This window comes from Lontra canadensis, unplaced genomic scaffold (genome assembly GCF_010015895.1).
Source record: "Lontra canadensis isolate GAN:19392208 unplaced genomic scaffold, GSC_riverotter_1.0 scaffold3, whole genome shotgun sequence".
Taxonomy (NCBI): domain Eukaryota; kingdom Metazoa; phylum Chordata; class Mammalia; order Carnivora; family Mustelidae; genus Lontra; species Lontra canadensis.
Genome location: NW_022630997.1, coordinates 17,414,194 through 17,555,968, shown reverse-complemented (window position 1 = coordinate 17,555,968; position 141,775 = coordinate 17,414,194). Strand labels below are relative to the sequence as shown.

Sequence of the window (141,775 nt, the reverse complement as noted above, 5' to 3'; positions counted from 1 at the left end):
GCTACATCAGCCTGAGCCACTAAAACGGAGCGATTATGAATGGGTTAGTCACAGGTGGAGTTAAAGGCCTTCAGAGGGATATTAGCCAAAATTGAGTGGCTTTTAATTTCTTTCTAACGAGAGACTGTGGCTGGGGAGCCAGGCACCACCTCCGCTCAGCTCCACTGCTAAACACGGCGTGGGGGCGGCCCAGGCCACTCGCCACCTGACCTGTGTGACACAGGCAGCCAAGTGGAAATGGCCATGACTGAAACATGCCTGAACATGCTTGCGACATGCCTGCAACACACCTGTGATAAGGGACACAATGGTGGGGAGCTCAACGGAGAACCAGTAGATGGGGGTGGAGGGGGAAAGAATGGGTCACAATCCAAGCAGTGGTCAGGTCAGGGAGCCTGGGGCAGGGTCTAAGCAGGGTAGGATGTCCGGGAGGGGAGGGGCAAGGAGACATGGCCGTCCAGAAGTCCTGCCATTGCCGGGGGGTTCTCCAGGCATCTTGGACCCCACTTGGAGGAAGGAATCGTGGTCCAGGACTGCTTTTCTCCATTATAGACAAACTAAGGCCCTGAGGTTAAAGAGCTGTTGCCAATTTATACACAAGGAACAGTGACCCCCTGAACACTGCAAGCAGCGTTGGGGGAAGTGGAAAGAGCAATGACACGTGAGCCCAGAGACCTGGATGTGAGTCTCTACTCCCTTCCCAACTGGTGGCAGAACACTGGGCATCACCCCTCTGGCTGGGCCTCAGTTTCCCCATCCATAAAAATGAGAGAGTAAAGGGGCGCCTGGGTAGCTCCATCGTTAAGCATCTGCCTTTGCTCAGGTCATGATCCCAGGGTCTTGGGATGGAGCCCCACATAGGGCTCCCTGCTCGGCGGGAAGCCTGCTTCTTGCTTTTCTTTTCTTTTTTTTGAGATTTTAAGAGATCACAAGTAGGCAGACAGGCAGGCAGAGAGAGGAAGGGAAGCAGGCTCCCCGCTGAGCAGAGCCCCTGATGTGGGGCTTGATCCCAGAGCCTAAGGCAGAGGCTTTAACCCATTGAGCTTCTCCCTTTTCCACTCCCCCTGCTTGTGTTTCCTCTCTCACTGTCAAATATATAAATAAAAAATATTAAAAAAAAATTGGAGAGTTGAAGTCTCAGGTCCCTTCCAGCTCCACGATGCCCTGATCTATATAGTTGGACTTCCTGTCCAAGGCCTTATCCTGAGGTCCCAGCTGCTATGCTCAGGACATATGGGATAGGATGTGTGACCCCCGTGAGCATTTATGACCACTAGAATAAGGTACATGAACTGAATGTTGGGCTCCCGGGATGTGCCTGTCAGAGGAAGTACAATGAGTTGCAAGCAGTGGGTGAGCAGGTGGTAACAGACTGGCCAGCCTGGATGGTGAGGCTAAAGGAGGCCAGACAGGAGGGAAGATCAGTGTGGCCTGGGAGGGGGCGGGGCAGCAAGGGCGTGGCTTGAGGTGGGTCGGAACAGTAGACAGAGCTGGGAGAGCAGAGGATTTTCCCTGTGAGGACAGCAAGTACCAAGGTGGGGAGGTGCCACCCTGGCTGCAGCGGACCCTCCCGGGCATATGGTGGGCAAAGGGGAGGGAGGACAGAGGAGAAATGGTAGTGCCCGGTCATGGAGAGCTATGAGCTTACAGGAGAAGGTGGAACTCCGTCCAATAGGCACAGGGTCGAGGACACACAGTGGGTTTCTGAGCAAGGGCAGGAGTAGGTTTGTGGATTTGGGGTATTAGAGGCAGGTCACTACTGGACATGAAAACAAAAGACCAGGTGAACCCAAGTGAGAGCAGGGAGGGGACAGTTCCAAGGAAAGAGGGGGCAGGCTTGGTGACTGGCTGGATGTGGGTCTGAGGCCAGGGCAGGGCTTTGGGGAATACGGATGCCAATAACAAAGTAGACAATGCTGGGTGGGGGCTGAGACCGACACAAAGATGTCCGCTCCCATCCAACACAGCAGAAAGGGGCTGAGGTGAGGCAGCATGGTTCCCTGGGAAGTACAATTGTCAAACATCTATGATATTCAGAGTTTTGTTCTGCCTCCACCACTAATTAGCTATGAGACCTTGGACAAGACCCTCCCAATGTCTCGGCCTCAGTTTGTCCGTCTCTACAATGTGTGAGTTGTCCTGAGTCCCTTTGAAGTTTCCGCCTCAGTGGATGGTTCTGAGACTCAGAGACAAAGTAAGGGAGGAGACCTGCATGGGAACAGAGACAGGGACTGGACGTAATTCTCAGTGCCCTCTGGTCCCCTGAGTCAACAGCTGCGCCCCCCGCCCCATCGCAACTCCATTAACACTCAATTAGAAGGCCTGATGGACGCCAGCCGGAGAGCCCCCTCCTGGCCTCGTGTGCACACACAGTCCCCATTCGGGGGTTCCTCTGATGGGCCCACGGGGAGAAGGCTTCACTCAAATTTATAACTGCCCCGCCGGCCTCTCCTGCCTCCTCTCTCCTCTTTCTCCCGGGGTGGAGCCCACAGGGTTAGGTGAGGACAGGTGTGCGCGTGGGGTGGGGGTGCTGCGCAGAGCCCTCGCTGGAGCCCGAGATGAAAGGGAGCAGGCCCTGGGGCAGAGGAAGTGGGAGGGGAGAGGAGAGGAAGAGCGCGTGAGAGTGTGTGAGAGAGAAAAATGACAGGCCCTGAATATTGGGCGCCCTCACTTTAAATCAAGATAAAAGACTGAAGTGGAAAATGAGAGTCCAGAGAAACCCCGGACGGCTCGGGGCGCTAATGGAAACACATGGCTGCCGGCTGCGGGCTTGTCAGCTTCCCCCGGCGCTGCCATTCCCGTCTGATAATCCGGCCTGCCATAAAATTAGACTAGCAAATACCTCCTGACAAAGATGCATGTTTCTCTCTATTGTGCCATCATAAAAAAAACTCCGCTGGTGACTCGGGGAGCCGCAAACTTCAATTTAAATTTACAGTGCTGCGGAAGGAAAGTGATATGCACTCAAAAATTTTAATAACCTATTAAGTTACGACTTCAATTTCATTTTATGAATATTTTCCTTGGGGAGCACGGCTATCACAGAGAAAGATAGAAATTTAAAAAAGATAAATAGTGCCATTAATCTCCAACATTTCTCTTCCATTATCCTTGAAAATTAGGAGTTATTTTTGTTCAGATCTTCATGTAATTAGCTCCCTCCACTTGATTCACTAGCCAGAAAATGACCATGTTCAGAAAATTAAAAATTTGTCATTAAGTGGAATTTAACATAATATCATTTATCTTTATCTATTCCCCAGCTGACAGCAGGAAGCCTTGGCTGCCATACCGGCTGGTGTGTCAGAGTGGGGAGGGACTGCTCTGGGAGAGACACTGGGAGAGACAGAGACAGAGACGGAGGGAGGGAGAGAAGGCCAGCAGGGAGGTGATCAGAGTGACTGTGAGGAGGGAAGGGGAGGCCAGGGAGCTGAGGTGTCAGCCATCGTGGGTAGGCGGAGGAGGCAAGTGTGGATGGACAGGGGGTGGAGGCTGCTGGTGTCAGCAGGGACCTGGGCATGGCCCTGAAAGCAGGGCAGATAGAGGAGTCCAGGATACAAGAGGAAAAGCCAGAGGGGGGCCTCAGTAGCAGAGGCAGAAAGAAGACAGTGGCTAGAGAGTGGGCTGTGGTAAAGAAGTGACTGGAGAGACCAGAAACCCAGCAGGTTTCAAGCAATTTCCAGAAAGAGGGGGTGGGATGGAGAAGTTGGGGGTCATGGCCTTCCTGACCCCAGGAGAACTAGATGCCATCCCCCTCACCACAGTCAGACTTCCAGGGAAGACACAGAGACCACAGGAGACAGTCAGAGAGCCTGAGAGGCAAGACGAAGTGAGAAAGTGGTGAGACCCAAGAGGCAGAGGTGGAGCGAGGCAGCCAGAGACACAGAGATGGCAAGCAAGGGAAGTGGACAGACAGACTGACAGCAGGGGTTCCTTAATGAACTCGGCCCAGGGAGGTTCCATGTTAAAAGCCCCCAGACAAGCCTTTGGACTCCTCTCAAGGGCTGCATGGCTCCCTTTCCTCCCCTCTCCTTTAAACAGCCCCCACCCTGGTCCCCCCAAGTCAGAAATCATCCAATAAGCCCTTCAGAGCCAGTCCTGGGTGGAGAGAGCTGTGGCCGAGCCTGAGAGACGGAGAGCGGATAAAGGGATTAAAGAGCGGCACATTAGTGAAAGATTTAGAGTGTAATAAACCCATTTCATAATAATATGTGCGTTGGGGCCAGCGATCCATCATCGCAGGAGACTGTCCACGGCGGGGGGAGCACTGACCTACAGGGAGGGGACCAGGACAGATGGCTAAGGGTTTTTCTCAGGGTCTTAGGATCTGGGCAAGGGGTGCAGACTAGCCCCTGGGGCCAGGAGGGAAGCAACGGGATTCTGAGTGCCCCTTTGGCTCCAGAAGCTTCAAGCCATCAGTGAGGGGGAGGGGGTACAGTAAGGGAGTCAAGGAAGAGGTCTGGGAGCCTGAGAGATTCCCCTGTCTTCTAGGCCTAGGACCTTGGCAGTAAGGGTAGAAGGATTCTCCAGGAGGATATCTCCAAGCTGCAGGGCTCTTGGCTCCCAGACAGGAGGGAGCCAGCTAAAGACCCTGAAAGAAGCCCTTGGTCCCCCGCCCCCATCACTTATTGGCAATCTGATCTTGGCCAGCGACTCCACCTCTCTGAGACTCAGTTTCCCATGTGTCAAATGTAGGTAATTAGGCCTATGTCATAGGATTGTCATGAGGGTCACCTGAGGTAATGAGCTTGTAATTGTTCTATAAAGCAGAAAATCCTAGGAAAACATCACCATCGCTGTGATTTGTCTGTTTGCTGTTATTGTCAAGGAGAGTTTCATCTCCCTGGTGGGACTCTGAGCTTGTTCTAGGGCCAGTAGAGAAATGACATGTTGGTTATATGATTGACTATTTGATCTGCCCTATTAATAGGGCAAAGGACTACATTCTCCTACTGTTTATCCTGAGGAAACCAGCCTCAGGAATTGAAAAGCAAACTATTCCCTGGAAAAGGGACTGAGAAGTAGGACTGGACCAGTTAGATCTCAGTTATCAGTCTTAAAAAATGTAGGGGGTGGGGCTGGGTCGTGGAAAGACCTGCAGATGCTGAGGTCAAGACAGAGGTTCCTTCCTGGTAGGAAAGAGAACTGGGGACCTTGGACTGCAGAAGGTGATGGTCTGGGGGGCCTGGGACAATGTGGCAAGATAGAGAGGAGGAGAGGGGAAATCAGATACCCCTTTCCTAAGATCCAGACATTGGCCATTTTCCTCTTTGTCCATTGTCCCTAGGTACATCACCTCTACACCCTGTCCCAGAGAGGACAAGTGGACACAGCCTTCAACTCTAGTTAAGAAGCAAAAGGTACTCCTATAGGAAGGTGAATAGTATCATCTCCAGCCCCAGTCCCAACCAGTCTCCAATCTTGCCATACTGTGATTTATAAGAAATATATACTTCGTTTTCCGAGTGACCAAATATGTATTTTTTATGTGTATCTTGTCTTTGTCCAAGGTTTCTGGCTCACAACTCCCCAAGCCCTTAGAGTTTCCTATAAGTTTTAAGAGAGATAAAGTGTCTTTTGTTAGGTTAATGAACGTGAGTCTTGAATGCCACCCAAGAATGGGCCTGGGCAGTGGGGGCCGGTTGCCAGGAGAGCCAACCGGGTGATCGTAGGGTTGGAACTTTCTATACCACACCACCCAAACTTCTGGGAGGGGAGAGGGGCTGGAGGTTGAATCATCCAATGGCCAACGATTTGATCAATCGTGGCTATGTAAAAAAGTCTCCATAAAACCCCCAAAAGACCAGGGTTCAGAGAGCTTCCAGGCTGGTAAACACACAGAGATCTGGGCTAAATGGCATTCATGGACAGGGCAGGGAAGCCCTGTGCCCTCTCCCCATACCTTGTCTTGTGTATCTCTTCATCTGGCTCTTGATTCATATCGTTTATCCTATTCTTTAATAAACTGGTAAATGTAAATAAGTGTTTCCCTGAGTTCTGTAGCAGATCAAAAGAACTAAGGAGGAGGTCATTGGAACTTCTGATCTGTAGTCGGTGGTTCAGAAGCAAAGGTAATTGCCTGGGTCTTGTGACTAGTATCTGAAGTAGGATCTGGAGGGCAGTCTTGTAGGACTAAACACTAACCTGTGGGATTTGACACTATCTCCCAATAGATAGTGTCAGAATTGAATTGAATTCTCTGGACACCCTGCTGGTCTCATATGTGTGTGTGTTTGTGGAAGGCAGAGTAGAACACCAGGAATTGGGTCCAGGAACCCTAATAGAGTTGGTGTCTGTGAAAATCTGCTCTCAACTTGACTTAATTCAGTATCAAACGTTCTCTCTCAATTTTCAGGGACATAGACTCCTCGATGGTGTCCCATCCCAATTAATCAAGTCTTCCTGAACCCTCAACCCAACCAAAGTCATCACTGATCCCTCCTGACTAAAGTCTCACTGATACCAATTCCCCTCTTCTGCAAAGAACTGATCAAGGTCACCTTTGGTAGGCGTGACCCCACCAAAAGTCAACTAAACGTCATGGCTAATTCTCCCAGCTTCTGCAATTCTCAATGCCATGAAAGAACAAGGGACATAAAACTGGTTCTATGCTTTCTCGCAAAGCTCAAGCTCACACATCCTTTGGTTCTTTCTGTAAATATTTATTACATGCCTACTAAAGCCAGACACGACTATCTGTACTATAAAAGCAGTGAGTGAACTTACTAGCTCCCTATGAGTCATACAGATACCCTGGGTTCCCCTACAGATACAGTAGGGGCAGGGGCAGCTGGCAGGGGCAGGGGAAGGAACAGGAACTGGAACTGGAGCTGGGCAGGCACTGGACAGAGCTGCGACAGGCAGAGCCTCGGGGAACGGCTTGGCCAGGGGAGAGAGATGGGTGAACAGAGAAGCAGAGAGGGAGGAAAGCAGTACTTAGGGAGCACCTAGTCTGTGCCAAGCACACACCGAAGCTTAGATCCAAGTATCTCATTAACTCCTCCCATTATTTTTAGAGAGAGGTGTCATTATCTCTAGATATATAGGTGAGAAACTCAAGTTCAGAGAGGTTAAAGAACTTCCTCAAGTCATGATCCCAGGGTCCTGGGATCAAGCCCTCTGTTAGGCTCTCTGTTTAGCAGTTGAAGGTTAACCTGCTTCTCTCTCTCCCTTTGCCTCCTGCTCCCCCCTCTTGTGCTCACTCGTGTGCATGCTCTCTCTCTCTGTCAAATAAGTAAATAAATACTCTTTTAAATAAATAAATAAAATCTTTAAAAAAAATAGATATGCTCTTCAAAAATCTTAATGAAAGGTCACATGTTCACAGGACCCTGAGGTTTGGGGTGGTTATTTGCTAAAGGTCACAGACCAGAAGCTGTGGAGTTTGGATTTGAACCTAGGCAGGCGAACACTAGATCCTGCACTTTTTTTAACCTTTTGAGCACTTACTATGTACCGGGCCCTGTACTAAGTCCTTCCACAAATGTTTTCATTTGTGGAATCCTTACGACTAACTGTGCCAAACTGTGCCTCCCACAAGACCTGTGCAATATGCTTTTGCAAAGTGGGGCAGCCTACTTCCCCTCCCTCTGAGTCCGGGTTGGCCATGTGATGGTTTGACCAACAGAACTTGACAGAAATGACATTTGGTGATTTCTGGGCTGAGGCCGTAGCAGCTCTGCAGCTTTTCACAATCATCTCTTCGGAAGCCAGCTACTATGGGAAGAAGTCTGAACTATCCTGCCCTCAAGGCCAGCGGAGAGAGGGAGGCCCTGCAGAATGGAAGGCCACTGGAAGAGAACTGAGTAAGGCCTTCCTGCCAGTGGCTGGCATCAGCCATCAGCCATGTGAGGCCAGCTTGGATACTCTGCCCCCAGCGGAGTTTCTCTATGAAAGCAGCTACAAGAATAAATAAGGCAGCCAGCACCATCCATGGAAAAAATCATGAAAGAAAAAAAACCAAAATCCTTTTATTTATTTTTTAAAAGATTTTATTTATTTATTTATTTGACAGAGAGAGAGAGAGAGAGAGAGAGATCACTAATAGGCAGAGAGGCAGGCAGAGAGAGAGGTGGAAGCAGGCTCCCTGCTGAGCAGACAGCCGGATGCGGGGCTCTATCCCAGGACCCTGAGATCATGACCTGAGCTGAAGGCAGAGGCTTAACCCACTGAGCCACCCAGGCACCCCCCAAAACTCTTAAAGTCATTGTTGTTCTTAGCCACTGAGATCTGGGGTGGCTTAACACATAGCAATAGGTAACTGAAACAAATAGGGTGTGCGTTGCTGTGTCCTTATTTTACCAGTGAGAAAATGGAGGCAGAAAGGAGTTAAATAAATCACCTAGGATTAAAGCACTAATGAGGGACAAAGCCAAGGCTTAAACTGAGGCATTCTGGCTCCAGAGACCTCATGAATTAACCACTAGGGTGTGGTAAACTGGAAAAGGGCCCCTCAAAGAAATCCTCCCCCTAATCCCCGGAATTTGTGAATTTGTTACCTACCCAGTAAAAGGGACTTTTGCAGCTGTGATTACGTTAATGATCTTGAGATCTAGAGATTATCCTGGTTTATCTGAGTAGGCCCAATGTAATCACAATGGCCCTCATAAGAGGGAGGAAACAGGGTCCAAGTCAGAGAAAACTGTGATGTGGTGCAGAACCAGGAACCAAGGGATGGGGACAGCTTCTAGAAGCTGGAAAAGGCAAGGAAACAGATTCTTCCCCAGACCCTCCAGAAGGAACCAGCTCTGCCAATACCTTGACGTTAGCACAGTCCGACTGATTCTGGACTTCCGACCTCCAAAACCGTAAGATCATAAATGTTGATGCGTTAAGCCACTCAGTTGCAATGGTTTGTCCCAGCAGCAATACGAAACAGCTACAGAGGGCCTCTCCTGCTTAAAGGGTGCTGAATCCTTCCCATGGGCTCAAGCCAGGCCAGTCCCCCTGTGGTCTCCTGCCATGTTTCATGCTTCTCTGGTTCTTGAAAATCTCTTTTCTCTCCACCTATTTAATTCATTTCCACCTACCTCTTACAGGAAGTCTGCTCCACTCACCCTCGGTCACACTGCCTTGTGCTCTCTCTACAGCAGTCCAGGTTTTGCACCTTCTTACTCAGCACTCACTAATATCAGTGCTAATGCACTGGCAGACAGCCCAGTGACATTTTTTATGAATGTGTCTCATCGAATCTGAGGACAGCAGGCTGGAGAGGCCCTTAGAGAATCTATCCCTTCATTTTATGGATGATGAAACTGAGTCCCAGGGAAAGAAAGTCAGCTACCCAAGGTCACATAGCCCAGGCTTAAAGACAGGCCTGACTTCCAACTCATAAGCTCACTCAATCCGCAGATGCTTACCAAGCCCTCCTTATAGGCCCAGCACTGAAGTAGGTGCTGGGGAATCACTAATAATCATAAACAGACAAGGTCTCTGCTCTCATAGGGGTTTCTGGTTGGTGAGAGAGAGAAACACTTAGAGAATAATCACACAAAATTACTCATCATGATAAGCGTTAGCAAAGAATGTTCCACAGAGCAAGCTGTGGGAGTGTAAAGCATAGATGGGAACTATTTTAAGCAGGAAAATCAGGGCTTCTCTGAAGACTCAACCATGGACCCAAGACATAATGATAAGTACAGTTAACTAGGTCTTTCTAAGAATAGGGGGAAGGGGTAAAGTGTTTTAGGCTGAAGGGATGACATATGCAAAGGTCCTTATTTCCCGAATAAGGGAAAAAAGAAGGTCCGGATGCCTGAAGAGCCAGAGTGCTGGGGAGTAAGAGATGAGTTTACAGAAGTCCACAGTGTTCAGACCACAGGCACCGGGGAGGTTGTGGCAAGGTTTTGATCTTTTTCCCAATGACAATGGGAAGCCATAGGAAGGTTTTAAGCAGGGCAGTGACATGATCATATTTGAGTTTTATGGTGTTTTTCCCCACCAGGGCCTTCTCTTATCTCTATAGACATGTTAGAGATCATTATTACAGGGAGTTTTACGCCTGTCTGTATTTCACTCCATGCCTAGCCTTGTACGAAGCAGGTGCTCCATAAATATGTGTTAATTAACCTCTCAGCAGCATGTGACGCTGTTGATCATTCCCTCTTCTTGGAGCTCTCCTTCTCTGGCTTCTGTGCTGCTGTTTTCTCTCCACCGTCTCACCACTCCACCCACACACCACCCCATTCTGAGCTCTTCTCTTCCCTTCGGCTTCATCCTTTCTTATTCGTCCACACTCCCCCACCTTCGTCATTCTGCTGCCTCCAACAGTATCGATCTCTTCCTTTTGGGCAGCATGTAAGGTCCACAAGGGCTGGGACTTTTTCTGTCTTGTCAATATTGTGTCCCCAGAGCCTGGTACAGGGCCTGGCATACAGCAGGTACCCAATAAATGATTTGATGGGAGTATATTCTGTATAATTTTGTTTATATGAAGCACAAGAATAGGAAAAATGCATTGATGGGAATCAATGCAAGAATAGAGGTTACCTTGGGGCCACAGTGACTGGGAAGGAGCACAAGGGGACTCGGGGAGAGGGGCAACTGGGAATCTGAGCTGAATGGCTCAGCTGAACGGCAGCAGCCAGGTGTCTGCTGATGTTGAAGTCCATTGAGCTATAAGCCTAGGATTAATGTTCTTCATGTGTTGCCTATCTCAATTAAAAATTAAAAATTTGCAACACCACTGCTCTCCTGAGAGGGAATTGCTGATTTCTAACTGCTCTGTGTGCCCACCTCGATCTCCACCTCATAATCTTTCCCAGCCTCTCAAATTAGGTCTCCTGCTAAGTTCCCATTCCTCTGTTGTCACCATTCTGTTCCCAGTAACTTAGTTCACAGACCTCCGAGCCTTCTTGTCCCCATCCCACCTCTTTCTCTACCCTGCCTCGCCTAGCATTCCAAGACACAGGAATCCAGGTGGTCCTGTGGTTATGCAGAAATGGAAGATGGCCCCATGACTTTTATCCCCCACCCCGGGGGTACTCCTGAGCTTATGTAACTTGGCAAAAGGGAGATTATCAAGGCGGGGTCAACTAATTACAGAGCTTGTTAAAAACAGTTTTCTCTGGCTGCTGGCAGAACAGGAACTTAGGACCTACAACTGCAAGGGACTGAATTCTGCCACCAAGAATGAGCATGGAAACAGATTCTTCCCTGGAGCCTCCAGATGAGACCCCAGACCAGGTGATACCTTGATTTCAGCCTCATGAGACTGTAAGAAAGAAATGCATCCAGCCCGCTCAGACTTCTGACCTATAGAACTATGAGATAAGAAAGAAAGAAAGAAAGAAAGAAAGAAAGAAAGAAAGAAAGAAAGAAAGAAAGAAAGAAAGGGTGTTAGGATGTCCGGTTGGCTCAGTTGGTTCAACAGTCTGACGCTGGCTCAGGTCATGATCTCAGGGTCCTGTGATCTGGCCCTGTGGGTCAGGCTCCCCACTCAGTAGGGGTCTGCTTGTCCCTCTCCCTCTGCCCCTTCTCTGAGCCGCCCCCCCTCCCCGCTTGTGTGCCCATGCTTTCTCTCTCAAATAAATAAATAAAATCTTTAAAAGAAATACAAATTTAAAAATAATTTTAAAATGGTTGTTGTTGTAAGCCACTAAATTTGCGGTAAATTGTTACAGCAGCAATGGAGAATTAATACTTACCTTCAATCCTGTCTGTTCACAGGAAGGTTGGTTTCCATCCCTTTCTTTCCATGACTTTGATCCTACCATGGCCCAGACCCTCTGATCTCACTTCTACCCACCTGAAATATTGGTCTCTGGGCCTTTCTCCTCAAACCCATCCATCTGGCTCAATACTACCAGATTAATTTTCCAAAGTCACACACCCCGATCCTATCTTTCTCCCACTCAGAAAGCTTCCACAACAGTGTACCTTGCTGGTTATACCCTGGAACCAGAATGCAGGGTCTAAAGCCCAGCTCTGCCTCTTAAGTAGCGGGTGACCCAGATCAAGTTGCTTAACCTCATCCATAAATTCGAAGGGAGAGAACCAACCTCACAGGCTGGTTGCAAGGGTTAGATGAGACACGCATGCAAAAAATTGGCATGCATGACCCAGCACCGCTAGGCACTCCAGGCTATGGATGCTGGTTGTTGGCATATCACTATCAATGATTCTAGGCTGCCGACTGATCGAACTCTTCCGCCTGGACTTCCATTCACACCCCACGGCTGTACATGCATGCGGACAGACAGACAGATAGGCACACACACACACACACACACACACACACACACACACACTTCTCTAGCCTTTTCATCACTCCTGTTAGTCCCAACCTTTTCCCTCCATCTTTATCACTGCCCCCTCCTTCACACTATCCCCTTCTATTCCCGTGGTCTCACTGATTCACATACCTCCATTCTCTGCACCCATCAGGGACTGCTGAGAACACAAGCCTGGCCGTGTCGCTTGTGGGTTTAATTCCTTCCATGGCTCCCACTGCTGTCAACATAAAGTTCAAAATTCTTCCCCCAACAGATGGCAGCCTGTCCTGCCAATACCTCCAGCCCCCTTCCCTTGCTTTCTGCACTTCTCCCTCATATTCACCAGCCCCTCTGCCATTGGGCCAACCACCCTACTGTTCCCTCTTCCCCAAACATTCTTTTTTTTTTTTTAAGATTTTATTTATTGACATGTCAGAGAGAGAGAAAGCAAAGGGGGAGCACCAGGCAGAGGAAGAAGCAGGCTCCCTGCCACGCCAGACGTGGAACTCTGGGATCACAATTGGAGCTGAAGGCAGACACTTAACTGACTGAGCCACGCAGGCCCCCTTCCCCAAACATTCTTCTATTCCCTCTTTGCCTGGTTAATGCCATTTGTCCTTGTAATCCTCAGTTTAGTGGGGAATTCCTCTGGGAAACCTTGCCTGACTTCCTGACTAGGACAAGACCTCTCTGGGGTGCCTGCGCGCCTTAGTCATTGGGTGTCTGCCTTTGGCTGAGGTCATGACCCCAGGGTCCTGTGATCGAGTCCTATATCGAGCTCCCAGCTCGGTGGGAAGCCTGCTTCTCCCTCTCCCACTCCCCTGCCTATGTTCCCTCTCTTGCTGTGTCTCTCTCTGCCAAATAAATAAACAAAATCTTAAAAAACAAAAACAAAAAACCCTCTCTCTCAGAGGCTCTCTGTTCCAGGGCTCCCTCGCAGACCTCACAGGAGAACTTACCTCCTCCTATACTTATTCAACTGGCCTAAGGTACACAAGGCCTGGGGCCGTTTCTGTTTCTGATCACCATCGTGTCCCAGGTTAGAGCACAGTGCCTGGCCCAGAACCTCTCCTCAGCAAATGCAGGTTAAAGGAATGAATGAGTGAACGGAGTCCAAGGACTCTGCTTCGGCTAAGCTGGATTGCTTTTCCCACTGATGCTTTCTTGTCTGCACACCCTGCTCACTCATGTTCCTCCACCTAATACGCTCCCTTGCCAACTCTGTTCTATAAATCCAGCCCACCCCTGGCAGTCTCTGCCAAGTAATCTTGCTCAATATTTGAGCCTACAGTGGCTTCTACCTCCATCCCTCCCTCCACCCTACCAAAAGCGTCTAGAGTTGGTATTCTTTCTTTCTTTTTTTAAGAAAATATTTTATTTCTTTATTTGACAGAGAGAGAGATAACAAGTAGGTAGAGAGGCAGGTGGAGAGAGAGAGGGAAGCAGGCTCCCTGCTGAGCAGACAGCCTGATGCGATGATGCGGGGGCTCGATCTCAGGACCTTGAGATCATGACCCGAGCTGAAGGCAGAGGCTTAACTCACTGACCACCCAGGTACCCCTGTATTATTTCTTTCTGATCATGAAACCAATATACGTACATTGTAGGAATTTTAGATAACACAGCTAGTGCCAAGAAATATAAAAGAAGAAAGAAAAACAATTCAAAGACCATGACCCAGTGATAACTGCTGCTCTTGTTGGAGAGTCTGTCCACTCCTTGTCCCTTTCCCAGTCATGGAAAAATGTGTAAATTTGTAACTCACAACAAATCAATGAGGTTCATGTTGATCTCATTTTATAAAAAAAGAAAAGAAAAAGGAAAGAAAAAAAAAAGGAAGGTAGAGGTTGGGATAAGTTTACTAACTTGCTCAAGATCACACAGAACTAGTGAAGAACAGGGACGAGCTTGGGATACTCGCTGACCCTGAGCCCCTTGTTCCTACCCTCTGACCTACCCCGTCTCCCCATGCATCTCCTCTTCCTCCTCTTGGACTCCTGCTTTCTCCCTTCAGACCCAGAGCCAAACTCTCTCTCTGGCACATACACTTTAAACCAGTAATTCTACTTCAGGGCTAGTCACATTGGCATTCTTTGCAATAGTAGAGAAGTGGTAACAAGTGAAATGTACATCCATGTTGGTTTGATTAGTCCCAGTACATCCTCGCCATGGAGTACTGCACTGCTGTTCCGAAGAATAAGGAAGATCTTCACGTATCACTCTAGAATAAGCTCTAAAATAATTTGTGCCCTGGTCCCCCCCTCTGGATGGGGATCGCCCAAATAAGGCTCACATTTTCCGAGACTGAAGACCTGGTCTCTTCCACCAGACTAGTAGGAATCTGCAGTCACTCCAAAGCTGGGGACTTTTTTTTGTTCCAGCCCTGGCTCTGGCATTTGCAGGACATATAACCCTGGACAAGTCATCTGACTGCTCTGAGGGTAAAGTCATTCCATCTTCTCCATCAGGCAGAACCAAGAATTCTCCACCAACCTCTTAACTTCCAGATCTTCAGTCTGTCCCCTCCTCCTAGAATATAGTTCTCTTCCCCCTCCCCTATCTTAGTAGCTCCTACCCATCCTTCAAGACTCAGCATTTATGTCACCCCTGAAGGAAGCCATCTCTGATCTCTTAGTCAAGGTCCTGTTCTTTTGCTGTGGACGTCCCTATCACAAGCCCCATCACACTTAGCAGGACATGTCCAGGGTCACCTTCCCGGTTAGACTACAAGCCCCATGAGGACAGGAGCCGTACCATGTTTCTCAAACCTAGAACAGTGCGTGGCACACATGCGGGCTTGGTAAATATTTGCTCTGAGAGTAAATGGCCACGTTACCTTTGTCCAGAGCCTCTCCTCAGATACTGTATCCTGACAGACTTTAGCAGCTTCCCCTGGGCCTCTCATGAAAGAGCGCTGTCTTTGGGGATGTGTCCCCTCCATTCCTATTCTTTCTCCAAGGTCTCTCAGTCCCCAGGGGCATCAGAGCCTGAAATCTTCCCCACAATCACATCCTCAGTCTCCAAAGCAAGCTTCTAGAGGTGTCAGCCCAGTGTAAGTCTCTCCCTCAGGGAAAGGCCCACCCAGGCCAAGGCCGGGCCTCAGACCCGTTCCCCACCTCCAACCCAGCCTGAGAACACAGTGACCCAGCCCAGCCTAGCGGGCCTGGCCCATCAATCGTGCTCCCAAGGGTACAAACCAATTTCTCTTGCTTTCCCGAGCCCGTCTTCCTGGCGGAGCCTGGAGGAGCCTTCAATCGCATTAATCCCAGCCTGGCGGCGGTGACGAAGACGGATTTCTCCACCAAACGATCCATTTGTATCTCTCGCGCACTCACTTGGTTTTTTTTCTGTGCAGATGTTCAAAATATCATGAAAAAGGCGTTCGCTGGGTAGCTGCGGCGCAGCGAAATAATAGAGTGATCCGGCAATGCGCTCCTGACCTTGCAGGACAGCTAATCCATCCGCACATCTATCTTAATTATTCCCGGTTACAAAAGAGAAACTCCACCATCCATTCATTCCAGGCTGGCAATTCCATTTTCCACCCCCACTCACGCCCCATCCTTTCTCCACCATTCCCCTAGCCAAGGAGGCCCATTCACCAGGGTGAAAACAGACTCTCCCCATGGCAGCCCAGTCTAGCCAGGCCTGGGCCCATTCCCAGGCCTCCTGAGCCCTAGCTTGCTGCTCCTTGAGATCACAGGAGAGGCCCCTCTGACTCCCTTCCCCAGATGGCTGACTGATGTCCACAGGAGGAAGACTAGCTACCAACAGGATTGAGTAAGGTACAGCAGGGACACACACACATACACACGCACACCCTGAGACCCTCACAAAGGCAGCCCTATGTAGACTCAATGTCATCCAGACTCTGACATTCAGACCACCTCTCACGCAGACACTAGCAGACAGGCCCACCCCCTCTCCACCCCAAACCAGATCATTTTAAGTCTCTTGCAGTCTTGGCACAGACACTGGGACAGATGCTAGGAGGGACATTTTGACTAAAGGAGGGGCTCCATGGGGAATGTCTTAGTCTCTCTGTCTCCCTCTCCCAAAGCCAGAGACCCCACCCACGTATCCTTTCAGGCCAGCTCAGGGGACACAGCCTGGGCACCCGGAGGAGCAAGGTGAAGCAGCGCAGATGGAAAATGCAAAAGAGGAGGAGAAAGAGGAAGGAGTCTGAGCAGTGGTCAGGCAAATGGGAGGAAAAGGAAGAAGGGAAGGGAGGGTGGGCATGTCGATTTGTGGAAGTGTCTGTTTGTGTAACACAATTTGAGCTAATTGTACCAGATTCACTTTGGGGATGCCTGTGTCAGTCTCTAAGGCCCTTTCTAATTCTACCCCTTCACGTACAATTTTCAGATCCCTCATTCTAATGATTTTAATGCAATCAGCAAAACTAAGCATGTAATTGTCTTGGCTCTGTGCTTGTCCATGGTGGCTCCAGGGAACCCCAGCTCCCAGTTCCCATGCCCTCCTCCACCAATTCTTCCCTGCCTCCTCTTTCACTCCTCTTTTCTGCCTTCAGTCAACAAGGGCACACTGAGGCTTCTCAGGCTCTAGGGGCTGTGAGAGAAGTAGAAGGAGGAGTTTTAGTCCCCTCCCCTCCTGAAGCCCAGATCTGACTAAGGAAAGGAGAAAGGACACTGGGTGTCTAGGCCTGAACTGGGCAGTGGGGACTGTCTGCTGGCCCAGCCTGGCTAGATTATTGGGCTTGGAGAGGCAGCAGGGCTTCCCGGAAGAGCTCCGTGGGCTCTCCCTCCCCTTCCCAGAAGCAGCAGGCAGCCTGGGCTGGGCCTGTGGGGCTGTGTGCAGGGGAAGGGCCATTTGTCCCGAGACAATGGCAGAGAAGGGGTCTCGAAGCGGCTGTTGAGAGCCAATTTGTAGTGGTGACGGGCCGAGGTTGCTCCAAAGGCTGGGAACAGCTGGAGCTCCGGGTGACTGATGGGTGGGCCCAGGAGAGGGGCCATTGGTCTGGCAGACACAAAGGCCCCGATGGTGCGCGGATGGAGCCCGTCAAAATCATTAAGGGCCGAAGATGGGAGCCGTGGATTTCAGATGGGACCAGTGGTTGGGGGGAAGAGGTCAGGAGCCAGCCCCTCCCTCCCTGAAGCCCCTCCTCCACCCCCATCCCCCCAACCCCGCCCCGGCTTCGGCATCTCGGCCACCCACAACTCCGTGACCATCTTCTTTGCATGGACACCCCACGCCCAGGCTCACGCCAAGTCCCTGGCCTCACTCCATTGAGAGTCCAGGTCCCAGTCCGATTTCGGCAGCTCTGGCTCTGGGGCCAGCCCCGCGCCTCTTCGGGGGCCTCATCCACCCTCGGGCACTGCCTTTTCTAGCCAGCGGCCTCATGCACTTCTCAGGAAACAGGACATCCTTCGTTCGGGACCAGGAAAGGGCCTTCACCCCACACACCTCCATTCCAAAGGGAAGAAACCGAGGCCCAGGGTGGTGCTCGCTTTCGGTACCTCGGTGAGAGATGCTGCTCCCGCCTGACCTTGCCCCAAGGCAGAGCGGGGCGGGGAGCCCGGGGGACCCCCGCCCCTCCCCCGGCCGGCGGCGCCCGCGGCGGGAGAGAAGCAGTGACCCGGCCAGGTGGCGATGACGCGGCCGGCCGCGCTGGTCACTCTTGGCCGCTCCCCGCGCGCAGCCCGACCCCCCTCGCACGGGTCACGGCGCCGGCAAAACTCCCTGACACAGAAACGCCGCGGGGCCTGCGCGTGTCGGGAACAATCCTCCGCCTGATGGGAAGCGACAGCTCCGCTCCGCCTCCCTCCGCTCCTTTCCCTCCCGAGGCTCCTCCCCTGAGCCTCGCTAGCCGCCCGCCGCTGCCGGGCCGGTGCTGGGGCGCCCCAGCAGGTGCCCACCGCCTACCCCTCACCCCGGCCCCTCGCTCCAGCCCAACAAGTCGCCGCCGCCGCCACCACCACACCACCACGACCACCACCACCACCAGCAGCACGCCCTCCCCGGGGGGTCCTAGGGTGGGGATGGGGTGGAAGAGGAGCCTCCCTAGGCCATGAGCCCTCGGGGCTGGGGTGAGGGGGAGTGGGGACTAGAGGGGCGATCCAGAGCCCTCCACGATGGCAGGGGGAAAACAGGCAGCAGGACCCCTTGTATGGGGCCACCCCACTTCTGTTGTGACCATGTTCGCCTAGAAAAAAGACTGGAAAGAAATATCTCAACTTTAGAGGGGGGTGTGGATTGACAGGTGGGGTTTCCTTCCTTCTTTTTGCTTCTCTGTATCTCCTGGGCTCTGCGTGTGCCGGTGTGTGTGTGTCTGTGTTCGTAATAAACACATACGGAAGCCATGCCAGGGCAGAGGGGCTGTTGGAGGGAAGCTCCAGCCCCGACTCCAAGCCCTCTTGAGGCCCGGCACTAATTCAGCCACAGGGAGGGAGGCTAGTGGACTCTGGAAGGGCTCTGCAGATCAGACCAGGCCGGGGAATGACCTCTCACTCGGGACCCTGCACTTCCTCCCACTGCACCTGTGAGGCTGAAGGCCTGTGAGGAAGGGCCACTATCTATGGGAGAAAGGCCCAGAGGGACACAAGTCATCTCTCAGCATTTCCTCACAAATGGACACTCAGAAGCACACTGACATACTGGCAACACCCACGCACCTATAACACACCCTTGTAGTCACACCCAAGAACACACCCAGAGCCACAAAGCTCTGGTACTCACACACTCAGCCTGCCCTTCACAACCCCAAATACTACATCCTTCTCCAGCTGTTTTTCTGCTCACCCAGCCTTCTCCACGCTGTTGGTGGCCCTCTCCCTCTCCCTTAAGGTCCTACTCCACTTGGTTTTGAGATAAGAGGGAAAATTTGCCTGCTCTCCCACCTGCCCTCAGCCCCAGGTTTGGTATGGAAGGAGCAGTGCCTGAGGAAGAAAGTGAGGGATTCTCCTTCCCCATCCTCCTCACACACCAATTCCCCCCACCCCCACAGATGAGGCCCTCCTACCTTCTATCTGTGAACCTAACTCTACCACAGAGCCTTCCTCTTCCTCCCGTCCTCCTACCCATCCTTTATGGCCCAGCCTGGAGCCCAGGCTCTCTAGAAAGCCACCCCTCTGGAGCTACCAGCCCAAGGCCTGCCACTTGGGACTTGGGACTCCTGGCCCCTGACTTTCCCCTCAGTCAGGTGACATTCCTTTTGCGCCTTCACCTTTGATCCTCTCTTCATGGTTATGGGTCCTGGGAGCTCCTACAACACAGGGGTCTCATCATGCCTCCCCCCAACTCCACCCATCTGCCTGGCGATCTCTCACCTGACTCCAGGATAAATGAATGAATGAGCTGAAGGCTGTTCGTGAACACGGCTTGTCCGTGCCGTTGAGTGTGACTGTGTGTGAATGAAGAGGAAGTAGGAACAGAGGCAGCTGCATGGGGTAAGTGCCAGCACCTGTTCCCTCTGTGAAAGTACCAACAACAGTGTACGCCTCCCAACTACTGGACGTGGGAGGCCTCCGTTGGAAAAGGAAACAGACTCAGAGGGGTTACAGGATTTCCCCAAGGCCATAGCACTGGGCATGGCAGAGCTAGCCAGATTGTCAGACTCAAAGGCAGAGGATGCTAACTGCTTCTGCCTCCCTCCTCAAGGCCCAGGATGGAGTGATGGTGGGAAGGAGCTGCTTTCAGATAACCATCCTGCCCCACCCAAACTCTCCAGTGAGGGGCCTCTGGTCTCCTCTCCATCCCTTCTTTTTCCCCTTGAAACTTTTCTTCCCCACTTTCCACCCTCTCTATTACATCATCTCTGTTCAAGACCACCATCTCCTCAGTGTTCCTTTGGCCTTGACCACATCTCCAGGAGCAAGAAAACAGGGACTACAGTCTCTGCTCCATCACTGATTAGCTGGTGACCTTGAGCACATCACGAATCACATGTCTTCTCTGGCCTGGGTTGCCCCAAGTGTGTGCAGTGGGATGGGGCTTGAGTAGGAGCTGCCTGAGGTCCCCTTCAGTGTCAATCTGTGTTCCAATCTCTGGTGAGAGCAGGGCACAAACAAGCCAGCACCTCACCCAGCCCAGTCCACCCCCAGGCCTCCCAGAGGGGCTTGGGCTCAAAGAGGGCTGGGAAATGCTGTGAATTAATTACCATCAGACCTCCGGCCGCTGTTCATCTCTGTAAACAAACATTTTAATATGCAGTAATTAATTACATCTGCCACACCAACCCTCCTCTCGTTCATCCTCCTTCAGCTTTTCTTCTGCTCACCCTGAACCAACCCCCTCCTCCCAGTTGGGGCCCTGAGAACCCAGGCAGGCCCCCCCCTACCATCCCCCCAGCTTCCCCCCCCCCACCAGATGCGGGCGGGGGGAGGGGGCTCACATCTGCCACGCTACTCTGCAGCTTTTTGTTCCTCTTTCTGTTACTCTAATACCTGTCTGTCTTTCTGACAGTCCTTTGTCTCTAGTTCTCTCTGCCTGGATTTCCCTCCCCAGCAAAGTTTGTTGCCAGGGACACATTCTGGGAGAGGAGGAAAATGAGGAAGCCGGTGGATCTGCCTCGGGGGCCAGAGCACATGAGCGCAGGCTGGGACTCCTTCATGTTCCAGGACCAGGCTCATTTACAGGGATTATCGAAAAGCCAGAACAAACCCTGTTCCGGGGTACCCCTCCGGGCCCTAAGAGCTCCTAAGAGTCCTCTTAGCCTCCCTCCCTTCTCCTATCCCACTCCCTGCCTCCACAGCAGGTCAGTGTGAAAAACAGAGAGGTGGCGCTTCCGCCCCAGCCCACATCACAGTTACTTTTTACCACCTCCAAGGACCAGGGGTACCACCACTGGATTCCCCTTCCGCGTCGCAGCCCGCCTCAGCCCTCCCAGTCCTCTGTACCGGCCAGGGAATATGGAAGATGCCCCCAGAGTGTGGAAGGGAGTGGACCCCTTTTCTGGAGAGGGTCATCGTGTCCTGCCTGCAGTCTGGATGGGAGCGGGAGTGACCGACACTGGATCAGAGGCGAGGACCCCAGATGAGAACGAGACGAGAGGGACCAGGCACCTATGGCTCGGAGCAACAGAAAGGGTGGCCGGGGAGGTCCAGCCCAGCTCGGCCGCGCAAGGGGAGCCGGGAGCGGGGTGGGCGGGGTAGGGCGGGCGCCACCAGGAGTGGCGCAGGGAACCGAGCAGAATGAAATGCAGATGCAAAACGTGCTCGTAAGAGTTTCCTCTCTCTCCCCATCTGCCAAAGCCGAGATTTTAATCTTTAATCCATGAGCAATCAGCGAGCAGCGGCGAATGGCACATTACAGATGTTTTACTGTCGCGGGCGCTCGCAGCTTCCGCGCTTCGCACAGGCGCGCCCGGCGCCCCCGCCCCGCCTGCCCCCACCCTCCCCCTGTGGTCCCTCTTCCTCTCCCTTTCCCTGGTCCTCTTTTAACAATATCCCCCTCACCTGCACGCTCCCGGCCTGCTGCGGAGGTGGGAGTGGGGCACAGGACCATTAACCCTTCCTAGCGGACCTGGAGCTCCGCTAGTTCGGGCACAGACAGGGGCACTGGTAGGGCAGGGGAGGCACTCTGGATTGTGTCGAGGCGGATTCCTGGCCGGTCCAGATCCGGGAACCGGAGAACAGGGGCGTCGACTGCCCCGCTAGCTGAGCTGTCCCACCCTCACCCCTTTCCCCGACCCCACCCACAGGGCCGCTCGCGGCTCCTGCGATTAGCGCTCCAGATGTTCAGCTGCGCTGGGGCTCCAACTTCCAGATGTTGGGCACCTCTGTTCTCACGCATGGGACCACGATCCCCTCAGCATGAAAAGGGAGGAGAATACTTTCGTGGTCAGATCTGGAAGACCCTAGGGAAATCTGACAGGATGAAGTCTTGAAAACCAGCTGATAAAATCCCACTTTGGTTGCGGCAGAAGTCCCTCCTACCTCTTGGGAGCTTGAGCAGGAGGCAGAAGAAGAAGACCTTATCGGGCTGAGTCCAGTTTGCTCCCCATTACCCCACTGGGATTCCTGAAAGCCACAGGAATATACTATTCCCCCAGCGCAGAAATCCTTAACAGTGATCCCAGTTTTCTAAGGAATTATTTGTGTGATGATTTGATTACTATCTGTCACTTCCACTAGTCCATCAGTTCCATGAGGTCAAAGATTGTGTTTTCACTCATTATTGTGTTCCCTGGGTCTTAATACTGGGCCCGGCACACAGTAGATGCTCAATAAATACGTGTTGACAGAATGGAGAATTCATAAGGTCTGCTGTAGTCTTGGGATCATATTTTCTTGTGCCCTTATCAGTGAAGACAGGGCCTTCACCCCCATGTACCTAGCGCATGCTCCCTCACACCCCTCCAAAGACTTCCCAATCTGTAGCTTTCATCTCTCTAACTAATAGCCCATTTCCCTCCCCCCACCTTACATCCATGATGGGTCTTTAAAATTAAATAGAAGGGGGCTGCCAGAGTGTGTCTGACACTAAGTCAGGGCTTCTTTGGCAAGCTGCCTTCTCTCCCCAGACCCCGGGAGCCTGGGGTCCCTCCGATTCAGTCTTCTCCCACTACTCTTAGACATCCTTTCCCTTTCCCCCACCTGACTCCCTCTGTTTGCATGCACAGACACCATAACCTCTCTTGACATTTCCCTTCCCTAGCAGCCCCAAATGTACCCCCAGTCAAGCCCAGTCCTAACCTAGTCCAAAACCCTATTTCACTAAGCAGGGTCCACCCCATCCTCGGGACCCCACTCTCCTACCAAACAGCTTCTGGTCTTCTGAGAAGAAAAGAGAAGGGAAGAAGATGGAGACTGGAAATGCAGTGGTTAAAGAGGTGGAAAAGAAAAGCCTGAGAGGAAACCTAGACAGGTAGAAGAAGAGATCTGCAGCATAGGCCAGGGCAGAAAGGGGCCTACTGAGAGGACAGAAGCACGCCTGAGAGAGGGAGAACAGGAGAGGCAGAAACAGTGATTGGCAGAGGTCTTGGGAGAGGCCCAGGCCTGCGTTGGTGGAAAGAGGGATGGTAAGGAGGGAGGGTGCTGGAGTCTGGGTGGGGGAGGGGAGGCTGAAGAATGGAGCAAGAGGAAGGACTCGGCTTCTGGAAGGAGAGCGCCAGGGCGGGAGAGTGGAGGGACCAGGGTCTGAGATGGGTCTGATCAGCCCCGCGTCTGGGCCTGCCCAAGCCGGGGTGCCGGCCGCCCGTAGCCTAGGCCGCAGGGCCCACAGGCGGCCCTGAGAGGCGGCAGCGGCGGTGAGGGAAGCCGGAGTGAGAGGCAGCGGAGCCGCGTGTGTGTTTTTATTATTATTATTTCTGATTAAAGAGGAATTCATCTCGTATCTGCCTCCTGCCAGGGGCCGAGGCGCCGCCATTGGGGTTAACGGTGCGGAAGAATACAAAAAAATTTCATTGAGGAGGATTATAAAAGTTACTAGCTGGAACATTAACAGAAGAGTAACTTGTAAAAAATGCAATATTACAATATTCACAAGGACGGCAGAGCGTGGTAAAGCTATAAAATTCAACATTAAAATCTTCCACAGCCTAGATAACCTAGTTAACAAACATGGTATTGGAACTACTTTTCTGTTGGGGCTGATGAATACGAGCCGGGGGCTGATCACACCTCGGCGGCTGCGGGAGGGGCGGGGCGGCCTGTGCTGGCCCCGCCCCCCCCAGCCTCAGCCTCCTCCCCAAGGAAATGGGGATACCCCCTCGGTCCAGGGTTGGAAACGAAACACTTCACAACCTCGGGTAGGGCTGTACACTTATGAGGTTATTTTTTGTGTGAAGTGCTAATTAAAGCCGACTATTCACCATGGACTTAGTCCTGATGAATAGGATATAGGTTCTGTAACTACAGAATGTGCATATAAAATGTATCAAGAAAGAATTGTATGTGTGTATGAATATACATATTTTACGTGAGATATGCCTGTGTTGGTGCAGGATGTGTGTCTTCAGAGTCTGTATGCATGCGCATCATTCTGGAGAACGTATGCGTAGCATGGAAATGTGTGCGTAGGTGGGGTATGCAGGGCACAGAGCTTTGGGGGTACAGGGTGCGATGTTTAAAATGTATGTATGTCAAGTGAGTATGTAGGGTATATGTGTAGGTAAAATATGTGCCTAGACACCATAGGTATTTGCTAAGTATATGTATGTAAGTGGTGTATTTATGTATAGGTCTTTTTTTTATGTATAGTGTCATTGCAGGCATATTCTATATCTTTGCAAGATGTATATTTATGAAAAAGATATATGTTTGCTTGGTTCTGTGTGCATGCATGTGCCAGGCATATACACGACAGGGCATTATGAGGTTGTGAACACAGAATGTGTGTGCAGATAGCAGAGAACGTATAACACGTTTGCTGTATGTGCAGAGTATGTCCTTATGCATAAGCTCTGTAGGGACAGTATACATAAATGTGTTTGGGGCATGTGTGTACGAGTGCAGTATGAGTGTGTGTGAACAGAGGGGATGTTTGTGAATGTGTGTCCAGGTATTTTGTGTATATTCAATTATTTGCAGCTCATATGTATGTGAGCAGAATACATATATGTGGAAGGCATGCCTATGTATAAGTTATATGTTTGTGAACAATATATAGACATCATGTGAGGTGTCTGAGTATGTGGAATGTCTATAGATGTCACAGGCCCCCAAATACTTAATAGACTTTGGAGACAGATTGGGACTGAATTATAGCTTCATCATGCACCAAGTGTATGATCTTGGGCAAATTTAACCTTTGGTGGTGGGGTGCCTGGATGGCTCAGTGGGTTAAAGCCTCTGCCTTCAGCTCAGGTCATGATCCCAGGGTCCTGGGTTGGAGCCCCACATTGGGCTCTCTGCTCAGCAGGGAGCCTGCTTCCCTCTCTCTCTCTGCCTGCCTCTCTGCCTACTTGTGATCTCTCTCTGTCAAATAAATAAATAAAATCTTTAAAAAAAAATTTAACCTTTGGTGGCCCTCGCTTCCCCAATGGCAAAAACAGGGATAGTAATACCATCCACTTCATAGAGTTGTTATTGGAATCAGATGAATTAATACTTGCTGTAGCAGGCAGACTAATGGCTGGTTGCACCAAAATGTTCATCTCCTAATCCCCAGAATCTAGGATTATGTTACCTTCCATGGCAAAGGGATCTTGAAGATGTGATTTTGTTAAGGATTTTGAGATGAGAAGATTGTCTTGGATTATCTGAGCAGGCCCAATGTCAACACAAGTGTCTTTACGCTAGGGAAGCAGGAATATCAGAGTCAAAGAAGATGGGAGGGCAGAAGCAGAGATCAGTGATGTGGCCATGAGCCAAGGAATGTGGTAGCTTCTAGAAACTGAAAAAGGCAAGGCAACTCATTCTCTTCTAGAGTCTCCAGAAGGAAAACAGCCAACCTATTTTAGACCTCTAACTCAATAACTGTGAGATAATCATGGTGTTGTTTTAAGCCACTGAATGTATGGTACTTGGTTACAGCAGCAATAGGAAAGTAGCACACTTGTAAAGTGCTTACAACGGTGCCAAGTACACAGCAAGAACCTTGTAAGTATTTGTTAAATACATTCCTTGGACATGGTGCTTGAGGCTGTAGGGGAAGCCGAGTGTGTTAGTCAGTTGACAGGTTTGCTATCCCCATCTAAGTCTGCCTTTGGCTACCCTGGGCCCTCCAAGATTCTGGATCCTGCCAGAGCCTTTGTTTTGCCAACATAGGCATGGAAACATTCATGGGGGTGGGGGGGGTGTTCCCTCAGTATCTGCCTATTTCTTCTCCCTTAGTCATGCACTGGAATTCAGGCTAGTACTGGGGATCCAGCCATGTGGCTGAGGGGGCAGGGGGAGGTAGGCTGAGAATCTCTGGTCTTCTCAGTGTACTTGCTCTTTGGCTCAGGCTTAGCAGGAGGACAAAGTTGTCATGGGGGAAGAGAAACTTGTGTGGGAAGCTGGGCCTTGAGTTCTATGGAGTAGGCACATGTCCTTGGGCACAGAGAACTACACCAGGCCACTGGTCACACTCAGCCACCATTTTAGCCAAAGAACTCGAGCCACCAATGAGGGAAGTTCTTGCTCATAGGCCCTGGCTGTCCCCTTACCTCTCTGCTTCTTTTGCTGTCTTCCTCCATCTCCAGCTTGGGACCCCTGGGTAATGCTCCCCCCATGGTTTCCAGATGGGGAGAGGGATTGTGGAGACACTGCCACGAGATAATGGAGTAACTGGATTAACTTGCACCACAATATAGTTTTAACTCATACAAGTAGATGTGATGTATGAGTCTCAGTTTCCTCATCCACAAAAAGGGAATAGTAATAGTAATCCTTTCCTGCCTTCCTCACTTGTTGTTAAGAGACTTGAGAGAGAGAATGCTCTACAATCATTCCATCCTGCTAGTGCCTGGGGCCCTGGAGCCAGACTCACTCACATTTACTTGGAGAAAAGAGGCAACTCTAGGGGTGCCTGGGTGGCTCAGTTGGTTGAGGGACTGCCTTCAGCTCAGGTCATGATCCTGGAGTCCGGGGATGGAGTCCGCAGTGGAGCCTGGCTCCCTGATCAGCAGGGAGTCTGCTTCTCCCTCTGACCCTCCCCCATCTTGTGCTCTCTCTCTCTCAAATAAATAAATAAAATCTCAAAAAAAAAAAAAAGAACAGAAAAAGAAAACAGGCAACTCTAGTTGCTCTTGGGCATGGGGCAGCGTATAAGGATAGAAATAGGAAGGCTGAGTCACAAGGGATCTGAAGGACCATCGTTGGTAGTTAGGTATCCATTTCTTCTCCCACAGAAAAGGACAGAGGAAGTCTGTGCTGATGCGTCTGGACTCTAGGAGCCACTGGACACTTGTGACAGACCCAAGGGAGGTATAATAGAGCATTCTTGGGATGAGCCCACTGTGGGTACAAGAAGAGGTTGCAGAGTTCTCTATGTGTGTTGAGATGGTTAATCACTGAACTCTGGAATTAGAATAACCAGGTGAGGATCTTGGCTCTACCATTTCCTAGCCAATGTAACCCTGGGCACCTTAATTAACCTCTCCATCTCAGCTTCCACATCTGTAAAACGGTGTCTGATTCATAAAGTCGCAAGGATTAAGTGTGACACGAAATATTTATCACAGTGCCTAGTATGTAACAAATTCCCAATAAACATCGTTGTTGACAAAGATAATGTTAAGCATCCTTCTCTTCCCCTCTTCTGGAAGAGGCAGGATGGTGCTGTGGCCTATATGGCCTATGAACCAGAGGGACCTGGTTAGAATCGAAGCCCACCGCTAATTAGTTGTACAAACCTGAACTGCTCTACAACCGTCATCCAAAGGAGCCTCAACCTCCTCATCTGTATAATGGAGTCAGTAATAACTACCTCCAAGGGACACACCATGAAGATCAGAGTTAATGAATATGTGACCCAAAAGCCGAAGCTGGCCTTTAGCTGGGTTTGCCCTGCATCTACTGTGAATAGGTAATTCATGTAGTTACTGCCAAGGCCAAAATATACTGAGCAGTACCCAGGGGAAAAGCCTTCCTTCCACCCCTGCCCCTTTCCTATTTCCAGTCTCTTGTATACCTTCCAGAGCTCGTCTGTTCCGGCACAAATGTGTGCATGCATGTATATGTCTCTTTTTCTCTCAGTAGATAGTACCTTACACATTGTTCTATGCTTGACTTTTTCACTTAATTCACTTTGAAGATCTTTCTATTATCTTTTTTCTTAAGATTTCTATTTATTTGACAGAGAGAGACACAGCAGGAGATGGAACACAAGCAGGAGTGGGACAGGGAGAGGCAGGTTCCCGCTAAGCAGGGCGCCTGATGAGGGCTCGATCCCATGAGCCTGGGATCATGACCGGAGCCAAAGACCGAGGCTTAAAAACTGACACACCCAGGCGCCCCTTTCCATATCTTTATATATAAAGATTCACGTCATTCTTAGTGAAGGCTGCCTAATATTCCATTGAGTAGGTGTGTCATAAGTCATTTAAGTAGGCTTCTAATAATGGACATTTAGATTACTTCTAATCTGCAAACAAACCTGTAATGACTATCTTTACACATTTGTTGTTTGCTTTATACACCATGTACCTGCTTAGGTTTTGTGTGTGTGTGTGTGTGTGTGTGTGCGCGTGTTTTCTTAATTTGTGATTGCTTCCAATGAATTTCAAATAAAAACCAAGATTCCTGGGTGCTCTATAAAAATCAGACAACTTCGGGGCACCTGGGTGGCTTAAAAGTCTGGTTGTTAAACGTCTGCCTTCGGCTCAGGTCATGATCCCAGGGTCCTGGGATTGAGCCCCGCATTGGGCTCCCTGCTCAGCAGGAAGCCTGCTTCTCCCTTTCCCACTCCCCCTGCTTGTGTTCCCTTTCTCTCTGTCTCTCTCTCTGTCAATATATAAATAAAAAATCTTTTAAAAAAAACAGACAACTTGGTATCCTTGGCCCCCACTTCTGCGTGGCAGACACAAACATTAGAGGCCTCACCCTCTCCATTTGCCCCAGAACCCCCACCCTGTTGTCTTCCCAACTATTTCTGCTCACACAGGCATTTGTGCTTATGAACCCCAAGTAAGGCTTAGGATCCATCATATGTAAATAGTGTCTAGCAGCCAAGAAGTGTTCATGTTACCGATTCCTGGGGAAAAACTCATCTACAGTCTTGTTCTAGGGACACAGGTTTTTGTAGTGTGCAGTGGTCCTAATTGTCGCAACAGGAGAAGGAGCCACACTCAGAGGCCCTGGGGTCATACTCACAGGACTTCCATGGCTCTGGGAGGAGGGAGGGCATTCCTTCCCACACATCCTGCCCCATTTAATGAAATAAAGACCAACCTGCCAAGAGACCTGTCCTGATCAATACAGTAGCCATCAACCACAATTAAATTAAATAAATCAATTGAAATAATATATATTTACATATAAAATAAAAAATCAATTCCTCGATTTCATGTGGCCCTCTTGGAGTGCTCAGTTGCCACATGTGGCTAGCAGTCCCCGTATTGAAGAAGGTAGGTATAAAATATCTACCCTATCACAGAACTATAGTTCTATTGGACAGCATTGCTCTAGACTATAATCTCCATGGAGGGAGCACTGGGTCTCTCTTGTCCACCATTGTAATTCCCATGCCAGGCCCAGAGCTGACAGAGGAGGCCCTCAGCAAGGGCTGTTGAATTAATGACTGAGGAATGGATGAATCCACAAACAGCTCACAGGACAGAGAGCCACAGGCTTCTCCACAGCGACCTACTGAGGCAGGCTTTTGACGGGAAAGTGAAGATGGGCTAGGTCAGAAGGAACCTCAATATGGCTGCCTCCAAGAATGCCAGCAAGGTCCCCTCAGGACAGAAGCCCCAAAAGGAAGTAGTCACCTACCCATGGTTGTTTGAGTCAGAAACCTGTGTTCTGAATGTTCGTTCCCTCTGTCACTTTTTGTGAGGTCTCCCTCCTTAGAATCTAAATATTCCAGTGTCTGAGCCAAGGAGACCTCACTAACCCTGTGGGTGAATGCAGAGCCAGTGCGCGTACAGGCTAAGACAGACAGAGAGGAGAGATAGAGGGAGCCTAAGACTCTGGGTGAGAGGACAAACCCCTGTGTCTTTGGAATGTGTCCTCCTGCACCTCTGGGCCTCTGTATGTGCTGAGGGCTGTGTGTATGTATGAGGGGTCTGTGTGTGGTATGAGGGGAAGCTATGTGTGGCTTCACCCCAGAGAGAGTGGCCCCATGAGTATGGTTAGGCTCCAATGTGGGGGAGTGTATTGGGGGTTGTGTGTGTTCGGGGCTGTGTGTGGTGGATGTGGTGTGGGCCTCTGAGTGCGCTGGGGTGTGTGTGTGGTAAGTGTGGTGTGTGTAGCCGTGTGTATGTCTTGTTGGGGGGGTTGTTTGTAGTGTGTAGTAGACTGTAGTGTGTGATGGTCAGGAACAGTTTCTCTCACAGGGCCTTGCTTCATCTGCTCAGACACTGCATGGGCCAAGGGCGGCCCCTGAACTGACCTGGAGAAGACCTCCTCAGTCCTGGAGGAGGGTTCAAGCTGTTCTGTTACAAATTGCCCTTCTTGCTTCTTGGTTCTGGCAGGGAGATGGGGATGCCGCCTGGGGAGAAAGTGAAGAACGAAAGAGACAGGGAGACAGAGAGAGAGAAAGAAAGATATAGGAAAAAAGAAGACCTGACCAGGCTCTAGAGACCAGGTGAGGGTCTGGGGGTGGGGAGGAGGAGTGAGAGAGAGACGGAGGAAGCTAGTGGGGAGGGAAAAAGCAGAGACACAGTGGATCCGAGGCCAGAGGGAGAGCCGAGAGAGGAAAGAGAGAGAGAGAAAGAGAGATTGATGGGGAGTGGGGAGAAAGAGAGAGAGTGGTGGGGTCCAGCCAAGGCAGCAGATCTAAGGCCAGAGTCGGGGCCCACATCCTGGGTGGGGGGCAGGGAGAGGAAAGGGGGGCGAGGGGAGGGGGCTCGGCGGGGGAATTGCCGGGCGGGCGCTCGGGCGCTCCGAGCCGCGCGGCTCCCCGGGGAGACGGCAGACACTTTGCGGAGATGTTACTCCGGAGTTGGAGACGATGATAAATATGATAATTTGTATAAAATCTGAATGGGTCTTGTTTTCAGGGAGAATGCCTCGGATGATGAATGGGCCCGGCTCTCAGATAGATGGCTGATAAAAAGTGTATTGGATTGTTGAGAGCGATTTTAATTCTCATTCTGTACCTGCAGATGCCGCGGCCGCCGCGCCCGGCCTCCTCCTCCCTCCTGCCCACCGCGCGGGGCGGCCGGCGGCCGGGCCGGCCTCGGCGGCTCAGGAGGCTTCTGAAATGACTCTAATTACAGAGTTATTAATTTTAAGAGGAGGGTGAGCGGGGGTTTATGATTATTAATCGAGAGCCGGCGCGCGGCGGGCGGGGCGGGGCGGGCCTCGGGCGAGCGCGCTCGGAGCGGGGAGGACGCGCCAGGCCCCGGGGCAGCTCCTAGCCCGGTGGGCTTCTCGGCGGCAGCCGCCAGGCCGGCGTCCACGGCGAGCTGCGGGCGACCGAGTCCTCCCGCGCGCATTCCGCACTTCTCTCCACCCCTACCCCTAATCCGACCGGGCTGTCCAACCTCTCCACCTGGCCCGCTCGCCTCAGCAGCCGAGCGCCCGGCTCTGCGCACCCGGGACCCGTGGGTCCGCAGCCTCAGGCCCGGGAGGCGCGGCTTTGCCCGAGGAGGCGCACCTCCCAGCTCTCAGCTCCCAGCTCCCACAGGTGCTGACGAGTCCCGGTGAACCCCGAGCCTGGGACTGAGGCAGTGCGGGCTGCTTCGAAGGCCTCCAATGATAACAATGACACTTACGGGGGTCGCTGTGTGTGCCAGGAGCTGTGCCGGCGGTCTAATGCTTTAATTTCCCCGTGCAGAAGGGATGCACCTCCCACTTAAACTTGAAAAGTAACTTGTCTTTGGGAAAGGATCTATTTCCTTCAGGGATGAGGCAGGCAGCCGTCCCCCACACATCCCCTCTCCGCCCCCCCCCCCAGCCAAGTACACAACTTTACTGGCTGAAGACCTGGGGTGGGGGACAGGAAGGCAGCGGCAAGAGAGACAGCTGCTCTCTAATCCATCCCATCACCAGCGCTGGGGGGGGCTATTGCCTCACACCCTGTCCATCTTGGAGGAAGGTTTTCAAAAGACTAGGCTGCAAACTGGAAAGCAGTCACCTAATAGTCCATAAGTGGCTTTGCTCTGTGGGGCTGGCACTTTGGCAATAATATCTTCCTGGCTACAGTGACTATTTTTTAAAAACTCACAGGTAAGGGATTGGTTAAATTCCAGTAGGAAAAAAAAAATGTATATATAGGAGACCTCTCAATATAGGCTCAGACCTTTCCTCTCACAGGCACACATTCATCCCTGTCTCACTCTACCTGGATGGGTTAAAAGAGTGTAGATAGTTTTGACAGGCCTGGGGAATTCCAGAACTTCTTCAACTTCTGTCTTTTGGCAAAGATAACTCCTGCTCAGAGGGGGGAAGGAAAGACCTCTGTGGGCCTAGAGAAAGGAGGGACTGTAAGTAGTTCCCACACATAGCAGGAAGGGCAGCTCTCGGGCCACAGGGAAATCAATGCTGGGGACATCCACAGTGCCTGTTATGGGGACCCAGGGAAGCCAGTAGAGAGGATGGGCTCATGAGCAGGGTCCTCTGCGCTTCTGTGCAATTCCCAGGGCCCTGTAGGGGACAACCCAGGTCAGTCCTGGAGCATGGGGGTGGGATGCCCTGGAGAAATCCTCTCACACCCATTCAACCTCTGAGCCACAGCCTGCGTCCCTTCTCCCCCTGACTTCCTTGGGGACACTAAGAATATCTAGTACAGCCTGTGTGTAAGAATGTAGCTTATGGAAGCAATATTTGAAGTACAGATCCTACTTTTGCTATCTATTCACCCTGTGATTGTGGACAAGTTACTAAAACTCTCCGTGCCTCAGTGTCCTCATCTTTAAAATGGGGTTAATAGTAACAGATGTGAATTAACAGAATTAATATATGCAAAGCACTTAAAACAATGTCCGACACTCAGTAAGCCCTCAGGCATGGTTTGTTGTTATGATTAACTTTGCTCCAGTGAGGCACCTGGCCTTCCCTCTGGACTGACAATTTTTCTAGAGTATCTCCATGTCCCTCTTCCTGGTACCCACTATCACTGGTGCCTGTGCAAGAGAAAATGCCATATGAGTGCGTGCAGAGGCCTGGATCTGGGCTGGGCATGGAGAAGGAATTCACGTGGTCAGACATCTATGGCTGGGGTTAATATACCCTTTGTTTAATACCCTCCAACAATTCTGTGAGGCAAATATTCTTGTCCCCATTTTACAGATTGTGGACATGTAGGCACAATGAGTTCAAGGGATATGCCCAAGATCACAGAACTAGTATGTTTTAGAACAGAAAAAGATGGGGTCAATCTCAGGACGACCTGGCTCCATTTTTCACACTTCAATACTGCCTTCTTTGTCTTGGGGTTAGTGAGAAGCTACCCCCTTCTTGTTGTATGAGGCTGCCTGGTAAGGATGCATGAGGTGAGGAGGAAAGTGTTGCTTCCAGACCTGATATGTGGATTTCCACTTCTATAACCATTATGAGGGGGAGGATTTAAGAAAGGGGGGTGGTGAGTGTGGGGAAGGGTCACAGTTGAGACTGAAGGTATTCAGAGACTTAATTTATCATTTTTTTTCCAACACACACACACACACACACACACACACACACACACATCCACTCTGTGCCCAAGTACTCACCATCCTGCCTCCATCTCTGACATCTCTTCTCTGTCTCCCTCGAGACTCTTTTCAACCTTCCATCTTCTCTTGTCGGGAACATTGTTTTCTCAGTCTCTGCTGCTCTCTCTCTCTACCTCCAGCCCACTGTCCACACATGGAGATTGGTCTTTCCCCTCCAAATCAGATCTTCCTCCTTCCCTGCATAAAGTCCTTCAATGGCATCCCATGGCCAAAAGGAGAAATCAGAACTTAGCAAAAGTGTTCCTTGATATAGGCCCCATCTACCTCCCAGTCTTATTTCTTTTGCCTCACCTCTGACGCCCTATTGCCCTCCCAGAACCCTTAGCCATTCCCCAAGTAGGTGGGTTGTTGCCCCTTCCCCATGTCTCTGCCCCTGATCTCCTTGTGCCCGGGGAATATCCCACCCAGCGCCCCCCGCCCCCACCTCTAGTGGACATCTAATCATCTTGCAAGATCCCATCCCCTTTATGAAGCATTCTCTGACATCCTCTGTGTCCTACATCTTGACACTTTCTGGAGTTTCTTGGCAAAGCTTTCTTTTTGCCACCAGATAATGTCCTCCTTGAAAGCAGAGGCAGTGTCTGACTTACTTCTGGAACCCGAGTCCAGAAGTAAGTCCCGAAGTGATGGAGTCCATCACTGAGCAGATCAAGGTGGACTGACCAACTGACTGATGCCCTCTGAGTTGGTTTAGCTTGGTCACTGCCTCCCTACTTTCCCCAGATTGAAAGGGTTCTGGTTTAGGTATCAGTTTTGTCCCGTCTCCCTACAAAAGTAGAAATGGACTGAACTGTTAATCTTCTTCCTGAAGGTCTTTTCCCCCAAATCCTCTAGTCTGGCTCTGTGGCTGCTCCAGCCTGCCAGAGAAGACAGAGGTCAGGGCAAGAGGGAGGGGAGGAGTGGACTGGACTGGACCATACCCACCCAGAAATCCCAGAGGCTGGAAATTTTCCTGGTGCTAGTTTCCACGGGCTGCCTGGCAGGTGCCAGGAAACCTTCTCCTCTCTTGGCCCCACGTGCACAGAGGCCCCCAGAGGCCCTGTTGGGGTCTCAGTCTCTAGCCCGACGTCTTGGGGGCGCCACAGCACAGGGGCTTGCAATGAGTGAGACCAGACCGGGAAGGGGACATCCCATCTTTGTTCGTGAGGTGACCTCGTCAGACCGCAGGGTGGCCGCTCCCTAACATCCTTGTACCCTCCTTTCCCTGCGGTACACATTTCCGCTTTTCATTCCTCTCTACTCATCTGCTCCGCTAACCGCCTCCGCCCAAGTCCCCTCTCTTGTTCTCCTCTTCCGCACTCTGCCCCGGGCAGCTCACGGCGGGGCCTGGCTCCTAGAGCGCGCGGAATCTGCGCAGCGCCTCTGTCGCCGCGGGGAGGCGGTTCGGGAAATGCGCCCTCCACTGGCGCCGGGGCGCGGTTCTCTCTGCGTTACTTTTTTCTCCAAGCTGAGCCTGGCATGCCAGTCCGGGCGCTGGGGATCTGCAAGAGGGGGCCGGGCTGGCGAGTACTCCGAGGCCCTGCTGAAGAACGGGGTCCAGGGGATCCTAGGTGCGGGGACGCTGAGGGGTCTGAGCTAAGCGGCCGAAGCCCGCCTGCCCCGGGTCCCCGCCTCCCTTCGCGCCCCGGCAGGAGGTCCTAGGCTCCCGGGGCGCGTCCAAGAGAGCCTTGCGCTTTTTATCTCCCATCCCCTTCTCCGCCGTGGATCCAGGGTGACCCCCCCTCCCACACACACACACAAACACCATGCCTTTCGGGGTCAGATACTCCGGACTCAGCCCCCTGGAACTTCACCTTGGAGTCGGAATCTGTGCCCGACCCGACCTAGAGCCCCGAGTGCGAAGGCTGCGCGGCCCGCCGGGGCCTCCCGGGTCTGCGACCCTGGCGAGGGATCCTTGACCGCGGCGGGGCGCGTTTTCACGGCCGAGCCTGCGGCAGTGGAGTTATTGTAGACAAAAGCATTTGCTCTTTTGGTTTTCTTTTATTTTCTTTATTCTTTTGTCCTCACCTTCTTAAGCTCCCCTCTTCGTCCTCCTTTCTTAACTTCCACTTCCCCTCATTTTGCCTTTCTTTTCGTTCGCTTTTATTCCTCATTCTCCCCGCCTCTCTCTGTCCGTCTTTTTCTGTATCTCCCTTGTTTATTTGGGCCCCTTCTCTGCCGCTGGGTCCCTGACTTTCTTTGGGTTTCCCTTCCCGGACCCTTCGCTCTCCGCGGACTAGGGTTGCGTCATCTCTCTGCCTCTTTTTTCCCCTGACTCCGCACCCCTTTTCACTTTTTCGTTCTCCCGGCGGCCCCAGCCTGGCGGGCTCGGGTCCGGCTCCCCCGCCGCCGCCGCCACCACCGCCGTCGCCGCCGCCGCCGCAGTGATTTATTCGCCTCACCCGGCGGAATCAGGTGCTGAACCGAGCTCCGGAACGAGGGAACAGATTTCTCCCAGGAAGGGTTTGTGAACTAAACGATGCTAATTACGGGGTGGGGGACGCGCCGCCCGAGGAGGGGAGGCGCGCCAGGCTGAGCGCGCGGGGCCAGAGGAGAGGCCGGGGCCCGGGCACGGCCCTCCCAGGCCGCCTCCCCGGCCTCCTCCCCTGCGGCTGTCGCCCTGGCTTTCGCCTTTCCCTGGGAACTTTCCTGTTCGAGTTAACTATTAACCGCTGGCGAGAGGCAATTTTCTTCGGAATTCAGCGATTTCCTTTCCGAGGTGGAGGCAGATTAACATGCAAATGCGAGATCCTCGGCCTGAGTCTGCGCGCGGGCAAGGATGCCTCCGTCCCTCCAAACAGTGTCCTTCGCGACCGCGGAAAACTACAGCCCCGGCCTCCGCGCCCCACCCCCCGTGCCGACGCAGGAAGCCGTGACCGAGCCAGTGCCCCGCAGGTGCCCGGAGTGAAGGTGGAAAAAGCCGAACGCTCGTGCTTGGGGGCGGGGTTGAGGAGGAAGCTTAACCTGGGCAAGCCCGGGGAAACTCAGACTCCGGGCTGGGCGCGGCCATCCGAGGATCCTGCGACCAACACAGCCTGGTCTCTACTCGGAGGCCCAAATGCAGGGACGCTCCTGGGGGCGTTGGCAAACTTTTCCGCCTCCAGAACCCCAAGACTGCGCCTCACTTCCTCCCCCTTCGCCACTGACGAGCACACCTACACACATGCACAAACACCCTGCTCTGGCTTGTGACCGCCGCAAACTTTGTCAAACTTGAGCCGTTGGGCACAAACTGCTCGCCTTTTCCTCCTTTCCTCTTTTGCCCGGGCCGCTCTTCCTGGTGCAGGACGGGAGAGGTTCTCGGCTTCCAGGCATGGGAGAGGACAGTTTATGAACGTGTTGGCCTGGCCTCGCTGGGACACTAGCCCCTGCCTCTCTCCAGGCCGCCGGACCCCCAGCGCGTTCCACCGCAGAAGGCGCCACGGAGAGACTTAGCAGGGCCCCGGCCGGCAGCCCCGGCCGACCCCTCACTATTGCGCCCGGCCGTGCTGGGCGTGGAGCCCCGGTTCAGGACTGCCAGGCCCTTGGCAGCCGTCCTCTCTGCGCTCCCAGTCTTTCCAGCTTATTTCTCCCCAACCCACGCCCGGGGTTAGCTCTCTCCCACCCGACTGGCCGGCTTCGTCTCTGGCTGGGCGGCCTCTGTCTCTCTGTCTCTCCCTGTCTCTCTGACTCTGTCTCTCTTGTTTGTTTCAACGCGCGGACACTGATTGCGCCTTATGAAGTTCTAACTGGTTTTGTGTCAGGAAGATCTTTCTCGCTGCTACCCAGCCTGGCGTGACGGATTAAACATCAACTAGTTAAATAAAAATTAATATCAACTGCCTCCTAACTTCTAATGTCATGTTGTTTATAACTAATGAACTGATTAGGGGATAAACACATCACGAAGACGTTCGGCTCTCCTGCCTGGGCTCCGCTGCTGCCCAGTGCCCACTCCCTGGCGCAGCCTGTGGGCTGCCAGGCCAGAAGGTGGGCAGGGGTCAGAGGGGCTGCAAGCTCCCGGGGGCTTGCTTCTCTGACTGCCTTGGTCTCTTTCCTGCTCTTTCCCTGTACATTCCTCTGTACATTTCTTTTTCTCAGGCTCTCCTCTTTACCTTTTCTTTCCTTCTTTCCTCTGTGTTCCTTCCCTTTCATTCCTCTCTGGCCTCTGCTTCTCTGCAAAGACCAGTCCCTCAGACTGTCCCTGGTTGTGTCTGTCTGTCTCTCTCTCTCTTCCTTTCTCTAGGCGGTAGGTGGGAGCCTACCTCTCTCCCCACCTCTCCCCCACCTCATTTGGATTCAGTTCTCCCCCAGCACAGAGTGTAATGATTAAAAGTGTCCTTGTGACTGGGCTTCCGCCCTGCTACAAAGCAGGAGGCTGCCACCCCTCCCTCAGCACCTAGGGAATGACTGCCACCCCCTTCTCAGCTATTTAGGGGAAAGAGAAGGGAGCTAGAATAGGTGGGGTTTGGTTTTTTTAAATTTCTCTTCTATTTAATCTGGACGAAGAGGGAGAAAATAAATGTGATTTTTAAAACTTTCACCTTTCCTCTTGTCCCAGAAGCAATTAACACAGGTTCAAGTGTCCAATTAAATATTCAAGGAAAGAAAAAGTGCTTTGGTGTTCTTCCTCGAGAGGCTTCAGAGCTATCTCAACACACACCCATCTCACCAACCCATCCCAGTCTGATCTGAGCAGCTTCCTGCAAGGCCCTTTCCCTAAAGATACTTAAACCAAATCACAATTGTCATCATGACAACAATAAGTCAGGAGAGCAAGTAATCACAGACCTGGCCTCAGTGATTTTTTTTTTTTTCCTAAGAAGCCACAACGTTTAAACTTGGTTTGCCCTGGACCACAGGGTCTGACAAGACAATAACAACAGAAAAGGCTTTTAAAACCAATTTAGCACATGTGAAAATGTAATTCTAATGAAGAATCAATAGACTGGTGGTTCATTTTTCCTGGGACTCCTTGGAGAACCTGAGAGAGACTTTCAATCAATGGGGCGGGCAATGAGCAAAAGGGCCCAAGAGACAGTGTGGAACAGGGGTGAGGGCTGGAAGACAAAGAGAAGCAGAGCCTGAGGGAGGAGGCTGGAGGGAAGCCGAGGTACAACTCTGGACCCTTTGACTGGCATCACTTTGCAGGCTTCCAGAGTCAAGGTATCAGAGCCAATAGCTAAGAAAGTTTCTTCCCCTTCTTGGTCTGCCACAGGCTACTTAGCACAATGACCTCAGCTGCCTTCCCCTGGGCTTAGGCCCCAGCCCTGGCACTGCCCCAACCCTGGGCCCCTTGTTCAGGTAACTGTGACGAGCTGGCTCAGGGGCAGGCAGGGACAGTGATCCAAGTGTGTGTGTCCCCAGTTCAAAACACCTGGTTCCCCAGTGGGTACCTCCCTGCTATGTGTGTTTCTGGAACATTGGGGTCTCAGTTCCTGTGTCTGATAATGCGGTAACAAGAGAAATGAACGTGTGTGTAGTCACACTTCACGTTTTATAAGTCACTTCCACACAAGTTATCTCTGGAGAAACGCGTGAGAGGCGCAAGGTTTATGAGCGCTATCTTCCAGAGGTAACAAAGGCACAAAGAACTGTGCAGAGAATGTGTGACTCAGCAGGCCCTGGGTGTATGGCGGGGTGTGGTTCTGAGTAGGTGACAGGGTAAGAGGTTGTGTGTGTGTGTGAGCATTCGTGAGTGTGTAAAATGGTGACCTCCATGAGTGTGATTTGTGTGTGTGACTAGGGTTTCATTTATGCACATTAATCTCCCATCCTTGTTCTTTGGAAATGAATGTTGCTCTGTGCATAACAGAAAGAAAAAAAATTTCCGTTAAGTTTTTGTGCTCTTGGAATGGAAAAATCACTGTTTAATTTTTTTAAAAAGAAGAGAGAAAAAAAAACACCAGCAAAGTCTGATGCTTGGAATCACAAATGTTGGTAAGATTTTGCCATGACTTTTCTGCATTTCCTAAAAATGCAGAAATTCTTGTTCCTGTAGGAAGATATTTAGAAGTTGAGGAGCAATGATAAAGGTTTTTGCCCCTGCGCCACACACCCCACCCTGTCCCTGGTCACACCATCTTCCTAGAGGAACTTTCACTGAAATGGATGGGACTCCCAGAGAAGAACTTCCAGTTCCTTACCCAAGGGGGCTCAGTAGGCCCCACAAACCTGCCCTTTGCTCGATGGCCTTCTGCCTGAGGCCTGGAGGTGTCTGTACAGGGGATAAGGCCAGCCGCAGACCCCTGCTTGCACATTGGGCCTTACCCAGCACTTTTCTTTGCAGCCTCTTGGTGTTACTCAACACATGTGAGCAAGGCTTTGTGAGCATGGGAGGCCCAGAGTAGGACAAGTAGGTGGAGTTATAGAGCAGGATAAATGAGAAAGGGGTACATGGGGGGCTAGAAGCAGGAATATTGTGCTTGAGGGGTGTGTGATTGTGTAAGTAGAAGTACAAGAGAGTGCATATGTGAAAAGTGGTGGATGAGAGGTTTGAGGGAGAATTTGTGACAAGGGTGTGAAGAGCAAATTCCAGATTGGGAGGGCATGATGTGGATAAAGCGAAAGTGAGACTCAGATCAGGGCTGAGTGTGCTTGGAGATGGTGTGAATCTGAGGGTGCAAGGGACTGTATATGCAGTAAGAAGACCAGACTATTTTGGAATACTGTGGCTCAAGTGCGGGTTTGAGTGTGGCAGGACCTATGGGAGGGGTCTGGCCATTTCCCCTTTCCTCCCTTTCCTGCGGCCCTGATCACCTCTTAAGGGCAAAGAAGCCAAGACTTTTCCCTTCTATTCTAAGTTAAAGGGAGGAGGAGGAGAAGAGGAGGAAAGGGGAGAGAGGAAGAGGAGGAGGGGGAGGAAGAAGAAGAAGGGGAAGCAAAGAGGAAGAAAAAGGAGGAGGTGGAGAGGGAGGAAAAGGAGGAAGAGGAAGAAGAAGGGGAAGAAGAATAAAACGAAAAAGAATAGGCAACAGGAGAGCTTGTGAAGAATTTAGTGAGCAATTCCATAATGCATTGGTGACAAGGACCTTCAGGGAGCGACCATGCGTTCTGACAAAGTTGGGGTGCGTTTGCAGGGCCTGGAAACTGAGGCTGAGACGGGGTTAGGGGGTGGCAGGCTGTAGAACCCCACATCGGGAAAGCGGAATGGGGCGAAGCTGAGAGTGGGGGCGGGAAGGGGGCCGCACAAAGTTGGGGAGTGCGCGAGAGTGAAGACGCCCCTGCGTGCGAGGCTGGGCGGCTGACGGGGAGCGTGTGACAGTGAAGAAGAGGGGGTGGGGTGAGAGGGTGTGCCGGCATCTAGGCTAGGGATTCGGTCTCTGGGTGCCTCCGGCAGCGCGGGCGCCGGCGTGCCGGCGGCTGGCTCGGGGCCTGGGTGCGTGTGCGCGCGTGTGCGCAGGGCGGAGAGTCGGGGGCTCCTCCGCGCGTGGCTGTGCCTCGGCGCGGCCGGCTGTGCGAGCGCGGGCGCGAGCGGACGCACAGCCCAGGCGGCGGGCAGCCGGGGTTATCTGAGCCGCTCGGTCTTGGGTGGCTGCGCCCAGATCTGGGGGCGGCGGCGGCACAGGCGAGACGCGCTGTCGGGCCGCGGCAGAGCAGAGAAGCGAGACCCAGGCCCGGACGGCAGCGGCGGGGCGCAGAGCATGGAACAGCGCACGGGCCGGGCAGGTAAGACCGAGGAGCGACTGGTCAGCGCCCCAGGCAGGGGGTGGTGGGGTGGTGGTGGAGGGTGTGGGAGGCATGTGGGAAAGATGGGGCAACCCGGCCCGAGGGCAGACCCCCACTCCTTCTTCCTTCTGTGTTTGCCCTGTGGCGGGGGCCAATGTAATTGCTGGGGACTGGGGCTCTGCGGCCTCTCCCCACCGGTGGGACCTCCTGTGCTCTCCCTCCGGGTGTCCTCTAAATCTGCTAAAAACTTTCCACCCAGAAAACGTGAGTTTTACAACTTCTCTTGGTCTCTTTACAGAACCGGGCTTTTCCATTCTGTTGTGCCTTTAGGACTTTATCTTTCCGCTTTGCAGTGTATAAATGTTTTGCACAACTTCCTCCAAGTTGGGTGCACAAGGAAGGCCTTGGTTTCTAGTGGGAATGGAGTGTGGGTGTAGGTGTGCATATGTGTTAGTGGATGGGGACACGCTGTGTGCACATGTCTGTGTGCACGTGTATGAGGGTCTTGTGTCTTTGAGTTTGAACTTAAATGTAAGCACTGATGTAGATGTGTCTGATGTTTGGAGAAAAGGCTCTGCCACCAAAATAAACTTAAGGGAGGCCTGAGGCAAGGGGAGGGATAGCAGGCCCCAGGGGACCCAGATGGAGAGCAGAATCTGAACCCATTGACCCACAGGGCTAAGGGAGTGAAGGGCTGCTCCTTTTTTTTTTTTTTTCCCTCCCTCCTTCTCTCCTCCAGGCCTGCAAATTCAACTCTGTCTGCCCACTACGTGCCCTAGAGTAGCACGGGGGGTGTGAAGCCTGGTAGCCAAGTTTAGTTTTGGATTGGTGGGGAGGGACAGGGTTGGATCAGTTTCCAAGTTTTCCAAATAATTCCACAGAGGTCAAGGACCTACTCTGGGCCCTTTTTTGCTTCATTCCTCACCTTTCCCCTGTCTCCTCCACCCCTTTCACCAGACCCCAACAGCTCAGGTTCTGTCTTTCAGCTGATAATCCAGTTTCCACTCTCAGGATTGGTCTTCCTCTAAGCTTCTTGGCCCAGTCCCTGGGCTGCCTCCATTCCCCCTTGGGCGCCTGTACCCACTAGGAAACTGGGGCCCCCAGGAGTGTCAGCTGTGATCTCCTGGGCTTTTAGGGCTCTGGGCCACCCCTCTGCACCAGAGGTTTAAGTAGGGAGATCAATAGCAAACAGTTGTAATGATCTAATTAATTATGGCAAAATTAAAAGCGAGTACAAAATCAATCTCTGATGGTGTTGAAGATGGAATTCAATTGAGAGCCCATCTGTGCACCCCCTCGACCGTATAAATATGCAGCCCAAGGACAGACCTAATGGCTGGGCCTTCCTGGAAACCTCTCTCCCCCTTTCTTCCTCCCCTGTCCAGGGCTTCTCCCTCACTCATTGCATCTACTTTGCTTCCTACCACCTCCTGCCCCCACCCCTCCTTGTTTCCCTGTCCCTCTGCTCAGGCTCTCGACACTCCCACTCTTCTGTTTTCCCTCTCCAAAGGCGGCTCTTCCTGCCTTGCAGGCCTGAGGTGCGCAGACAGGTTCCCAGTCCCGGCAAGTCTCCCAGCCGAAGCAGCCAGGCCTCCTCCCCAAAGCCTGGGGAAGGAGAATGCAGAGCGGGGTTGGGGGGGGCATCCCTGAGCTCTGTTACGGCCCTCACTCCAAGTTTCTGAGCGCACGGGATACTCCAGAAAGGACCAGGGCGCTTCCCCAGGGTCGCCTGCGCCTACCTGTGCCAGGCCTGGTAGCCGCACTCCTGGCTCGGGTGGTAAAGGGACCGGGCGGACCAGCTGTGCACCGCACTCCCTTTCCCTTCCCTCCTTTTCCCGCTTTGGCCACTGCGGGGATCTCAGTCCAGCCAGTGGCGGCCTGGGGGAAGAGTGGGGAGGAGCAGCGGAGCTGGGCAGGAGGCAGGGCTGTGTTTGAGAGAAGGAAGCCACCGTTCCCTTCGAGGCGGCCCCACAGAGCCCCGGAGTCTTCCGCCCTCAGAGCCGCTTTCTTTCTTTTCATGCCCCCTGCCCCGGCCCTAATTTCTACTTTAGGCACATCTGGCCGGGGCACAGCTCCCCGGGGGCTCTGCGTCCCCCAGGCGGCCCTCGCGCCCCTTTGGCCTCATCCGGCTAGTTCAAAATGACAATGACACGCGCGCGTATGCGAGCGTGTCTGGCTGACGCCATGGCGCAACCGCCGCAGCCGGGTTTGCGAAGGATGCGGGTTTTATGTAGTGTCGCTGAGCCAGATCTGGAGCAGCGAAAACCACCAGGAAAAGGCGAAGCATGGAGGAAGGAGAGAGAATCTGCAACTAGGTCAATTGTGGTCTTTGGCCTTCGTCGCCTATACCCCCAGAATCATAAAAATAAGACGTTTATTTGATGCCTGCCGGCCTGTCCTAGCTGGTTTTCTGGCTCTCTGTCCCTGGTCCCCTGCCTCTCCCTCCTGGGGCTCTGGGCCCACTCCCTGGCCCACCCAGAGTTCCCAGGTTTCTTTCTGCCCTCAGAGACCCCTCCCACTCCCTGGTCCTCCACCGGACCCTCAGAGCCTGGGGGAGACACAGCTCAACGCCTCCCCTCCCTCTTTTGCCAGGCCTCCTCACCCCGTTATTAATTGCTGTGTTGACCTGCAGGATTGATTGGCGGCCCCGCAGGAAGAGGCTGAGAAGGCCTTGGCCTCGGAGCAGCCTCGGCAGAGGGCAGAGGGAGGAGGGGGAGGTGCTGGCTGGAGATGGGTCCTGAGCTCCTATCTCAGCCCAGCCTGGGACACAGCTGTTTGCCCAGACACCCTTCTCCATCCACCCCCCACACACACACCTTCCACGCACCCTTACAACATTCTCAGGCGATCCCCTCACCAAGAGATGTTCAGCCCCCAAGGAGACCCATCAGAAATTCTCCTTAATTGATTTAGAAATGAAAAGAGGCTTCCTCCCTCCATTAGTCAGTTTCTTCAATCTGTTCGTTCGCCGCGGGTCTAGACCTCACCGCTGGTCCAGACACGACGGAGAAAACTACTGGGACCCGGGCTTTTTTCTGTCCAAGATTTACTTTGCGTCTTCCCCCCTCCCCCAGGAGCAGTTACAGAAAGTTAAGAAATAATCCTGGATGCAGTGACCTTTAGAGTCTCAAACCAAAGCACTTTTTCCAGGAAGAGCCCTTGTCCTGGCTCCTGAGGGATTTGGCGCAGCCCTTTTGTTTCAAGTTCGGGGAGTGGACGGCTCGGTACCGCGGAGGGTGGAGGGCGGAGGCTTGCAGCAGCCTGGGGCTGGGGTCTAACCCTACAGCGGAGACCCTCCCTCCTCCCCCCACTCCGCCCCCCTCCCTTCTGCTTAAACCTTCGCGCGCGCGCGCACACACACACGCGCACACACACACACACACTCTCTCTCTCTCTCTCTCTCTCTCTCTCTCAGGGCCCCCACAGCCACAGCAACACCCCTTGCCCCGACCCCAGGCCACAGGCCCACGGGCCAGGCACCGGAACAGGAGCGAGCCCCCCAGACGTCCGGGCTCTGGGCTGGAGTGGGCGGAGGTGGCAGGAGAGCCAGTCCCCAGAGAGCCCCCTGTGCTTTGGTTCTCTCCCAGTCTCTATCAGCCCCACTCTTTTCCCTTCTCCCCTCCGCTCAGGTCCTTTGTCTCCAGCCACTTCGCGGCGCCCAGCAGCTTGTCCCCCGCCTTGGCGGCCCTGCCCAGCGCTTCCCTGTGTTCGGTTGGCGGGGCTCCCCCTGCCTTACCCGCTCCCGGCTCTGGCGCGTTCTCCGCCTGCTCCTCGCATCCACTCGGCTGCTGGGAGAGGAGGAAGGGAGGGCGGGCGCGCCGCGGATGGATCCGACAGAGCAGATTTGGTGCTTGCTCTTAACTCCGGCAAAACTCAGCCCGCCGGGGTGCTCCCGCCCCTCTCTAACTATTCCTCTGCGCTGCAGAGCCGCGCGCCCGCGTTTGGCCCCTTCCTTTCCTTGCACGTCGGCTGTGGCTCCTTCGCTCCCCTCTGGCCTGTCCAGCATCTGCAGTCGCGCTCTCCCCGCTGTACTGCACGCCGCTCCCTTTCGGCGGCCCCCCAGCTAGCTCCCGCCTGCCCCCTTCCTCTGCAGCCCCCTACGTATCGGTGGCGGTAGCGGGGAGCGCCGGGGCGGTCTGGGGCCCGCCGGTACTGTCTCTCCCTCCACCCCAGCCAGGTCCGGCTGCGGGCTCCAGGCCCGGCTACTAGCGGGTGTTAATCATTACTTGGCCCCCTGGCACAGCCTCACTCGCGCTCTCTCACCCGGGCTTGGGGAGGAAGGGAAGAGGTGTTGGCGGGCTGGGGACCCCGGCTACGTCCAAACCAGTCTCTTCGGGCCTTCCAGAGACAGGTGTCTTCTCCGTTCCCTCAGCACCCTTTTCATGTCCCTTTTCTTCCCCTGCTCTCTCCCCGCCTTCCACGACTCCCCTTCAGCAGTCCTCTCCCCACGGTCTCAGCTCCGCTCCGGCTTTGGCAGGTTGACTAAAGGTCCTGGGAGGACCAACTTTCTTTGTTTGGAACCAGACTGGCCGGGATTTCCTTTCCCACGTCTCAGTGAATCGTCCAGCCACCTCCCAACGGTTTTGGCAGACTGGCCTGAAGGGGACCGCGCCTGAGGCTGCAATGAACCTGGCTGTTGGTGGGGGGTAGGACTTTAACGGGTCCTCTAGCATCTGCGCTGAGGCGGCAGGGTGAGGGTGCAGGAAGGAGTGAGAATGGAGTGTCAGGAAAGACAGAGCAGAGTGGTAAACATGGACAGGGTGTGGTATAGTCAATGGAAGGAGGAAAAATCCTGAAAGGGGGGAACACACAAAGGGAGGCAGCAAGGAATCCTCTTGTTTCCTTTATAGGATAGAAGTTGGATGGAAAGCACCACCCCTTGGCTTGCCTAACCAGCTCAGATCCCTCCTTCCCTTTGCGGAAGGGTAAATGCTCAGAAAGCTGAGCACTTACTCCTTAACCTACCACAGAAATGTTTTGTTTTCAAAGTGCTTTGGTCCATGGAGTAGGCAAGACAGGTAATCATCCCTATTTTACAGGTGAGAAAACTGAGGCCCAAAGAGGGAAAGGGACTGTGAATGCGGTGGCTGCTGCTTCTTCTGGGTTGTGGGGTGAGTGGCCCCTTTAGCTGTGCAAGTCCATGAGTGTCTGGGTGGGTGTGTGTGGGACAGGCTGTATGCAGGTCTGAGCTGGGAGCCTCACAGCCTCTGTGGGCCTCTTGGCTCCCACCCTCCACTTGTTTTAGGTAACACAGGGCTCTCCACTCCTACCCTGTAGACCTACTGGCCCAGTTTCTCCTGGCTTGACAATTTTTTCAGCTCCCCAGTCGGGTGGCCCACTGGCGGCCGCCACCTGGCAGGCCCGTGCCGCTAAGAGGCCGCTTTGGTGGCCAAGTGGCTTGCATTGTCGTTTTCCCTCAAAGGGGCTGCGAAGGGCCGGGCAGGTCGCTGGGACCTCTGGCGAGGAGCAGCCGGGTTCAAGGGGGAGGGGCCGGTGAGGATAAAGGCGCAGCACGTGCGCCGGGCCTCCACAGGACCAACAGACCGAGCGGGCGGGGCCAGCCGGGAGGCGCCCCCCCTCAACCCGGGCTTCACGCAGGGAGCCCAAATATTGGGAACAAAAGCGGGAAAAGAAGAGTGAGAGCAGAGGGAGGGAGGGAGCAAGGGAGGGAGCGAGGAAGCAGAAATTAGGGGGGTCTTAGATGAAAAAAAAAAAAAAAGAAAGTAGCTTTAGGGGGAATGTGCCGTGGAGTGTGAAATTGCAGCCCATGGTGCTCCATATTGTACCAGAAGCTCTTCCAAAAAAAAAAAAAAAAAAAAAAAAGCCATCCTCCAACGTGACCAGAGGGCTAGGAAGGGGGAGGGGCGGGGAGAGAATGGGGAGGGGGAGGGGAGAGGGCCGGGCGGGAGCGGGTCAGGCCTAGCTGGAGAGGGGGCCGGTGCGCGCGCCGGAGGCCTGGTTTCTGGTCGCGGAGAGTGGCGCCCCGGGCTGCCCCAGGACCCAGTGGGCGAGTGGGCCGCGGCCGTCCCACACTTGGATTGTCAGCGAACTTTTTTTCTCTTGGCTTTTTTCTTTTTTTCTGGTGCCAGTGGCGGTGACTTCCAAAACCGGGACTAATTCAGAAAAGGAGCTCGGCGGCGAAGCTGCTGCTCTGCTCTACCTTCCCCTCTTCCCTCCTCCGTTTCCGCTTCTCTTCCCTTCGGACTAGTTTTCTCCCCCCTTGGTTCTAAACAGCTTTTTTTCCCCCCTGAACTTTAATGCGTTTAATTTGGTCCGCGCAGTGGGGAGCATTTCCTAGGGAGATACATTTAATTTCGGAATTTCTAATCCCCTCCCTCAGAGGCCTGGCCCTGGCTCCCTTTGCCGCTCCCCAGGAGGTGGAAGGAGTGGAAGGAGGAGGACAAGCCCAGACCAAGGGGGAGGAGCCCGGCTGGGAAGCTCCCTGGCTGCCCCCAGCCCCCTAGGGCCCAGCTGCCTGCCCAAACTGCTCCAGGTCCGGGTGGAGGGGCAGTGAGGGGTGAGTCTGGGCTCTGGGTCAGGGCTCTGCCTACCGTCAAGAGGTAGCCACCCCTTTGCCTTTCCTCACCCCGACAGCAAGCACTGGGCCAGGGAACGGGAAACCAGAAAAGGAGCAGAAAGGTGGAGAAGAGAGCTGGTGTAAGTGGGGGAAGCGGACAGGGTCCACACGAGCACTTCACTTCATGCACAATCTGTCCAGAAACGCATCTGGTAGCTCGGAGCACTAGTCATGCTTGGCTTGGGATGCCTGTGCGTTTGTCCACTTGGGGTACGAGGGAGGAAGTCAAGGGGGGTCCTGCTTCTCCCACACCTACACCCCGGGGGAGCAGGCCCTGGACTGTGAGAGTCAGGCCAGCTGCAGCTCAGCTGCCAGAAAGGAGGCAAGGGCTGGGGCAGTGGGAGAGCCTGGCAGGGAAGGGAGCGGAGAAGGCGAAGGAACGGAGATCCACAAGGAAGATTTATTGGGCAGATCAGATGCAGAGAGGCGGCTAATGAAGCAAATCCCGAGATGGGTATCAGAGCAACTCCCCAAAAGTTTATTTGCCTTTAAATTTCCGCAGGGAGGCGGGCGCCTTGTTTGAAGTGTAAATGCCCCTAGGTTGGGGGGTGGAAGGGCCGCTTTGAAAACACCAGAGAGAAAAGGTTCATTTAGAGGCAGACGGGAAAAGCAACCAACCCTGACAGGTCGGAGCCCGGGTTGTGTTTGGGGTTGGGTTGTTTTCTTTATTTCTCTTTCTTTTCCTCTTTCCTCTACTTTCTTCTTCCCTTTTCCCCTTTCTTGCTTTTTTTTTTTTTTTTCTCCTCTACTAGACTCTATAGAAAAAGAATGGGAAGAACAGGAAAGGGAACATCAGAGGGAGAGGCCAGTGCCTGGAGAGAAATCTATAGGCAAGCTCCGGAGCCATAGGAGAAGGAAGAGCCTGGGCTAAAAGCATTTCTAATCATCAGGGATCATTGCTCTTTAACTTTCTAGACCCATGAATGGGCTGGAGCTGAGGAGGAAGCTGCCAGGGGCTGGATTGGAGGGAGGATGAGTGTCCAACTAGTGCAATGCTGGAGAAGGGGTCCCAGGAAGTGGGGGTGACCAGGGTGGGAGTGATTCTGGGACCTCAGAGGCCACCTGGGAAGTGAACTGTCACGGAAGGGTCTTCACTCCTTGGGGGGTACATGGGAAAGATAGGTGTGCAAGTATAACTTGTAGCACACTTCTGCATTAAGTTCCCCTTTCACAAAATGTGACATCCCTCTTGCCCAATACATGGAAATGCCTGTTGTCTGCATCCACACTTCTTCATAGTATGTGTAACATAGAGATATATCTAGCTGGGTCTGGAAAAATCAATGAGTCTATGTGTGTGTGTGTGTGTGTGTGTGTGTGTGGGAGGGACTGTCTACAGTCTTATTCCTCCTGTAGTTCCGACTCCCCAAGACTTAACTTTCTGGACCAATGTAGGGAAACATGGGGGCAAAGGGCTCCTTGAGTTCTGAGTTCCTTTCAATAAGGATCCTTCCCCTATGCCTTTCCCTCCACCCAATCTTGGTTAATTACCTTCCTGAAGGAAGCCCAAGGCTGTACCAGATAATACAACCTGAAAGCTCCTTTCTCCCAAGCTTGGGAGCCTTTCCCTTAGGCTGCCGGGACTGTGTTTTCCTTTTTTTTCCGCTCCCCACACAAAGTTAGTGCGTGTATGTGGGGTTGGGAGGCCAAAGCAAACCCGGGAGCGCCATCTGCAGGTCTCTAGAGGAAGAGACTGACCTTCGGGGCTAGACCCTGCGCCTTCACCCTCCAGCCCCAGGGAACTAGCCTGGCCGCCCAGGGGAAGAGGGAGTGAGGGTTGGGAGGGAGGGGGCTGGAGAGAAGTTTTTTTGTTTTTTTTTTTGTTTGTTTTTTTTTGTTTTTCCCTCCCAAAAGTTACTCCGCAGGTGGATTAAGCAGATTAGGCTCCGGAGGATCCAGGAAGGGGGAGGGCAAATGTCCAGCTGAGTCAGTCCCCTAAGGAGTAGGTAGTTCAGAATCCCATAGGATTGAGCCTGGCTGGATCCCCGTCGGAGGATTAAGGGCATTCTGAACACCACCACCACCACCCACCCCTTGGGTGCAAGAGGCCCAGTAGAAGTCCCCTGGCTGAGTGGGGTGGTGTGTCCCCCAGCCTAGCTGCTGCCTGGGCACTGGCCAGCGGGACGGCGTTGTGAGGCTGCGGCGCTTTCGCGGGCGCCAGGGTCTGCAGTCAGGGGCCAGAGGCGCCCCGAGACCAAGCAGCAAGAGCAGAGCGCGGGCTTCCCTGAGCCGCCCTTTCGCAGACCCAGGGAAGCGGGGGGAGGGAGGGAAGGAGGGAGAGAGAGTTAAAACATCAGCTGAAGTGCCAAGATGATTTATGAGACGAGGGAAAATATTTCATAAAGATCTCCCGGATATTCTGTACTTAACCAGTTAGGAGACAAAGGGCTTCTCCTGCCTGGTGCGTACTAGGGGACCCGAGCGAGCGCGGACGAAGGCTGCGGAGGCTGGGCCAGCGGCTCCGGGAAGAGCGGGGCCGGGCCGAGCGCGCTGCGCCTCCTGCGCTAGCTCGGGATCCGTCAAGCTGGCAGCGGGCGGCGCTCAGCCTCGTTCGCAGCCTCTTCTCTCCAGCCGGGGAGAGCAAACCTCGGCTCCCGCGTCCTCTGCCGCCAGCGACCAGTCGCTCTGCACTGTCTCCCTCCCCAAGCCCTTCTCCCAGGCCACCCGAGGGTCCAGAAGCCAAGTCCCTGGCTCTCCCACCGTCCGCTGGGTCCCACTGAGGCAGGTGGGTCCTCGCTGGAGGTCTCCAGCTCCATCCTAAACCGAGCGTTCTGGGCTACCCAGACTCTTATGGCCAAGGGGACGAGGGAAGTCCTCCGCGCAGCTGCGCGTGGAATTAGAGAGGACAAACTGCCGGGCACTTTGCCCCGGAATGAGAATTGGGGGTGCGTGGGTGGGGAGGCACCTCAGGAGGGAAAGGCGAAAGGGAAGGACCAGAAAGAGGAAGGAAGACTCAGGAAGGAACGGAAGGGAACTCAGAGCTGAGAGGAGGGGGGTTAAGACTAGGGATGCGGACTGGGCTCGGGGCCGCGTGGCCCACGCGGGCACTGGCCGGTGGATGGCAGGGCTGGGTGAGTTGGGACTGTGAGTCTGGCTTCCGAGAGCGGCGCGCTCCGCGGCACTCGGTCATTGCTTGAATATTCATTAGACTGGCCGTTCTTTATCCTTATCTAACGTTTATCTTATCGGCGAGTTTCGTTTCTCAGTGTAGTTTTAATCCCGGGCTCCCCTTTCCCCTCCCCCTGGCCCGCTCCCCTCCCTCCCTCTTCCTTCGCCCGCTGCTTCCTCCCTCCCTCCCGTTTCCCCCTCCCCTACCCTCCCCTCGCCGGCACCGGAGTGACAGGCGCGGGGCCCTCCTCGCCGAAGCTCGGGGCTCCGGCGCTGGCGAATCACAGAGTGGTGGAATCTATTGCCTTTGTCTGACAAGTCATCCATCTCCCAGCGCGGGGAGGGGGAGGGGGTCTGGAGGGGGCTTTGCAGCTTTTAGAGAGACACACACCGGGAGCGGAGGCTCCAGTCTCCGGCCGAGTCTTCTCGCAGCCGCAACCCACCTGGGGCCAGCCCAGTGCTGCCGGCGCTGCTCGGCTCCCTCCCTCCCTCCCGGCCCTTCGGCCGCCGCAGCAAGCGCCTGCCTTTTCCGGGGGCGGGGGCCCGGCTCGCGCTCTCCCCTCCCGGAGGCGCCCGCTCGGACATCCCGAGGATTGCTACTTCTCTGCCAACTTCGCCAACTCACCGGCACTTGGAGCGGCCCGGCTCCCCTCCCGGCGCCCTCGGGCCGCCCCAGCTCCTCGCCCTCTCCGACCGCCGCCTCTCGGATGACCGGGTTCCAGGGGAGTGAGCGAGCCACCTCCCCCCTCCCAGCCTCAGCCGTGGCCTCAGCTGCCGCGCGCGCCATGCGCCCCCAGATCCCCCCGGCCCGGCCCGCCGCCCCGGGGCCGCTCTGCTGACCGCCCAGCCCCGCGCCCCGACGGTGGGAAGTTGCGGTCGCTGCGGTTGCAAGCTCCGATCCGCCCAGGAAGCGTCCCCGCGGGGAGCTCACCGCGGCGTCCCCCGCCCGCCCCGCCGCAGCTGGGCGCCCGCTTACCTCGCCCCCCTCCCCAACGTCCCTCCCTTTTCTCCTCAAGTCCTGAAGTTGAGTTTGAGAGGCGACACGGCGGCGGCGGCCGCGCTGCTCCCGCTCCTCTGCCTCCCCATGGATATGCACTGCAAAGCAGACCCCTTCTCCGCGATGCACCGTGAGTACCGGCGCCCGGCTCCTGTCCCAGCTCGGGGCTCCCTGTCCTAAACCTCTCCCGTCCTGTCCCGGGCGCGGCCCTGGCCCCCTGCGCTCAGGTCCCATTTTGGAGACTGCGCTGGCTTCTCCAGGACCCCCCTTTCGTTATTCCTCTTCCCCTCATTTTCCAGCGTTTTAAAGCCTCCAGTTTCCCTCTTCTGCCTTATGTCACCAATACTTATCCCTCTACCTGCCTTCCTACTTTCCCTGGTGCCCATCACCTGTCTTCCTTTCTTCCACCTGCTCCTTCTGAGGTAATCAATCCACAGCCCCCAGCCCTGGCTCTAGCCATTCCACTCCCTGGTCATCCTCTTGCCCTGGGCTGGGAGATTAATTGGCAGGCAGTTTTAGAGGGGTTTGTGTTGTGTTGTTTTCTCTGTTCTCTCCCTCTCCCTGTCTCTCTCTCACCTACCTACCTCTCTCTCACTCTCCCATCCTTCCCCACCCTGCATTCATCGCTACCTTTCTCAAACTTGAGTGTACTTGTCCAGGAGGAGACTCCTAGCACCGACAGCTTCAGTGTCAGGACAATCAGGCAGAAAAGTGTGGGGGTGGGGTGCCCCCAACTGACCCTCAGCTCCCAGCATCTCCAGGCCCTGGCAGCGTAGCCAGGGTTTCTTGTGAGCTGGCTTGTAGTAGTTCCTCTTCTTTTCTTTCCTCCCTCCTTCTTCTCTCCTTCCCCTTCTCTTCTCCTTGAGTTGGGAGGCTGAGACTGGCGGGACATGGTGGTCATCTTTCTCCACCTCTCCCTGAGAGATGCTCTAAAAACAAAGAAGGGTTCCAAGGAGAAATCGAAGTCAGGAAGAGATGGAGTAGAGGAGCCTTCCAGGCTGCCCCTGGGCAGAGCCAAGCTCTGCTTGCAGTTCTGGAAGCTCTTTGCTGGCCTCCCACTTCATGGTGAAGATGGTCCAGCCAGTGACCTGGCCAGTGGGTAGTCAAAGAGGGGGAAAATGAGGGGGAAAGAACAAAAGGAAGGCAAACGCCCAAACTGGGGAGAAAGGAAAGAGAAATTTTGAAAAGGTGGAAGAAAATAAAAGAAAGAAAACAGAAAGGATGTTATCCAGGAAAGAGAAGGGGAGAAAAAATGAAAAAAGAGGAAGAGAGGAAATTATTTTAATGAAATTTGAATTTATCCAATTCATGTCCTATGTCTTTAGCTTGGAGAACAATTCAGAGATTTTTTTTTAAGCAGTCTTTTTTTTTTTTTTAGATAAATAGATTCTAAATAGAAAACTTCTCCTCCTCTGTAGATTAATAATTGAGGATGATTTGTAACTTTTCACCGGGAAACTTTTTTAGCCCTGGCTTGGATCGGTGCTCCAGAAAAGAGAGCCAAGGAGGAAGACCTCTGTTTTTCTCTAAGCTTATAATTAGCATTACAGGGGTGAGCTTAAAAAAAGAAATACTCCTGGGGTAAAATATATTTTTAAAAATAATTTCCAAGTACAGGTAATCTGAGTCAGGAGCCTCCGGCCGCCGCTGGTCTCCACCAGCTGAGCCAGAAATCCTGTCTCCTTTTCCGAGCGAGTGGAACCGGGTCCTCTCGCAGTCTTCGCCCAGCCCGCCGGCCTCCCTGCCCGGCCGCCTCTGCTCTCGCTCTTTGGCCGATTCCGCGGGGATTTGCCGAGTCCCAGCCGCCCACTGGGTGTCACTTTGAAACCCAAAAGAGGGCAAGGCGTGCTGAAGGTGGTCGGAGGAAGGGAGAGAGCGTGGCGCGGGCGGGCGGGCCAGCAAGCCGCCGCAGCCCGAGTCCGCGCCGGCGGCAGTGGCGCATTCCAGGCCCGACTGAGGGGCGGCTTCCGGCCCGCGGCCCTGGACTCCTGTCGGGCCCCTTCCCATCCCCTTCCGTTAGATTGGGGACGAGGGGCCGGGCCCGGAGCCCGGGGGAGGCTGAATTATTCATCTTTAATCTGCCCGCAGCTGCCGCCTTTTCATACCGGTAACGCGAGTTCTCCCGGGGCCTAAATTATTGATGGTGGGGGTTTGGAGGGAAGGGAGGGGTGAGGAGTGGGGCTAGAGCTAGGGAGAGTAGCGGGAATGAGAGGCAAAAATAAGAGGTTCTAGCCTCCCCCAGCCTGCAGATCGGAAGCCTCTCCCCAGGGGTTTCACCGGCCCTTGCTCTCAGTACCCCCAGGAGGGGATGGGAAAGAAATGAGCTGAACGCAGATGTTCCCGCTTTCTCCGAAAGTCGCCTGAAGCCAGTAGGACCCGGGCTGCAGGTTCCTGGCCAAGTCAGTCCCGCCACTAGAACTCTGCGCTTGGATTGCTCAGGAACTGCGGCTCCGGGTGATTGCTCTGGGTGCAGGATTTCTAGACTGCTGTAGGCCAGGGAGAATGGGACGCTGCGCAGCGTCCCCGGGCCTGATATCTGGTGACCACTTTGGCCCCGCTGGAGACCCTGCGCCCTCCTCCTGGCCAGGAGAGCAAATGCCCTTGCTTCGTGGTGTCCTGGGAGGCTGCCGAGGTCTAAGAGGTCGGAGGGACGGGAGCTGGCTCCGGCTGACAGCACGGGGTGTCCCGTGAGCACTCAGCCTGTCTAGGCGACCTGTACCATGCTACCTAGGTGAGGCAGTGGCTTCCAAGCCTGGCTCAGGGCGGCAGCCTGCATTCTCTGGCTGCTGCCCATGGGAGCCCCGCGCGGCAACCGGCTGCCTCCCCGGCTCTGAGCACGGACACCGGACCCCTGCGTCTTCAGCCTTCCGTCCTCCACCTGGCTTTCTTTGAACTTTAGACACTAGGGATTCAAGTGGGAAATATGGCCTTGAAATATCTAAAGATAGAAAACATAAAGGAAAGGAAAAATCCCGATCGAAAGCCAGAATAAAACAAAAACAAAAACACAGGGAAGGAGGCAGGAACACCAACTCTGATTAAAAATAGATACAAGAGGTAGGGAGCAAAAGGAGGGAGTCAGACATTTAGCCCCTCTCTCTGCTCAGAGCCCTTTTGTATTGACTCAGTCAGTCCCAGACCCCACGCCCCAAGTTATCTGCCTCCAAGCCCTAACACACACCAACGACTCCCCCTTGCTTGCGGCTCAGGCGGGATCCCGCTTGGCCCTGCTTCTGCTCTCTGCTCCGCCCTTCTTTTCCTCTCCTACATTCTTTCCTGCTGGCACTAATTCCCCCTCTGCCCTCTTCTCACCCTGCTTCTCCATTCCTTCCCTCACTTTCTCCCTTGAGAGGTGCTGGTCTTAGAGCCGTCTTCTTCCCTGCTCTCTGCCCTGCGTCTGCGTTTCCGCGTCTCTACGGGCCCGTGGGTTTCAATCCCCAGTCGCCCTGCGTTGCTCGGCAGCGGCGGACCACCGTTCTGCCGCGCGTCCCAGATCATGCCCCTCTGCCCTGCCTACTCCCTTCGCACGTCCTGGGCCGCGGACCCTGACTAATGGCCGGTCCCTGCTGTGTGTGGGGTGTTGTGTTTTTTTCTTGTCTCTCCCCAGCAGGGCACGGGGGTGTGAACCAGCTCGGGGGGGTGTTTGTGAACGGCCGGCCCCTGCCCGACGTGGTGAGGCAGCGCATCGTGGAGCTGGCCCACCAGGGGGTGCGGCCTTGCGACATATCCCGGCAGCTGCGGGTCAGCCACGGCTGTGTCAGCAAAATCCTGGGCAGGTGAGGGCCTCAGAGCCACCCCTGGGAGAAGCCTTGCCTCCTCAGCCCGAGGCCCTGGGTCTCCAGACCAAGGACTTGGCTCAAAGTCCAGGATGCCAGTGGGAGACGGGGTATCTGGATACTGGGGGAACCTAGAGAGCTGCTCCTTTTGGAGAGAGTACTCAGGTGGTGGCCACGGGCCCAGGAGTAAGGGTGGAGAAGGGTCACTCAGCTCCTGCCCAGCTTTAGGGTTCTTGAGAAGAGGCTGCCGGATCCCAGACTTCAGACAGGGAGGGAGTCCTCTCCAAGCAGAGTTCATGCAAACTGGGGGGCTCAGAGGAACAGGGTGGGGAGCATAAATGGGTCCCCAAGAGGAAAGTAAAAATCAGCCCTGGGGAGGGGACAGGAGGGTCCTGGTTCTCACCAGGGCTCCGTGCTCAGTAGGAAAGGGCTGGAGGTGGGGGCCTCAGCCCTGGTGGGCCTGGAGGCCTGGAATCCTGCTGTTCCTCCTGTTCTTTCTAAATAAAAGGCCGGGCTTTCAAACTCCCAGGGGCACCTATTCCCTCTGGTGTGCTCTGCTCTCAGTCCCCGGCATGACTGTCTTCCTGGAGGGAGTGTCCCTCTCATCCTCCCCCTCCTCCTGCGGTCCATCCCTCGCCCCAGTCAAGCGCACCCTCTGGAAGCTGGCTCAGCCAGGCTGAGTCTTTTCCCTCCACGCTGCTGCCTCGGGTGGGAGCGTGGCTCCACCGCCCTGAAGCCTGCAGCCTCCCTGCCCCCTGCCATGGCCTGTTCTCGCTGACCCCGCCGGCCTTCCCGGCGCAGGTACTATGAGACCGGCAGCATCAAGCCCGGAGTGATTGGAGGTTCCAAGCCCAAAGTGGCGACGCCCAAAGTGGTGGACAAGATTGCTGAATACAAGCGCCAGAACCCCACCATGTTCGCCTGGGAGATTCGGGACCGGCTCCTGGCTGAGGGCATCTGCGACAATGACACCGTGCCCAGCGTCTCTTCCATCAACAGGTGAGCAAACCAGCCTCGACTACAGGGCGGGACTCCAGCTCCCAGCTCCTGCCCATCAGGGCGTCTCCCAGCTTGTGGTCTCTGTTCTTTCTCCGGCCCCTGCCTGTGCTCCAGGCTCTCAGCCCCTGAAGTCCTGAAGTCTTTCGGGCAGGGAGAGGACACCTGGGAGGCAGAGAGACAGACAGACAGACAGAGCTGTCTCCAGCTCAGGGCTGGGTATTCCCTGCCAGGCTTCTCCCGCCGGCGTCCTGGAAATGAATCCAAGTGTTTGTGGTAATTAAGACTCCAAGATTACGTGCCTCGGTATCTAGAGACAATCACAGCCTAAGCTGAAGCCTTTAAAATGACCAGTGTCTATTCATCGCTTCCAAACAGACTTCCCTTTCTAAAGGCATGCTCCCTTCCCCAGGGGCAGCTGCCTGTCCTGGCTTCCCCACCCTCCCTGCCAACTCCCACAAAGCTTGCCTCCCAGGAGCCCAGGCCTTGCTAGCCAGCTCCGCACAGATTTCCGGCCTATAAACACGAGTGTCCAGGCCTGAGAGCAAACGCTAGCCACCAGCCAGCAATTGGCAGGGAGCAGAGGAGCTGGACAAGGAGTGGGACACCAGGCAGGCAGGGAGAGCTCTAGACCCCCAGGCTCCACTTTGGGATGCGTAGGGCTAGGGAGAGGTCTGCGCAGTGACAGGCTCAGGCACATGGGCTGACACAGGCTGGAGTTGTGCAAGGTAGCCTCCCACTCCCCAAGCTACTCCAGCCTGCTCTCTGGGACGGTACGCATGGACGCTCCACGTGCGTACATATCGTGCAGGTGTGCAAATTGGGCCTATGTTGGCTAGAGCAGGCACAGGGAGCAGTGGGATGCAGGGACCCAGGATGGCTTCAGCATCGCAGAACTGTACTATCTGACATCAGCAGAGACGCTGTACAAGTTCCAGACAGCTTGGCCAACCTTTCAAACCCTGCCCCCTATTTTAGGGCAGATTCCCAAGTGAGAAGAAGGCTGAGGGTTCGTACCCTTATTATTCTTTGTATTCTTCATAGACTCATTATCAGGACAACTAATAATTCAGATGGTGCCTTTTTCTGAAACTGGCATCACGTATCAAGTTTTTTTTTAATATTTTGCAAATGATATGGAATTATCCCAAATCATCCTGAAAACAGCAGGTAAAATTAGCTGGTAGAATGTACCTTGGCTAAAGAAGATTCCCTCTGCCACACTCGTGCTGTAACGTACTGCGAGGCGACCCCAGAAATTATCCCAGTGTGTGCCATCTGTATTAAAATGGTTATTCAGTTATGAACAGGGTAACATAATACTGATCAGCTAATTATACACCCTCCGAAAACCCTCCAGCTCCCCGGGCCTGGCTCGCTAGGTACTGAAAGCATAGCGGTTTGACATTCAGACACCTTCGAAGGAGCTGGATTAAGACTCTGGGTGGTTTGGGAGAGGAATGTGTCTTTTGCATTTAAAAGCCAGAGGAGGCTGGGGAAGCTCTGGGGCTGGGGCAGGATTGGTGGTTAGGAAAGGGCAGGGGACAAAGCATTTGTTTTCTGAGCCATCTGAAGATTCAGCCTCTTGGCTGTCTGCTGGTCCTGGGAGCGAGCTGGAACAGAGATCTGCGTGATGAGGAACGATGTTGATGGGACTGGGCGCTGGGGTCCTGGGGGACATTCAAGAGAAATGCTTGTCATCAGTGGTAGGATTTGCAAGGCTTTGGAGGACCCCAAGACATGCACAGTTAAGGTGGTCTGTTTTTCTTGATGGCTGGAGGACTGGAACAATCAAGGCACTTCTGGGACCAGCATCCCTTGCCTCCCACGCCCCTACTGTCTAGAACTCTGTCCTTCCTCTCCCCAACATACACCTTCACTGGCTCAGATGTTTTGGAGACCTGGCTCATGCAGGAGTTTGGGAAAGCTCATTCTGAAAAGCCACAGAAAGCAGGGAACAGGTGACCCCAGGATTGATCTCAGAAGCCTGGGGGTGCACTCCCCAGCCCTGGGGGAAAATAGAGGGGTGGGTAGGGAGTAGGAAAAGAACGGCCTCAGCTTGGTAATGATAACAGCTATGGAATCTGCTCATCACGTGGAACCCCACCACCTGAGGGGCACCAAGGCTTCCTTTGGGTGTGTAGAAATGGCCCTCCATGGGCAGGTGTTGCTGGAGATGGAGAGGGAGTGGGAGGAGAGGAACAGGGAAGCCACTGGCAGCATGGATAGCCAGCCCTGGGTCTGTGACTAGGCTTCCTGGCTTGCTTTGCCGACAAGGAGCAGTCAAGGTATTCTTGATTTCGCTCTGGGACAGTATCCCACCATGGTTCCAATTTGGGAAAGAATTCTGAGGGCTTCCCCTTGTGCTGCTGAGTTGGGGCTGGAGGGATGTGTCTAGGCCCGCATGTCTTCAGCTTCGTCCCTGTGGGTGCTCGGCTCTGAAGGGGGAAAGGTTTATCTGAGATTTAGTTTCACCCTAAAGCCTGATAAAGGCAGGATGTTTCTGTCAGCATTGGTGATTTCAGGAACTTTGTAAATTTTTACTCACTATAGGAAGGGCCTGGAGATTTTCCTCTGTGTAGGAAGTGTGGCGCCTCGGGGTGGTTCTTGAGTATAGGGCCTTACTGTTGGTGTGATGCCCACTCGTCTTTGGTACTTTTAACCGTCCTAAGGGTGTGTGTGTGTGTGCCGGTGGCTGGCAAGAAAGGAAGTCCACACACACTCAGCCACCTGAGCCAAATTGTGAGGTTTTTTTTTTTTTTCCATCTTCTCCTCCCAAAACAGATGTTGTTGCCGCACTTGAAATGTGTTGTTATGGTTATAAACGAAATTGCCTCCATGCCTTAAAATTGGTTTTGGTTTTCTCTGATCCTGTCGCGATAAAGGCTTGGACATTCCGTCCACGTATTCCACTGGTAAATCCTCAGAGAAACACCTCTCTGAGTCAGCGGAGTGGGTCAGGGATGTCTCCCAAACACACTCCTGTCCCTAGAGACCACTGTCGAAAATCCAGGGGGATGACTGGATTGCTTAGTCTGTGGAATTTCTGTGACTCAGTCTCGATATTGGATTACTGACTGCTAAGCATGGAGTTGCCCGCGCGTCAGCTTATTTGCTGTCCCTGTAGTGGACCGAGGTTTATAAACAGGTGACTTGAGACTGAAACCTGGTGGGGGAAATGGCCTGGGGGCGGGGCGGGAAGAGATGGAGGGAGATCCATGCTACTGAAGGGGGAAAAAGTCACCCAGTTATGTCGCTGAGCAACTGAGCAACTGACCAGGCCGGAAGGGATTTCCTGTTTATATGCCAGCGTCTTCTGATTTGGCTGTTGCTGTGGGCAGAGATTAGAGTTCCTTTGAAAGAATCAGTACAAACTCCAGGTAGAGTCTAGGGTTACCAAGGATCCCCCGAGGGTGATCTCTTAGAATGAGCCAACGGAAAGGCCATTGCTCTCTTAACTTTTCCAGCCTGCCCTACACTCTTGGGATCAGGGCCTTCCCTGCCCCTAGATCTTTGGAGTGGACCCTTCCAGAGTCAGTTTCCCACTGATCACCTGCTACCCACACTCTCCCTCAGCCTGTTTGGCTCTAAGTGAGCATGTTCATTTTCCCAGTGGTGACAACACTGGCTTCCAGGCTGCAGCCCCGGTGTTATGCAAGGATTCCATCCTGTGTCATTCGAGGGCCCCATCAGAGGTCTGGCAGTGGGGTGACAGGAGTGGGTCAGCTGTTCATTTGAAGGCCAATCCAAAGAAGCTGGGAATGCTGAAGATATGTTCAGGGCCGGAGTCTATGTCTCTTTCTCTGAAACTCAGGTTCTAGAACATTGCACATTTGACTCTTAGACTCTTAGACCTGGCTTGGCATGAATCTGGGCCAGAAGGGTGGCTTTACCTGCCACATCTCCATGCCCTTGTAGCTGTTGGGCTGTTGGTCTCATGGCAAAGAGCCAAGGCAAGTTGGTAGGCTAAGAAGGAGGCTCTGTCCTTAGAAGAGGAAGAGAAATAAGGACAGAGAACTTGCCTTCTGTGGCCCGGGGCCTACCAGACGGGGGCCACAAAGAGCAAACAGATGCAACAGATTCTGTCTGAGGAGGCTTGCTCACCCATCCTTCCCCAGAGAAGGCTCTCCTGCCGCCTAGATCACCCATCACTAGACTAACATGGTAACTGGGTACGACTGTTGATCTTACTTCTTCAAATGAGCTGGAGCTGTCCTCTTGAAAAGCCTTTTTTTTTTTTTTTAAGATTTTATTTATTTATTTGACAGAGAGAGATCACAAGTAGGCAGAGAGGCAGGCAGAGAGAGGGGGGGAAGCAGGCTTCCTGCCGAACAGAGAGCCCGATGCGAGACTCGATCCCAGGACCCCTGAGATCATGACCTGAGCCGAAGGCAGAGGCTTAACCCACTGAGCCACCCAGGCGCCCCTTGAAAAGCCATTTTTAAAAAAAAGATTTTACTTATTTATTTGACACAGAGAGAGAGACAGTGGGAGAGGGAACAGAAGCACAGGGAGTGGGAGCGGGAGAAACAGGCTTCCCACCGAGCAGGGAGCCCGATGTGGGGCTCGATCTCGGGACCCTGAGATCATGACCCGAGCCAAAGGCAGACGCCCAAAGACTGAGCCACCCAGGCACCCCTTGAAAAGCCATTTTTGTCCCCTTAGTTACAAGAGAGGGAAACTCCTCCTAACTAACTAGTGTCCCAACTATTTTGAGAACTCAATAAAACAATCACATCAAATATGAAGAGGCATAAATCTTGTGTCTGCACAGGTAACCTACTCAATTGCTTTTATTATCGTTCAGGCTGCCTCCATTTATTACCATCCACAGCCTGGGCATAGAAGGTTGCATGGAGGGTGGTCTCCGGGTGCAGTCCTCCACCCCGAGAGGCAACGATCAGCCCGTAGAGCCAGGGATTTCGATGGGAGCTCAGGAAAGGCCCATCTGTCTGCATGAAAACCAATCAATAATTCTGTAACCAGAGCCCTTGTCACAGGGAAATGGACAACACAACAGTTCAATACAGGGGCCACAGGGGGAATTAGCCAGAGGAGATGGGGCTGGGCAGGAGCAGCCCCTGGAGAAGGGAGACAGGGTGCCCGGAGCAGGGAAGGTTGGGGAGGGAGCAGAGCTATGTGTATATCAGCAGAAGGGGCCAATTCCTGTGCAAAGTAGATCCAGGGACTGAATCTAGCGTCGGAAGTTGGTGTGGGAGGGAACAGTCGGGAAACGGGCTTATTCCGGTGCCTGCAAGAGAGTGTGGTTGTACATGGGATGGTATGTGCTTGTAGACCAGAACATCACAGCTCCCAGAGAAAGAGGAGCCGTGGTAGTAACTGGTGCAGACGATGAATGCCACCCCTCCCCCCCACAAACCCCACCAAGAGCCTGCACTCTGTAGAGGGGCTTGTTCGGAACCCACAGGGGATAGGAGACCTCCTTTCCCAGCTTGTCCGCAGGACTGATGAAGGAACACCCTAAGCCAAGAGCTCCATTTTCTGCTCCCAGCTTCCTAGATCTCCAGCTCTGTGACTTCCTCTCTTAGTTCTCAGGTTTGTCCTCAGTCCCTCCTTGTTGCTACCTGGAGTTGGAGGTCTCATATTGAGAGGAAATGATGTCTATGTATTTCCTTTTCACTTCCTGTTCTTTCTTTTTTATTATTTTTTTAAGATTTTATTTATTTATTTGACAGACAGAGATCACAAGTAGGCAGAGAGTGAGAGGGAGAGAAGCAGGCTCCCTGCTGAGCAGAGAGCCCGATGTGGGGCTCCATCCCAGGACCCTGGGATCATGACCTGAGCCGAAAGCAGAGGCTTTAACCCACTGAGCCACCCAGGCACCCCTGTTCTTTCTTTTTTAAAGATTTGTTTATTTATTTATTTGAGAGAGAGAGAGATTGTGCCAGAGAGAACGTGCAGGGGGAGGGGCAGAGGGAGAAGGAAAGAATCCCAAGCAGACTCCCTGCAGAGCCCAAAGTGAAGGGGGGTGGGGTTCGATGTCACGACTCTGAGATCACGACCTGAGCTGAAATCAAGTGTCTAATGCTTACCCGACTGAGCCCTTCAGGCGCCCCTTCACTTCCTGTTCTTTAAAAGAGTACAGTGAAGGCTTCCAACCTGGCCAGCCACCTCTCTGAATCCCTGCTGTTTCCCTGCACACCCCACTCCAGGTGTCCAGAGTTCAGATTCTTGCAAGGGAAGCAGTTACAGGTGCAGCTGTGGCTAGTGCAGCGCACCTGGCCGTGTGGGTGAGTCCAGAAAGGAGAGAGAGGCCCCTGACAGATCTGAGCCATGGGAAACAGTAACTCACTAACCAACGTCCCTATCCCAAGTGAAATAAACAGATGGGAAATGAAATTTACCAGTACACCATGGGGTTGAAAGTTTTCCTCCCGTGGAATCTGTTGTTTGGGTGCTGGCAAGGTACAGCCTGAACACGGTTCACAATGGTTTCTAGGCACAGAGGTTGACATTGTCAGTGTGTATGGTTGTGTGTGTGTGCTCTTTGGCAAAAAGGCTCCGAGGCCAAGAGGAAAGAGAGGAAGTTCTAAAGGATGTGTCCTGCGGTCACAGACAAAGGCTGGACACTTTGTCCTTGGCCCATCAGGTCAATCAGTGAGGCAGTCTTTGGGCCAGTGGGTGATAGTAGGGCTCAGCTGAAGATTCTTTGTTTCATAATTTGGGCAAACTGAAGTCAAATTTTCCTTCAATCTTTGTTTACGCTGTAATACTCCACGGTCCATTTAGCCCCCCAAAAGAGGGGCCTGGCTACAGTGATGTCACCTTTGTACTGGAGAGGTATGAGGTCAGCTGTCCGTGTTCACTTAGACACTCACTTTGTCCCAGCCCAGTCGGCAAAACTAGTTAGGGACCAACTGTATACACAACTAAAAAGATTCTCTTCGCAGTGGGTCTCTTTCCTGTACATTCTGACGCCGAGACCCACCAAGGGATATAGGTTCCCCCCGGCAGGAGGCGTGACAGCAGCACGGGAACACAGTCATTGGCAGAGCTCTCCCAAGGGCCAGGCCCTGGGCCCAGCTGCCATGTCCTCCCCCAGGAACCCAGGAGCTGAGGAAATAAGGAAGAGGCTCTGTGTAAGAAACATGTAACTGGGGACTGGAGAGGCCTCGGAGACCAGGCAGGACATGAAGGCACAGGCAGATGCCTTGGGCTCTGGGAGCTGTCAGAAGTGGGAATGAAGAGGAGAGTGACAGGGCACTGGAGGAGAAGGAGCAGGGACCCATGCCATCCCCCGCAGGTAGGAAAAGGAGGTATATAGAAGGGAAGAGGGAGACGGGAGAGGCCATGGAGCCAGGCTCCTCTTGTAGGTCGTTCTCAGCAACCACAAAAACCACAAAACAAACAAACAAACAAAAAACCAACCGACCAAACAAAAAACAACGTACTCTTTCTTTTGGGTGTTGAGAGATAATATAAGAAGCTATTTTGTGTGTTTCACGTGAGAGTTGAGAAACCGAGAGTTGGCGTTCTAGAGGGGTCAGGTTGATTGTAGGGACGTGGAGGGAGGAAAGTGGGGCTTCGGGAGCTGGGACGGAGCTGGTGAGAGCTGGACCATAGGGCTGGAGTATGCGGGCCCAGCCTAGAGGCAGGAAGATTTGGGTTTTGAAAACTCCTCGCTGGTGGATGAAAACATGGCTTCAGGCCTGATTCAGTCCTGGGACCCCGGTCTGCAGCCCCAGGGCTATGTCACCAGACTTGGCTTCTCTTCCCTGCTTCAGACCAGAGCTCTAACTGTGCAGGAGCGGGAGTATGGGGGATGTTTCCAGAGCCCCTTAGTCCAGGGGCTGAGGAAGGTAAGTGGGGAGGGGAGAGTCCACTCTCTACTGTGAGGGCAAGGGAGGGTGAGGCACGAGTAGGAGGGGAGGACGGAATTCAGAAGGAGGGCTGAAGAGTGAGAAAGGAGGTGGGGAGGCTGAGAGGTGAAAGGGAGAGGCCTTGGAGCTGGCTTGGCTGGATGAGAATGGAGTGCATGGCCAGAGTATAAAGCAGGGAGCTCTGGAAGCTTTAAAAGGGGGTTGGATCCTGTGTGTCTCCACCAAGGGCCTCTCGTGGTGCTTGGAGGTGGTCAGAGGGAGCCTGAGCTCTGGGCAACTGGTAGACCAGGCTGAGGGGGACTTTAGGAAACTCAGAAGGTGGTAAAAGAGAAAAGGGAGGCCAACCAGGAAGGACAAAGAGGGTAGGACATAGGAAGTGGCGTGGGAGGTCAAGTCGCAGGAGCTGGGGCTCGTGGCCAGCTGCACCCCCGAGGCAGGCTGGTGTGGTTGTCGGGTCACTGCAATGTAGTAGCTGTAGCCTGGTCCCCAGCAGAGTGGACAGTCGGAGAGAGGCCAAGAGGGAGGGAGGGAGGTCCTCACTTCCTAGGTGTTCCAGATTTGAGGCCCTCTACCCGGGAGCCTCCAGCCACTCTGCCCTGGACTTCCTCCTTTGCCTGCCTGTAGCCCTGCCCGAACTGCTCTGCAGTGAGCTCCCCCTGCAGCCATTTGGGGATGGAGGAAGCCAGAGGGACGCTATAGGCACTGCCTGGCATGGGGAGCAGAAAGGCCTAAGACAGGGCAGCAGGCTACGAGGGGAACTGTTCCTACCCGGTAGGCGCAGTGATGTCAAGAAATCAGAGAGGAAGGGCTCAGAGGTTGGGGAGAGAAGGAAGGAGGGCAGGGAGGGAGGACGGCAGTGGCCGCAGGGTTGGAGCCCCTGAGGCGGCCTTCCCCTGCCCTGATGCTCCCTCTTGGCTGCAGGGTCTTTGTTGGACTGGTAGAGGAAGCTGCAGGAAACCAGCAGCCTTGTAGGCAGTATCTCGCTTGACAGGCCACAGAGATGGTCAGAGAGGAGACACTGCTTCTACCTCTTGTGACTTTCCACCCTAATTTGAGAGGGCGAGATGGTACCTGGCTGTGTGTCAGACGGAGAGAAGTTGGTGACCCTGCGTTGAGGGCCTCTGTGTGGCTCTGTTTTGGAAAGAGCCTGTGAAGTTTGGAAAGGGCATGTGCTATCTATCTAGCTGAATCCAGCGTTTGTGTCCTGGGAAGCTGTCTAATTGGTCCTGGTGTTCCAGGGAGCGCTTAAAAGGAGTCAGTCTGGGTGGCTCAGTGGTTAAATCCTCTGCCTTCGGCTTGGGTCATGATCTCAGGGTCCTGGGATGGAGTCCCGCATCGGGCTCTCTGCTCAGCAGGGAGCCTGCCTCCTCCTCCTCTCTCTCTCTGCCTGCCTCTCTGCCTACTTGTGATCTGTCTGTCAAATAAATTAAAAAAAAAAAACTAACAACAAAAAAAAAGGAGTCCGTCTTATCAAACAGAGGGCTAGTGGTTTGCTGTTCACAGAGTTTCTGGCTGAAGGGATTGTTTGGTCTCAGAATGAGAGTCTCTGCCATAGCGTGGGTGACCTATTTGGGACGTTAGCAAATGTTCTCTGGCAAGCGTGGGTTGAATGGACGATAGATCACCCGATGAGTTGACGAGTGGGGGTCTGGTCAGGTGCAAAGGTCCCGACGCAAAGGTCCCGACACACTTAGTCTATGTGCACACACGTGGGCATTTTCTTTGCTAGAGGTGAGGGTGTAGAGTAGCACGTAATGGCCAGGCCGTGGGTGTGTGACACGCCTACCAGGAGTCCTGGTAACAGCACATGGTTTGTGTCTGTCAAGGTCCTCAAAGGGAATGTGCATATAGGTGGGGACACAGATCAAGCTGATTATCCCCTTTTATCATCTGCAGAGAGGACACCTCCCCTCCCTCCCCATATCACTTACCTTTTTCCTTCCTCTCTCCTCCTCCTCAGAGTTGCTGGTTTGGGTTAGGGGGCCAATCTCTGTAGACTCTAACTAAAGAGCTAAGAGAATTTGATAAGATAAGGAAGGCCGTCCTTCCTCTGGGGACCAACAGAGGTTTCATGTTCCCCTACTCCACTCGGCTTCTCTAGGTTGCTCACACCAGGGCAGGCAGCCTTCCCACAGACTGGGACTGTCTGGCCTCTGGGAGAGCCAGAGGAAATGAGGTATTCCTTGGGGTCAAGACTCGGGTTCCCTTCCCAGTCCCCATGGGTCTGGGTGGAGAGACAGTCTAATGGAGCCCCTGACGAGAGAGAGAGAGAGAGAGAGAGAGAGAGAGAGAAAGAAGGGGTAGAAGAGAGATGGTCTAAGACAGGAAGAGGGAACTGAGAGCCAGAGGTAACTCTGGGCCAGCTCTAGCTCAAACCTTTTCTTTGGGCCACAGAAGTAGACTGAGTATGTGTGTTGGGAAGGGAGGTTTTTTTTGTTTTTGTTTTTGTTTTTTTAAATTAGGGAAGAGGCTCTGAAACCTTTTGGCCAGTCTGCTGGGCTGAGCACTCAGCTCTTTGCAGAGGGTACAGCCCTGGTTCGATCCAGTTCCCCCTAGAAATAGTGGCCCCCCTCACTCTCACACGCCCTGTCCTCCAGCCTCAGCAAGTACACATTGGCCTCTTCCCCTCCCTCACCTCCCCTTAACCTGGCTCTGAGGATCAGGTAGTTCCTGGCCCCAGGGAAGCCGCCCAGAGACTCCTTAGGAGATGACCTCCCAGGGTGGGTACAAAAAAAGTTGAGAGAAATTCATTTCATGGCCAGTGGCTGCTTAGAAAAGGCGAGTCCAGCATACGAATGTGATAAATGTTAACTGAGCATTAATCGCATTAAAGAGGGCCCTATAAACTTTTCATTTCTAATTAAATTCGTCCAGTGATGCTGCCCAAGCGAGTACTCTGGGCCTTTGTTTATGTGGAAAATTAAAATGCAAATACAATGGGATTTATTTCCAGGAGTGGAGGGTTGGGCCGGCCCCTCTGGCTACTGGCCTCCAAGCCTCTCGGGCCAGGTAACTGCTTCTTTGGATGTGCCAACCCCACCCCCACCCCCCTTGGGACCCATTGTGGTGAGAAGGGAGAGGACAGAGTTCAAGGTCAAATAGAGTTAGAGATGAGGAGAGGATGTAGCAAAAATTGAAAAGAGGAAGAAAAAACAGTAGATGACCCCAAAATCGAAGAAGGCGCTGCCCTGCCCCCCTTCCCCTGCCCACTGCCAACTCACGGCTCTAAGAGAAGAGATCTCCCAGATCTGGCTTGTGAGTCGTGTCACCACAAGCTTCCACGGCAGCTCGGGGATGAAGGGTGTGCATGGGAGGGGAAATTTGGAGGAATCAGCCCTGAGAGGCATAGGTGGACCTCCTCCTAAAAGAACCAAGCGGTCACCCGCAGGGAGGGCCCTGGATTTATCTCCAGCCGTTTGAGGGGCGGCTGCTGTCCACACCTTGGTTTCACGGAGCTCTTCCTACCAGTGCCCAGCAGCATTGACGCAGAGCAGCAGAGCCGAGAGGCACACTCTGGGGTCACCGCGCAGGCACATCCGCACACACGCGGCCTTCTCATGTGTGGGGACAGCGGGTCACTCATGGGAGTAAACGACTGTCCCCTGCACGGAGTCCTTCAATGCCGTGATGCCTTTGATAAAAAGCAGTAACCCCAAACACTGTTGAATAGAACGGTCTAAAGTTCCTATTTACCAACACATAAATTAAGTCGAGTGGAGAGAAAACACGGGTCAGAAAAATCATGTGGGTAGATCAGTGGAGACACTGAGGGATCACCGTGCTGCTGTCTGGATAAGGAAGCTGTAAACAGCATTAAAAAGGAGAGAGGGAAAGAAAATGGAAGTGGAGCCATGATAAAAAGCAGAGCACTAAATCACACACGGGGGTACATGTACAAAGTCACAAACCAGATTTACACCAAGCGTTGCAAGATCTACAGCTTGGTCGGACTGCACGTGGAGATACTCTGTGCCCCGGCGTGCGGGCGTCCACAAAGCGGATGAGGCCGTGTCAGCATGAAGGGAGTGGATTTGGCCGTAACCTGGGCCCTCCCTGTCAGACCAGTGAGACTGACCCCTCAGCTCCACGGTGCAGGGATCTGATGGGGCCGGCTTTGCATACAGCCGAGGAAACAGCCTTAGGAGGTCTTTAAAGGTCTTCGAGCCCATGAATCTTTGTGAGCCAGACCCACATTCTAATGGATGTCCAAGGCTACAACCCATCCCCAGATGGAGTCTGCTTGACTAGTTTTGGTAGAGAGCTTGCTTTAGTCTCTTTTATTCTGAGTCATTCTCCTCCTTTTTAGCGTTCACTTGTGTCTCTTAGAAATGCATGCGCACTTGCTGACAAAGAGGTAAATATGACAAGTCCCAAACAGGACGAAAACCCAATCTGTAGGCAGTCCTCTGTGAGGGTTGTCAATAAGAAGCCAAATATCTGGCGATTTAGAGACATCTGCATAATTGATCAGATTTCTTAGTTCTTATCCAGGCATCGACACTCATTTTCATTTCACTGGTGTTGCATTTCATTGGGAAACACCTGTTTGCAGAGGAAAATAGTCTAAGTGACAAAGCGTCATGGTTAGAAAGCGTCTTTGATGCATTTGGGTCTGGTTTCTGGCTTACAAGGATATGGGTCTGGACTTGAGAGGCAGGTGGAGAGTTGGTGTTTAGAGGATTTGGTATCTGAACAAAGCATAGCGAGTGGGCACTCTCCCTGGAAAGCTGGTTGGGAGGGCAGATCACTTCGTTCAGATGACGGTAAGCTGTCCGGTAGGCCTGGCTTCCATAATGGAATCCACGGGACTATCTTAAAGGAGAGTAGAACCTAAAGGTTCTTAGGAGGCATGGTCTTTCATTCCTTTATACTTTCATCTGTCCATCCAGAAACCCTTTGCTGAGCACCTGCTATTTGCCAGGCTATTCACACAAACCTATGTAACCCAGACAATGTAAGAAAGTGGGCTCTGGGAGCGATGGCTGGAGTTCGAGTCAACTTCCCTACTGACTGGCTATGTGGTTTTAGGTAAATCTCCTCTCCTCTTTGGACCTCGGTTTCTTCATGCATCTAACATGGGGCCCACCGTACAGCTCTCTCGTAGGTTCTCAGGAGGGTTACCCGAGTTAATCCACACACCTCAGCACTGCACCCAGCACCTAGCAAGTGTTCGATACATGTGAGTTGTTATTATGGCGGTCATAATCATCAAATGATCTTGCTCTGTGTCTGCATCAACGTGTGTGACTTCTGGCTTGTGTGTGCACAAACAGTGACCTCTTTTAAATAAACAAGCTTGAGCTGAAAGGATATTCTGTGAACAGAAATGTGTATCGTGAATGTCAGTGAGAATTATGGTCCACTACAAGCCCAGCCGGATTTAGGAAAGGACCTGTTCTATGTGTGTGCAGGGAAAAAAGCCCAGGATGAGTCAGTTATCTGACCACTGAACAGAATTAGTCAGGTAATTGCCCCCTTTGTCCTCGTTGGTTGAGACCCCAGCCTCTATGGTTGTCTGTGTGTGTGCGTGCATGTGTGTGTGTGTATAAACTTCCTATGCCTGCGCACTCCTACTAGCCTACTAGTGGTTGAGGAGTTGAAGGTTGGCATTTTCTGGGCTTCATGACATTTTCATGGGTTGTGGTGCTTTGCATTTTGTCATTTTTTTAAAAAGATAAAGTGAAACAGTCATGGAAAAAAAAATCCTTATTTTATGGGTTTGAAGGGTTCCTCTGATTCTTAAATGCCATAGAGGGAAGAGAAGGAAGGTAAACAGAAAGAGGAAGGGACGAGAGGAGAAAAAGTAAAGGTAAGATAAAGGATAAAGAGAGAGGAGAGGGGAAGTAAGCCAGTATTTGACAAGTACAAACCAACCTGCTACTCTTGTCCCACATCTCTGTATGTTTCAGGGAAGCATGGGAGGTTGATAATCATTGCAGTTATTTTCGCTGTTAAGACCTAGAAGATTTTAAGGAGGAAATTCAGGAGAAAAATTTTACTTTGGGCTTAATGTATTAAGCGCAATAGCTCACAGTAACTGGACAAGTACAAATTCTACTTACTCTGTGCATAACAGGAGCAAAGATGAAAACGAAAGTTTTCTAAACTCACGATGATGTGCTCTGGCTCCCCATCTTTATGGGAAGGTCCATGGACTGAGCCCAGCACCCAGTCCCATTCTTGCCTATAGCTCTCCCTGCCCCTTTGGCCTGGGTAGGTAGCCAAGTTCAGCTCAATGGACTTTCGTAAGATCCACACCCAAATGCCTTCATATTCACTGATCTGATTCCTTTCTTACCCCTTCCTTATTTCCCAACTTGACCCCTTGATTTCATTATCCCTTATTTATGCCTATTGCCCGACCAATGTTCTTCTTTTTTCAATTAGAAAGGAAATCTTTTAAATGAGCTAAATTTGGATCTTGAGAACTCAATTATCTTTGGATTTTTTTTAATAACTATACAATGTTTAAGGGCCACCATTTTCCTTTCTGCCTATTCGTCCTCACAGGGCCGGATGCGGCCTTGGTCTGGAGATGGGCAGTGGTGAAATCTATCATGTCCCAGCTCCTGCCCCTGTCCAAACGGACCAGAGGGCCAAGGAGGGAAGTAGCCCCTCTCTCCATGCTACCTGACTGCAGTTTTTGCACTTCTCTGCTTAAACCACACGCATACCTTTACTCATCTTAGGGTTTTATGTATATTAGCACACATGTGGATGTGCTTGTACACATGCATAGGCAAATCTTATGGCTCCTTTACTTGGTAAGCCCTTATATTCATAATAATAGTAGCTAACAAGTGCTTACTATAGCAGAAATCATTATAAGCATGTCACATGTATTAATTGATTTAAGCCTCGTAAACAACCCCATAGGGCTTTATAGGATTGTTTGTAGATGAGGTAACTGGAGCACAGTGACGTTAAATAACTTACTCAGGTCACAGGCTAAGCAGCAGAACTAGGATTTGAACCCGGGCAATACTGATTCTAAAACCCATGTGCTCCTCCAGCACTCCCTACTTCCTATTACTTTTCCATCAGAGGAAGGGCAGGTATCTATGGTCTCTTGTGAGGCTCTGTATATCTTACAGCCTCATGCCCCTCTCTTGACAAGCTCAAGAACAGAGACCCCGCACCCTGGTAGGAAGTCACATCTATGAGGTGTTGCCATACTCTCCTGTGCTGTGGGTGTGGCCCTGTGAGTGCAGGGGATGCTGGGAAGGAAGAAGGTGCTGGTGGCCAGAGTCACAGAGACTAGTGGACTGGGGAGCTAGAGTTCATGCTGGACTTGGGTTCACGTTCATTGGAATCAGGGAGTTTACTCCCATCCATCCTCCTCTTGTCATATCAGGGACCCAGACTTTCAGTAGGCACTGAGTCCAGCTTCGAGCTTTGACCCTTCATGCAGATGTAGGCAAGGTGGTACCAGGACCTGTGTCAGAAGTGTTCATGGATCAGGGGCCGCTGGCTTCCAACAGGACAGAACTGTGCATTTGGTCCTCGAGAAGAGATCCCCCCCATCTCTAGAATCTTCCTTCTGGAAAGCAGCAGGGCAAACGACTAAGCTGGAGCAAGGTAAAAAAGCTAAAGGATGGGCCCTCTCACCCACCTCCCACAACCACACTGAGAAAGCAATTACCGAATCCTACACCACCACCCAGATCCAACATCATTACTCAACCCACATCACCAAGGAGACACCCATTAACCTAATCTCTGAGACATACATTACAAAAAAAAAAAAAGATGCTGATATAATCAACGAACACAATAATTCAAAGCAGAAACCTAGCCATTGCTGCTAAACAATACCCACATTCCTCCAGCTCAGTGTTACACCAAGTGCCGTCACCTCAATACAATATCACAAAACACCAAGTAACAAACCTTAAGCCAGCTGCAGGAATGCATTGGGGCACAATGCACTACAGCGTACACCCAACACAATTCAAACTCTCCATCCCACAGGCACACCCATACACAAAGGCTGAAATCGTGTGGCTGCCAGAGCAACAGCAAAGGCTGGTCACGCATGCGCAGAGCTGGAGCCGGCGCCGGGCCATAGAGCCCCCAGCCCCTCTGCACGCCCAGCAGAAAATGGTCACGGCCACGGCCTCCCCGAGCTCAGTGCCCAGCCAATCCCCAGGCACAGTGCAGCCTGCCAGAAAGCAGCAGCACCATCCCGTCTCTCCAGCAGGTGGATGTGTCCAGACCATCACCTTCAATAAGGCCTCTGGGCTCTGGTTGCTAGTAAGAGAATAAACTGTCCCCTGAGCCTGCTTCCTGAGACAGGACAAATCAGCTCTATCCTGGCTGGGGTTTAATAAGACTTTGCTGTTACTGAAAATGACAGAGCTCCAGGGATGGAGGTGGGGGGGCGGGAGCGGGGGCTCACCGAGCTGGGTGCAGGAATTCCCCTTCCTCCACCAAGCCCTGCCTTCGGTGGCCATTCCAGAGCCGAGGCCGTCTTGCTGGGTGTTCACTGAGTATCGATTCAGTCTGCAAGCAATTTTAATATTTCTTCAGGGACTTTCCAGCAACAGCACAAGTCATTAATTCACCCTCCCAAATTGCTTATTCAATAGCAGGAACATGGCTCCTGAATAAAGTCCCAGAATTTATGTGACTCGCACGAGTCAGGAGGTCAAACAACTGTTATGGAGCGAAGTTAAAAATCCAAATAAAATATTGACACTTTTTTGGGGAGGGGGGGAAGTAAAGGTATTTAAAATAGGTTTTTGTTGCAATGCCCCCAGGATAAAGAATGGAAGGAGACTGAAGACAAGTTGAAGTTTATAAAATCAATGGAATTTATTGCGCATCTACTTGGCATTTAATAATTCTCTCATTTCCACATCCCCCCCACCACGTCCTAGCCATAGACAGAAAGATACACATGTGTACAAGTGCACATCTATGCACATCAATACCGATGCATGCACCAATATAAAAACACAGTTGTGATGTGAGAATCCCAGATGCTCTGGAAAGGGACTGGTGCAGAATGTGACTGTGGCTTACACATTTGACAGAAATAGGCATAACTGGGGCAGAAATTCATGAAGTAGGTTTTGGCAAATATATCTAGTATTATAAATTGTGGATCAATGCATCAGAGCCGACATGAATATAAAGATACACTAATCACAGTAGTAGTTTCTAGAAACATAGAAACACTTTGGTGTGTGGTACCATTACACACTCACATACTCGATTCGGAAACTAAATAAGTAGATAAATAGATACAGAGAATTTGGAAACTCTACACCCAAAACCTCCCAGTGCATATAAATACGGAAACCATAGCCACTTAACCTAAAATTGTGGTTCGTTTGTGACATAGACGCACTGCTCATCAAACACAGGGGAGAGGCTAAGCATGCTCAGAATCACTACTGTATGCAGTTTCTGTCTGTTTTCTACGCATACATTTGCTCAGTTGTCCAGAACATAGATGGGAAAAGATGAGGCCCAAATAGTTAACAAACACAGATAACTATTAATAAAGAAATTCCCAGAAGAGGTCATATTGTTCAGTCTAAAGACATTGGAGTCCCAGGCCTGCACCCAGAGTCTGGCTCCGGTGTTATTAAGCACTTGACCTTAGGCAAATTGCTCAGCCACTCTTGTCTGCTTGGCATCGTAGAGAACATGCCTATTTAACAGAGGTGTAGCTAGGATTTAAATGAGCAGATGCATTTGTCACAGTGGCTGTCAGTTAGTGAATATGAAATAAGTTCTAGTTACTTCTTTTACTACTATTATGTGCAGCTCTTCTATTGGGCCAGCCTCTCCTAGAGTCTACCGTCTGTTCTGGGTATGAGCTATTCCACCCAGTGGTTAGCTAAATGGGTTCTGCAGCCAGGTTCCCCAGTTTAAATCCTGGTTCTGCTGCCTAACAGCTGTGTGCCCTTGGGTCAGTTACTTAACCTCTCTGAGCCTCGGTTTCCACATCTGTGGAATAGGGATAATAATCTTCCTAAGAAGTTGTGAGAAATAAATTAATTCATGTAAAGTGCTTAGCACAGTGCCTGGTACACAGTGAATGTATATTAGTACACTTTATTCCCGAAGATGTTATCCTTATCATTATTAATAATAACCTTCATTTGTTATTCAGCAAATAGTTTTTAAGCGCTAACATTCTTCCAGGCACCATTGCTAGGTGCTGGAAATACATTAGTGAGAGAAATGGGTGTGATCTCTGCCCATGTAGAGCTCAGGGTCTTGGGGAGGACTCAGTGTGAATTCAGTAAGCAAGGAGACAAGCTTTCAGCTCTGTGCTAGACCCTGAGGGCAAGAGGGGTGCGGAGAGAAAGAGATTGGAAAGCCAGGGCGGAGCCAGATTGGGAAAGATTTTGAAGGCCAGGCTGAGGAATTTTGAATTGATTCTGTTGGTAATAGGAAGCAATTGTAGGGTTTAGCCACGTCACATTCTTTCAGGAGACAGACTGATGGATTGTTTTCGAATACTGGAGTCACTGGGCCAGAGGTGGGAGGGGCAAGAGGCAAGGAGGTCAGGCCCCACCTCTGCTGCTGCTCAGGGCACTTCCTCCAGGCTTCCTTCTGCTTGCCTAGGGAGGAGGGCTTGCCAGGGAGGGACACGGAGCATGGGCAGGGAGGACTTGGTCCAAGCAGGGAGGCTACATGGCACCCCTTTCACCATCACATCCTGCCAATCTTCTAGCCTCTGGACTTCCCAAGCAGGATCATGGGGTGGACAGCTGGTGGACCCCAGTTCTAGCCCGGAAGCCCTGACAGATGAGGGCAGGGCTGGTGGTGAAAGGAGCTAGTCTGGTCACGCTCTGGGCTTGGCATGCACTGCAGACTGGTTTCCAAATGGTTAGTTAAACACATTGCCCCTTAATTTTTAAACCTATGCATATCTTGAAGTTAAATCAATCCATATGCTTACCATTCATCATATAAACCATCACTATTGCCCCCTTGGGCCAGCCCCATGGCCCATCTAGCCTGGTAAATTGTATCTGGCCTGGGCTCCCGGGGACACGTGGTGGAAGGATTATCGCCCGTAGTGCCAGTCTTAGAAGGCTAAGTTGATGCAGGATATCTAAAGAAATACTATTTAAGGTGATAGCCAAGGAACCCAGTGGGAATCTAGCATCTGGCAATGTACAAAAACCTATTTTGAAATTATTTTTATTTTTAACCTCTAGTTTAGTTTCCACGGAGGAACTGTGATAGCTTCTTGAATTTTGCTTCCTGGGTCAGTGGGAGTCAGGATCAGCAGATGGAGAGAAATGTTGATGGACAGATAGGAGTAAGGAAACTTTGAGCCTTCTAAGACTTTCTCTCAACCCTCTCAAGGCTCCCCTATATTACCACAGGGGTGGTTTCTTCACCCCCTGGCTTAAGCCAGTCTTCTCAAATATTATAGGACTTAAGAATAATCTGGGCAATTTGCTTGAATACAGAGTCCTGGGCCTTAACACCATCAGACATTTTAATCAGGAGGGCTAAAGTGCACCCCAGGGGATTCCAACGCAGGTGGTTCAAGGACGGTGGTTTGAGGAAACTCTTCTGCAAGCTTTTCATCTCTTGGAGCTCAGTCATGCCTTCTGAGAAGCAACAAAGGAGGCAGAAGCTCTTGGCGCATTTGCTGGGGGGTGGGGGGGGGGAGGAGGCGTTAAGCTCAGAAACCCAGCATTCCAGCTCTACCATGCTCTAGCCAGAACGGAAGTTCCTGCCGGAAGCTTCCCGTCCGCAGCCATGTTCACTCACAGACCCTGCTGACCTGTGTGGGTGGTTGTCCGCGCTGAAACCTGCAGGGGTCTGAGTGGGCATGGGCGAGCCACCCTGACCTGCACAGACTGCTGAGCAGGAGCCTGGGAAGATGGCTTTACACCAAGCATTTCCAGGCTGCAGTGGGGAGAGCAGGTTGGACGGATGCTGTTTCGTCTGCGAGGGGGCGGTCCTAAATGTGAGGGCTTTGGTTCCTGGGATGTACGGAGGGGAAATCCTAGTTCCTCAAAGTTCTCAGGAGGATGGGGAGGCAGGAACCATTTTAAGGGGAGGTGAAATTCTCCTGAATAATCTATGACAGTTCACTTGAAGTTCTGCCTTGAAAAGTCTCCAGCTGTCTGCGCTGTTCCAACTTGACTCAGGGCTCAGCCCGGGACATGTACCCGGCAGAGGCAGTTCTCAAAGGCCTGTGTTGAAACAGTTGTGTGCAAAATGTCCTTTGCTGAAGCAAATATCATTTTGTCCTCTGGAATGATCCAGCCTCTAATACCAGGAAGCCCAAGGGTGCAGAAGGAGGCCCTGCCCACCACTCCTCTGGCTCCGTGGCCTGTGGGGCCAGCCAGGCTGAGACATTGTCGGCCCCTGGAGTTCCCTCGATTTACCAAATCAGGACAGACTTTTCCCCTGAGAGGAATGAAATATTTTCTGCAAAAACTCTGAAGTGGGCAGTCTACCCTAGGACAGTTTGAACTGATTTATACATGTGCATGGCGCATGTATACAGACACCTGACTTCTTGCCCTAAAGACCCTTTCAGCAAACCAGTAACATGGCCAAGCCTGGGACCAACCTGCCCTTCTGCTAAGAAGTAATTTCATCGCGGGGAATGCCATCCGCTCCGGGCAACCAGACAGGATTTTATGGGGACGTGTTTGGAGATCCATGTATATATCACGTTGTCAGCGGCTGGTTCCTACAGGTGTTATTACTCCCATTTTAGAGAAGGGAATACTAACTCTCAGGGAGCCCCCTACCCTTTGTTTCTCAGAACACAACAGAAGAGGCTGGAAATAGAATCCAAGAGTTTGGATTCTGGGCTACAGGGTATTTCTTTTCTGGAGATAGGCTAGCGTGGTGGTTACGGGTGTGGGCCTTGCATTTAGTTTCCTTGAGTTCAAACCCCAGACTTGGCCATTTATTAAATGGGTGACGTTGGGCAAATTGCAACATGCCGTATCTCCAAAATGGGTTGTTGTGAGGATTAAGTAAACTGTTTGGGGCATGTAGAGCATTGCCTAACGCATAGTAAATACTCAGTAGACAATGGATTTTATTCCTGGGGATCCTGTTAAGGAAGCATTGCTCCTAGAAATCCTGACCAGCCTCGCCCTGGCTATGCTGTCACCTAACTCTCTCCAAGGTGAGCTGTCTGAGGTCACCTCAATGCTAATAGGACCTCTCCTCGTCTCCACCTCAGGGGGAGTTTTTGCACACCATTTATTATCATATAATACAATGCAATATAATATCATACATAACATAACATAATATGATGGGTAGGTTAACTTGGAAACCCTGAGGCGGACCGTGGATGGATGGATAGATGAATAGATACATTTGTACTAAGTATACATACATTATATCATTCTATTGATTTGTAAAAAGTTCCCGGTCTGCCTGGCTGTAATGAGATTTTTGAACTTTGCGTGGCGATCAATGAGTGGAATATTATTGGCCTGGAGAATTGATATACCTGCTCTCAGTGGCTTGTTCTGCTCCTAGGCTGCCCCGGCCCCCCAGGTGTACGATTCCAGCAGACACTTAACCTTTTTTACAGTGTCATCAGGCTAAAAGGAATCTAATAGTGACACAGGACTTGTGCTCAGCACTCTGCCACTATTGCTTTCCTGTCACAAATAATTTATAGCCTTCTATTTCCATCCCTGAGCCTGCACCCCAGCCCTGCCTCCTGCTTTCCCCCAGCTCCCAGGAATCAATAACTTCACACAGCCACAGTGGGACTACGGGGTGCAGAGAGACGGACCCAGAGAAGGGAGACTCACAGACGGGCAGAGAGAGCCACGGGGCAGAGAGACAGAGAATGACACACAGAGGAAGGAAGGAGAGGAGGAAGAGGAAGTGGGAGAAGGAGGAGAACCAGAAGAGGAGGAAGGATTTCCTTGGCGCTTTCTTAGAATGTTGAGAGCTCCTCGGTTTCTCCATGAGTTTAGCAAACTGTTAATAGGAGACTCATTACCTGCTTTCATTCTAACTCACAGAGCTGATGAAACTGTTTTGATCTCCAGCTTGGTGGGAGGTGGAGGCCTCCTGGGAATTTAACCAAGGAAAGAGTGACTTCACCTGCCTTGTCATTTATCCTTGGAAGCACAGTCACGGCCCCCTGGCATCTACTGGGCCCCGAAGAAGCTGGGGCTCATGCTGTCTGTGGATCCCTCCCAGGGATCCTGGGCGGAGGGCCCTAGTCTGTCTCACTGAAGCACCTCTTTTGCGGTCAGGCTAAGACAACTGCTGCTATTGCTTCTTGTCTTCTCGGTGCTCTGTCGGGGGCCCCCATAGCGGTGGCACTGACCCGGCTGGACCATGTTGGCCTTCGAGGCCTCCTGCCTGCACCTGGCTCAGTCCCTAAATAGAAGGCAGCTGGTCCTGATGGCCACCCACAGGAACATGGCTACTCCTAGACGTTGTTATTATTATTAGCGCTAGCATTTACTGAGCCAAGCATCATACTAACCATCTGACATGCATTATCTTATTTAAACCTCACCACAATCCTGGGAGGTGAACAGTATTATTATCCTCTTTTACAGGTGAGGGAGTAAGAAACTGTCAGGGGTCTCATTAGAGAAAGTCCCCTGAGCTGGGACTCAGACTCAGGCAGACTGGGCCCAGAGCCCACCCCCTTCATCCCTTTACCCTAGTCACACCCTTGCCAAGTTCCTCAAGTGCCTCCTGCTGAGCTCAGGCCAAGCCAGGAAAGGTTGGGGAGGAAGGGCCCATCCCTGTGAAGGAGAACATGCTGGAAAAAGAAGTAGGGAGCAGGGGTCCTGACAGGGCCATTTTCCCATGGCAACAAGAAATGGCACTTGCTAGCTGCCTAGTAGAGACATGGGCTCCCGGACTCCCCACTGATCCCCCAAAGATCTTTACCTGCACACTTGACTTGAGGGCCAGACCCGCCTGGGGCCGTGGAGGACATGCATGTGTCTGGCTGTCTTGCAGTGCCAAGAATGAAAAAGATGGGGAGAGAATGAGGAGAAATGGGAAAGTAGTATCAGACAGTCACCCACAGCAGTCCTACACTTTTTAAGCTTTTTAAGATCTTTTTAAGCTCTGGTGATAATCCCCTGCATTGTCAGTCATGTACGGGATTCCAGGTCAGCAATCAATAACCACCAGGTATCCACGATTCCAGTTCTTAAATTTCCCCAGATCAGCTCTGGAGTCTAGCAAGTGTCCACTTCCTGGGGGGGCATGGATGGACACCAAGAAGAAGAGTAACTCACACAGGCGCCCTGCCCAGCTCCTCTCCCACGGATCCCCAAGCCGCTGTCAGGGAGTAGTGATTTTCCATCACTTGCTGCCTCGACTAAATCTACACCAGTGCCCCAGGGGTCAGAGGTTCTTGGTAACAAAGATAGAAACTCTGCAAGGCAATCCAGTTATCTGAGTCAGCCAGCCCCAGCCCTGGGGTTTCCTTAGTCCAGGGCTCACCAACCTGCAGTCCAGAGCCCCCACACAGCAGGCCCAGTGAGATCCCAGAAGATTTTGCTGCAATGAATTCAGAGTGGCTGCTCTGAGCTGCACAGCCCCCTTCTAGACTTTTCCTATAGACCATTCTCAACGGGCTTCGGCTCCTGTCTGATCTTTCCCATTGTGATTATGCTCCAAACCTTCCCCCAGCTCTAGGGAGATGAACTTGCCTTTTGCTGTGCTGAGAGAGAGGAGCTGTAAAAGCTCCTTTTCAGAGCTCTTAGCCACCTCAGAATGCACCATCTCTCTCGCCAGCTCTTCCTGCTGCCTCTCCTTGCTCTGCCTTGTTCTCTCAGTCATCTGCATCTTGCCAGGCAACTTCAGGCTCTCCCCCTAGTTCTCCCTCCTCAGCCTGCAAACGTATCCAGGTCCTTCCTACCTTAAATGGCCTTCCCTCCCCCTCAGCCGCCAGTTCCATCCACTGGTTTCCACACTTCCTCTCCTCTCCTTTCCTACAGACTTCTGAAGGCACTGGTCTACTTTCACTGCCTCCCTCTACTCCTGTTCACTCCCTAACCTCTTTCTGTCCTGTCCCAGTTGCTTTGATGAGACTGCCGTCCCCCAAATTCCCAAATCTGTGCTTCTTCTTATTCCCAGTTCCCTCCAGTCTTTACATTGTCATTGATGCTGCGAATTATACTCTCCTTTTGGAAACGTTCTTCACCATGACTTAGGTGAAATGGCCCCATCGTGGTCCTGCCATTTCCAATGTGACCAATTCTGAGCCCTCTGCGAGGTCAGGTTCTTTTCCTCAGCCTGTGAAGGTGGGTGCCCTCCAGACACCCGCTCCTTAGGTCCCTTGTCTCTATCAATACCCTTTTCCTTGACAGTCTAAGATCTGTGTCTACTGTGCCAGCTGGACACTCCCTTACCACCCCAGACACTGCAAGCCCAAGACAAAACCAGCCACCTCCCTCCCTATCCTCTCCTGACAGCGGCACAAAGCACCAGCCTGCCTTGTCCCCAGAACTGAGGGTCTTAGGGCCGTGGTTGACTCCAGCCAGTTGCTAAATCCTGATCATTCTGCTTTCACAGTGTCTTGCAGACTCTTTCCTTTCCTTCCTGAAACCTCGTGCCTGTGTGCTGCCTTACCCGGATCTCTAATTTCGAGATCACTCCCGGCTTGAGACTCACTCTAACCCTGGCTGCTGCATGTTGACAGGAGTGTGACAAAGTCACGGAGAGCACCCGTTTTAGGGACAGAGTTCTACCTCCGCCCTCACCAACAGTGTGGTCTTGACTGAGCCACTTAACCTCTGTCAGCTTTGGTTTTCAACCTGCAAAATGAGAATAGTATCTACTCGGGAGGTTGTTGGGAGAAGGAGCCGTCGTATGTATAAGTGATATAAATTGCATATAATTTGGGCACCTACTAGATGATGAACAGATGGAAAATCACTTTTACCATCATTACTTCCAAGTTTTCAGCCTTATTTCCTCTTTCTCCTTTACATACCTCTACTGCTCCTGGCTGGCCAGTCTGGGCTTTAACCCCTAAAACTAACTTGGCTTCCATGCCTTTCTCCTCCCTTCCTCCAGCACCTGCTTATAATGCTCCCACCCTACCCCGCCACAGCCGCTTTGCTCATCTTAGAACCGTAATATTTTTCCCTGGGAAGCAGCCCTTCAAGAGCCTGTAGTCCCACCTTTTTACTTTACAGCTAAAGAAACAGAGGCCCCGAGAGACCGATTGATGAGCCCCAGAGCTCTTGTGGCTGTTGAGAGGCAGAGTCAGAAGCAGGACTCAGGGCCCCTGCCAGACCACCTGCTGCCCTTTCCACTCCTCTCCCTGCCCTCCCCTCCCCTGAAGGTCTGCGTGAAGATCTACTTCCTCAGGGACTCCTTTCCCAGTCCCCCACCTGCAAGGGGCTGGGATCCTCCTCCTCCTCCTTCTAACGTTTACTCCCAGGCTCCTCGGGGCCCCTGAGCTTTCTCTGGATGTGTGTTCCCGCTCCATCCAGTTTTTCCTCTAGCACAGTGAGGCAGATGCCTTATCTCTGTTCCCGTGAGCGCTCACTTAAACCAGAGCGGGGTCTGCTCATGGCTTCTGACTCACCTGGCTGGTTTGGGTGAACTTAGCTCCCACGCTTCTGTGTAGGGAGGGGCAATGCCATGGGAGAAGCCGCTTTCAAGAGTACCTATTCGGACTAGTGGGCAGAGGGGAGCATTCCTTGGTCTTGGCATTGGTCTTCTGCATCACTGAGCCGTGGGCTCCTCAGATCACTGACAAGCAGGCTAATCCCAGCCCTGGGGTGTTTGATCCCACCCCCGCCCCCCCACCAGAGCATATAGGGTGGGTGCCAGACTTTTCAACTAGGCTAGTAAAGAAGCTGTGATCCAAGTAAGACCCCAGAAAAGCAAATCATTGGGCCAGCGAGCTGGGCAGGAGCTGGGCAGTGCATGGACACAGGAAGAAGCTTTTCAGGGCCTGGTATTTGGCGAAGGGACCATGAGCTGTGCTGGAATCCCGGGGACAGAAAGGACTACCTGTGACCCAGCCCTTTCCTGGTTATATTTTTTTAGCTCAAGACATAGGGAAATCTTACTCTGTCCCCCAACTCTAGAGGACTGTGGTACAGTCCCAATAGGAAAGCCAGTTCCAAAATGATCTCCAGACCCAGGGAGTCCTGTTCAGAGGAGCTTTGCATGTGGTCGAGGAGGGAAGGGTGGGCAACAAGCCACCAGGGCCGTCCCCACCCCCAGAAAAGGGAAGGATGCTGTGCTCCACTCACTCTGCTGCCCCAGTCCTTGCCACCGAAAATCCAGCTGCAGCTCAGACGATGCACACCGTGGGAGAGCATGCAGACGCCTCTGTCCAGCTGCACTAGGCTGGCTCTGCAGAGCCCTAGGGTGGGGGGGGGGGTATTGGCGGCTCATGCCTCACAGCAGTCAGCGAGGGGGCACAGGGAACCAAGGGATGAGGAAGGAGCTGGGAAGCTTGGGAGAGGCCCTGTGCAGGGCTGGGCCGGAGCTGGTGCTGGCAGGAGTAGGCATGTGATGTGTGATGCTGTTTTGATGCTGTTGCAGGATCATCAGGACCAAAGTTCAGCAGCCTTTCCACCCAACGCCGGATGGGGCTGGGACGGGAGTGACTGCCCCCGGCCACACCATTGGTAAGAGGGCTTAAGGAAGGGAGGAGGGGGGGCCCCACCTAGGAGAGCCAGACACTCTCTCCTGCCGCAGAACCTGCCCATCTACCTGAGGTCCCAGGCCCTCTTTCCCAACCCACACTCTTCCTGAGCTACTAGAGGTCAGGATCTCCCCAAGAGACTCACTCACCAGAACTGTTCTCTGCCTTCTGCCCACATCTCCTTGCAGCTCCTTTTCTGTCTCTGTCTCTGTCTCAATCAAGATTTTCCTTTAGCTTTTAAAAAAAATATTTATTTATTTGACAGAGAGAGACACAGTGAGAAAGGGAACATAAGCAGGGGGAACAGGAGAGGGAGAAGCAGGCTTCCCGCTGAGCAGGGAGCTTCATGAGGGGCCCGATCCCAGGACCCCGGGATTATGACCCGAGCCGAAGGCAGATGCTTACCGCCTGAGCCACCCACATGTTCCCATCCTTTAGCTTTTCCTCTCCCCCTTCCACCTCCTTCCTCATCTTTTGTTTTTATCTGATTCTGTGTCCACTTGCCTCTTTCTCTCCTATCTACCTTCTTACTGCATGTAATTTTTCAAATTATTCTTCTCTTCTCCCCACCTCTGCCTTCTCTCTTTTCCTTCCTCTCTCTGCCTTTCCCTTTCTCTGCATGTGTGGCTCTGGATCTGTTTCCCCCTCTCTGCTCTGCTCCTCATGGCCTCTTTCCTCTTAACCCGTCTCTTCTTGATCTGTCTCTCTCCCCTCCCGTCTGTACTCTGCTGCTTCAGCCTCCTTCTGTACTGATCCTTGCTCATGGCCTCTCGGAGACATGACCCAGGCCCACCGCAACCCCAGCTAATATCCCCTGCCATATAGTCTTCCCTTTGACCCAAGGGCCCTTGGTGGGGCTGTAGCCATAGATGTGGCCTGGGGCATAAGGGGCTGAAATGTGGTTCTACTTCTCCCGCTGCCCCTCTTGGCAGCTGTCCCCTTCTCTCTGGACCAGCAGGAAGTAGAGTGGCTGGTCCAAGCCCTCCTGAAGTTGGCAGGAGCTGTAGTTTCTGAGGCCATGTTACAGCGTGTGCCGGGAAGCAGGGCTGGGCCAGGCTGTACCCGAGTTGATCACTGTACAGTGAGTGTTTTCACTAACCTGTGCCCTGAGGGAGAAATGAGGAGCTTCTCAAGTGATTTCAAGTCCAGAAGCAACTGGTAGAGAGGAGCCATGGCCTCCTGGGCAATATCACGCCCATTCTTGTATCTCCTAGAGTGTCAGAGACGGAGACTAGAAAGCCACTGCCTCTGAAACAAAGTTGGTAAAGGCCGACCCAGGAGCCTAGAGACCGTGAGCTGGGGTGTGTTTAGAAGGGTCAGGCCGGCCCCAGGGGTGGCTGGCTATGCAGGGAGGCCTGCTAGGAGCTGCGCTTTCTGCAGAAACACCGAGTCACTCTTGGGATTGAGTCAGGGTTGGTGTTTCCCTCCATCCTCAGGAAGTGAGTTGAAGGGCCCAGAGGAGTCTCTGGGGTGAAGACCTGGGGCTGTAGAGCCCTGCGTTCCCCGTAAACCTCAGAGGACAAAGAGGACTATGAGCTCCCCATCCCTCTTACTGCCTCTGCCCCTCTCTGCCCCCAGCCCTGGGGCTTCGGCCTGTAATCACAGCTGTTATCCTGATGGCCTTTCCTCCTTATTCTCATCCAGTTCCCAGTACGGCCTCCCCTCCTGTTTCCAGCGCCTCCAATGATCCAGTGGGATCCTACTCCATCAATGGGATCCTGGGGATCCCTCGCTCCAATGGTGAGAAGAGGAAACGTGATGAAGGTAGGGAGGAGGGAAGAGGCTTGGCTTCCCTGTGCATGCTTTGTCCTTGGACTCGGAGCTCCGGTTTCGGCCCGGCCTCGCAGCTGCTCTGCTGTGAGATCAGTTTTAGTAGCAAGGCCCAGGTCCCCCCACTGCCCTGCTGGCTCCTGGAGAGGGAGGCAGGCTGCTGGCCATCAGCTTCACCATCTGCTCTGCAGCCTCAGTGGCCTCCTCTTCTGCTGGGACTGCCCCTAACATCCCAGCGGGGTGCAAGGGTGAGAGCATGAGCCGTGTATCTTGGGAGGTGTCAGGAAGTTGGGGGACAGCTGATCTCTGACCCAGGGATTAAAGACCAATCTGTCCTTGTTCTTACCTGATCCCAACCCATCAGAAGATGGGGGCATGACGTCACGTGCGGCTGACCCAGGTTGACACATGGATTCTGCACACCGCCCCCCTGGCCCCACTGAAACCACTCAGGGAGCTGGACATGGGCCTTCTGTACTCCGCCCTATGGGAGGAGACACCACTCAGGCTCTTGTCTGCCCCCTCCCCCCTACTCCCTGTTCCAGGTAATGCTTTAAGGTGTGGCCAAGACTGTTGGGCAGGGAGTTCAGGGGAGGGAGAAATGAAGAGGAGGAAGAGGGGAAAGGACTGGAAGAGGGAGTGGTGGCCAGGAGCTTGGGAGAAGGCGTTTTATAAATGTTGAGACATGAGTCCCTTGGTGACCATCTGATTCTCTTCCGATGAGAGAAGGGCCCATGGCACAGAGCCCACAAGCCCAGGCCGGTGGAGACACCACTGTCTGGACCCTGCTTCCTGTCCTGGTCTCATGGTCCCTGCTGGGGAAGCAGTAACCTTCTGGTCTAGGGAGGGTGTATGATTTTAAAGGTACCTCCCATGAAATAGAATCCTCTAGAGATGAACATAAAGGGGCACTGAATATCCCATTCACCAGGACGGTCCCAATTTATGCTTTTTGTCTCTGCATCTTGGCCCATTGGCATCTCTTTTTTCTCTCAAAAATGTCCTGTTTGGATAATAAATCACATGGCCATCCCAAGCATAGACAAGCCTTTGATTGGGGTAGCGTTTGAGGGTAAGGAATGGAGAAAAGGGACAAAAGTGAGATTCCCTGGGCCCAGGCTGAGGGCAAAGAGAGTGTGAAAGCCCCAGACTCCAGCGGAAGGGACGGAGCATGGGAGAGGCCTGGGTCTGGCAAGACAGTGATGACCTGGTGCTGGCCTCCTTCCAGAAGCCCTAATGGCCTCGTTTCACAGGGAAACAGCTTGTCTGGCTCTATTTCTCCTTCTTCCAAAATATCGAAACCCATTTGGCTGCCACGGCCTTTGCCACTCACTAAATTTCATTGTGGTTGTTTTGGCGGCAGCCCCTGATGGGCAGGGAGAGGCTTTCGGAAAGGCGCTAGGTCCCAGTCCTCCCTGGGGGCTTCCCACACTCCAGCCTTAGCCAGGCGCCCTGGGCACCCTGAGTGGTTTGGAAGATTCTTCCCCAGGCCCCAAGGGTTCCCCCTTTCACCACCAGCCCCTGCATTTTTTAGAGTGTGAGATATCCACCAGGCGGGGCCAGGGGAAGCCATAGGACCCCACTCCCCTGTGTACTCTTCCTTTTTGTCTGTGTTTGGGGCCAAACATGCACTGTTTCCTGGGCTCCTGTGGGCCTCCTGAGAGGAGGCCAGTGCAGGAGGCTGTGGCCACCCAGGGTTGGGCCCAGCCGCCCCAGAACAGAGCGCTCTCCTCCCTGCAACTGATCACCTTCATTGTTTCAAGTCAATTCAATTCAGTGAACCTTTCTTGTGCATCAGCGGCAAGAAAGGCTCGGCGCTGGAGGACCCCAAAGCAGAACAAGATATGATTCTTGTCCTTAAGGAGCTTACAGTCTAGTGGGGCATGTAAATCACGTGAGCCCAGAGAGCAGAAAGGCCCATCAGATAGCTGTGCTGTGATGGAGGTCTGGGCCACACGCCATGGGAACCCAGAGTCGGGAGGGAGTAGCCTGGTGGGAAGGGCTGCATTTCAAGGAGGGGCTTGAATGATGGGTCAGAGGCATGTTCAGAGACAATGGCAGTGTGAAATTCTATCTGGTAGACTGTGCTTTGCGACCAGAAGGTGCTGTGGTGGGAAGACTCACGCATGCTCTGGCAGGGCTGAAGCGGTGAGAGGAAAAGGCTGGGAGGGAAGGCTAAGGCTAAGTGCATGGGTTAGGGCCACAGGAGATCAGCCCAAGACTGGACCATGTTCTTCATTCTGCAGACATGAGTAGCCACTGTAAGTGTCTGAGCAGGAAGGGAGAAGAGCAGGGCTAGGTTTGGGAAGGCCATCCTCCGGCAGGGTGACTGTGATGGCAGCGGGGAGATAGCTCAGGAAGCAGTTGGCATCTTCTAGGTGAGGGCTAATGGGAGCTCTCGGTTTCCCCTATGGCTTAAACAACTACATCCTGGGCCCAGCCAGGGGACAAGGAGGATCTGAGGCCCTACTACTTTTGGGGTGTGGGGGGATGGTTCTCTTGCCTTGACTCCCGCTTCCTCTGGCCAACCCCAGCCCAGGTGGAGCCGCCATTTCCCTGGTAGAAGGCAGCACCTGTGAGGGAAGTCCATTCTCCCTGACCTGCCCCCGTGCCCACCCCTGGCTGCTGCACACAGTTGACCTGTCGGTGGGATCCATGTGGAAGGGAGAGGAAAGGAGAGAGCAAAGGCAGACCTTTTGCAGCTCTGCCCCCTCCCCCATCCTGGGTGCCTCCAGGCAGCCAGGCCCAGTTTGCATTAGGGAGCAGCTCAGATGATTAAGAATAGGAGAGATAATTATGTGTCAAGATGATGTAGCCCAAGTGTGCGGTCAGGCCAAGGTAGCACAGCAGCTGGCAGGCCGGTGGCAGGAGGCAGCCTCAGGCACGGGCTGCAGACACCCAGGTGTGTCCTTCAGCCACCAGGCTTGCGGCACAGGCTACAAGGAAACTGACCGGGGGGGGGGGGGGGGTGCCCTGCAGGGCACTGGCATGGGAGTGGGGATGCATGCCAAGGGACTAGACCTCCAGGGAGCAGAGGGGCCCATCTCGCTCCAGGAGGACCCCGCCGCCCCTCCCTAGGCCCCACGCGCCGTACCCCGAGGGCAAGCCGTGAGCCTTTCTGTCCTCAAGGAAACCGCTCCAGCTCCTGCCTCTGGGTACAGCTGGGCCTATTCTTCAGCTCTAACAATGTCACGGTGGTGGGCATTAGTGAGGACAATCTCTGCAGCGTGTGCTGGCATTACTGGAGACAATCTCAGCGGTAGTTATTGGTGTTCACAGTGATAATACCCAGAGCATTATTGGCATTGGCACTCGGAATATGGACGGCGTTATTAGTATCTGCAACAATCATATCTGTGGAGATATTAGTAAAGGGCCGATCAGCTGTGACTCCGGGGAAAAGGGAACTGACAGTGTCTGTGAGCCTGCCTGAGATGCCTTCTCATGCCATTGGAGGTATGGGAAAATCCCTGGACTTTCCTTTGAGACATGTGCTAGTCAAGAAGCTTTGACACTGTCCACCTACCTGAGTCCAGGATCTCCCAGAATGAGACAGGCAGATGGACCAAGGGTAGACGAGGAAGCTATGTCACAAAGCATCCAGAAGCCAGGCTCTCTCCATCAGTCGGAGAAGGTAGATCCCCAGTTAGTGCCCTGCTAAGATCCTTACCTCTTTTTGGCTATGATTTCAGTTGAGTATATTAGAGTCCCTTGAAGGGACACTGCTTCCCTGAATACTGTATGCCCTGGTTTATGTGTCTGGAAGATAGAGACTCTTGTATTTTTTCAGGCTGGAAAACCAGAGTCCTTTGCCTTCACCCAGTTGCTTTTGGCCATCGCCTAAAGCATCGCTGTCCATGCGTGTTGTTGATGCACGGAGCAATTACATAACTTGTCCAAAAATCCAAATGAAGTCATATGGCATGAGGCTGGTTATCTGTGTGAAGGAAGGTGTGTTGGTATCATCCTTTGATGTGTGGGCTTGCAGGGGGCTGTGATTTTGCATTCCATTAATTAGGTACACAATGAGTTGCGTGGTTAAGAGGTGCCCAACCCCATGCAGGGGTGTATTTGCAGACTGGGAGGGTTGCAAGGAAACGGCTCTGTCCTGTCACTGCCTTTAATAGCTCCCTTCTGCTTTGGATGTAGCCATAACTGGAAAAAGAGCCTTGTTTCCTGAGTTAGTTAAGTGTTGCTCAGGTTAGACGTGGAGCAAACGAGGGGATTTGGTGGTGGCAATGAGCAGCGCCTTCCCAGTCAAGGAGCCCTGGCTTTGGGCAAGAAGAGGCTGCAGGACCCCTGCCCAGCAAGGAGGAGGACGAGGGTGCCAGGTGGAGGCAAGCAGGCTGTCCCTGGAGTGGCGTGGCTGGGCAGTGCGGCTCAGTGGGGAAAGGTGTGTGCCCCTGGAGTGGGGCACCCCCCCGCCCCAGGGTTGGAATCCCAGTGGCTCGGGCAGATTGCTCAACCTTGATCAGCTCAGTCTTCTCTATACAATGGAGATGGCATCGCACTCACTTCAGGGAGACTGTGGAGAGGACCACACAGAAGCACGGATACAGCGTTGAGCCAACTCCATCTTGGAAGGCAGGTCGTCGTGGGTCTGCGGGGGAGGACCTAATCGGCAGGTTTATACTTTGAAGGAAAGTGAAGTCATCTCAGAATAAAACCTATTTGGGCCCACGTTCCATTCTTGGTTCAGGAAACTGACACTGGGACAAGCTCACAGGGATGGGGCCAGGGAGTGGGGGAAAGATGTCAGCCACCCGTGTGTGATCGGGAGGACCTTTGTCCATCTCTGCGTGGGCATTTGCTGTGTGGTTATCTGTGTGGGCCACGTGTCCTCTCTTAATGTCCAAAAGCATTTCAGATGCGCATAATTAAATCTAGGACCCCTTCTTTTCTAACATGGAGGCATCCCTCCCTCTCTCCATTGCTGTGCATTTCTGCTCTCACATGTAAGTGTATTTATTTAGCTAGGGAAACGTGTGCGTGTTGTTTTATGCACACCATGTAATTTTTTACGTGGTTTATGCAAATATGGGTAAATGTGCGTTTTCCACCATTCTGAGATCTTTGGGTAAAAAGGGGCATGGAATGCCTGTACGGGGCAGGTGTGCAGTCTTCTAGGTAGTGTATATACTTAAAGAGACAACCAGGTGTGAGCAGGTGTGTGTCCGCCAGCACTAGTGAACAGAGAGAGCTCTAGGCCAGGCCTGAGCCTTTGAAGCCTCCGCCATCCGAGTCCACAGGTGTATAGAGTGTCACCCAAAAGATCCCATAGGCACCACCTTGCATTCTGGAGGCAAAAGGATGGGCTGTCCTGAGCCTGCCTCCTGGTTTGCCTGGGGCCTAAGGCCGGGGAGACTGAGGCTGGGAACCCTTACACCCTCAGGCTGTGTGGGAGTTGTCACTCAGAAACCTCACAGCCCTTGCAGGAGGAGCCTGGTCTCCTAATCTCCGGGTCTTGTCCCCAGTCTTCTACCTGCCTGTCTTTCGGGATCTCTCAGTGTCTGTCTGTCTCTTATTTGCTCTAGTCGAGGTATACACTGATCCTGCCCACATTAGAGGAGGTGGAGGTTTGCATCTGGTCTGGACTTTAAGAGGTATGGGGGACAGAGGGAATATGGCGTGGGGGTCAGGGGACAGAGCTGGGGGGTGGTGGTTAGAGATAATTCAGAGGGTGGGCTCCTAAGAGCCAGGGAGCGGAAACAAGGAGGTGGGTCAGTCTTCCACTGGGAAACCAAGAGGCTAACAGAGTCTCAGGGCTCGGATCACTTAGGCCACGGGCCACTGCCGGGTTTGGGGGCTAAGGCCCCAGCAGCCTGGAGGGTCAGACACTCCGTGGATGGGGGGCACTTTTTCCAGCCCTTGGAAAAACAAAGAACAGATCGGGTAGTAAAACAAAAGCAAAGGAGACCTGGAAGCACCTGACAGCCCTAATTCATCACGGCCCAAGTTTTTTCCTGTGTTCCCATTATATTTGTTTGTAAAAGTGGAAATCAATTTTGAAGGTAATTTTCTGGAAAGAATGGAAGGGAGGTGGGAGGGCCGGATAAGGCAGAGATGGTAAAAGGAAAAATTTAGGCCAGGCACAGCCCAGGGGCAGCTCTTGGCAAGGTGAAAGAAAATTGCATATTCAATCTCCATCCATGAATCTCCCTCACTACTGCCCGCCTCCTGCTTGAAAACAATGAAGGCTTTTTCCCAACGCTGGGCAGGGCCTCCGTATCAGCCTCACTTTAACTTCAGGGTCATTAATTCCCTGATTATTGAAGGAGAAGAGAGGGTTGCAGCATCGTCAATTTCGAAGGCACACCCCCCCACCACCACCCTCCATGTGATCGGCCCTGGCTGGTGGGCTGGGGTGGGGGGCAGCCAGGGTGAGGTGAGGTGTTGTTTCCAAAGAGCAAAGGGGTGGGGAGGGAGGAAATGGGGAGCCAAGCGGACTGGGGGGAAGGCAGGCAGGAGGAGGGTGGAGGAAGGCAGTCATTACTGCATACCTCTGTTGTGTTGTTATTGCAAATTAAAAGTAGCATGTTCCACTCCACAGCTATCTTTGGGGAGGGAGGGGCACCAAGGGAGGTGGGGGATCTTATCATTGCTTCTTCAGCAGACCAGCCGTGGTGTCACCGTGTGAGGTGACATTTGAATTTACAATTCCGCTGAGAAAAGCCATTAATTCACAAATTAACATTTCTCCCTCTCCCTCTCTCTTTAACACTCTCTCCCTCTCTCACATGGATGTGCAAGCAATTGAAAAGACAAAGGAAATAGCCTTAAGGAAGAGACTTTACTGCTAGTCTGTCTGTGCTGAGATGGCTCCCCCTGCTTCCAGATAGATAAACCAATTACCTGAGCCGCCCTGCTCCTGGCCGCCCGCGCTCGCCTCCTTTTGTAGGCGGCCTCGGTGGCCGGACTACACTCAGGGTAGCTCATTAATGTAAAGCAGGCGTGCCCTGGTCACCAGTCTCTCTTCCCCACTCTCTTCTTGGAGGGGCAGCGGGAGGAGTGCTGGTGTCAGAAGAGGCAGACGAGGAGGACCCCCCACACACACCAGGGGAAGAGGAGAGGCTGCCTGGCCCTGGGACTTCCCCTGCGCCTCCTGGAGAAGGCCGGTGGGGGACGGCCGCAGGTGGGCTCTGCTTGGGAGGGTGGCGTGAGGCAGGAGCCAGAGCCTGACTCCCTCTGGCCTTTTGGTCCAGATGCCAAGGACAGCCAGAAGCAGAGAGCAGTCGGAGCACAGCTTGCGTGGGCAGAACCTAGGGAAGTTTTGCAGAGCGTAGGCCTGTTAGTGGGACAGGGTTCTGGGCTGAGGGAGCTGGGAGGGGTGTCCAGGAGACACCTTGAGGCTGCACCGTGTTGCAGAATCCTTAACCAGACCCAGCACCTGGGCGCAGCCATGTCTGCATACCCCTTCCTCCTTCCACACCTACGTCCCCAGCCCTCGGCTTCCCTTCTCGAAGAATACCACCCCCCGCCCCACCAACCCAGGAGCACAGAGCCCAGACTCCAGGGTGGTATGCTCTCAGAACCCTGGTGTCAGCTTCCATCCTGGGCAGGAAATCACAGAACCACTGGGAGAGCTTTCGCTCTCCTCCAGGCCCTGGCCAGGCACTGTAAAAAAACATTTTGCTGGCAGAGGGAAGCCGAACAGAGTTGGAGTTTCTCTAAGGAGAGGTCCTCTGTAGATTATGGCTGAAAGGATATGATTTCACATCCCCATACGACCCGGCCCAGGTCATAGACTCCGCCCCTCATGAGGCAGGTCCTGTGAAAGTCCAGAAACCGATCTACATGAAGGCAGTCATCTGTCTGGGCAAGTGTCTGAGTTTTACTGTATCCACAAAGCTCAACCTATGTTCCTTTTCCAACAACTCGTCAAAAACCTGGCTAATGTCCACTCCAGTCCGAGAAAGAGTTAAGACACTGAAGAAAAAGAGAAATCCTCTTATGAGCACACACTCGTTGTTATGATTCTATCTTCCCAGTAACCTGGGAGATCAGACCGTTGGTACCCGAGAGGGGAGTTTCTCTGAGATGGATCACCTATTTTAGCCCCATTTTCTGGGGAATGTCGGCCATGAGCCTGTTGAACACTGATCATATTGTTACCCAGAAGTAGGGGTAGGTTATGTCGATATTTTATTTGGCGTCTGTGCACCCGTGGACTTGCTTTTGTCTGTGGAGAAGGACCAGGGTTTGGCCATGGCTCTGTGTACTTGGCCAGGGTGTGTGGATTCGTACGTAAATCTCTGCGTTCACCCCAGAGACCGGCAGCCAGATCACTAAGCGGTGTGGTTCCCCAGCTCACAGTTCATGCCACCGTGAAGAGTTATATTTTCTTGATTGAGGAAGACCATTGAGGTCTAGCACAAAAGAAGCTATGACAGACAGGTCGCCCCTGCGCCCAGGAGAGAATGGACATATCTGCCGTGGAGGGGTTCCCTGTGTCCCTCCACCATTGGAAACCGGGGTGGGGGTAGCGTAGTACCCGAACTTTCCCAGCCAAGGTGTCAGGTCCTCCTGCCGCCCCCTACGTCCGTGCCCTCCTGCGCAAGTGTGTGCACACACCCGTCTTGTCAGAATGTGTCTTCACCTCCTGTCTTCCCCGCAGCAACCTCCTTCCAGCCCTGAAGGTAGGCATCAGTCTCCTTCCTCCACCGGCAAGGGCACCAGGCGAGAAATCCGCGGCCTCAGCTCTGCCCTTCTCCCCCAAGTGCAGGCTCTGGATGTGGGAGGGAGAAGCCGGGCCCTGCTGACCCTGGGCTCCCCTCCCCAGGCACCTCCTCCTCCTCGGCAGGCCAAGGGGCAGCTGCAAAGGGCAGGGGCGTGGGGGACACTTTAGGAAAAGGGCTTGGGAGGCAGGCAGGCCAGACGGCTGCCTGCCGGAGGAGTGGGTCTGAGCCTACTGGCTGCCCACGGAGGAGCCCTGAGCTCAGAGTCTTCCCTGCCTGCCTTCCCCGGGGACCACGGTGGCCCACGCCTGCAGGGACCCTCCGGGACCTTCCCCATCCTGCCCTGGGTGGGGGCGCAAAGGCAAGGAGGGTGGGGGAGGGCTGGGCCTGGCTCTGGGGCTGGGAGACAGATCACGAGCCTCTAGCCGAGTTGCAGGAGAGCCAGTAATTCAAACCATCCTGACCCTTCGGTGAACCTGAACCTGCTGACCTTGACAACGCCAGACAAGGGAGGCCTCACAAACCTCAACCTGCACGAAGGCCTCGCCTTCGCTCCCTCCCTTCCTTGGAGCCCCAGGGCCCAGCCTCCAGGTGGCTCCTCATTTGGCTGTCCCCACCACACATCAGTATCCCTCCCTCCCCGAAGGACCCCCTCCAGCCCCCGCCTGCCTCAGAATGCTCTCTGTGTGCGAGGCTCCACTGGAGACCCTCCTCGCACCTCGCAGAGGGGCCCCCCACCGCCAGGCCAAGGGGTTCTCCTTTAAACACAGCTTTCACGCCCTGTGCATTCTCCTCCTGCCTGAGCCTTGATCTTTTTCAGAAGTACTGGCTATAGTATGCGTGTGTGCGCGTGTGGGGTCTGGGTGCACACAAGGGCAAGGATAAAATGTGATCAAGACAGAGCGGGCAGAGGAGGGAAGAAAAGCCCAAGGAAAGCAGCACCAGGAACCTGCATTAAGATAAATGCAGTTTATGAAGTTTATGCTTCCCTCCTAGGGAGAGCTGGATTCCATTCAACAGCCTCTCAGAGCCTGGCAAACAGCTCCTGAAGCAGAAAGTGCGGGCAGGAGCTCATGCAAGCCATTGACAGAGGCAGGGATGCATAGACACACTCTCTCTCTCTCTCTCTCTCTCTCATCCACGGGCTCACACAGATCTCCCTAGCCTCCAGCTGACTGCAAAGTCTGGATGGAGGGGTGCAGATGGTGTGTTTGGTAGGAGTGACTCTAAGAGCTTCACTTTCCTTCCCTCTCACCTGCCCAGCACCACCCCCCCAATCTTCCTCTCCTTTGGTGGTGTGGCCCACCCAGGCACCCAACCAGTGAGCAGACTGGCGGCATGGCAAGCGGGACCGAGGGCTGCGTGGACCCCTGGTACAGCCGGCCTGTAAAAGCTGCTCTGTGTGAGGGGCAGTGGGGACGGTCTCAGGCAGATCGTTGTGGTAAAAGGGACCAGAATGCGGTCTCCCAGGAAACTATCTTTTTTCTGACACTGGGATTCCTTTTCTCTGGTATCTTGGTCTAGGCCAGCTGGGTACCTTGTAGCTCTTGAAGACAGCTGTTGGAGTCTCTTAAGGAGAAACAGAGACAGTGTATTTTTTTCCTGGGACTTCAAAGAAAATGAATGATTGGCAAGATTAAGGATAAGGGCTCTCAGAGGGACTTATGAGCAAGGTGGGCTATCTGCTCTTCTGGGGGTTTCTTTGTGTGCACAAGCACATGGGTTCACGTGTTCATATACTAATCATGTAAATGGGCTGGAGTCATTGACTTTGGAGGAAAGGGGAGTGTGTAGTAAAGGCCTTCACTCTGACCCTTGGGATTGACATTCCCTTGCTTCGGTGACAGGCCTTAGCTGGGGATGGGACACAGGGAGGGGAAGTCTGTCTCCTGCCTCTCCCCAGGAACTTGGTGTCCCTGTTCAAGTTCCACCAGGAGCTGGGACAGAGGAGGATAGCAGAGGTAGAGTCATCCAAAGGCGGACTGTGGAGGGAAAAAGAGTTGAAAGGAAAGCGAAGGATGGGCAGAAATTGCTGATTATGGAGAATGCTCTGGAAGCCAGGAGATGCCAGGCATGGAGGGAGGCAGAAACTGGCCAAGGATGGCTTTCGCCCTTTCTCTCCCCTTCTCTCTCCTCTCCCCTCCCTCCTCCCCTCCCTTCCTCTCCTCATTCCTCCCCTCTTCCCGCCACACATCTTTATTGGTTCTGGTAATAGCGTTGATTTGCATGTCAGGCAAAGCCTTGCTACACACACAGAAAGAAAACCCCAGCCGTGGAGGCTGGCAGTGTCAGCTCTCGCTGTTGTTCGACAGTGTAAAATTAAATTAATAAAGCCCCCAACACAGGAAAACATAACAGGAAATTAATGGCCTTTACTGTCGCTCTGATGCAGTCATTTGCAACCCTGCTTTCCGCACCAAAGACTTCATAAATGCAAGCAGTTTCTCTAAACAAGCATACTTAGGGCGGCCTGCTATGTAATTTTTCGCCTTGCTTGTGTCCTTTGAGCTAACAAAGCCCCCTTCCCTCCTGGCTCCAGAGAGGTTTCTAACTGGCCCTGGCCCCAGCTGGAACCCAGAACCAGGCAGAAGGTCCCAGCCCTGTCCTGAGAGCCCACATAGGGCTGGAGGAGGACTCATCCCCACACAGACAGACGGACGCTGGGCCAGCCCTCCTTCCCCACTGAGGGCCAGGGAGCCTGGAGCCCTAGCCTCTGCCAGCCGGCCAGCAGGAAGGCACAGCGCCTGCTCTCAAGCAGGAAAGTTGATCACTCTGGGGAATTCACCCAAACCCACCCAGGGCTCACCCTTCCCCTTTCTCTGTACAGTTCAGTTCTCTCTTCACTGCCTGTTCACTCTCCTCCTGTCATTGCCTCTGGTCACCCCTTCCCTCCCACTTTACCTCTGCCTGCTCCCCCACCCACTTCCTAGATGGGTCACACGCACTCACGGTGGCTGTGTGTCAGCCGTGGGGGCTCTTGCCCTTCTTTGCTACAGGTGCCTGGGGATTTGGGGACGGGGGCGGACTAGCTTATTCAGGAGGGGGGAGGTCACTGTACTGGTATAATTCTCTGGAGGTCTAGGTCTCCCGTCTACTGTTTGGTGAGGAACTGTGAGGGTCACGTCTCTGTCCTCAGGCAGATTTCCTATAAGCTGTTTCAGACAGCTGAGAGTCTATGGTTTTCCTTTGGTGTGTAAATAGTGGAATATTGAGAAAACTTACATCTCTGGCGAGCTTTGTATCAGTGTGGGTTCAAGTGCCCACTGTGTTGGGATGTATGAGAGGAAAAAATAACCAGGAGGACATGAGTCTCCAGGAATTTATAATCTACTGGGGGAGGCAAGGCTATCACACATCAGACAATAAGCTATTAATTAAATGCTGAACCATGTAGCCAAGCATTCACTAGGCATCCAGGGAAGTGGCTAGAACAAGCGGGAGTTGGGACTTGAGCCCCAGAGTACCTAAGATGTGGAGAGACTGTCTCCAGAGACCCCTCCCAGGTGAAGGGAGATCATTTGCTGGACTGAGGATGGTGACAAGGCAAAGTATCAGATTCATAAAGGTCATCTGGTCTTATCCGTCACTCCCGTAGAACTCTCCCTTCTCACAGTTCTGGCTGATGGGCCACAGCCCCTGCCTGCACATAGGACATACATGGACAGTTGTCATTGTTAACAGCACTGCCTTGATTCTGAGTCAGGGTAATGTTGAGGGAAAAACCTTGGAAGCCAAATGTCTGGCTGTGGGGTCCATCTGCTCTCCTTACTGGTTGTGGGACCTTTGGCTATTTACATGATCTCTTTGAATCTCAGGTTCCTCCTCTTTAAAATAGAGACAACAATATTCACCACTTAGAGTGATGGTAAAGATCTCCCTTTGATGCCCTTTCTTCTCTCCCTCCTTTCCATCTGTCCCACCTGGTTTGCTGAGCCCCCGGGTGAATTTTAGTTTCTCACATGATGTGGTCCCTGCACTGGAGGAAGGCTTCCCACCATCCTGGTTGCCCATATCTGAATTCACTCTTGACAGTTAAAGTCTCTCCTACGTGCCCAGTGAACCCTAGAGGCTGGCTAGCCAGTGCCAAGCATGGTAGAACCATGGTCACTCTCCATCTGGAGATTCTGCCTCCATAACCTAACCCAAGATTACATTCGATTTTTTTTAGCAGCTCTGTCAGACTCAAGATCATATCGAGCTCGTGGTCAACGAAAACCTCGAGATCTTTTTCACATCAATTGCTATCAAGCCAGGTCTACCCCATTCTGCACTTGGATAATTGATTTTTTTTTTTTTTAACCTAAACATAGGGCATTCCATTTATCCCTGTTGAATTCCATCTTGTTGGTTTGGGCTCTTAATTCTACCTGCTTAAGATCATAAGGGTGTCTTCTGTAGCATCATCCTAATCGGGTTTTTTTTATAAGAATTATTTGCCTTGGGGCACCTGGGTGGCTCAGTCGGTTAGGTTAAGCGTCTGCTTTCAGCTCAGGTCATGCATGATCTCAGGGTCCTGGGATTGAATCCTGCATCGGTCTCTCTCTCTAGCGGCGAGTCTGCTTCTCCCTCTCCCTCTCCCTCTGTGCTGTCTCCCAAATAAATAAATAAATAAAAATCTTCAAAAAAAAAAAAAAAAAGATTTGTCTCTACAATAAAGGAGAGACAGTGGCCCACCAGTGGAAGCTTCCCTCCTGGTTGCAGTAAATGAATGCTTTGGGTACTACTAAGCCCAGCAGCCATCAAGCATTTCACTTTTCTTCATCCTGCCCATAAAATTAGGAAGGGGATTCCCTGTGAAATGTTAACATTCACCACATCCACAGCATTTTCTCAATCAATTAAAAATACAACTTAAGTTGAGCAGATCGAGTGCCTGCTATGTATAAAACATGGCGGGACTGGTTTACAAAAGTAAATAGAATGCAGTTCTTGACTTTGAGAAGCTTCTAATCTAGTAGGGAGGTAAACATGCGCATCATTATACAAGCAGAATGCGATAGATGCTATGATCAAGGTATAAAGTGCTATGATGAGTGTTTAGAAAAGAGAGAGAGCGCACACAGTTGCTTCCAATCAGGGCAGTTAAAAGAGGTTTTAGTGGGGTTAGCATCTGATCTAAGCATTGATAGCTAATGAATGTGCCACAACTTCTTGGTGGGTGCAGGCAGGTTCTGGGGTATCCCCATGTTTTTCCCAGGGCCCACACATTAACTGTATAACAATGTCTTCTAGAAGATTTCCTGACCCTAGCATTAAATTTATTAGAGCGTTATTTGCATGAACCCCCCTCCCTTTCGCAGGGAAGATGGCATTGGGCTTTGTCACTGCCTCATGATTTCATTGTGATTTCTCAAGGATTACCAGCAAAAAATTTAGGATCCTATCCACTTTCTCCTGGAGGGTCCCTGGAGATGAATTATCTGAGCCCAGGGAAAGTTAAGTACATTGAAATAGAGAAGGGTTACCTGGCTGGCCCCCTGCTGATGTGGGCAACTCATGCTGGTCCAATTTTGAAGATTTTGCTTCGGTGGAGAAGAAGGCAAGCAGAGGGAGGGAGGGTCGAGAGGTTCTGCCTCCCCCCCCCCCGCTTTTTTCTTTCTTACTCCCCTTGCCAAGTACTGAACCTAAGCCTGCCTTCCTTTTTGTTCTCTCTTCAGACATAGCTACGAAAGCCCTTTTCTGTTGTCTCAGCTTGTTCTGACCTTTTGTCTTCCTGACAGGTTCACGCTACTCTCATATCCATCCTTGGTTATGGTCCCCTCCTTCCATCTGTTGTGTCCTTTTTAAAAGGGAAAAAAATAACTTTTGTCTGATAATGAGTGTCACACATGCTCATTGGAAGGTACTTGGAAGACACAGTAAGTTTTTAAAAAAAAAAACACCCATAATCTCATCACTGAGAGATAACCACTGTTAGAATTTGGTATAGTCTTTACGGTATTTTTTTTCCTTCCGTGCATATATAAATTTTTATCAAAATTGGAATGATACTGTATATACAGCTTGTGTCTTGCTATTTTCACTTAACGTTATATAGGACCATTTTCACATATCATTAAATATTCTTTGAAAACATGATTTTTTAATGGCTGCATAATCTTCCACTGTTCAGTGTACATGTCCTTTTAAAATCTAGGCTCATCATATTTTAAAGCTTATCCGTGTGCAACAGCAATGATTTTTCCTTAAATGTCCTTCTCTTTCAACCCTTCCCCCACTCCAGTCCCTTTACTTTGTCAGGTTGATTGTTTGAGCTTGTAAAGGTGGAATTTCATTTTTAGAGCACCCTGTCCTTATGGAATTATACTCCCTTGTAGAATCTCTTGCCATGGAATCACACGACCGTTCTTGCCCTCCCTGTGTAGCAGTTTGCTTTCCTTAAGTTGGATTCTGTCCAATGCCTCCTTCGCTGGCTACTGTCAACTCTAGACATGCTTGCTTTCTCCGCAGATCCCCATCACTTCCCTTTTATCGTTTTGGTTTTTTTTTTTTAAGATTTGATTTATTTATTTATTTATTTGACAGAGATCACAAGCAGGCGGGGGGGGGGGGGGGGGGGGGGATGAGGGAGGTTGGAGGGAGAGCAGACTCCTGGCTGAGCAGAGAGCCGGATTCGAGGCTCTATCCCAGGAGCCTGAGATCATGACCTGAGCCGAAGGAAGAGGTTTTAACCCACTGAGCCACCCAGGTGCCCCGCCTTTTATTGGTTTTTGTCTCTTGGTCAGAATTAAGCAGCTTGGAATAGTGAAAAGGGCATTGGGCATTGAGAACCTCGGTTCCCATCTTAAAGATCACCAGCTGTGTGACATGGGAAAATTACTCAATCTTTCTGAGCCTTTTTTTGTTTTGTTTTGTTTTTTTTTTTTTTGGTCTCTAAGAGGGAATCCGATTAAATGATCATCTCCATGATAATTTGCAGCTGTAAAATGCAGTGACACTGAATCCAGAGTAGCAACTCACTTCGTTGTTTCTTTTTTCTTCTAAAAGGTAAACTGTTAAGCAAAGCAAGTTAAGAGGTTATCTACATTTGCTTCTGGAATTCTGTTAGATGAACCAGCCAATATTCCTTTTTTTTTTAAATCATCTCTGGCCCTATGCTAGGTTTACGAAGATGAAAAAGATGAGTCCCTGCCTTAGAAATAGTCACAGTTTAGTGGAGAAAACAAACATTAAAAAAACAACCATTAGGGGCGCCTGGGTGGCTCAGTGGGTTAAAACCTCTGCCTTTGGTTCAGGTCATGATCTCAGGGTCCTGGGATCAAGCCCCCGCATCATGCTCTCTGCTCAGCAGGGGGCCTGTTTCCCTTCCTCTCCCTCTGCCTGCCTCTCTGCTTACTTTTGATCTCTGTCTGTCAAATAAATAAATAAAATCTTTAAAAAAAAAAGACAATGATACATACAGATTCTAAATTTGGCTCTGCCACTTACTGGCTGTAGTAGGTAATTTGGGGTAAGTTACTTAACTTTTCCATCCCTTGGTTTCTCTGGGTTACGAACTTAAGCTGCCACCAGCATGTTGCCTGTGTTTCTTCTGCCTCTTGCATCACTTGTTAGCTGTGTAAACTTAGGAAAGTTCTGGAACCTCTACACGTCATTTCCTCACCTACGAAATGGAGATAATAATAGAAGCTTCCTGCTTAAGTTCTGGTGAAAATTAAATAAGTTAATATATGTACAATTCTTAGGTGAGTGCCTAATATATAGTAAGCACTTAATGTTAGCTGCTGTTATTGTAAGGATTAAGTCAGTGTCTATATGTTACGCATAGTGTCTGCTACTGTAATAGGAACTGGATCGATTTCAGTTATTATTATTATTTCTACAATAGAGGTTTGGATAGATGGCAATTGGAACACAGAGAAAGAAGAAATTAATACTGCAGAGGGAGGAGCTAGCCACCTGCTGGTGTAACTTTGAGGAAACTCAATCCAGAAGAACTCATGGGACTTGGCCAAGGCCATGTAGCACGTGAGCAACAAAACCAGGATTTCAACTCAGATGTCACTCCTAGTCCAGTGTCCTGTTAGGATCACCAGTGCAGCTTAGTGTCCATAGAGGCACATGGGTGTCAGTGGACACAGCAAGACTGAGGTCAGGCAGGCCAGGCACCACGCCCACTTTTCCCCCTACCATGAACTCACTGAGTATCTGGAAGCTGAGCTTGGTCAAGGAGAGGAGGTGGTCTGGCAGGGCTAGAAGGCCAGGCAGAACCTAGTCTTGCTCAGAGCCTAAGCTTTGGGCCATGTTTCCAAGGGCTTTTTCATGCCCTGTCCTCAGCCACAGCAGACTCATAGGTTGTCCAGTTTAAGGATGGGAGGGACGGGGGAGTGTCATCCCATCTCCTTGGACAAACTGTGTTCCCACCAGTACACTCTCCAGCCTGGGCCTTGCAGCCCTTCCCAGCACAGGGCAGTAGGGCTTTCTTCCTCTCTCCTTTTCCTATTTCTCCTTTCCCCCAAGCTTCCCCTCTTCCTTTCTTCCTTTCTTCCTCCCTCCCTCCTCCCCTCCCCTCTCCTCCCATTCTCTCCTCCCTCCCTCCCACTCCTTCCCTTTCTTTTCCTCATCTAGACCCCTCCCTGTGGCGAATCCCTGCTCTTGATCCCCTGAGGAAAGCAAAGTAGGGGAGGGGGTGCCTGGAACCCCGCCCGCACCCCATCAGCTGGGAGGCCAGCGCCGAGTGGGGGTGGGGCCGGGCTGCACCAGCGGGCTGCCCTGAATGACAAGCGGGGATATTGATCGCATTCTGAACTCAGCCCAGCCGATAGAAGGTAATTAATGACTCCATTTGCCTCAGTACTGAGGAGAACAATTGAGTTTGAAACTGCAACAACTGGCAGCTGGGGGTGAACCCCTCAGAGGGGGAAGGTAGTGTTAGACAAGGGGGGTGCGGAGCTGACGCCACCGGTCAGAATGGTGGGGAGCAAACACAGACGTTAGCACGGAGCCCCCCACCCCAAACACAGAGAGCCCAGGCCCCTCCAGCGCCCCGCCCCCTGGGGGCCGAAGCCCCTCATGCAATGATCCTACTTCCTCTGTCCCTTTTCCCTTTTTTCTTTTCTTCCTGTCTCGCTTCTTGGAGTCATTTTCTGTCTTCTGATGAAGTAAGACTGACGTCCCCCCCGGATTGCTTCCCCTCTGCTGTGTGATCTTGCGCATTTTTTTTTTTACCCTCCCTCGGCTTGTTCCCTGGTTTGTAAAACTGACCTAATGGTATCTCGTTGGCAAGTGTTGTGTGAGAACTGGAGATGCTACGTGTGAAGCTTCTGAAGCCCGCCTGGGACACGGTGTCCATACGTGCTAATGACGATGATGGTGATGACCTTTGACATAAAAGGCAAATTTGGTGGCGAATTTGGAGAGGGCTTCAGAGTCAGACATCCTGAGTTCAAATCCAGCCTCTGCTGCTTAGTCCTTGGCTATTGTTGAACAAATAATTTTCCTGCTCATCTGAAAAACGAGAAGTACCTCATAAAGTCAAGCGGATTTAATGAGTATATGTAAAAGCTCTAATGTCAGTTTCCCCAGAGGTAGACGTGTGTACTGGGGCTGCGAGAGCTGAGGGTAGCATACTTCTTCCCTGTACTTGAAAGATCCCTCTCAAATGCCTAATTCTTACTTCTTGGATCCCACCTTGATTTTGTAGACTTTGATGAGCCTGGGTGTTTTCTGACCAAGGAAATGGCATTATTTCATTCTGTCTCCAATCATCCCCCACCCACTTTTTGGTCAGTGCTCAAAACTTTCTCCTGTCCTTTGCAGTGACTACTTTGAGAATTCAGGTAGAAAGTCATCACACAAGGAGGATAGAACACCTTTGTGCCTAGCCCTCACCTTTAGGATGTGGTAGTCAGTGGCTTCTCTCCTGCCCAAATTGCTGGGCTCTCACTGGACAGCACGATTCATGACTGGCCTGGCCTGGAGTCAGAGAAGGTAGACAATGTAGAAGGTAGGGCTCTGCTCCCAGCAAGCCCAGAAGAGATGGGGAGTGACAAGGCTAAGTGAGTGAGATCAGATCCTTTCGCTGGGGGAGTAAATGACATTTTTATTGATGATTCTAGAAGTGGTTCATGCTTATTGTACAAAGTCTGGACAATATGGAAAAACTTAGGTGAGAAGAAATGATCCAGATTTGCTCATGATCCGAAGGTAACCATTGTCAACCATGTTCACAAAGTGGCTCTACTTCTAGTCGAGATGATCTTTGGTTGTGCACCTGTCTTTGTCCCTGTGGAAACTGGGGCACCCCTGCTGGAGCCCCCGCTCTGGACACGGGCTGGGTGGGCTCCTGCTGCCCATTGTAACTCCGTCCTCAGCTGTCCACGGAGCACCTTCCCGGCACCAGGCTCTCCGGTGGATATGCCCTTGAGCTAGCCTCCCACTAATCTCTACTTTGTTTGCTCTGAGCTCGTTTCCTCACCAGTAAATAGGGAATCATAATCCCTACCTACCTTGGAGCGTGGTTAGGAAGCCCAGATAACCTAAGATCTGTGAAAGCGTTCTGTTAACTGTTCAGCAAATAGGGAGCAGTCAGAGGAGAAGACAATATGAGCTTTTGTTTCCCCAAAAGAAAAATATGCATCAAAGTTTTAGCTCACAGTTTAATTTAATAAATTTATTTATATCCTGCCTTATTCCAAAAAGGACTTGTCGTAGCTCACTGTCCTTGAGAGTGCTCTTGCTGTAGTGGACAAAACACCTGGAATGGGGTCCAGTCCTGAGAGCCCTAGCACCGAGCTGTATGACCTCGAACTGGTCACCTCCCCCTGCTCGCTGCTTACCCCTCCTAGTTTTTCTCACTGTAAAATGAGAAATTTGGACCAAGTCTCCCCTAGTCATTTTCAAACAGTTTGTGCTCTCAGCAGAGGGCCACAGGCTGTGTCTTCAGTGTAGGGAGTGTGCAAGGCAGAGAAGTAGGGATGCTAGGAGGGAGACCGTACCCCAGATGGAGTCAAGTGGTCCCCATCTGAGGCCCTGGGTTTAGAACCTGGGCAGCAGGGTGAAATGACGTAGTGGGTAGGCTCTGGGTCAAGCAGACCTGAAGTCAAATCCTAACTGTCACTAACTGGCTGCCTACCCTGCCTACCTTGGCTAAGCCATGTAACGTCATTTTGCCTCAGTTTCCCTCCCTTTCACATAGGTATCACAGTCCTGACCTCACAGGGTTGTGGGGAGGATTCAATGGCATGTAATAAGCTGAGTACTGTGAGCTGCTCATGGACGGTGTTTGGGTCGGGGACAGAAGGAGGACAGGGCTGGATCCCCCACACACAGGGACTAATTAGCACACGGTCCCTTCCTTGCTCCAGCATTGTGCGGGGTGAGGTCTTACTAAACCTACAGCAACCACATTTTCCAACCTTCGTCTAAAATAGGGCCTGGCAGTGGAAAGAGAATTAAAAATCAGAATTGTTCCACAAAGCCCAGGACGTGAGGCCACCATACTCCAGCCCTGTTCTTGGAATCCTGACAGGGGGTTGGCTTATCTCATCAAGATAAAGGCCGAGGGCCTCCTCCCATCAGTTAGGAAAGGCCTTCTCTGGAACCAGCTTCCACCGTGGGCCAATAGACCCATCTTATCCCACCCCCGCTGTCTGTGACAGGGCCTCAGTGTGGGGAGTCCAATTCAGAGGTTGTCTCCGGTCCCTGTTCCCAAGCGACCTCTGTTGCCTTCCTTGGATGGTGGTTCTGCAGCTCCCATGTCAAGTGCTGCTCTTAACTGGGAAGACGGCGTTCTCTGTCCTTTGGGCAAAGGTACCATAGGTGGGCAGGGTGGTGTTGGTGAGAGGGCCACTGTTAGAAGCTCACCAGCAGTAGGGGTGAGTGAAGAAGGGTTATAAGCCCACCCAGGGCCCTGCTGTGGATCTTCCCACATCCTCTGATTGGTAGGGACCTGATAGTCGACTGGGTATTCTGGGGTGCCAAGCCAGTCAGGTGGCCAGTCCAGAGACCTTGGGCCAGGGGCCTGGGTCAGCCATTCATTCAGTCACTCATCAAACGCCTCCTCTATGCCCATGTCCGTGCCCAGCGCTAGAGCCACAGAGATGAATTCAGTCACGGTCTCTGCCAATGGGGAACTCATGGCCTGGCTCTCTGTTGGATCCGGAATCTTCTTGGAGAAGGATGCTCTCTAATTACTCATGCATTTCCTTTCCTGCTCACTCTGAAACCTAGATCAAGATGTGCTTCTGCCTCCTCCTCTGTCTTGGCTTCCTCCGCCAGCGAGCCTTGACTCCCCGGGGCCTAGCAGTGATGTCCCAGTGTGGTTCCATCCCTCTCCTTGTGTCACCTCTCAGAGTCTCCCCTTGGGAAGTCCCACCCAGAGGGCTCTCTCGCCGTCATCCTCAGGAGGTCTCTGCCCGTGGGCAGCGCTGAGCACCACTTCGTCTTCTCTTCCTTTTCTACTCTTTTCTTCCATGTTCTCTTTTTGTGTCTGCTCTTCTTTCTCTCTTCTCTTTTCTTCTGTTTTTCCTCTTCTTCTGCCTACCCTCCCCCACGCCCATCCAGGCCCTTCCACAGCTGGACACCCAGGTTCCCCGTTCAAGTGACTTCTCCCCAGCCAGCATAAGGCAAGGAGCGTCTTCCCTTCTTCCTCTGCCTGTTCTCTGCCTCTGCCTTTCCTCCTTTCCTGGACTTCTGCTTCTTGAACCTCTGATCCCAGGCTTCTCCCAACCACCTCTCCTCACTGCCTCCCACAATCTCCCCTTGCCTTCATCCTTTCCATCCTTCTCCAGCTGAAGGAAGGGTGCCACCCCTCCTCTGAAGAGAGCTTGCGAGAGCTTCCGGTCCCCATCCTCCATGGCTCCACTGCCCATGCCCTGTCTCTGCACCCCCACCCCCCACTCCCTCCAGAAGTTTCTTTGTGCTCCTTCGTCATTCATCATTACCGCTGCCTTTCCTGCCTCCTCATTGCCTTCTTCTTTCTCTGGGAGTTTCCTCAAGCCTCCTGTAGCCTCTCTTGGGGTTCTCTGCAGGCTCTCATCACACCACCTTGCTTTCCTGATCCTCCAGCACCTGCTTTCTCTCCCTCACCCCTGCGCCCTTCCTCCTCCTCTCCTTCCCTTTGCCCGCCTCCCGCTGCCACCTATTCCAGTAGCAGGCTTCCCTTCGCCTTTCCGTCCTCCCTCCCCCTTCCACTGCTGCCTCTGTAACCTGTCTTATCACCAGGGCCTGAGTATACAAAAAAATAAATAAATAAAAAGGTCAGTGAGTGGAGGGAGCAGCAATAACCCCTAAAACAGTACTATCAGTGGAACATGATTGATCAATTGAATTCCATAGCGGCTGAAAAATGTGGGATTAAGTAGTGTATTATACGCACAATGAGTTGAGGCATGATGTTCATTTCAAGTTCATTTCGCCGGCCTCTGCCACCAGATCAGGCAATCAATAGGGGCAGCAGATATCATATATCACCTCTCTGCGGGCTGGGGAGAGAGCACCATAATCTCTCGCAAATTTAGAGTGACAGATTTGTCAAGATCTGAAGGGCCCCTGAATAAATGAAGGAAAAGAGACTCCTCCAGCCAGTGACCTGAGGACAAAGCTTCAGTTCAGCCCCCATACACACATACACACACACACACACACACGGTGGAGTCAAGCCACACACAGGCTCAGACACAGATCCACACAGGGGCACGCTGTGAGCCTTCCCACACATATGCACACACCCGGGCACTGAACGTGGGAGCACCTGCTCACAGACAAATGCACACCTTCCTTGCCGGGACCCATTTGGCGACACTGCAATAACCGCACACAAAGACACCACCACCTCGCTCGGCCGGACAGCAGGGATTCCCAAAGAGGTTAGGAGGATTCCAGTGGGAGAGGGTTAGACACAATGAACACGCAAAGAGCTACAGGGGTGGAATCAGGAGGCACATCCTTGAAAGAAAAGCAGGCACAGAAGAAACACAGGGCACCTGAGCTCACACTCCCCATGCGGTGAAACATGCATGTGTGCACACACACGCGCGTGCACGTGTGCTTGGAAAACAGCTCTCGTTCTGTCACTTACACAAACACCCACACGTATCTGTCTGGATGTTTACACGTGTACAAATGCGTATACACAGAGAATACCCACATGCAAGGAAAAACTAAGTGTGCCGCACCCTAACTTATATAAGAGAGACACATGCAGTGTCTTAGACAAAATCATTCCAGAGGCTTGCACAATAAAAAATACAACAACCAAGTTTTGTGCCCGTAGGAATGCAGGGAACATGGAAACCCCGTGGAGGCTGGCCCTGTGTCTGTCTCTCCACCTCAGCCTTCATCCTGCCCTTCATTTCTCTCTCTTTTACATGCGCGCACGCGCGCGCACACACACACACACACACACACACACACTTTCTTTGCTTTCCCACCTCCTGAGGAATAGAGTACAGGGAAGGGAAGATAGCGGGTCCCATTTGGAAAGCAGACCCCATGCTCCATCTGGGAAGCCGGAAGAGAGGATGGCTGCGGGTTGAGGTTAATCAATATGTAATATTTTCTATGGTCTCCCGAATGATACTGTACGGTGTTACTGTATATAATGCAATATTGATTATATCATATCGTATAATCACCTATAAACTGATATATATAATAGTCCCAGAGGAACACCCTGAGGCCTCCAGCATGTGCTGGCCCCAGGCCCAAGGCTCTTCTATGGGTCTTGGGCTGAAGGAAGCCAAGGAATGGCCACACTGGGGCTGGCGAGGACCCAGCCTCGGCTTGGGGAGTTGCCACGTAGATGTTCACAGAGAGAGCCAGTGAGGAGACTCTTAGCTCACTGCGTGCTCTGGAAACTAACAGACAGGATGCAGGGGTGCAGGGATGGGGGGAAGGGTAGCAGAAAGTCTGGGTAGAGCGGGACCTGGACAGAACTGGCCTGCAGCCACAGGGAGCAGGCACGAGTGTGGCACCTCCACAGCTTTTCCTTCACAGAGTGTGTCTCGGCTCTCTGTGACAACCACAGGAGGAGCCAGGCGCCCATGGGGCTGGCCCCTGACAGAGGTCTGGCTGGAGTCCAGGTCGGAGACAGAGGCTGAGGAGGGTAGTCTGGGTATAGGAGCACACTCTGGGCACAAAGACACTGTCTTTAGTCTCTGCCCAAGGCGGGGTCTCGCTCCTCACGTATCACCTGCTGTCCTCCTGCTCTGGTCTCTGTCTTGGCCCCACGAGAACAGAATCCCTCAGCTTGACTTTCAGAGTCCCTCCTCCCTCGGTGGTGAAGTTAATTACTTCACCCAGTCTCCGTGTTACACTCAGCCTCGGAGATTTGATAATTTTCCACCCTTGGAGTCAGTGGAACTGAAATTCATCTCAGAGCCGAGTTCAATTCTCCACAGGCTCGGTAATGCTGGTCTGAGACACCCAGCTCCTCCCCCAGGCTGACCCAGGCCTGGGGACAGAGGGGTTCTCGGAGACATTCCCTCAGGAGACCCCCTGGCTATAGCTCTGCCCAGTCCTTCCCACACCCCCGGCTGCCCACACTGGGACAACTTGCCTTTCTTTTCCCAGGTCCTTTAGAGGCTCTGGCTTCCCCAGCCAGATTTTGGAGGCATGGTCAGCCCCTGGGTCAGCTGCTCTAGCTTAAAAGTTGGGGGTGAGGGGTCCCAGCAGGGCTAGAAAGTCCCCTTGACCTACTATGCCTGTGCCAGCCTGCGCTGATGCCACCAGTGTCCATGTGTCCTCCAGATGTGTCCGAGGGCTCGGTCCCCAATGGAGACTCCCAGAGTGGCGTGGACAGTTTGCGGAAGCACTTGCGAGCGGACACCTTCACCCAGCAGCAGCTGGAAGCTTTGGATCGGGTCTTTGAGCGTCCTTCCTACCCCGACGTCTTCCAGGCATCAGAGCACATCAAATCAGAACAGGTGAGGAAGGACCTTTTTTTTTTTTTTAATATTTTATTTATTTATTTGACAGTAAGAGAGAGCACAAGTAGGGGGAGCAGGCAGAGGGAGAAACAGGCTCCCCATTGAGCAGGGAGCCCAATATGGGACTCCATCCCCGGACCTCGGGATTGTGACCTGAACTGAAGGCAGCCGCTTAATGACTGAGACACCCAGGCACCCCAGGAAGGAGCTTTCTGCTTGCAGAAGTGGACAGGGACGGGGCAGGACAAGGCCTCTGAAAAACGTGTGTACCCAGCGTCACCCATGTGACATACAGGTACACCACGTGCATGCCAAGTAGACACACTCATACCGAGACGCTATGGTAGTGTTCAGAAAAACCATTATGGTATATGGCAGTTAGAAATGATGAGTTCTGGGTGATAGGTCTTGGGTAAGTCTTGTTCCCTTTCAGAGCCTCAGTTTCCCCATCCGTAGAATGGAGGACTTGGGTAAGGTCTAATGGGTCGCTTCTGGCCCTGCCGTTCCACGCATGTGGCATAGAAGACCCAGGACACGTCCTTGTCCTCTTGCCATGTCCCTTGCCTAAATGCCTCGGAGGTCTTACAGAAAGTTTGGGCGAGACCAGGGTGCTCTTCTCTCCCTCGGGGCCTGCCTCCTGCTCCCAAGTCCAGCTGTCCCGTGTGACCCGAGGTCAGCTGATGGCCTATCCCTCTGCCCCCATACTTCGTCCAGATGCAGAACGGCCCTGTGCACCACACAGCCCACAACACACCCGCACAATACACAACGTAGACACATCTCCTAACTCCTCACATTTACCCTTGTGCACGTGTTTACCACCACAGGCACCTGCTCCCTCCCCCGCTCACAGCTCACACTCCTGCTAGCACACGCTCCCCCCACCCCATCTGCCAGGAGGGGGGCCTTCTCCCAGACCACAGCTCGGCACACCCCCAGCACCGGCCTCCATCCACACATCCAGAGGGGCCCCAGTGCACACACTCCCATTCCTCCCACACCTAAGGCCCTGGCCAGGCTCACAGCCACCGCACAACCCCGTCCGCTGGGCTTGCACGCACACACGCACGCTCACGCGCTCTCACACCCGCGCAGCCCTGCAGGCTCCACGCGGCGCGGTTCCGCTCTAGGACGCCAATGGCTCCCAGCCACTCGCCTCTCTCTCCGCCCGTCCTTTTATCCCATAAGCTGTTTGTCTTCATAAAACAAAAATCAAAAGTCTTTTTAAGGTGCCCTGAGCCATAAACCAACAAAGGAGGAGCCGGCCGAGGCGGGCGGCTCGGTGCACCCTCCACGAGTCCCCGGCTGTATTACAATGAATAACCTTTATTTACTTTCATTAGACTATTAAACACCAGCACAGTCATTTTTCCCCCTGAAACTCGGAGCAGGGCCCATAAAGCAAATCCGAAGCCTAATTGAGTTCATTTTAATTTCTCTCCGATCACAGCGAATTACTCTGGTGATAAATCAGGGGGCAGCTTCACCCCCAGTAGAAGGCCTAATTTGCAGCTAATTACAAAACTGATTTCTACAGGAAGATCAATACGAGAAGGAATTGGAAATGACGAGGCAATCCCGGCCAGCCAGGGAGGGGAGGGGGCCCTCTGGGGGGGCCAGGAAGCGGAAGGGAAAAAAACAGACCCGAAAGAGCAGAAAATCAGTTTTAATTTAACGTAATATTAATCAGAGCAACTTTTCCTGCTTTGTGCAAGCTCCTGGTCGGCCCGGCTCCGGGGTCTGGCTGAGCAGTGACGGCAATAAAAAGGCAATTACCCGAGTGTTTCGGGCAGGACACCCTTTCAGAGGCAATGACTGGCCCCCTCCCACCCTTCTGTTAGCCATGTGGACTCTCCCCCTCCCCAATTTCATACCCCAGTGCACAGGCAGAGAGCGAGGGGCCCGTGGGGCTGTCTTTGTTTGTTTTTTAAAAAGGGGGCGCCAGCACCCTATCAGCCAGCCCAGCAGTGCCAGGCCCAAGGCCCCCCTAGGCCCTTCCCCCAGCTCCTGCCTCTGCGGGCCCATCAGGGTCCACCCCTCCTCCCCAAGACTCCAGGGGGACCTGAGAACACCCCTTGCTTCTCAGCAGGGGGGCCCCAACTGCTACACTCCACCCTTGGGGCTTTGTCGGCAGGAGAGGCTACAGCAGTTCAGAGAGGGCTGGGATCACCACCACCAACTATCCTCTAGCTACCCCCAGTTGGGTATCCCCCACCCACACAAAACTCTCCGTCATCTGCTGAGCCCACCCCTCCCTTGCTCCCCTCCCTCTGCCTGGCCATCTCCTTCCGCCCCATCTGGGAAGGCTCCCTGTCCCTCCCCCCCATCTGCACACTGAGCCCTCTCTCCGCGTGTGCACATCAGTAGAGAGCTGTCGCTTTTCTCTCTTCTCCCAGGGGAATGAGTACTCCCTCCCAGCCCTGACCCCCGGGCTTGATGAAGTCAAGTCGAGTCTATCTGCATCCGCCAACCCCGAGCTGGGCAGCAACGTGTCAGGCACGCAGACATACCCTGTTGTGACCGGTAAGGAGGCTTCCAGGAGGTGGGGGGAGGCACTGATTTCAGTAAGGGCACCTCAGCCCATGCCATCTGGGGCCCAGTGGGACAAGTGGGCCCCTTGTCATGATATCTGCAGAGAGAGCGAGCCTCCGAAAACCAGGGTGCTTTCTGAACAGATGTGTGCAGATGTGAGGAGAAGAGATTGTGGTCAAGGTCTCTGTGTGCTTCCGCCTGGAAAGGTCGAAGCTAGGAGGAGCTGTTGCTGGTTCCTTCTGCCCATCCTCTTGCCTCTCTCTTTGCCTTTTCTCTTGCCACCCGCAAGGTGCCCGGAATCAGATGCCTCTTGGCATCTAGGATGTGCACAGAAGAGGGCAGAGGGTAAATAATTTAGGCCAGACTGGGAGGAGGAGGGCGGTGTCCAGCCTCCCTACTGCCATGCCTCCAAGGATCCTCGGGGGTCCACCTTCCTCTCCTTCTAGGCAGCCTGGGGAGCTGCGGTTTGGGGCTTCAGGGCAGGGCCTCCACCTCCTCTGTGGTTACAGAAAAGCACAATTATTACAGTCGCACTCTCGCTTCCCAGAGAAATCACTGAGATTGAGGCTTGATTTCAAGGCCAGGCAGGGTCAGGCCTGTCCCACAGTCAAGTGCAGGGGAGAGGACATCTAATCCCGCTGCTCCCGCGGATTGGGAGCAGCAGAGGCGGCTGGAGGGGAAGCAGGCTGAGGTGTGGTGCAGCAAAGGACCCAGCCAAGGAAGCTCTAGGCCTCAGAGCTGCAGGCTAAGGAAGGCGCCTGGCACTGCAGAAGGGTTTCCGGGCCAGGAAAGTGCCCAAGTGGGAGAAACACACATTGAGGTGTTATTAAAATTCACCTAATTATTCTGGAGACACTAAAGCCAATGTGCCGTTTGTTCCTTGGGAGACAGAATGATTGAGAAGGGTCTCGGTGGGGATTGGGAGACACTGAGGCGTTACCTGCCGAGCGAGGCATGTGGAGGCGGCCCAGGGACCCAGCGGCGGGCCTGTAGGCAGCCAGCGTCACAGCCAGTGGCAAAGGCAGGAAACAAGGCCCTGGTGCTGGTGTGGAAATGGTCTGAGCGGGGCTCAGGCCTGAGCTGGGCTGTGAGTGGCCATCCAGTTTCCACCTGCGGGCTTAGGAGGGCCTTGTCCTTAACCTTCCCAGGCTGTCCTCAAGATGTGTCCTGGTACAGCTGTTTCTGGCCCAGACAGGGTTGAGCTCTTCAGCTAGGTGATCAGAGATGGGAGTTCTGGAAGTACCAGAGACCCGGACGTTGCTTTTGGGAGTGACAACCTTGGCTGGGTCAGGGCATAGCCTATTACCAACTGGCCCTCGATATGAGTCCTCCTTGGCCAACATGGAAGCTCTCTGACCTGCTGGGTGTTCTGACCCAAGGCAGAGAGATGGTGCAGGCCAGGCCAACTTTCTGATCTGCTGAGAGTTTCAGTGGTCACTTCCTGAAGGTGGCCCAGCCCAGGCCAGGGACAAAAGAGAGCCCAGGAGACTTTTCCCTCATCCCAGCTGTGCTTCTCTGTGCCTGGGACCACACGGTCCAGAAGGCAGGAGCTCCCCGGGGTGGAGAGATGGATCTTCGGGTAGGGTTCCTGCTGCAGGAGAACTCGGGCTGGTACAGAAAAGTGCCTCCACCTTGAGCCTCCCCCGCCCGCCTCCCCCCCATGGCCCTGGAACGGTCCCAGCTCAGCCTGGGAACATCTCCGGCTGATCCATCTGGATCCAAGTGTGAGAAAAGTTCATTTCAGACCCAGCTTGACATTCCCAGGTGGCAAGTTAGCACTAACATCTCAATCTGTATGCGACATTTCAATCAAGCGAGGAGTAACAAAAGCAGAACCATTAACATTCGGAGCTGTTCACCAGTGGTAATGACGGGAAACTCGCTCAGAAACTGGAAATTACCAAAAAGAGAGAAGTGTGTGGAGAGGTGGGGGAGGGGAGGTGGGAGGAGGTGGGGGCAGGGAATGATTTTTCTACACTTAGGCCAAGATCCAATGTTTGGATTAATGGTGCCATTACCAAAGAGAGGGCTGCCGATTATGCTCATTCTTAAAATGTTTTTGCTGGCAATTAAACGGCTGGAGTTATTGATCTTTGTTGATTTTATGTCCTCCTAATTTGCATAATCTATTAAAGATGAATGATTCATGATGTGTTTATTATGGGGACAAACAGAATGTGCTGGAGGTACTGTCAAGGTGAGAAACGGGGCAGTGCCCAGACACTTGATGGGCCACCTCGGGAGTGGGTCCAGCATGGTGGCCTTGGGGCCAGGACTTTATGGGTAGCAGTAAGCAGTGATGCAAGGACAGCAGACACAAGAGACTTGGACTTGGGCTAGGTTCTTCTAGAAAGATCTTGGCATCTGTGAAAACTTCAAGCACAGCTGGCATATGGGAGAGGCTTTGGGAATATTTGTAGACGTTCCCTTTGAAGATTCTTAAAAAGCATATTTTGTTGGAAAATATGAAGGACTTTGGTCAAGAAAGAAAAGGGGAGGCTCTTTCTGGGCAGGTGTGTGCTAACCGTGAGGGAGCAGGGAGGTCGTCTGTGTCCACAGCCTGGCTTGGGTGTACGAAGGTGTTCCGGGCCCCGTCGTCATCCCCTGTGTCTCGGGCACCCAGCTCATCTTCCTCCCTGGGGACAGGCAGCTGACGCTGTAAACCTTCAGGGATGAGTCCTGGGGAAACCTGCCCAGCAATGCCCTAGCCCAACCTGGAGAGCCGACCTTATTGATATTCCTGCCACCTCCTGGCACGAGAGGCTGATTTCAAACTTCACCAGCCACTTGATACAGCTGTTCCACAAGGTCAGGACTGAGAGGAGAGAGGAGCCCGGGCTATTGTGTGGAGGGGAGAGTGGGGCCCAGTGGGCCAGGACACAGCTAATCACATTGCAAGCAAGGCTGGCTGCCAGTGTCTGGGGCTTGGCCTGATAGTCTCCCCTCCCCACCTTCCATCTTGGAACCAAGGAGAGAGACGGACTTTTCTGGGTGGTGTTTGCAAGTTCTGCCGAGATTTTAATTTCACTGCATCACAACTCAGCGAGCTGCCAAGTCAAGCTGGTTATTTAAATTTATCACCCACTTTCCCTTCCGCCGCTGGGCTGCTCGAGCTCAGCGGCATCTCTTCTCTCCAGCCCACTGCTCTAGGCTGCTGGTCTGGAACGGAGCCGAGTCTCTCCAAAGTGATAAGGAAAAGGGGACCAGCTAGAGGAAAGAGTGAGTTGGGGGTACTCGGGCCCCAGGCTGCCTCAGTTTGGCTGGTGGTGGCTGGTACCTTCTTCTATCAACTTCTTACCCTTCCAGAGGACCCCATGGGGGCTGTCATCAACCCCTCAGTAGTCCCAAGGACCTCTGGACCAGGACTTCAGTGAAGACTCTTGCTCCAACTGGGTGCTGGTGCCTTCAAGTCTCCCATCATTGGTAGAAAAGAGCTCTTCTTCATCCCCATGACATTCACCTTGGCCTCTCCCTTCCTGTGTCTATCCAGGTCTTCAGCCATAGAGGAACATGAAGGGACACAGGCAGCCGTGTTGATCTGGGAGAAGATGAGTACTAGTTTCAGGATGCCCCCAAGTCCCTTGGAGAGGCGCCTGAGCATTTAGAGGGTCCCTTGTCCTGGTGGAAGTCCACAGTGAAGAGGAGCACAGGCTCCCTACCCTGGAGGCCACACAGAGCGAGACAGGGAGTGTGTGGCAGCTCTCCACGCTAACCCTAGCAGCCCAGGAATCCACCCGTCAGTCTCTGGAGCTGCTGCCCTGAGCAGGCTTCACTGGCCTCCGGTGGGCATCGCCACCGAGCGCTGGGAGAGCTTCGCGCGAGGGTAGTTCTTCCATCCTCCTTTTAGTCCCAGAGAGGTAGTGGAGGAATTGAGATCCGTGTCCAGAAACAAGCGGGCTACACTCCCAAAACCCAGCTGGATAAAAATGTAACAAGAATTGTCAACACACAACCAAACCTCACGCTCTGGTGCCAGAAGGAGAAGGAAACTCAAAGCCAGAGCTGTAGGTGAGAGCCCGAGGGTATCACCCTGGAGCTGGACCCTACCTGGGGGAGACTGCGGTTATAACACAGCAGACAGGAGCCACGAACTTGGGTCCAAAAGAAGCAGGAAGCCAGAAGTGAGGATCACCCTGTGTAAAGCCAGGAACAGAGTAAGACAATGCCGTGTGTGAAAGGGAAACACACAAATTATCCCAGTGGCCCAGGGAAGCAAGTGAGGGAAAAATCGTCTCCATGAAAAATGGAGTCCCCACTCCTGACCCTGGTTCAGGGTCCAAATTTATACCTGAGTATGTGGCAGGAACCCCCAGCCAAGACCTGACATAAAAAAATTTGTCTAGGATAATAACCTACTCTGAAACCCCAGCAGGAACCAGGGCAAACCTTCTCTACAGAGGCATTCCCGAACCTAGGGCACATGGAACCCCAGCAGTAAAGATGAGCTCACTACGAAAAATTACACCCCTCATGTAAATGCAAGCTATCATGAGGGGGAGTTAGCAGGAGCAAGAAATAGGACAATCAATACCCCTAAGAACTAGAGAGAATAGAACAGTCCGAAAGCAACTATAAAATAAGCATGTTTCATATTCCAAAAAAGATAACAGAAAAGCATCAGTTTTGTGTTTATCTCGGATCTAGATCCTTCATGCCCTCCGCACCTCCACCCCCGGCAGCTCAGCCAATCTTCTGGTAATAAAACCCAAAAAGGCCAGGAAGGAAGACCACAGCTATATATAGCTTATTGTTTTGGGGTCCAGGAGCCTCAGGCGCAGCCCTGAGAGTAGAGCCTGTCCCCTGCTTATCCAAGCTCCCAGGCTCAAGTGTCAGCACAGACTCTTCCCTTTGGAAAAAAACGTCTGAACTTTGGAAAGCTAGGGACAAGGCAAACACAGTCCTCAGCTTCTCTACCCTCTGTGGATAGCAGTGGAGGGAGAAGGTGGTTTTATTCAAGCGTTTGGGAGAAACTTCTCTTGATGCCTTAAGGCTACCACTTGGAAGGAATCCATAGCTGAGATCCAGGAGGAGGTGGGGATGCTGCCCAAAGGGGAGTGCCCAAGGTGGGAGAGGGAGCAGAAGCTTCTCCTGGAAGCTGGTAAGTTGTGGGGAGGTCAATAAGGCAAAGTTCAAAGCTGAAAAGCAGGGCTGACCCCCAGGTCCTGGAGGCCTGTGAGAACCCTGCAGGCTCAGCTTCTGAGAAAGGGTTGGGAGCCCTCAGAAGCTCAGACTCCTTGCCCACATCTGGGATGGTCAGTGATGCAGCCTTTTAGCGGACAGAAATGTGGATCCTGGGAAACCCTCCTCCTCCTACTCAGGGAGTCCTGAGGACCTCCAGAAACTGCCTCTTTCCTGTAGTTAACAACCCCCTTCCAAGGCAACTGCACTTCCCTCCATAAAACAAACAGCTTAGCCCTTGGCCAGCCCCTCCGGGGGAGGAGAGGGCAATAAAGGCTGAGAAATGTTTCTAAAGGAGGCTGGGAGTCTCCTAGCCTTGTCTGTCGGCTCAAAGCCCCTGATTAGCTAGAGGAATTTAGGGCACTGACATCAGAGCTCCTCTCCAACCTTGAAAGGAGGGGGCTAGGGAAACTTCTGATATCTAGCAACTCCGAGCCCTTTGCTGTGGAGGCCAAACCAAGCCAGAGGGCTTCCCCACACACCCGTGCGCCCTGGACCCTTCACTTAGGCCTGGAAGGCCCAAGAGTATGAAGCTAGCTAGCTTCCTTCAAACATCCCTGAGGCCTCCAGCCACATCCCCAAGGACCTCCAGCCCCCAGACCTCGGCTCTGATTTAATTACGGGGGCATTTCCATAGCAATGAGACATTGACTGATAATGCGGGTGCCCTAGGCCTGCAGCCTAGGGAGTCATTGGATCTGGGCTCTTTCCCTTCCTCCTTTATCCAGTTCACCTTTAGAGGGAAAGGATATTGAAAAGAAGGAGCACTAATCCACTCTAGGCCTGGGAGAGTCAGATCGGAATTGGAGCCAAATAAAAACTGTACCACCCCCAACTCCATCCTAAATCCACATCCATGTCTGTGTCTACTAGCCATCCCCAGTGGTCACGGCCTGCCCATCCCAGCAGGGCACCTTAGACAGAAGCATACAGGGCTTCTAACGGAGCTGCAGAGGGGAGCAGAGTCCTGGAGAAGATGAAGAAGGTGTGAAATACTCCTGGGTACTTTAGCAAAGACGCAGTACCGTGGCCGCCTAAGCTGAGCTCAGATGTGGCCCATTACCTTGAGCTTTCATCTTGACTTCTCCCTCCACCTCCTCCCTCCACCCATGAGACCCAAAGACTGAGCACCCCAAAAGGACTGTGCTTAGTCCTCCACAGCTAGGGCTCACTGATCTATGTAGAGATCAGAGAGAGGGGCCAGTTTTAATAGGAATCAAAATATTTTTAAGAAATCAGTGATCTTTATTTCAAACACATATAGTAGCCAACTCGGGCTAACGAAGGGTTGCCTAATAGCACTGGGTACCGTTTTCACGATTAGTTAGATTATGGAGAACCTCTCAGCTCTTATACGGTTGTTTAGAGATGCTTGGGATATCCCAGAGGACATTTCTCCAAAAGGAGGGCGGTCCCCTGACACTGAGCTTGTTTACTCCATTATTTGGTACTTTCTAAGAAGAAAAGTTTGGCTAAGTAAAAGTAAATCAGTCAATTCAATCTTTTCTGAATGACCAGAAATCCTAAATGGTGGTGTCACAATGAATATTATAGGTATGCTTGGGACGAAGGGCTCAGAAGTCTCCTGGTGGCCTCAAAGGCCCCCAGATAAGACCGGAAGGCCTGTTTCCCCCAGAGAATCAACCAGCCCTCAAGGGACAGGAAGACACACACCCCCACCCCCGCCACCCCCCCTACACACACTGCTTCCCTAGGGGGATCCGAATCTTTCTTTCCCTGCTATCAGCCTCAGGAAAACAAGCCAGTCCTTTTTCAACCCTGAGCTTGGGGAGGCAAGCCCTGCCACTAGTGTTACTTCTGAGAGGGCTTTGCTCCCTTCAGCCTGGAATCCCCCCACTCCTCCGTAGAGGTGGCTGGGCTGCCAGGCAGGGAGAGAGGAAGTCCGAGGGCCGCTCCCAGAGCAGCCTAATGCTCCAGCAGCTTAAGTGGCCCTTCTCCTTGGGATTAGGGTTTCACTTACACACAGCGCCTGAAAAACGCTGCGCTTTCGGAAGGATTAGAGCTGACAATTCAGTGCACTCAGGGAACAAAATAAAGCCGGAGAGGAACTGGGAGACCTGGAGTATCAGGAGACTGTGCAAACAGGCTTAACCTCTGCCCACCCAGCAAGAGGGTCTCCCGTGCTCTGAGCCCAGCCGTGAGTCAGAGCCAGCCTCCTCGGCGCCCGCACCTGCCCACGTGCGATTTGCTCTCGTTGCTAGAGAAGGCAGCTTGGGAAGTGAAGGAGGAGAGGGCTAGGATGTCGTCCCCTCTCTCTGAGCCTTAGTTTCCTTCACTAAAAAATAGCCAGACTCCCTCGCAGGCCTCTGCAGATGTGATACTGGCCCTCACTGCCTAGCCCTCTCCCAGGATCCTGAGGCTATGGCTCTATCCGCCATCCGGCAGAGTTTAAAGGAAGCCACCTCTTGGGGGGCCCTATGCCAGCAGGCGACCATGGCCCAGAGAAGGGCAGTGTGCTGGAAGGAGAAGGAGAGGGAACAGCCTAACTGGTTGTACCCAGCTAGTTGGCTGTCAGGGTGCAGACCTTCCTGAGCCCACCCAGCTCTGGGCGGCTAAAGGTCCAGCTGTGGGGGAGGCAAGATCAGCTGGGAGAGCAGCCACCTGAGCTGGGGGCACAGCCCCCTCTGCTGGAACCCAGGGCAGACAAGTCTCAGAGGAAGCGCTCTGGGGCCAACCCAGCGCCTGGGGCTGGCGGCTCTCACTCAGGCATCCCTGCTCCCCCTCACCCCCAACCCAGGAGAAACCCTGGAGAGGATTCAGAAACATGGGAAATAAGAAACGAAACGAAACATGTAGAAAACTCTTTTCCTCTCCTTTAAAAGCAGCTTTTATGGATTTAAAGTTTGTGGCTTCAGTGTATTATGTAAATTTGGATTGGTCATAAAGTGATCATTATTGGTACAGTCATTGTAAACGTACAGTATATGTAGACAGTAATTACAAATTTAATAACTGTATTCTTGGAAGTATTATAAATGCTTGTGTCAAAAGCAGGCACAGACTGCCAACCTTGGAGCGATCTAACGTCTTCATCTTCACCACCTTATGAGAAGCAGACAAAACTTGAGAATAGGATAGTAAAACAAGAGTTATGTTTTCTGGCCTTAGGGTCCTCCATAGTGTCAAGTGGAGAGCAGAAGTGCTCATTTTCAGAGAACGATGCTGAGGAAAAGCATCTCCACACTCACTGAATAGAACTTCTGCTGTATAAATCTACGTCTAATAAGTCTTGTGGTCTGAGTCATCACCGGGCCGCGCTGGTGGCTGCCTTTGTGTTATTTCCTGGGTCTTCTGGATGCCGACGTTCTTGCTTGCGATCAGCCTCTCTGCCCCTCCACCTGTTTATTTGCTGTTCTTTGTGTGAGCTCGTCCGTTGGTACAATTCAAGTGTGTTCAGACGAATCGGTGTCTTTCTTATGCCAAAGAACTGGTTCTTTTGGTTTGGGAAAAAGAGTGTTTATCCATCTTGGAGTCGTGAATACTTCTGAGAGTATGATAAAAGCCGTCTAGATATTATGTATGTGTACCTATAACATTTGATGTATGGCTTTATATGGGCTCTGTGAAGCGAATCCATAGAGTCCTATGGGATCAGTGAACCCCAGTTTAAAATCCTTGCTGTAGGAAATGGAAGAAGCCAAAACATGCAAGCAACAAGAAGCAACAGGATGTTGTTTTAGGAAGGATTCCCCTAGCATAACCCCAGGTTACTCTCCTGGACCAAATACCTATTTTCTGAGTCTGTAATATTCAAGGACATCATTCCAGAATCAATTCCCAAGTATACTGCTTGTTCTGTCCATCCAGATTCTGCCCTCTACTCTCTGTGGAATCTTGAACATAACACTTAGCCCCTCTGGGTTTCAGTTTTTCATCTATACTGCGGGGATTAAAAACAGATCAGCATCATTGGTTGATACAAGGATCAAAAGAGATAAGACATAGAAAATATTTAGGATGGTGCCCAGCTGTAGTAGGTGCTCAGTGAGGGCTAGCTTAGTCTAGCTGAAGTAGAAACGCAACTCTGCCCTTGAATCTTAGAGCTGACAAAACAGCATAAATTGTCTGGGGGCTGAAATTTTCCAATTTCTTAATAAAGTCATTCACTTTGCTGTTCTCTGTACTTGTAAGAGGAACTGCACTTAGATTCTCCAAAACCGTTGATTTGATCTGGCCCATTTGCTAAGGAATGTCTGACAGAAGTGCACTGTCTGATTCAGATGCAGTGATTGCTGTAGAAATCGGCTGTAGACTCTTTGGGGACTTCCGCAGTTGAACTGAGAAGACATCTTCATCAAGTACAGTGCTTCTCACACTTCTGGGTACTTTAAGATTCCCAACTACTGCTGTTTCTTGAAGAGCCTCTTTGTTTTTTAGAAGACTCTCCAAGGAGATTAATACTCCACCCCATGGAGTTTTGTCACAGACTTTTTGTGTCAGTATTTTATTCTTTATGTTTTTTTTTTCTTGCCTCGTCTTAATGACGACAGTGACGATATGAGATTTTTGCTTGTTGGATGACTTCTTTTCCTTTCCTTTGGCTCTTTTGGGGATTATCTGGCTTCATGTTGTCATTCAAAGGCAGTGTGCCACAGACATAGCTTCGAATGTGGGCTCTCTGGTTTACTAGCTCTGCGGCCATGAGGAAGTCATTACATTCTGCGCCTCCATTTTCTCAACTTGGAGACAAGGAAGTTAGATCATCTTGAAGGTTCGTCCATCTTTAAAACTTTGTGACCTTAGGAAACAAGTGTCCCCCACGAAATGCCCATCCCCTGGTAATATGTGGGTTTTTGTTGTTGTTTTTTTTTTTAAGATTTTATTTATTTATTTGACAGAGAGAGCGAGCACAAGCAGGAAGAGAGTCAGGCAGAGAGAGAAGGGGGAAGCAGGCTCCATGCTGAGCAGAGAGCCCGATGTGGGCTCAATCCCAGGACCCTGGGATCATGACCAGAGCCAAAAGCAGAGGCTTTAACCCACTGAGCCACCCAGGCACCCCCCACTTTTTAAGATTTTACTTATTTATTTGAGAGAGAGAGGGGGCATGAAAGGGGGGAGGGTCAGAGGGAGAAGCAGACTCCCTGCTGAGCAGGGAGCCTAACGTGGGTCTTGATCCCAGGACTCTAGGATCATGACCTGAGCGGAAGGCGGAAGGCACTCGCTTAACGAACTGAGCCACCCAGGCACCCGGTTTCTTTTTTTTTTTTTTTTAATTCATTTGTGATTCTTGGTGCTGTTATCACATTCCTGGGATCGTGGATGAGCAAATCACCTTGCCACTTCCTGTCTACTGTTGGGCGGCACATACTTTGTAACTGATGTATTTTGCTATGTCACTGTTTTCTCCTCTTCCCATGCTTTTGCTTGTTTGTTTTGAAGGGGTGGTTGTGCTGACAATCTTGGAGCCCCTCTGCTCCCCTCTGTCCATCCGTCGGCAGGGCTCTGTTGATTCTCCTTGCACACATTCTATTACCCATTCATATCTCTCACTAAAAGAAGCTTGCTCAAAGAATGCTGCTGGGCAAATGGCATGATGGTCTTAGTAATTTGAAAACTTCCTGCAGTATGTGTTTTCCATTATTGACAATGGCGTTCCAGAAAAATATATGGCTCTGGCAAGAGTTTGGTCAATTTTTTCCTCTTCTTCAGGTGTCCCCTGTGTACTAATGAAGCCATTGGGAGTGCTTTGTATGCGGTGGCTTGTACCTCTGTTGGTTCAGGGGTCCTGACGGGCACCTCTTTGTGGTGATACTGATGTCACAGGAGACAGCGGCACAGCTGTGTGCGGAACACCAGGAAGCCAGTATGCTTCTTCCTCATCACGGGCCTCTTATCTCACATTTTAAAAATGTCTGAACAGCACTTCCCAGATTCAGTTTTTTAACTAGAATTTGGAAATGTGTCTTTCAGTGAACAGTTCTCTAGGCGACTTCCAGCACACAGAAGTTTCTGTATGCTCCAAGTTAGCCTGACTGTTTTGCGAGAGGAAAAGCCGGTGGAAATAACCATCGTTTATAGAGTAAAATCCAGGTTAGCTGGAGACACCTTTCCAGGAGTCCGACCTTTCTTCCTCTCTCCTGAAGCCAGGTAGGGAATTGTATGACAAAACCTTAGATTACAAGGAATTCATCTGTGTCATGTTGTAGGAACCAGGCAGCTGAAAATCAGAATTTGGGTACATTTAAATTCCTGTTTTTAAAGAAAGAAGCATCCCGAGTGCCTGGGTGGCTCAGTTGGTTAAGTGACTGCCTTCAGCTCAGGTCGTGACTCTGGAGTCCCAGGATCTCTGGAGTCCCAGGATCGAGTACCGTATCCATCGGGCTCCTTGCTCGGCAGGGAGTCTGCTTCTCCTCCTGACCTCTCTCCTTTCATGCTCTCTCTCTCTCTCTCATTCTCTCTCTCTCTCTCTCAAATAAATAAATAAAATCTTAAAAAAAAAAAAGAAGAAGAAGAAGCATCTTTCTTTTCCTGGCTGTTTTGTAGGCATTAAGATCAGGGACCAGGAGGAATTGACTTTCTATATCTTTCTCATTGCAATACCTCTAACTCTTCCCCAACTCTCCTTTGTCCTGGGGCCTCTTGTCTAATAAATGCCATATTATTCATCTCTCAGGGAACCTATAGATATTGCTGTCCTCATCCACTTCAGACCCACCACACCACTGAGAGACGGACAGGAGGAATGAAACTTTTAACAACAATAGAAGTCAGTGAAAGAAAACCCACAACAATGCAGATGCAGATTCTTTCCTGTCTCCCTGGGAGTCTGAAGGGATCTCTTGTCTGATGGTTCTGCTCTGTCGTCTGTTCTTGAATTCTAGGAAATGTAGGATCTTTGTTGTATTGGACAGGTATCAAGGAGAACCATTCTATCGCATGATAAAATGAGTGGCAATAAGTCACTGTCATCTCTCTCCATCCTATAAAGATTCATAATCCCTTGCTCAAACTGTTTTTAGAGAAAAAGCAGATTTCAGCATGTGCATTTTATCCCAGCCTTTACCTCTTCAAAGGAGACCAGCACACATGAAACAATTAGAAAACTGTACAACCCACCTGGAGTTGGCTAGAAGTCTAACAGAGCAATAGAGAATCAATCAGTAGGGTATTTACTGAGCATCATTTATTAATTTCTCAACTATGCAAGACAGAACAGAAGACGGGGCCCTGCCCTCAGTTTGATTATGGTCTGTTTGAGGAAGTAAGCCACCATACAGAACAGGTCCATTTCCTTACAAGAGATAATGACACGGTCAACCAAGTAGCACAGACATTCTAGAAGTTTAGAAGAAAGAAACTTCCCTGAGGGGTAGAATGGTAGGCATTTTAAGGCTGGAGGTGGAAAAAGAGGGAAACTATGAGGAAGAAGAAGGGAATCAAACAGCGAAAGCACAGAGATGTTCCACAGCACATACGCTTGTGAAAACAGTCCAGTTGAACCAGGCGGAGTGAGAATCAGCGCTAAGAAAGTCAGGTGGGAGAGTACCCAGGAGGCTTTGAAAGCCTGGCAGGGTGGAGGTTCCAACTGTGGCCTACAGAGAATCCGCGGTGGTTTGCACAAGGGCAGTGATATGTTGAGAGCAACGTTTCCTGGGGACTAGCCAGACAGCCTCACGTGGGATAGACTGGAGGGGCAGGAATGTGCGTGCAGGGAACACCAGCAAAAGCACTGTTATGGCAGACCAAGGGTGGGGGTGGGGGGGCTCAGGAGCTGAGCTCTGGAGGCTCTAGAGGAAATGGAGATGGGACCAATGGAACAGACATTGCTCAGGGGAATCGGGAACACCTGGTGACTGACTTCATCCAGAGGGGAAGGACCCAGGCTATATCAAGAAGGACTTCAGGGAGCCTGGGTGGCTTGGTTAGTTAAGCGTCTGACTCTTGATTTCAGCTCAGGTCATGATCTCAGGGTTGTTCAGGATTGTGAGATCAAAGCTCTGTATTGGGCTGGGCATGGAGTCTGCTAAAGATTCTCTCTCACGCTCCTTACCCCTGCTCCCCCCTCCCCTCCCCACCCTCCCCACCGCTTGTGAATGTGTGTCCTCTCTCTCTCTCTCTCTAAACAAAAGAGGATTCCAAAGATTTTTGGTTTGGTGGTCTTCAAGAAGGTCTTTAACACACCTGATTGGGAGGGGGGTAGGTCAGTTGGCTTTTATTCCCCTTAGGTCTGAGGCGACAGTGGGACAGCTAATGAAAATGTTCAGCAGGCAGCTGGAAATACAGAAACCTGAGCTGTAGCTCTGTATACTTAGGGGATGATGAATCACTCAGATGTGTTAAGGGAGGAATGAAGAAACTCACATCTCAGAAGAGTAGGAGATGAGGTGAGATTCAAGGAGAGAGCGGCAAGGAGAGCCGGGGTGTTTTGGAATAGCCATAGGGAGGATGAAGACCAGGGCAACTGATGAAAAGAAAATGTACTGGGCCAGATATGCAGAGTTCTGTGACTTCTCGCAGCCACCCTTCGCCTTCTCAGGGCCAGACAGAGGCGCTACAGTGGGGGAGTGGCACAGGTTGAAGAGGAGGATAAGGGGGATCTGGAGAAGATAAATGGGACCCAGGCACCACGTTTTCTCTAGCGCATGGAAGTGTGGGAAAGGGAAGAGGGCAAATGATTGTCATTAAAGATTGGGACATATATTGCAAGGCAGGTGGTGGTCCCTTCATGGTGATGGAGGGGACAGGCAAGGAAAAGAGGCCACTCAGGTGTAGCTGTGTCCCAGAGAGGTTTTTGGACTCGGGTGGTTCCCTTATATTGGCTTGCCTTACCTTCCCTCCAGGACACTGCTAAGGGAAGTCCTACCCTCCACCCTCCAAACTCTAGCCAGTAGAAGTTTCCAGGGACAGAAGTCCAGCAGCTGGTGGGGGGGGCACATTTTGCTCACTGGAACTTTATCCAATCCACTTGAACTGTTGGCTCAAAGCTCCCGATTTTCACTTCAGGGATGGTTTTCTATTGTTTAAATGCCATAAACACTAACAGCAAAATAGCTCCCTAGTGGCACAACCCCTCCCCCTCCCACCGCCCCCGCCCCAACCGCCTGCTTGCCACACCTGCCAGGCCCTGCACCTGCAGCTCTACTTAGAGAGGACAAGGAAGACCCATCAGCCCCAGCATGGGTTGGGGGGGGTTATCCTCCAAGCCTGAAGGGAAGATGGGGTGCTAGAGAGGCGAGCAAGATGATAGAGGTCCATTTGGTTACTGGAGAAACCACAGCTGACTGTCTTGCCGGAGAGGAGGAATAAAAGCAGGTCGTCTCCCTCCCTTCTCCATCTGGGTTTGGGCTACAAAGGGACACACGCAAAGCTAAACACAGGCACGTAAAACACGCAGAGAGACACAGAGCGCTACACAGAGCAGAAGTGCACAGCCCGTCACAGGACATTTGGGGAACAAGCTTAAACCCATGCAAAGGCACACCTGGACCCGCTCATTCAGACATTCTCCCACGTATCTGCACGCAGCTCTGTCCTCTCCAAGAGTTTGCTCCCACGAAGTACCCTGGTGTGAGCAGAGGCAGGCCTCTCTCTTCCAGGCCTCACCCCTTCCCCTTTGTGTTTTTCCAGGTCGTGACATGGCGAGCACCACTCTGCCTGGTTACCCCCCTCACGTGCCCCCCACTGGCCAGGGAAGCTACCCCACCTCCACCCTGGCAGGAATGGTGCCTGGTAGGTGACAATACTGCAGCTGCCCAATTTAGGTGGGGGTAACTAAATTGTGGGTGAGCTGCCGTGGGCTCAGTAGTCTGGGGGTGGGGGGACCCAACATCCCTTCCCCCCAAAACCAGTGCTGTTCTGTCCCTTTGTCTCCCTAGAGGCTGCAGTTGGTCCCTCATGAGCAAGCCAGGGAGGGAGTTTGCAGAAGTGGCTCTTGTGTGCTCCCACTGTACATCACGGCCCCTCCACAGGGCCCGCCCACCTGAGCCTGTGCCCCGGGAGCACTGAGCCTCAGCTCCTCTCTCAGCGCCCCAGCCCACCCCCAGCCAGCTGACACTGCTTGGAAGAGCCTGCCCTGGTTTCCATGGAAACTTGGAGCCAAGAACCATTTCCAGGGGCATTGTTAGTCACTCAGACAAAGCCACCCTGGTCCACACCAACCTGCAGGGAAAACCAGTGTGGAGAATTGACCCCACCCCAGGGAGAGGAAGGAGCTAGTCCCTAAGGAAGTAGAACAGAGAGGACAGGCTATGGCAGGACCCAAAGATACTGGCTTCAGAGAGACAAGCTAGAGCCCCTCGTCTCCTCAGAGGTACTGGGGCCCTTGTTCCTCCTGAGGAGCTGGGTCTAGACTGTGTGGATCAGAGAGGTGGAAGCCACACTTAGGGTCTGAGGAGCCCAGCTGGAGGTTGTGCTCTTCCCAGCCTCTCACCCCTGATTGAGAGCTGGGCTTGAAGCCACAGAGTTGAAGCTTCTATTAGCAGAAACACCAACAAACTCTTGTCTTAAAGAGGGTGAGGCTCGCTGGACCTGCAGCCCACCCCTGCTTGCAGCCCTCCCCTCATGCACAACCCTTATGGTGGGGGAGGATGAAAGAGGGTGACTGGCCCTATTCCTGGATGTCCATTCAGGGACAGCCCTGGCTAAACAGAGCTTGGGGGGGTGAGCAGTGGCAAAGAGGGTGCTGCACCACAGGGGCTGAAGGGAGTTAGAGGGCCTGGCTAAGGAGAGCTGGGAGGTGTGGGGGAGGGGATCCCTGCCCAGATCTGGAGTGGGGTTAGAAGTGTTGGGGACAAGGAGTGTCTTCTGGGAAGGTCCGAGCAGTGAGCAGGTGGAGGCTGGAGAAGGTCTTAGAGAGGTGGGGGTGAGGGAGGGGGTGTCTGCAAGGAGGTGGGGATGAGGGGAGCAGCAGAGAGCTCATGGTGGCAAGGGGGGAGTCGTTAAACAGAATCTAGTGCTGATGAGGAAATTACACTTGTTTCATTAGCGATGGGGAAGGAGATAGCTCAGTTCCTCTTGGTCACAGTTGAGCTCAGAAGCTCATTATCCTGCTGCACGCATGCTTTCCCTCCTCGTCAATAAACAGGCTTTCCAGTGGCTGCATCCCCCACCCCCACCCCAGCTCCCTCTCGGAGAGGGGCCCCTTCTCCTCTACTTAACCCGCGGTTAGGGATCACTGTAAACAGTCTGGGGTCATCACACAGGAGAAAGGGCGAGGGGGAAACCCGGAGGCCTGGCCTTTCTCCCGCGGAGGGAGGGAAGCTGCTTCCGACGGCTCCCAGCCCACGGGGCCCTCGGCTAACCGCCCCCCGGTGGACCGGCGGAGAGTCCACCTGTTTCCCACCGCCTCCTCCTGCTGCGTGGCCAGCGTATCCAATCCCTCGAGGGAAAGGCGGAAGGGGGGTGTTTCCCAGCAGAGCCCCCACCCCTTGCATTGGCACCTTGCTGAGATGCCAGTCTGAGGACTTTCTGGGACAAAGTGTCCCAAGGGCCTTCCTTCACCACCTTCCCCGGCTTCCATCCCGTGGGGCTATGGTTCCTAGAACCAGAGTGTCCACGCCCCCCAAAGCAGCGGGGTAGGCGCACAGGGACCAGAACAAACCCTTCCCGGATGGCCCAGAGTGCCTCCTTGGGGGAGCCCCAAGCCCCCGGGCCCGTGTCGGTGCTTCTGCACCCGCCCCACCACGGGCTCTCCCCACGCGGACCCGGTGGACTGCTCTGCCTCTGTCTGCCCTCACACCTTCTGCCGGGTCGCCCTGAGCGCCGCACCTGCACCTCGGACCCGGGGGGGAGGCCGCTGACCGGGCACGTCGGGTCCGCCCCGGCGTTGGGCTTGTCTGATCCCCACTCCCCCACCCTCCCGCAGGGAGCGAGTTCTCCGGCAACCCGTACAGCCACCCCCAGTACACGGCCTACAACGAGGCTTGGAGATTCAGCAACCCCGCCTTACTAAGTGAGTACGCCACCTGGCTGGCCGGCGGCTCAGCGCGTCCGCCCGTGGGCCGGCTCAGCCGGGCTGCCTCCCGACGCCGGTCTGACTCCCCGCGACCCGACCTTCGGGTGCCGGGCGGACGCGGGCTCGTTAGTGCCGCACTGAGATCCCGGGATGCCTTGAGGACACCCGTGCCTCCCGCCCCTTCCCTCCTTTTCTCTCCCTCCCCCGGGGCTAGAAGGCTCTCCGCCGCCCCCACCCACCCTGGCTCCCTCTGGAAGGCCCCCAGTCGGGCGGCGGCGGTCACCGATCGATCGGGTCCCTCTCCCACCGGTGAATGAAGCTCTCCCGTGGGCGACCGGCCCCGTGACCCAGCCAAAGTGTCCCTGCCCCGAGTCCGCCAGACCCCAGCCCCGGGAGGTCTTTGCTTTTCTTTCCTTTTTTGTTCTCCTGTTTGTCCTCTCACCCAGCCCATTCTTCTCCTGTGTTAACTTCCAGGTTCCCCTTATTATTATAGTGCCGCCCCCCCGGGGCTCCGCCCCTGCCGCTGCTGCCGCTGCCTATGACCGCCACTAGTTACCGCGGGGACCACATCAAGCTTCAGGCCGACAGCTTCGGCCTCCACATCGTCCCCGTCTGACCGCCCACCCCGGAGGGAGGGAGCACCGACGCCACGCGATGCCTCCCGGCCACCGCCCCAGCCCCACCCCCCTCCCAGGAACCCTGCAGCCCTTCACACCATCCAGTCGAAGGCCGGACAGGACGGGTGGAGCCGCGGGCGGGACCCTCAGGCCCGGGCCCACCGCCCCCAACCCCGCCCGCCGCCCCTCCCCGCCTGCCTGGACTGCGCGGCGTCGAGAGGAGGGCGCGCCCCAGCTCGCTCCGGCTAGGCCCGAGCCGGCCCCGGAGCGGACCAGCGGCCCCGGAGCGGACCAGCCACACCGCCCGACCCTGGCCGGGCCCGCCGCTGCCCGCGGGGGACACGTTTCTGTGACACACAATCAGCGCGGACTGCAGCGCGGCCCAGCCCGGGCGCAGCCCGCCTCGGACGCTCCGGCGCCGGGAGGCTTTGCTGGAGGGCCTGGGAGAAGGAAATTAAGAACGAAACGATTTTCTGCATAAGGAGGAAGAGCCCCCTGCGGAACCCTCGGGGAAGAGCCCTTACCCTAGCGCTAGCCGGACTGCCCCCACCTTCCGAGTGTGCCCTGCCCCAGGAGGTGGCATGGAATGGGGGCGTGGGGTCATCAGGTCTTTCCGAAGTTGGGACCCAAGGCACGCAGGCCCCAGCAGCGCGCACCCACCGAGCCCTAGTAGGGAAGCCCTTGGCTCTTCCCTACTCCACCTGAACTGCCTGGTTCCCTAGGGTCCAGGCACTCCTACTAGTGACCGGACTCTCAGCCCCACCTTGCCCCTACCTCAGCGTCTTTTCCATCAGCCGACCTTCTATTCTCCCCTCCTGCCGGTCCTTTTCCCATCCCACGACCCTCCGCATCTCTCTTCCTTAACTCCTCGCCCCTTCGGAGGCTCTCCAGTGCCTGCCGCAGGACCAGTTTCCGTAGGCCTCGGGCACTGGTCTTGCCCAGCGGCTACTGGATGTCCCCTCCCCCGACACAGACTCGCGATCTGCCGGTAGTAGGAGCCGGTTCTGAGCTGGTGTCTGGGGCGGGGCGGAAATGGGGGCTGCCCAGTCCAAACCCCCCCCCCACGACCCCCAGCCTCCTCCTCCGGCAGGAACTGAACAGAACCGTGAAAAGTCTACATTTATTTAATATGATGGTCTTTGCAAAAAGGAAAAACAAAACAGAAACTGAACAGGATGCTGCTTTGTAGAAAGACGGTGTGTGTCGTGTGAAGGCGAACCCCTGTGTATATAAGCCCGCCCCCCCGCCCCGCCCCCCCCCGTAGAGTCCCCGCTGCCCGCCAGCCCTGCCTGTAGATACGCCCCTCTGTCTGTGCTGTGAGAGTCGCCGCTCGCTGGGGGGGAGGGGGGGACACAGCTACACGCCCACTAAAGCACAGCACGTCCTGGGGGAGGGGGGCATTTTTTATGTTACAAAAAAAATTACGAAAGAAAAGAAATCTCTATGCAAAACGACGAACATGGTCCTGTGGACTCCTCTCGCCTCTGTTTCGTTGGCTATTTCTCTGTAATTCCGTGTTTTCGCTCTCCTCGTCTCTCCGCATCTCTCCCCTCTCTCCATCTCTCTCTGCCCCGCTTCTCTCCCCCTCTGTCTCTGTCTCTCCGTCTCTGCCCCTCCCTCGGCCTCTCCCCCAGCCCAGCCCCGGCCGCCTGGCCCACGCAGGCCCGCTCTCAGGCGGCAGCTCCAGCCCCCGGGGCTCGCCGCTCCGGCCGGGCACCGTGCGCCCTGGGCCGCCGGCGGCCGGGCCGCCCCGCCCCGTAGTTGCTCTCTCGGTAGCGGCGATGCGCCCTGCATGTCTCCTCACCCGTGGATCGTGACGACTCGAAATAACAGAAACAAAGTCAATAAAAGTGAAAATAAATAAATAAATAAAAATCCTTGAACAAATCCGAAAAGGCTTGGAGTCCTCGCCCAGATCTCTCTCCCCTTCGAGCCTTTTCATTTGAAAAGGAAAACGAGAAATGACTAGTTTAAGGGAACTGCCGGCGCCCGGCAAGGCTCCCGTGGCCCGAGCGGGGCGGCGAGAGCACTGGGGTTCAAACCCCGAGGCCCGGTTCGTCCCAGTCCCCGTGGAGCTGGCCAGGCAGGGGCCCCAGCCCCAGGACCCAGCCGAACCTTCGAGAGATCCCCCTGACAGCTCTGGTCTCCTGAGCCACTTTCAGCGCGTCGGTTCGTTTTGATTCTTTTGTTTTTCTTTCTTTCCTTTTCCTTTTTTTTTTTTTTGTGCACATGAGAAATAAAATAATAATAAATAATAAATAATAATAATAATAATAATAATAAAAATTTTGTATGTCACTTCCCACGGCTCCAGGTTTGTCTCTCCCTGTCTCTGGGATAGGCCTCCCCTCACATTGGTCGATCCCAAACAACCCCTCAGGGACCCTCGCACCGCGACCGACTTTCCACCCTCTCGCCCAGACCCTGTGGGTGGCGGCTGAAGGCAGGCGGAGGCCCAGACGCTTGTGCCCTTGGGTCGCCACCCGCACCGCCCACCCCACCCTTGGGGCAAGGAGTGGAGCTTCCCAAAACTTCAGAGTAACTTCGAGTTCCGCGTCTATACCAGGCCCTGCCTCTCCACCCGCCTCGGGCGGGCTCTCAGGACGCGACGTCGGGGCGCTCTCCCCACATGTGGGGCTTGTCTGCAGCGCCGGCTCCTTCCTCCGCTCAACGCGCAGCCGCAATTTCACCCCCGCGTCCGCCGGGAGCCGGCGGAGACCGCAGACGCTCGTGGCGCTGCCAGTTTCCTCGCTGGGCGTTCACTTCCAGGGCCCGACCGTGCCCGGCCCTGCGGAGACCCAGGGACACCCTGCCGCTCGCAGGACCTGGCGCGCCCTTGGGTTCGTTCCGGAAAGGGGGAGAGGGCGCACAGTTGCTTACGCCTGTGTGGCGGTAGGTGGTTTCCATTTCTGTTCGCGTGGGTCAGTCTGTCCCTTGGGGCGGGGGGCGGGGAGGTCCGGTGGCGGCGTGGGTAGGAAAACGGTTTTGTTTTTTCAGACACTCTTACTGTTCTTGTCGCTCAGTGTCCAGGGAACGATCTGTGTATCTGTCCCTGTGTCTGTTCCTGCGTTGGGGAGGGAAGGAGTGATTGTCCAAGACTGTCCGGGCTGCATCTGAGATATCTTGGAAGGGGTCCCCCTCTCTATCTCTTCAGCAACCTCCCCAGCCAGTGTCCACCTGGTCTCTGCTCTTAGAGACTTTCTTTCTCTGCCCTTGGGAAACCTGCCACTTAGCCCCCATGTCCCCCCTTTCCCATTTGAAAGGTTGTTGAAACTCTGGGCTGCCAAGGATGGCGAACAAGGCCTGGAGGCTGACTAAGGAGTGACCTTCTCCCTTGGCCAGTGTCTCCCAGACACCTCCTTCCCACCAGGAACGGAAAGGCCTTTCTTTCCCCAAGCCCATTTGCTCGGCTTCACCCACATTATGGGACTTCAGGAGGATATGAAGGGTCCCCCCAACAAATCAGCAACCCCCTAATCAAGTCGATTCCCTCTTTTCTCCCTCTAGGAGAAGGTCTCCTGCCTAGTCCCCATCTCATCAAATGACGGTCCCATTGTCTACCCTGCCCTGTGCTGCTCCTTTTGATCACGAGTCTCCTAAAAGAGTGGTCTTCAAACTTCTTTGATCATCCACATTATCAGTAGAAAGAATTCTGAATGTGCACTCCCAGTATAGGTATATTTACTTATTTGCCAATTCCATAGATATACTCCTGGGCTAACATTATGAATTTTAGGACATAAAATAGAAAAAGGACATGATTGGAATACATAGAAATAGAAGTTGTAATGGTCTCATCTCATGCCTAAATGGATTATTTTGCACTCCCTGGAAAATGTACACCCCACTTCAGAGATCCTGCTTAGAATCCATCAAAACCCAACATGGCCGAATTCCTGTCTATTGCCTGATACCCAGTAGGTCCCCACTGCCTGGCTTTGCCTCCAGGTCCCCCAGACTGGGAACCCTGCCCTGCCCAACCCATTAAATTGGAAGCCATGCCCTTCCCTGGGCCCCACCAAAACCCCCTACCTTCTGTTCTATTTCTGATCACTTTCAGACCAGCTTGGACAGCAAGGATTCCACTGTCTACAGTGACCACCTTCGCCCAGAAGCTTTCATGTTGTGTTGTGTCCCTCCTGAGGCACTGATTTCTGCTTGGAAATCTGAGGCCCCCCAGACTGTTCCGTACTCTTTGACCAGTTTCCTGTTCTAATTGCAGCCCCATTTACCTACCCCAAACACAAATAGGGCCCACTTCAGCATTCCCCAGAACTCACCTAATTCTGGCTCTGCAGGCCCTGTCCCCGTCCCACCCCACAGAGATCCCAGCTGAGGTACGCCAAGTATGACAATTAGAAACAGATGAAGAAAGGTGTCCTGGGTTGAAGGAACAGCAGGAACCAAGACATGGAGGCATGGAAATATACCAGATAAAATGTGGCTGGAGTATCAGGTGCCTGGGGAGAGTTAGGGGGTGGGGGTAGAGAGAGATGGCAGGAGGTGAAGCGTCAAAGTAGTTGAGAGCCAGGACACTGTACTGGAAATGTCAAAATCATATCCTTCAACTACACGACTCCTTTAGGGTAGCTGCCCCACTCCCAGCCCCTCCTGCCCTTGTAGACACCATATCTCTCTACTCTGCTACGAGACGGTTGGACTCCAGTGTGAATCCAATCCAAGCCAGTCAGGACAGAACACAGGATGCAGGAAAGAATAAGGACATTCCCCGAGGGAGCAAAGCCCAGTGGAGGCCCCGAGGGGATTCCCCAGCTTTTGTCACCTCAGTAAAGGACAGCTGAAGTCTACCGCTCACTCCAAATCTGCACTCACGCCTTTGTCTTTCCCATCTCACGTCTGACCCCCAGCACGAGACAGCTCCACCATTAAAAGAGGCACGGAACTGGACCACTTCTGACTACTCACTCTGTACTGTCCTAGACCAAGCCACTGTGATCCTTTAGCTGGGTTTGCAAAAGAACATTTTAATTGGTCTTTCTGCTTCCATCTTTGCCCCATCCACCCCAGCCCATTCTTACCCCAGCAGCCAGAGTGATGCTCCAACATGGAGAACAGATCATGTCCCCCTTGCACATGTTCTGGCTGTCTCCCCCTCACCCCTGCCCCACCCTCACCGCTACTCCCTCCTGACCTCACCTCCAGACCTCCCCCTGACCTCCTCCAGCTCACCTCTGCACAGTGCTTCTGTTACTACAAGCATGAGCCTTCCTCCCGCCACCCCGACGGCTCCCCGCTTCCTTAAGGGCTCTGCTCTGATGTTTCCTGACCAACAGGGCCTTCCCTGACCAACTTAAATGAACTAGCACACACAAGCCATCACTCTGCTCCCCCTCCCCTGCTTCTCCGTCCGCTCTACTACGCCTGACAGGCTGTGAGTTATTGATTTCTGTCTTGTCCTCTCCCATCAGAATGGGAGCTCCATGAGGACAGATCTTTGTCTGATCTGTTTGCTGCTCTGTCACCAGTGGCTGGACAGTGTTTGGCACATAGACGTTCAACAAACAGCGATAGATGAATAAAGGAATGGTGTGAGGGGAACAGGAAATCAGGAGTAAGCAGGAGGCTGAGGCAGGGGAGAGGAACACAGGAGAGAGTGAGAGATGCTAGAAACCTTCAGTCATGTGGAGGAGGAGAATGACCAGCGGAGAGTAGCTGAGTGGCTAAGGGAGGAGGTAGGAGAGGGCAGGTGCTGCTCCTACTTCTCTAGAAGCCCAGTGGTTTGATGTGATCACTGAACTCTTTAAACAACTCCCTCCAGGGGCACCTGGGTGGCTCAGTGGGTTAAGCCGCTGCCTTCGGCTCAGGTCATGATCTCAGGGTCCTGGGATCGAGTCCCGCATCGGGCTCTCTGCTCAGCAGGGAGCCTGCTTCCCTCTCTCTCTCTGCCTGCCTCTCTTTCTACTTGTGATCTCTCTCTGTCAAATAAATAAATAAAATCTTTAAAAAAAAATAAAATAAACAACTCCCTCCATTACCTAGGGTGACTTTCCCTTACCACCTGAGGCTCCCACCATTGTCCTCATGAGGGCGTCAAGGGGGCACCCCTTCATCCATTGGGAAACCGTCCCTCCAGCCTCCTTTGTAGCCCTTGTGGGGCTGTCAGTCCGAGTGTCCATCAGCTCCTGACCACAGAGATGGGCCTGAGACCCACATCTGCCTTACAGGGACCTTACATCCCGGTCCAAAGAGCACACAGTCCTCAGGTTAGGAGCAAAGGCCTCTCAGAAGGCTCATTACCGGGGACTGGAAGAGAGGCTTTCTCTTCTCTTGGACTGCCAGCTGAAATGACTAAGGGCTTTGGACCTCTCAGGACGGCCCCCTACCACATGGAGACCGCAGACCACTTAGAGTCAGGCAAGAACACACAGAGCTGAGAGAGGTAGAGAGGAAAAAAGCTCTGGTGGTATTCTCCAAGCCTCTGAAGCCAGCTAGGCCTGAAACAAGACCGCTCTGGGGCTTCCAGAGTCATAAGCCAGTACATTCTCCTTCTTTTCACCTAAGCGGAAGTGCTCAATATCTGTCGGTTGTAGTCTAAGAGGGTCTGACTTAAGTGGTTCTGGAGTGCACGAATGCCCTGGAAAGTACTTTGGAATTTGTTTTTTTCTGTAGGCCATGAGAGCCACAGAAAGTGTTTGAGCAAGAGAGTGGTTTAATAGGCCTGCATTTTTGGAAGGGCTCTCTGGCCATGATGTGAGGGGTGGGATATGAGAAGAGGCAGTGGGTACAGATAAACTCATACGAACTGACTTCGGTAGCCCAGGCAAGAGATGGTGGTGGTCCGTCTACATCCAGGATTCACTCAGGAAGGATACTGGCACGGAAACGATAATGTTATATTTTTAAATAAAAAAGAAGAGAAAAGTACCAAACAGTAAATAGATTGTATAAGAAAGAGGAAAAATGAAATAATTTGCATCTATAAACATAAACATTGGAAAGATAAACAGCAATCTTATAAAAATGGTTGTCTCTGGGTGGGGAACAGTGTGGATACAGACCCAGTAAGAGTAAGGTGTCTGTGAATATGTACTCTTTGAATGTAATTTTAACTTTATTGAAAAATGAAATTTAAATTAAAAACATAAAAAGACTTGGGGCACCTGGGTGGCTCAGTGGGTTAAAGCCTCTGCCTTCAGCTCAGGTCATGATCCCAGGGTCCTGGGATCGAGCCCCACATCAGGCTCTCTGTTCAGCTGGGAGCCTGCTTCCCCTCCCCCCGCCCTCTCTGCCTGCTCTCTGCCTACTTGTGATCCCTGTCTGTCAAATAAATAAATAAAATCTTTTAAAAAAATGTAAAAACAGGAACGCCTGGGTGGCTCAGTTGGTTAAGCGGCTGCCTTCGGCTCAGGTCGTGATCCCAGCATCCTGGGATCAAGTCCCACATCGGGCTTCTTGCTCAGCGGGGAGCCTGCTTCTCCCTCTGCCTCTGCCTGTGCTCACTCTCTCTGACAAATAAATAAAATCTTTTTAAAAAAATGTAAAAAGACAATCAAGCCCTTGACACATATAATCATAATTGTTTAGTGAATAAACCAAATTTTGCTTTTTGCTATACAACTGAGGAAAAGGCCATTGGATTTGGGGAATAGGGGTATGTGGTGACCAGAAGGCTAGTGCTTTCTAAAGGGGGAGGAAGGGCTGAGGGGTGGCAAGGAGAGGTAGTTAAGACCTGAGGAAGCATGGGGCGCCTGGGTGGCTCAGTGGGTTAAGCCGCTGCCTTCGGCTCAGGCCATGATTTCGGGGTCGAGCCCCGCATCGGGCTCTCTGCTCAGCAGGGAGCCTGCTTCCTCCTCTCTCTCTTCCTGCCTCTCTGCCTGCTTGTGATCTCTCTCTGTCAAATAAATAAATAAAATCTTTAAAAAAAAAAAAAAAAGACCTGAGGAAGCAGGAGGCAGAAGGTAAACTTGTTGGAAAGGTTTGGAGGGGGAGGGGCTTGAGATGATGCGACTGGTAGATCAAGGGAAGGTTCTTTCAGGCCAGGGGCTGTGGAAAAGCCTGCTGGCTAAGGCATATGGTGGAAGGCAGGAGTAGGTGGTGAAGATGTTTGGAGGTGCATGTGAGAGGCTTGAAAGGAGGTCTGAAAGAATGGGGCCAAGGCGTAGGGGTGAGGGGCGGGGAGGACCCAGAGAATTCTAATGGGGAAAGGAAGGTCATAGGGGAAGGGAGCTGTTGGGGTTGCTCAGAGGGATTGTAGGAGGCCCAGCTGCTGCATGCACAGAGTGTGGGGAGCAGGGCTGGGCCCAGCCTTGAGGAGAGTAGAGTTCTGGAAGAATCTCCCAGGGACTCAGAAGGAAGTCTGAGAGCAGGAATGTGTTGCCAGCAGCAGGGAGAACGCACTTGGGTGGTAGATCTCTGGCTCCCCTTGCCCAGGCTGGTTCCAGCTCTCAGGACACAGCAGCCAGAGTCCCAGGACTACATTGCTCCTCCCTTGCTGACCTGATCCCCATCCCCCTCCTCCACAGGCCCCCACCTAACAGAACCCCAGCAGCAACTACGGCCCATTTTCATGGTCTGATCTTGGTGCCCGTCCCTCCGCTAGTGCCCAGGCACGGCCTCAACCGCCTTGTAGGAGAGGCCTGTGGAAGAACCATCTGCCCAGCCCCCTCCCCCCACCCCCCAACCCCCACCTCAAGGAATTCCCAGCCCCCATGTACAACCTAGGGGCAGGACAAACACGGTACACAGAGGCATCTCTAAGCCAAGAACAGAAGGGACCTGAAAGTTGGCTGGGTGACCTCCCACAAGGCCCCTTCCTCTCTCTGTGCCTCAGTTCCTCCATGTGTAAAAACCAGATGGCCTCTGGGATTCCTTCCCCTTGGACATCCTAGGCTTCTAGAGGTGTATGCTGTAGGTGCTCAGGCAATCTCTGTGACCAGCGGAATCTGAGAAAGCTCTGTGGAAGTAGAGGGGGTACATTCAGATGGTGAAGGGGATGGAGTGTTCTTTTAAACTCTAGGAGGAGGCGTGGATTCATTTATATGTTGCCATCTCTCCCATCTGGGAGTTAGTACTGTCTTTTCCCCTCTCTTTTCCCAGTGTCTGCCCAGAGGTCTCTAGGGACAGGGGCTGCAAGCACTGAGACAGGAGAGTGGTGGGGCCCATTGAGGGTGCAACGTAGGGGACTAAGAGAGGAAGACAAAGGAGGCAGCCATTTGGGGCCAACCACATTCCCTACCTCCCCCCACACCCCCACCTGCCGAAAGCATCCCAGTACCCTAATTAGCTGGTCCCTTAGGCCCCTGTTAGCCAGGCCGGCTGAGTGCCCAACTCCCAGGGGACCAGCCCCTTACCCCCTAGACTAATCAGTCCTTTGCTCCCTGTGTGCATGAGCGTGTATGTGCACGTGTGCGCACAGAGAGACACACACACCTTGATTCTCTCCCAAAGTCCTGGGCCCCATTCCAGCCTTCCGAAGGTTAATTTAAGGCAGTACAGAATTCTCCCAATGAGGACACCTCAATTGGAGATGACTGAAGAGTTGGGAGAAGCCAGGCAAAGTTTGAGGGGTCCTTTTCAATTGGGGTTTTTCTCTCAAACTTGTAGGGCCAAGAATGTGTATCAGAGGATGAAGCCATGTGTGGGGGTGCTCTGTGGCACCCCAAGCCTGTGGGCTGGCACCTCTCAGGCCCCTGGCTATGGTCAATATTCACCCCAACCCAGACCCCCTCCTCCCCTGCATCTCCCATTCGTCTACCCACCCCCTTACCCCCCGACACCCGCACTGTCAGCCCAAACACATGATAAATTGCCCTGTCAACAGAATTCATTCAGGGACCAATTAATTCCACAGAAATGAACCAGGAGCCATCAGTTGCTGAAAAACTCAGAGTGCAGGGAGCGGAGGGAGGGGGTGCAGGCGGGGGGTGGGCGGCAGAGGAGGGGACGGGGAGGCTGGGGAAGTTAGTCTGACAGAAATTGGTCATTTAATGCTTAAGTGCACGCTAGACAGCCCTGTCATCGCCCGCGGCCCCCGCGCGGGATTAATTATCAGAGGAGGAGAGGGCAGCCCAGCCCAGCCCAGCCATCTGTCACCAACCAAGGCTAGAGTCACCCAGGACTTGGGCCACCCGGAGTCCACTTCCAAGTCTTCAAGCCTCCTGCTTCCTCAGCTTACACATCCTCCCAGATTCCAGTCCTAGGACCAGCCTCATATCTTAGACCCTCCATTGCATTTAGTCAGGCCTTGCCATCACCTAGCCCAACCAGGAGGGCTTCTTTGACCCCTTGACAGGGTTAGGCCCCATAACTCCCTGTCCTCCCCCATCATTACCGTCAACCATCTTGGGTGACTCTTTCTGTGGAGGTCAGGATATGATTGTCCCACCCGTGGATCCTAGTGGGACGGAATGACACTATTGTTCACATACTTTCTCCAACCAGAATCGTACTAGTCATCCTTGACCCCTTCCTCTCCCTCATCCCTCTCATCCAATCCATCTCAATCATCCAATTTTGGGGAATCCCAATCCCAATCTCTGTGCAGCCTCCTATACACGTATGAAATCTGAGCCAGCTGTTTCTAGCTCCTACCACCCAAGGCTGAGCCATCAGCAGCTCCACCTGTTCTCCTGATTTAAGGCTATCGCTAGTAGCTAACATCATCTTTAAAAATACAAGTAATATCCTCTTGTGCCCCTCCCCTTGTGCACTCATACCCATACACACACACACACACACACACACACACCTTATCTTCCAATTTAATACTCTTTGGTGGATGACCATGGACCTATAGGGTGTCAAGTTCAAACTCTTAACTTGACTCACAAGGCGCAAAGCCCCAGCCTTATCTCCAGCCTGCATCCCCTTCGTTCTCTGCTCCAGAGCCACTGACTTTGCTTTCCAGATTTGTAAACTCTGTTTTTCTCCCAGTCTGCAAAACCTCCCCCACAATTAACTTTACTAACTCCTATTCATCTTTGAGATCGCAGATTCAATGTCACTCCCTCCAGGAAGCCTTCCCTTACCCCTTGATGTGCTTTTACAGCTCCAAGACTTCCTCATTCATCAACATGTCACTTTACTCGTGCATTATCTGTCTTTCCACAAAAATGTTAATTTCAAGAGACCAGAGTCCATGTCTTTATCCTTCTATCCTGGCACTTAATGGATACCAGAAAATATTTGTTGAATAAATAAATTAATGAATAAAGGCCTAACTTTGTCTTGGCTCTATCCCTGGCCCAACTCTGGGGCTAGGCTCCCCAGAGTCAGATCTTCCCTGGAAGCCCAATACATCCTGGGGTGGCTGGGGAGATGAGAAACCCTCAGGAAACACTCGGGAAACTTGTGAGCCCATCAGACTGACCCAAACCAACTATGTTAGTTGGGCTCAAAAGAGGCGGCTGAGAGATAGAGGTTAGAAGAGTCAAGAGAAGGGCTGGAAGGACTTCCTAGAAGAGCAAAGCCCAGGGTCTGAAAGAAGCATGCTCTGTGCAGAGACATGGGTTGGCTGAAGCATGGGGCTGATCAGAGAAGGAGGGGGTATAAAAGTTGGAAAGAGAACTTTCCAAATACGATTTTGATTTATTTACCAAAGGTTGAACTGACAGAACTTAGATACTGATTGGATAAAAGGAATGAGGGCTGGGAGACCAGTTTGTGAAGGGCAATGAATGCCAGGCTGAGTCTGGCCTTTCTCCTGCCCTTGTTGGTGGCAAAGTGTTGGGGCAGTCATTGGATGCTTCTAAAGATGGCCAAATGCAAAGTTTTATTTGCCAAGTTAACTCAGGCTGCCATACAGGGTGGTTAAAGGAAAAAGTTGAGGCTGGGAGGACAGTGCTGTTAGGAGAGAAAGAGAGAGAAAAGTTGACCTATGGAAAGAAGTTTTATGGTGGAAAAGCCTCCCATGACAGTCAGAGGAGGATGAGATGAGATGAGTGATCTTCATCTCCGAGAAGTCCAAAAGGCCTGGTGACAGCCTCAGTTAAGATGGCATATCTGGACTTGGTTGCCAATTGGATCTGAAGCTGAGAGAGAGAGAGCGCGTGCGTGCAAAGATCACCGTCTCCAAAGTTTGTGTTCCAAGAGCCTGGATGACTGATGAGGCCATCAGTGGTGGTAGGAAGAGAGGCTGATGTGGTACTTGAAACAATGAGCTTGACTTTGTATACATGCCTGAGTTTGGCAGCCCTGAGCATGATGTCCAACAGACAGAATGAAAGAGCAGTAGCTCAAGGGTATGAATTGGCCTTGGGATATAGAACTGGAAGATATACCTTGCCACTTTTGTTCTCCTATCTTCCAAATTTGCATTT

At 52.7% G+C, this 141,775-nt stretch overlaps 1 protein-coding gene across 1 annotated transcript; it reads left to right on the top strand.

The window, feature by feature from the left end:
- The first annotated feature begins 49,982 nt into the window (after positions 1 to 49,982).
- PAX2 (paired box 2) lies at positions 49,983 to 129,768 on the top strand. The gene is given in 12 exon segments (XM_032882251.1): positions 49,983 to 50,688; positions 51,742 to 51,852; positions 55,330 to 55,498; positions 56,300 to 56,497; positions 82,840 to 82,925; positions 84,587 to 84,706; positions 109,078 to 109,253; positions 111,653 to 111,779; positions 126,555 to 126,656; positions 128,791 to 128,877; positions 129,355 to 129,389; positions 129,392 to 129,768. Coding segments are annotated over 12 exon segments (1,515 nt in total). The 5' UTR covers positions 49,983 to 50,489; the 3' UTR covers positions 129,497 to 129,768.
- Positions 129,769 to 141,775: the final 12,007 nt, after the last annotated feature.